Source organism: Dermochelys coriacea, chromosome 3, assembly GCF_009764565.3.
Source record: "Dermochelys coriacea isolate rDerCor1 chromosome 3, rDerCor1.pri.v4, whole genome shotgun sequence".
NCBI classification, from domain to species: Eukaryota; Metazoa; Chordata; order Testudines; family Dermochelyidae; genus Dermochelys; species Dermochelys coriacea.
The window spans coordinates 208577642-208715032 of NC_050070.1; the positions used below are offsets into that span (position 1 = coordinate 208577642).

A 137391-nucleotide genomic window follows, 5' to 3' on the forward strand; every position below is an offset into this window, starting at 1 on the left:
CCTCTGCTGCCTTTTCTGCATTATCCTGGATGATTCTACCATTTCCATCTAGTAGTGGACCAAATTGCAGGCCCGTTAGTTTGACCTCAATTGCATGCAAGGTCTTGCAACAAATTTTGAAAGAGACGGGAGTTAAGGTTATAGTGGTAAATAATAACTGGCATAAAATACAATATGGTTTTACAAAGGGTAGATCATGCCAGACCAACCTGATCTCTTTCTTTGAGAAGACAACTGATTTTTTAGACAAAGGAAATGCAGTAGATCTAATCCACGTTGATTTCAGTAAGGCAATGGATACAGTTCCACATGGGAAATTATTAGTTACATTAGAGAAGATGGGGATTAATATGAGCATTGAACGGATAAGGAACCAGTGAAAGGGAGATTACAACGATCATACTGAAAGATGAACTGTCAGGCTGGAGGGAGGTTACTAGAGGAGTTCCTCAGGGATCTATCTTGGGACCAATCTTATTTAATATCTTCATTAATGATCTTGGCACAAAAAGTGGGAGTGCGCTAATAAAATCTGCAGATGACACAAAGGGGGAAGTATGGCCAATGTGGAGGAGGATGGGAATACCATACAAAAAGATCTTAAAGACCTTGAAAACTGGAGTAATAGAAATGGGATGAAATTTAATAGTGCAGAGTCCAAGGTCATGCACCTAGGGACTAAGAACAAGAATTTTTGTTATAAGCTAGGTGGGACCTATCAACTGGAAGTGACAGCGAAGAAAGACCTGGGTGTATGGGTTGATCACAGGATGACCGAGCTGCCAGTGTGATGCAGCCGCAGAAAAGACTAATGCAGGCCTAGGATGCGTCAGGTGAGATATTCCCAGTAGAGACATGGAAGTGTTAGTGCCACTATACAAGGTGAGACCTCACCTGGAACACTGTGTGCAGTTCTGGTCTCCCAGGTTTAAGAAAGATGAATCCAAACTGGAACAGGTGCAGAGAAGGGCTACTAGGATGATCAGGGAATGGAAAACTAACCTTATGAAAGGAAACTCAAAGAGCTTGGCTTGTTTACTGTAACCAAACGAAGGCTGAGGGGAGATACGATTGCTCTCTATAAATACAGCAGAGGGATAAACACAAGGGAGGGAAAGGAGTTATTTAAGTTAAGGGCAAATGTGGACACAAAAGCAAGGGGCTATAAACTGGCCATCAACAAGTTTAGGCTTGAAATTAGGCGAAGGTTTCTAACTATCAGAGGAGTGAAGTTCTGGAACAGTCTTCCAAGGGGAGCTACGTAAATGGAGGATTCTTTGTAACTTGAATTTAAATCATGATTTGAGGACTTCAGTAACTCAGCCAGAGGTTAGGGGTCTATTACAGGAGTGGGCAGATGAGGGTCAGTGGCCTGCAATATGCAGGAGGTCAGATGAGATGATCAAGATGGTCCCTTCTGGCCTTAAAGTCTATGAATCTAATACCAATACCAGACACAGTAGCTGTGCTCCCTGAGTTCTATCTTGATGGGGGAGCACTGGGCCGGGAAAAGGGCAGCTTCTCAACCCTCCCTCTGCACAACGCAACCACACCCCCTTAACTCTGCCCCTGTGGGAATGGCAATAGGAACATCACAGCACCTAGCCCACCCCAACCAGACCTGCCACCCTCTCTGTGCCCAGCACAGCTCCAGCTCAGCACCCCGTCCACACAGCCCACCAGCCCCTTGCTGTGCTCTATGCAGAGCTTGCTGCTACTGGTCACAGAACACCCAGGGCAACGAGGCTGAGGGAGGGGTAAGGTCCTGCCAGCCCCCAGGGGACCCCTGAGGATAGGGACCAGAGGGGCCAAATCAAGGTGGTGGGGTGGGAAGCATCACCTTAACTCTGCATTTTACAGTGTTTGAGTTTTGAAGAGTAAAATCCCATTTTCTCTCTATTTCTGCACTGCCCAATTAAAATACAGTTCAAACAGGACATGGCAGTGAGGAGGGCTGAACCTTGGAAAGCCCTGGACCAAAGAACCACAGCCAGCGCCAGGGCACTCACTGGGGGCAGGGTCCATTTCTACATGCTGGCCATGCAGCCCAGGGCAGGGAGCCGAGTCCTCCCAGCACCCTGGCAGAAGGGAGAGCTGTTCAGAATAACGTCAGGCACTTGTAACCAGACGGGGCCAGGAGCCAAGCTCACATGTTGCCCATGCAGTACACAGCCACTGGCTCTGCCGGGTGTAGCGACTGCTAGAAAACAGGTCAGGGACCGTCCTTCCCCAGCCCCATCAAGGGAAGGTTCAAATAAGGACTAGTCCTTTGAGAGCAAAGCTGGCAAGAGCTCAAACCCTCTCCCCACACCCAGCACTGCGTCTGAGGCCCCATGCCAGACAAAGACTTGGGTTCAGAGTAGCTTTGGTAGGCTAAGCCCTTCAGACAGCTGGAAAAACAAACCCAGGCTCCTCCATGGATGAGCGCCAGAGGAGTGCCTCTCGCCCAGGGAAAGGGCAGGGCTCAGGAGAGGCAGCATCACCCAGGGGTGGAGCGCACTGGGCTGGGACTCAGGAGACCTGCGTTCTGAGCCCAGCTCTGCACAGGCCTGCTGTGGGACCGTGGCAAAGTCACTTCCCCAGCACGTGCCTCAGTTTCCCCTCCCACCCCTTGTCAAATAGGCTGCAAGCTCTTTCTCTTACTACGTGTATGTACTCTGCCCAGCAGAATGGGGTCCTGAGCTCCCCTCTGAAATATTCCTTACAGACAGGGCTGCCCACCCCTTCCCAGTCTAAGCCCCTCTTTCCAGGTGCTGATCACATTGCTAGGTAACTACTTGGGATGAACTTTCCACACTGGGTCCCTGCCTCCTGCTGAGCTTTTTCTTTTTGGCAAATGAGCCAAAATGGTTCAGGCATTTCCAAGCATGAGGCGAAGGGAAAAAACACCTTGTTTTGCCCATATTAAAAACATATGGTGGCCTTTTTGACCACCTGTAGTGCCCCTCTGCTTTGGAGCAGGGATTGAAAGTTGGCAGGGCGGGGGAGGGGGGAAGAGGCTTTTGCAATCCTCATGAAAAGGCTTCGAACCAGCCCAGTTCACACATGCTCCTTAGGAACTTGCCCGAGTTTAGCAGCTAAACTCCCCAAGGATTCTGTCCCCACTGAGCATGCTCCATCCCCTCAGAGCTCCTGGTGCTGCCCAGACAGCACATGCCCCAGCTCCCAGCACCTGCCCATGCTCTACCCAGGACCGGCTCTAGGCACCAGCAAAGCAAGCACGTGCTTGGGGTGGTACATTTCCAGGGGCGGCATTCCGGCCACCCTTTTTCCCCCCAGAAAAATCCACCACTGTATGAAAAAAAAATAATACATGAAGATCAAAAAAATCTCCAGTAGTGCGATAGGAGCAGGTCGTGGAAAATATCGTGTCACATGGAGACACGGTCACTTAATGTGAACATGCATGAATGTGTAAACGTTAACAGTTATTGATTAATTCAATCAGAAATCACGATTACTTGTGTACTGTGCCACCCTATCGGCACCATTCGCACCACTTTCTGTGTTGGGTTGGTGCCAGTGGTTATAGGGCTAAAACGCGGGGACAAAAACGAAAACGACTTTCCGGTGCTGCCTACCGGCAACAAAGAGAGAAATGGCAAAAAGAATTAGAAAAACTCTCGTACTTCGTAAGTATTTTTAAAAAGTCAACAATCAAGAAGAAAGCTCTAAGCAATGCATTGAAAGTGATTATTCATCAACTAATGAAGACCAATGGAACCAAAGATGATCTTTATCAACTGATAAAGATGAACAACAATCTGACCAAAGATTATCTTCGCTAACTGATAAAGACAAACAATCACAATCCATCCAAAGATTTACTTCTTCAGCTGAAGAGTCCAGAAACGAAGAACTGTTATCCCAATCTAAAACTGAAGAACAATTTTTGGAAGGTGGAGAGACTGATGTAGGATTGGATCCAAAGTACACGGCAGACAGTAATTAGTGATGCAATGCTAATGATTATTGTGAAAAAAGGTCCTTCAAAACTAGGTCCTACATTTGAATATCCATTTAATGAGTTGAATCGTTGATTTATGCCATCCAGTATGAAGAAAAAAAAAATGAAAAATGGGGAACAAATTAATCGATCGTGGTAAGTATATTCACAGACCAAAGATGTAGTTTTTTGGTTTTGGATGTAGCTATAACTTCCATTGAAGAAAGATTTTATCAGTTGCATGGTCATTGTGAAACTTCTGAATTTTTATACAATATTGGAAATATTAAAAATCAGGTTCCCAAAGACAACCTCCTGAAGCACTGCCAAGACCTACATTTAGCGCTCAGTACTGATAACGCAGCTGACATTGATGGAGTAGAATTGTATGAAGAATTAATAGCTTTATCTGAGCTAATAAGTCCTAAAATTTCTCCTCTAAAAGTATTAGAATTTATAGCAAGAAATGATTTTTTCACTCCAAACACTGCTCTAGCGTTACGCGTTCTTTTAACATGACCGGTATCAGTGGCTTCTGGCGAGCGCAGTTTCTCAAAACTGAAATGACTAAACCATTATTTGAGGTCCATCCTGTCTCAGAATCGTTTGTCAGGACTCGCATTCATTTCAATTGAGAGTACCCCTGCAAAAAATTTAGATTTCACTGAATTAAGATGACAAGTATAAAAACCAGAAAAATTCTGGTCCTATAAATTCTTTTAATTTATGCAAAACTGGGCACACTGGAAGACACTAACATTTTTCATTAGTGTGTAGTTGAACCCAAAATTGTTTGTAATTATGATTTTGTTAAAATTAAATGAGTACACTCGTAGGAAATTGCTTTATTTCACTAACTACAAATTCTCTGTTTAAAATTAAAAAAAAATGAAAACAGTCAAATCAAAACAAACCATCCAAAAACCATTGCAAAGTGCAAACCCGTGTAAAAGCCAAAAAAAAGGGGGGGGGGGTCCAACTTTTTTTTTGCTTGGGGCAGCAAAAACCTAGAGCCGACCCTGGCTCTACCCATGGCTATGGGCCACTCACCAGGACTGTCCCTGGAGTGGCTGCTCTGGGCTGGAGGGGGCCAGGATCTGAGAGCAGCGAGCGGGTCTCTCCTGTGCACTCAGTGCCCTCTCCTGCTGGCACCCAGATAGTGGGGAGCAGGAAGGCACCTGATTCCAATGCAGAGGGGACAAAAGCCAGACCGGGGGAGGGAAAGGAGGTAGACTGGGAGGGGAGATGGGGGAGGCTGAGCGAGGAGACTGGGGTGAGGAAAACGGGGTGAGGAATACTGGGAGTCGATACTGAGATCAGACAGGGAGTCGTGGGGGAGACCTGGCTGCACAAGGAGACTGGGACCAGAAACCAGCGGGGAGGTCTGGGGTAAGGAGAGAGATCTGACAAGGAGCTGGGGTGCAGGAGAACTGGGACTGGCTGGGCAAAGAGGCTGGAAGGTGATGGAGGGAGACTGAGATTGGAGGAGGATCCCGGGGCTGGATACTAGAGTTGGGAACCAATGTGGGGGCAGGCAAAGAGCGGGATGGGGGACGGTGATTGGCCGCGTAAGGACATTGGGACTAGGTGTGGAGAGGGGGAGAGACTGCGAGGGTGGGTGTAGTGGGCCACCCACCTCCCACGCCCACCTCATGGCCAAGGATTATGGTCCAAGTAGCCTGCCTCAGTTTCCCCTCTTGGAGTGTTAAAATAAAACTTCATTCGGGATTTTTTCTTGGTCAAAAATACTCCTCCTTGGGGCTTAGGTTTAGTAATACAAGCCACACTGCCAATAGCCCTCAAAATACCAATCAGTATCAGTTCCTAAGTCCGCACATGGTTTCTCTTCCCCCTCCTGGGCCTTCCTAGTCTTGCCCCTGCTTGTCCTGGGACAGCTTGCCTGATCCCAAGGCCTGCCCTGCAAGAGCCATTCCTCACCTGCCCCAGCTCCCCCTTCATCGCAGCCACCTGCTGCCTGTTGTAGGGCAGTCCCTGATTCAATCCACGCTACCTTCGTCTGGAATCCCAGTAGTCTATCCCCAGCCCTCCAGCAGGAGGGGTGAGCCAGCCTCTTACAGGGAGTCATTGGGAAATGGCCAGCAAGCCTGGAGAGGGAGACTAGGACCAGGAGAATGGGGCTGGGCCAGTGAATGAAGGATGGGGAAGAAAGAGCAGGAAGGGGAAGGGGCAGGGGCAGGAGCCAGGCTTTGGGGCAAGGGTGGGGGGGGAACAGGTACAAGAAGCTGTGCACATTACAGACCACTCCCCTCCACAGCCTGGAATGGAACTGAACATCTGGGAGTCTCACCAGTCCTCTGCTGTCAGCAAATAGCCGTGAAAGCTACCAGCAAAAGTGGTCTAATCCCCCACTAGTGCTGGTCCACATGGAGGATAACAACCTACTATTGCTAGCAGTGACTGTTAGCTCAAGTTGCTGAGGTCAGGGGGGTGGACCTGAAGGGTCCAGCCCCGCTGCCGCTCCATGGCAGGTCAGTCCGATTCCCTGTAATGGAATTTCTTTTTTTCCAGAGATGAGCATCCTAGAAAGGCTCATAAGGAAATTAATCATTCTGGCTTCAGCACAGGGGTTGAACAGTGGCTGGGGTGACACACTGCACAATGAGACTCATTAGGCGAGTGCCACCCATCCTGCGCCCTGCCGGAGACAAGGCCCTGGGGAAAAGGTAGCACATGAGCATGTAAAGACTGTCATAATGCAGGTGCCCAGAGGGGCCGTGTTAAGGGTGCGCAGGTAACTTAATACTGGCATTTCCTAACTTGCGAGTGCTTGACTTGGCAACAGAGAGGGAGAGTCTCTGCACATATTATACACAGCCAGCGTACAGCAGAACGCAGGCAGACTGGCCCGGAGAGCCCTCGGCGTGACGCTTGGACAGCTAACAGCTGCAGGGAGAGAAGTCAATCCACACTGACAGGTTGACCATGTGCTTGCCAAGCTCTGCCTAGTGCAGTCTGTGGCCCCCTTCCAGCACCACTGGGAACAGGGAGGCTCCATCCAACGTGATTCTCCCCACTGGCTCTGGATCGTGCTCACGGATCCCAGGGCCAGATGGGCCCACTAGGGTCAGCCAGTGCACAGCCCAGGCCATCGGCCTTCCCTAGCTGAATTCCTGCCTGAACTAGAGCAGAGCTTTAGAAAAAACAGCCCAAGCTGACTTAAAATATTCCCAGTTACTGTGACTCTCCACCAGGGTCTTCCCTGCTGTCAAACGTTGCACCCTAGTTCTAGTCTGAATGGACCTTGCATCAACCCTCCTCAAAGCTCTGGTCCCAATGCAGGTACCAACAGACTGTGACCAAGTCACCCTTAACCCTCTCTGGTTAGCCACCCACTGAGCTCCTCACGTCCTGTCTGGGTCCCCTGTGTGCCGTGGGGCGCTGGCTGGCTTCCCCTGCCTCTAGCCCTTCTGCTGCATTCAGCCAACTCATCCTGCCAGTAAGTCCTGGTTTTGACTCCCCCCAAGCCCCTGCTGCATTTGCTGTACAGCTGGATGTCACGTGGCCAGCTCAGGTGGTGTCCGGGTTGGCTGGGGAGGCTCCTGGGGCAGGGACCCCATGACGAGTTGCAAAGAGCCAAGGATGAGAAGTGGGCAGTGAGCGCCCTCCCACCAAGCCTGCTCAAGGCAAGCAAGAGCCCAGGCTGCCCCCACCCCTTGGAGCACAGGGCAGGGGACACATGGGCCAGACAGCCCCACCCACTGGCTGAAGGCTGTGGGGTCCACCCAGTCCCTCCAGCCCTAGTCCAGGAGGTCTCTGAATCTGGTGGGACCAGCCAGGCCCATTCTTAGCAGCCACCGTGGTGACTCCATGCACTCAGGAGCAAGCCCAGCAGCTGGCTCTGGCGGGGCAGCGGGAGCACAACCTGTACAGGGCACAGCTAACAGTGCCATGAAGCCCAGCGTCGGGTGCAGCATCCACGAGGAAGCAGAACAGCCGCCCTGCCCCCAACCGCTGTTTCAAAGGGGAGACACCCCCTGCAGGCGATTACTGGGGAGCGGGGTGCAGCTGGATGATACTCCTGCTTGATCTGAGCAGGCAGGGTATAGTGCCCCTGGGGAGCTGCCAGCTGCCCCCTTGGGGGTCCCCCTCAGCTGCTCCGGCCCTTCTCTGGGCACAGCATGGCCATCCCCAGCCAATCAGCTGCCACACACAGTGGTTTGAGCTGGATTTATTTCAGGTTCATGCTGCCAGCCTCCCCCAGCAGCACACGAGTGTGAAACCAACCAATCAATGCACAACACAACACACAGTGACCCAGCTGCTGCCCCTCTCTGCTCAGCCCAGGGCGGAGAGCTGGACTAACACCTGGTGGCCACAGGTGCAGCAGCAGCAGCAGGGTGGGCGCTGACCAACAGGAAGGGGCTGCCTGCAGCAGGCACACGGCTGGGCAGATACGAAGGAGAGTCCTACAGGATCCCAGCTTTGCTTGCAGGCACCACCAGTCTCTGTTCCTGGGCATGGATACACACAGCCCTGCTCAGAGCAGGGCAAGGCCCCCCGAGCCAAGGCTCTGACCACTGGCTGCAGGACAGACCCTCCCTGCTGCTGGCGAAGGGGGTCAGCAGGCAGGACACGAGGAATACCCTGTGCCACGGAGGGACTGAAGACAGAGCCCCAGGAGGTGCCACCCCAGCCATCGCCCAAGGGATCTTTCAACCACAGCCACATGCATAGGCAGCGGTGCCAAGCCCAGCACTGCAAACTCAAGTCAGGACTGACACCTCGAGCCCGGACCTGCACCCTGGCACAAACAGGCATAAACACCCAGCCTGGCCAGTCAGCCCCCATATGCCCAGCCACACTCCCCCCTCAGACACCCGCTGCTTTCAGTGCACGATGCCACAGTGCCCCCTGCAGGCGTGGGGTGGATCCTGGCCAGCCATTTGGCACATGCTAGTTTTCCCGGGACTGGGTGCAGAGCAGGTCTTTCGGGCCCAGGGCAGCGGCACTCTTCTACGGTGACCCGTGCGTCAGGCTGTGCATTCATCTCCTTCTGCCAGAACTGCCATCGAAAGCGGGGCCCGGCCCGGTGTCCAGCGCAGGGCTGCGCTGCACTCATTCTGCTCGCCGGATGAACCAGATCTCATTGCGCCGCTGCGGGATGCTGGGGTTCTCATAGGCAGCCACCATGTAGCTTTCCCGCAGCACGGTGTCTGTGGAGCCCAGCAGCTCCCAAAGATGGCGGATCTCCCGGAGGATCGTCTCCTCTGTCGTCACCCCGTAGAACACCCTGGAACAAAGGGAGCGGCCACAGCCACCGGAGACCAGTCACCTGGCAATCTCCCCTAGCCAGCCCCACCCCTAGCACGCCCCAATCCTCCCCCCAGAGCCGCTGACGCTCCTACCCTTCTCCTCCTCTCCCTCAGAGATGTTTCCTCCGCCCACACCATTCAGCTCCTTCCCCCGCTGGGCTCAGACAACTTTCCTCTCCCTCTCCCGCAGCCTGCAGCAATGGCAGGGGTGGGGCTCACCTGGTCAGGACGCGGAGCGGCTGTCTCTCCACGATGCGGATGTCAGGGTCCGTGGGCACAGGGGGGTCAGGCTGGAACTCCCCTGGGAGGTAATAGGTAGTGGTGATGTCCCGCAGCAGCTCGGTGCCCCCCTCGCTCAGGCGGATCTCGTTCACCACAGGCACCGTCATGCCCAGGTAGCGGCCTGCAGGGAGGCAGGCACAGGCCAGCAGTGAGAGGGCGCCCAAGGGGTGGAGCCAGCCCCCCGCCCCTCACCTCCCAGTACACACCTGTGGAGTTCTCCTTGCAGATGTAGCGCATGAGTTTCATGAAGCCCATGGAGATGCTCTGTTCGTACATCGGCTCCCCCTTGGTGACGCAGGCCCACTTCCCCGCTGGGTACAGCCGCTCCTCGCACTGAGACAGGCAGGGAGACAAGTTGGTCAGAGCCAAGAACAGGGCAGGAGGCTGCCTGCTGATGACAACACCCCATCACGTGGTCACTGCCCACCCCCCACTGCCAGTCACCAGGTGGGGGAAGAAAGCTCCTCTGGGCCGTGGGCCCTGGCCACTAGCGCTGTTGGCAGAAAGAAAGGGGGACACATCCCAGCCGGGTGTGGCCAAATGCAAGCGATGGGGTGGCACACCCAGGAGCATGGGCCTTAAAACTGCGGAGTTCCACTGCTGGAGGACATGGGGTTTGTAAGGGGTCAGGCTGTGGGGCAATCCAGAGTCCTCTGGGTTGTAAACTTTACCTGGACACATGGTCTGCATGCAGCACTGGGCGTCCTACCCGTTTCCAGACCCTGTTCTATACAGATCAGAGAAGCGATAGCCGGGGGTGCTGGGGACCCTGTGGTACAGGACACCATAGGCAGTCAGGTGCCTCCAGCAGCTTTTCCTAGATATACACCACAGCCTCAGCTGCCCTGACGGGAGGGGAAGACGCCACCAGGAAATCCCACTGCCGTCCTACCCCAGAGAAGCAAGGACAACACGAGGGGACCGGAAGAGGTGACCACAGGGGCAAAGCTGGAGAGGATTTCTCCATTCCTTGCCCTGCCAAGGGCAAGTGCAGCAGGAAGATGGTTGCCAGAGCCCAGCTGTGGGTGCAGGGAAGGGGCTGGGGCCATGGCGCTCTGCAAAAGAGAGGCTCTGGATTAGGCAGCCTGGAGCCAGGGCTCCCAGGGGTGTTTGAGAAGCTGTAAGCTAGGTGGGGAGAGGCCGGGCAGTCACTTAATACCAAAGACCTAGCGTGTGCTTCCAGGTCAAAGACAACAAGTCTCCATGTTGCCTCCAAAGAGCCAGCCTGGAATAAACACGGTCGAGCCAGTGGCCCACGAACCAGCCTGACGGAGGAGATGCTGGTCACCAGTCCCCAAGGTTCTACGCGACTTGCCTCTGCAGTCACACCTGTGGGACCACGAGCCTCTGGACTCGTCTGCTGGGGCCCTCGCCCCGCCCTGGCTGGGCAGGGATCTGAGGGCATGACAAAGGGGAGCGTCCCAAACCACCCTCCAGTTCCTCCCACCGAGTGTTCTGCACACTGAGCACGGGAGGGTAGATCAGAGCTTCTAAGCCTCATGCCCAGGGGTGTGATCCTCACCCCTCCTCCAGGACCCATGTGCCCAAAGGGTGGCTCCCTGTGCTCCGGCATTTGTCATGGCAAAGCAAAGGAGGCTGCATTCTGCACTGCAATGCCCGGGCCAGACGCCAGGGACAGGCTGATCTGAGCCACGCAGGCAGATCCCCTTCAGCGTGACCAGCACTGGAGTCTTGGGCTCACACAGCTCACAAGTCTCTCCTCTGTCTTATGGTGCCCTGCAGGACGCTGACACAACGGGCACTAGTACAGCCCAGTCAATGCCAACACAGCTGGGTAGCTGGCAGTTCTCACCTGCGCTGGAGCCTGGCTGCAAACCTAGCCCAGGTGACTGGTGCTTTATCCCCAGGGGAGGACACGACAGCTCCAGCCTGCTGCTCTTGCCAGTGGCCACAGTTGCTCCCTGGCAGCCCAGATTCTGGTGAGTGAAAGACTATTCCCCACCCCTCTCAGGGAGCTGGGAAAGCCAGACTGTCACCCCAAGCTGGGTTCACCAAGGCCTGGGCAGCTGCCATGACTGTGCTATAGGATCTGCAGCAGGCATGGTACAACCTTTCGATGCCCTGGCACTGATGCCGGGCTCAGCATCAGAGCAACAGCACAATGGCACTGGCCAAGCCAAGCCTCTGCCTGGTGCGGAGGCAGCCCTGGGCACCCGAGGGTGCCTTGGAAACCCCAGGCCGGGACAGTGGTGTGACAGAAATGCTGCTGTAAGTAATGAGGAGAGGACTCCTGCAGGGACTGCTTTGTATTAACCAATAACCCTCATCTGTACCAACGGCATGGACATGAGAGATGGGGAGTTGCAGAGACCTACGAACACACTGATCTAACCTGGACTGGGTTAGGGGATGTTCACTAGACCCTGATGCTTGAATTCAATGGAAGGCAAGGCAATGGCTTCCCAGCTCACAATGCCAAGGCACACACTGGAAAGCCAATGGGGCAGCTGGCAGCTTCACAGATCCTGGGTCTTGTCTCCAAGGTGCTGCAAACCTTGCCTTGCCAGGCTGGGAAGGCGAGCACCAGAGGAGACTGAAGAGGAGAACCCCTCGTGGAGGGGAGGCTGTGGCGAGCAGGTGCCTGGCAGGGCTGGGAAGAACTAGTGCCGCAGGCCACATGCTTCAGTGTTTCCAATCAGTTTGCTCTGAAGTGTTTCGTTCTACATACCAGTGCTCTGCTTCCGGGGAGCTGCTGCTTGCTAGTTCCCACTGGCCTTGCCCGGAGGGAATGACCTGCAGGACCCAGCGAAGTCAGACCTCCTAAGGTGACCACCATTGATTCAGTGCTGGATGTCAGCGCTGTCTGTGAGAGAGAAACCAACGTTTCCCCGACCAGAGGGAGAGGGCAGCCGGCTGACACCTGGAGGGTGTGTGGGGAAGAGACCGGGTGGTGGGAGAGGTGCAGCTAGCCTGAGCACTGTGACAAGCTGCCCACCCTGTGCTAGAGCCACTGGCACCCGCTTCCTGGCTCAGAAACAGATGCTAGCTGCAGCGGGTCAGGAGCAGAGAGCGCTACAGGAATCAGATGGACCTTCCAGGACCCAGGCAGAGCAGATCCTGGTCAAGGGTAAAACCCAAGATGAACCAAAGAGCTTTGGGGTGGTCAAAGAACAGACCAGGGGAGGGAGGCAGAGGCTGCTGGGGAGCAGAGTGAACCCCTGTGTGCAGAGGGGATGTCGTGGATAAGGGGCAGGCCCACTACACTCGAGGTAAGGAGATCTGCACATAGACACTCATTGGGTGATGGCCCTTTTCCCTGGGTAGGCTCCAGTCCTGCTGTGGGGAACAAACCCTACTGGTCACAGCCCCCCAGGAAGGCTGGTAGGTACCCTGGGCCTGGACTAAGTGTGGGAGAACGGCAGGATTCCACCTGGCACGAGAAGGCAGTGCAGGGTCTGTCAGCTGTGTGGTGCACTCAGCAACCCGCAAGGGCTCGACGGTGTAGCTGGCCTGGAACGGAGACATCAAACGAGGACGAGAGAGAAGTCTGGCTCCAACATCACCTGCTGGATCTCACTCTGCCTGCTGGAACGGAGAGCACTCTAGGCCACGTACTTCAGCCTCAGCACTGGGCGCCAGTGCTGCTCATGATGGGCACTGCGCCACTTTGGTGAGCAACTTCTGCCAGTTGATGGCGCACGACTATTGGCACTGCACTTGGTTGACCCAGACAGAATTCAATGCTACTTACACTGGGCACGGAATCACCTTGGCTCTCGGATCTCCAGACTTAACAGGGCCAGGCCCATGACCCGACTCAGTCAGGCCAGAGGGGTTCTGGGCTCACGGTGCCATGTATGCCAACGGAACCTTGAAAGGGTTAACTCTTTCAAAATGATCCCTCCACCGGGCTCCCATGGGCCGAGCTGCTGGAAGAGGCCTCTTTCCTTGTTCAGAGGTAGAGGCCTGGAGTCAGCCAACTCTAGGTGGCACAGGTGAGCGAGGATCAGCTGCTTCCCCGAAAAGAGCAGGGGGAAGGGAGAATCCAGCTGGCAAGCTTGGGCGAGCGGCTCATAGAAGAACTCTTCCAGCTGGATTTCCACTGGGGAGGAGGCAAAGCAGACAGTGCCAGGGCGGAGGCGCTGCGCCGAGTGTAAGGCTGGGGTGGAAGACTTGTTTACTTGTCAGTGTCACGCCACTAGACTAGACCTCAGGGAAGGGGCATCATTGGATAGAAAAGCCGGGGCAGAGTTTATTCAAGAAGCCCCTTGAAAGGGATAACTGAGGCAGGCCACTGAAGAGTGACCTCAGGCACACGAGGGCGCTCGGGAGGACACTGACAACAGCCCTGGTGACAGACTGACAGAGGCATGAGGGGTCCAGAATGAAGCCAGAGGCCTTAGACAGCCAGAGAAAGTCAGTAGGGCATGGATGTGTCCATAGAATTAAGCTCTTGGTGTTCTGTTTACACTTGCGGCGGTTCCTGTCACACTGAAGGCCAGCAGATGTTCCCACTCGCCTCGAGGGAGCATGCCTGAAGGCTGCATGGCCTGGAAGAGGTTCCCACCCAGGGGCGGTGAAGAGATCAGAAAATGTGTCCAGGAGAGTAACGTTGAGGGGGGGTTAACTGAAGTAGTCAGCAGTGCTGGGGCCTCTGCAGACCCAGATGTACAGGGTCCTCAGTGCCCCTTGGGTCGAACGCAGGGCCACTCTAACTAGGGGTTCTCCAAGGTGCCGGAACCCTGGCACTGACTTGTCGACCCCAGCAAATCTGGGGACCTTGGTGCACATTTGCTAGGCATGGAGCTGCTGTGGCTAGGGGCTCCACACATGCTGCTGGACTTGCACAAACTCTGACCTAGTTAACTGGGCCTAACAAGCTGCCCTGATCAGCAGGGGCTTAGGCAGCCTTCCCACCTCTGTGGGGCTGGGAAAGCTGACGGGCCCCAAACCAGGCCAGCCCAACAGGCAGAACGGGACCCCAGCAGGGACGCGCCAAGGACAGAGCACAATCCCAGCCTGCTGCACCCTCAGCAGTCCAAAGTCCACTGCTCCCCTTCCAGAGCCCTGCCCTGGGGGGAAGGGAGGGCAGGCTGGCTGGCCCGAAGGCCAGGACTCTCCGCGGGAGTCAGGAAGCTAGCAAGCAACCCACACCGAAAAGCCCCCAGAAACTACCCTGACTGCTGGAGACTACACAGCACCCTCCTGAGTGGGGCAGAGGGGCGGAGCCAGAAAGAGAAGCCCAGGCGGGCATGGAGGTTAGCAGGTTGCTGGAAGGGTCTCTGATGACGAGGGGAGCAGAGTGAGCGCCTAATGGGGCTAGAACAGGGCTGGGTGGCTTGCCCAACACTCCCCATACGATGCTAGTGAATGATAAGAGGATGGGGGGAGGAGGAGGGTGGTCCCGCCTTCTTTGGGCAGGAACAACAGGAATGAAGTGACCATGGGCATGTGCCAGGCCGCAGGGGCCGGGGCATGGAAAGGAAGAGAATTCCTGCAGCCATGCTCAGGGGACTCAGGCCAGTGGGACACCAGGCTCCGCAGGACTGGAGATACACTACCTGGAGCTCTGGTGGGTCAGCAGGACACACGGAGGGAGCATGTGAACACCATGCCCCTCCCATAGACCAGAGAGGGGCAGGAAGAGGCAGAAGCTAAAACGTCAGGTGACTCAATGGGTCAAGGCAAGGGAGCGAATGCCAAGGTGCCTTACCTGAGCTGGGCTCCTCCAATCCCGCCCCAGCAGCCGAGGTGACAGGATGATCTTACCCCATTCGCAGCATCTCCCTCCCCCTCTTCCTGTCTGTTCGCACACTGGCTAGGTCTTGGCTTCCGTTAGACCCGGAGCTCTGCGGAGCAGGAACCCTCTCTCACTCTGTGACCGGGCATCATTAGGGTACAAGACGGGCAAGGCTACATGAGAAACTTGCAGCGTGTCTGGTGAAGAGAGCTCTCCCATCGCCATGGTAACTCCACTTCTGCGAGGGGCAGGAGTTGTCCACACCCGCGCTCGGGTGGGGATAGCTGCGTCACTCGGGGGCGAGAACCCCCAGTGCAGAGAGGCAAGCTTGGATTGAAGCAAAGCACTGGTGGGGCATTATGGATCCTGGGGGCCCTGTGCTGGAGACAAGGGGTAGCAGCAGCAGAAGGGCACAGAACCAGGGTAGGGACAGGATCTGGCTGGTGGTTGTTGGCACCCTGGGGTCCCCGGCCTTGCAATGTGTAGGGAAGGGGCTCGGCGCACTGTACAGAGACTCCACCCCCACACACTTCCCCAGGAAACTGGCTGTGGGTGTGAAATCTGCCCATGCCCAGAGGAAGAGTCCTCACCTTCTCATGCTGCAGCAGGGTGACGTAGGGCACCGGCTCACGCACCTGCCTGTGCTGTGTCATCTGCATGATGGGACCCGCCATTTCTGCAAAACCAAACAGACAGGAGAAAACAGGCCTGCATGGAGAGCAGGGCGCGGGATGGGGGAGGGGAGAAATGCACAATTCAGAGCAACAGGGACCCCGAAGCCCGAATATCAAGTCCTGGGAAGTGCGTCAGTGCTGCATCTTGGCTGTGACTGGACACACCCCCAGCCCAGGAAACAAGCTGGCCTGTTCCCTTAGCAGCTGCAGCTTGCTCGCTCCCGGTACCATTCTGGGGTAACCCTGATGCTGGATCCAGGTGCTTCTGAAAAACACACCTGCTCAGACGCGCTTGCTAGGGCTCCCCCTGCCCCGAGAAGGGCGGACATGAAGGAATGACTATTGCCGACAATACAGGACTAGCCTGCTGCATGCTCACCATCACCTCAGGCAGCTGCTCCTGGGGCATGGCCCACCCCCGTCTGTTTAGACTGGCAGCCCTTTGGGGAAGGAATCCTGGCTCCAGGTTTGTCTGCAGAGCACCTAGCACAGTCAGCACAATCTGCCACTGTAATGCAAGACTTGGGCCAACAGGGCCACGCTATAGCTGCTCTGCGTAAGTCAGCTGTAGCCAACCACAGCAGTAGCAGATGCTCCCCGCTCTGGAGGCCACGGCCACGTTCCAAGGCACAGAAGCACGTTTTGGATCAAGAATCCGACAGCTGGCTTTGCGTTTATTCTGATGTCCTATAAAGGCTGCTTACGCCGGCTGTACTAAACAGAGCTCAACCGTCAGGGCCAGAGGTGAGTGGGCACATGCTCAGCCAGCGGAGAGTTACCTGGCGGGAAGGAAGGTTGATAAAGCACATGTGGGCAGGGTGCGTTCCCATTCTATTGGCCCTGCCATCCCCTCTGTATGTGAGCCAGTCATTGGCCCCTCTCAATGGGGCACCAAGCATCTGTTTGCTGAGGGGTTACTGGACAGGCTCCACCACTTATTTCTCCAAGGAGCCAGTGTTTAATAGGAATCAGCTGAACAGTTCTGCTCCGGCCCCTGCTCTCCCCACCACGTGGCAGGCAGAGGACTGAATCATTCCTTTGCGGGGCTCTCGCTGGGGGAAGAGACGCTGCACACTCAGCTCTGACTTACCCTCAGGGCATGTCTACTCTACAAAATTAAGTCGACCTACTTACACGGGCAGACAGCCACCACAGTAATTACAGTGGTCATGCGTGTCTACACTTCGCTCCTGGTGTCAGTGGTGTACGTCCTCACCAGGAGCACTTGCAGCGACTGTACCGTCAATGCGGGATGGCTCCTGAAAGCCAGCAACTGTCAACGTAACCAACGCAGAGTGAGGCCAAGAGTCAGAAGCAAGGTGTAGGGGCAGGACCAGAGATGGCACAAGCATCAGGAATGAAGCTAGAGTAAGGCAGGAACTGGGACTGGGCAAGGGACCAAGGCAGGAACTTGGACCAGGATGGATGCCGATCGCAAGAGACAAGCAAGGAATGGGATCCGCTGCACCAGCAAGAGGGAGTTTACACAGTTGCTCGGACCCCACTCCTTACCTGTCTCCTTCAATCTGCTTCAAGCCCTGTTCTTGCTCTGCTCCCAGGTCCTGCCTTAGTGCTGCTCTGTGCCTGAACCATGCCTCTTCTCTGGGTCCTGCCCCTACGCCTTCACTCCTGACCATCGGCTCCAGCTCTGACCAGATTCCAATGCTGGACTCCTGCTCTGACCATTTCCCAAGACCGCCTACATCCCAGTTCATAACAGTTGCTTGGACAACCCACCCTGGGTCACTTCCTGGCTGAAATAATGGGTGCAAGCCAATTGGGTGACCCAGGCCTTGGGCCTCCCGATAGGACTTTCTGGGGGGCCTGACCTGCCAAGATTAGCGAGGTGCTGCTTCATCTGTCTCCCTTAGTGGTGACAAGGGAGTATCCGAGACTTAGGGCCCCCAGAGCCCCAGGTTCTAGACCTGCTGAAACCAGGGACCTGACTCAGCTCCTTGCACGCACGCTCAGTCTCTCGGGCCATAGAAACTCTGTCACCATTGTTAAGCCCTATAAAGGAACTGCTAGTTTCATATTTTCTGGGCCACTGGGCTTGGAGCACTGTCCTTGGAGGGTCACCTCCTCCCAGGGGAGCAGCCAGGAATGGGCCACACAGACACTGCTGGTGAAGAATGCTCCACCTCCGTCAAGGCTTCCCTTTGAGGCACTAAATGTGTTGGAATTTCTAATTGTGGGGGTGGGGAAGGAACTCAGCCTTGCTCTCACCTTGAGGAAGGGTCACTTGGTGGGTGCTGGCCACTGTTTCCCAATGAGAGAACAGCCTGTTCTGTTCTTCCCCATCCATTGGCTCCTCATCTTCATCAAGGGACTCATCGTCCAAACCATTGAGGTCCTCCAGGGTAATGCGAGCCATGCCAACACCACAATTCCTGCTGGAGGGGGAGAAAAGAAAAAAAAAAAAAAAAAAAAAAAAAGCAGTGTTTAGTGCAAACCTGAGAGCAAGGGGGCACAGCTGGTGCCTACCGCATGGAGAGGGGCAGAAGTGTGTGCTCTAGATGTGAGGGAACTGCAGGTTTGGAGGGGTACACGCCAATACAAACAATTCTGGGGTGAAGAGAGGGGGCAGGGCCTGGTAGAGGTTCTCCTCCCTACGCCCTCCATTCAGTCTCCAAAGAAAAGTCATCTGAGAAGCTGAGGACCGGATAGGAGAGTCAGCAGAGACTGGTGTGGCTCAGGTGGGAGAGTAGAAATGGTGCAGGCTGTGCCAGTGACTTCCTGGCTGGGTAGGGACATCAAGAGGATGGTGAACTAAGGTCACCATATTGACACAGCCCTTGGGATTATTAAGAGTCCCGGAGCCGTGATCAGGACCCAGAAGTCCCGAGTTTATATCTGCTGAGATACTCGTACAGTAAACACTTGTTAGCAGCAATTTATTGGTGCGCTTTTGCCATGTTGCTCCTAAGCAGCTGGTGCTGTTATGGGGGGGTGTCATCTGACCAAAGGCATCCTGCTTTTTCTGATACGTACAACAGCTGCAGTACACACTAACAATCTATAATTGTAACAATGCAATGTATTTTTATTATTGCTGCTACAGTATTACTGTAGTACACCACCTGTACATTTTAAACATGTGCTCTGTTCTCCATGGTGCCTTAAATATTGTACCAAGAAAGCAATAGAGTTAATGTTATAAAAGTATCAAGTTTTATTTTTGTTTTAAGATCAAACATCAACCATGACAACAAACAGCTTTTTGCTCTTGTAAACATTTTTTGTATTCGCACTTAACTGTAATACTTGGTACATGTTGTAAGTCACTGGATAAGGACATCTGCTAAGCAAATTAATTAAATAATAAATAATAACCTACAAATATTATTCCACATCAGAGTGTTTTCTATTTACACAGCGAGTATCATCTCATACATTAATTAAGCATGGACAAACTCACTCATTTCGGGTGAAGGAACATGGAGAAGAAGCAGAGCAAATTAAACAAACCCAGTTTTGTTTTGAAGATGGGACTCAATGTCCCACAGACCCTGTCACCAAGTCCCGCTACCTGGGAAAAGCGCCAGAGCGCATACAAAGCCTTCAACAGCTCGGAGTCTGTCGGACGTGGAACTTCATTAAAATTGTCCTCACTCTCTTGATTATCCTCTTAATTATAATGTTTCATCAACACAAACTCATTTTTCTAGCCTTGCAGCAGCTGCAGCGCGCAGTAATTCCTCATCGGGTAGCTCTCTGAACATGAGCAAATCCTCATCCCCAGCAGCTACTAAAAGCTACCTTTTTTCCCATGTTGACTGGAAGTGAAACATCATTCAGGGGGTCACCAAAGTCTTCACTATCCTCATCTCGCACACCTTCCACTGGCACAATAAATTTGCCTTTCCTGTAACAATTGGAAATTGTTAGTCAGCTTTACATCTTGCCAGGCTTCAGCAACAAGATGAACACTATCTAGCACATTTACAGTTTTCAGGCCTGTCTGAACATCTGTGCTAGGGTTCGCATCAGGAGCGACTATAATCCAGTTTGCGATTTTTGATTGGTAATGTCCCTTCATGTTCTTAATCGCACCGTGAGCCATAGGTTGCATCAAAAACGTAGTCTTAGGGGGTAAGAATTTGAGCTGAATGTTAGCGAGAACCATTCCTTGGGGTTGTGCAGAGCAGTTATCTAGGAAGAGGCATATTTTACAGCTCTGCAAGCAAAACTGATAATCCCACTTTTTCAGCCAGTTGATGAAAATGTCACCTGTCATCCAGGCATTCGCTGAATTGACATAATTGAAGGGAAGTTTACCGAAATCCTTCAGAAGCATCTGGGCCATTTTGACTTCCCGATCACGAACTGCAGGCATTTGTCACTCCCATCCATGTTGGCACAGACGAGCACAGTTATCCTTTAAAGCTTTCCCTCCTCCTAGCTTTTCGTTTTTTTCCTACGTGTCCTCTGTCACAGAGCCCTTTCAGATAAAGTCCTGTTTAGTCAGCATTGTAGATATCAGCTGGGAAAACATGAGGAAATTTTTCACACTGCCACTGCTGGTTTGTCCACTGACTGTTTTTCGCCATGCTCTTTTTTGTAAGCAACATTGAAGCATTTCTTCCATCTGGTAAACAGACTGTCACTTGTCTTAAAATCATTCAATCCAAGCGAAGCAGCAAGCTGAAAGGGTTTTTCCTTGATTTCGGTTCCAGCTAGTTGTACTCCCTCCGCCATCTTCTCTTTGAAGCATATAAAGGGAAGCTGGTCGACATCAGAGGCTTTTCCTTCATGCCCACGCTTACATCAACTATTTGATTGTCCGCTTTCATATTTAGCCAAAAGCTTATCCTTCTGCTTCCACATTCTGCATATAAGCAACCTGTGCAACTCCCACTTGACTGCAACTTGGTTTTGAGTAGCCCCCAGAGCTTAACAGTCATGGATAATCTGTACTTTTTCTTTCAGTGAGAAATTGCTTGGCATTTTGTCTGTTTTTGCCACAAAAAACTGATGCAAGCAAGCAGAGGATGACACATCACAATGTCATAAATGTTGCTCTATTGCAGCGGCTCTCAAACTTTTGTACTGGTGACCCCTTTCACATAGCAAGCCTCTGAGGGCGACCCCCCCCCTTAGACATTAAAAACACTTTTTTATATGTTTTAAACACCATTATAAACGCTGGAAGCAAAGCGGGGTTTGGGGTGGAGGCTGACAACTCCCACCCTCCCATGCAATAGCCTCCCGACCCCCAGTTTGAGAACCCCTGCTCTAATGCGGCAGCTGGGTTGCTGTTACCGGGTGGACGATTCACAGTAGGGAAAGCGTTGCCAGGCGAAATGCTGCTCGTAAGCGGTGGGTGCTCTTGCAAGGTGTTGCTGCCAACAAGCATCTACTGCATCTCCAGCACAGACGTAGCCCAGCACTTCACAAGCATGAGGGTTACCCCCTGCTCTCCTGTGGGGCAGAGGCTGGTGCCCCATTTAACAGACGGGACGCGGAGACAGAGAGCGACTGGCGGAAGCCCTTGGAGTCAGCCTTGATCTCCTGGCTCCCACTCCCCTCCGCGAGCTGGGATGAGGACTCAGTGCAGCTGATCCCGAAACAAACTGTAAATATTCAGACATTGGGCCTAATAAAATCATGAGCAACAGGTTTTAAAGGCCAACCGCTTTTAAACAAACGGCCCAGGGCAGCCCGCGCATTTACAGCGCCGAATTACTTGTCTGAAGCATCCACCTCCCTAAGAGGGCCCGAGACCCCCCGAAGCGCCGCCAGCTCTGGGAGAGCATCTAGGCGGCCTCCCCCCCAGCGCAGCGACTGGGCAAGCCCAGGACCCTCTGCAGCCCACAGCCCGCAAGGCGACGGCAGGCGAGGCCCCGGCGCGGCCCGCGCCTCCCGGGCTCCTTACCCGGCCCTGCGGGAACGCCGGATTCACGCCTAGGCGGCGTAAGCGGCCCGCCGGCCGCGGCGCACTGCAGCAGGGAGTTCCGCAGGTCGATGCCGCCTGGGCCCGCAGCTCAGCGGCAGGGCCGGAGCGCCCCGTCCCCCAGGACTGGGGCCCACAGGCAGCGCCTGGGGCGGGGACCCAGGAGTCCGGGGCGCTGAGGCCGGGACCCGCTGGGGTGGGGGGGGGGGGCCGTTACCTGGCACTTCCTGCTCCGCGCCCGGCCCGGAACTTCTCCGGCCTGAGGTCACCGGCTCGGAAATCCGGTGACGCTTCCTGCGTCCTGACGTAACCCTGGGGCGCGTGTGACGCGGAGCCGCGGAAGCGAGGCGGATACTTCCGGCACCGCCCACACCCGGCGGCGGCGTCACGGGGGGCCGCGTTCCGGAGGGGCGGAGCATGTGGCAGTGGGCGGGGCCATCAGCGGGCGCGGGGGGAGCTGTATAGCCGAGGGGCGCGGCCTCCGGCAGGGGTGGGACCCGCGTTCCAGAGGGGCGGGGTCTGTGAGAGGGGGCGTGGCCTGTGCAGGGGAGAGACCGAGGGGCGGGGCCCAACGCTAAACTCTCCTCCTGTTGGTCCCGCTACTGTCAGCCCCCTGGTGCTGCTGGGCCAGCCCCTGGGCGGTGCTCCCTGCCGATGCCTGCCCCCCATCCTCCTGTCCCGCCCCCACCCCATTGCCACGCCCCCATCCCATTGCCCCGCCCCATCCTCCTGTCCCGCCCCCACCCCATTGCCACGCCCCCATCCCATTGCCCCGCCCCATCCTCCTGTCCGGCCCCTATCCCATTGCCACGCCCCCATCCCATTGCCCCGCCCCATCCTCCTGTCCCGCTCCCATCCTCCTGTCCCGCCCCCACCCCATTCTCCCGCCCCTCATTCTCCTGTCCCGCCCCCCCATCCTCCTGCCCCATGCCATTCTCCCGCCCCCCCATCCCCCTTTCCCGCCCCATCCCATTCTACTGCCCCCACCCTCCTGTCCCGCCCACCATCCTCCTGCCCCCATGCCATTCTCCTGCCGCTCATCCTCCTGTCCCGCCCCCACCCCATTGCCCCGCCCCCATCCTCCTGTCCCGCCCCATCCTCCTGTCCCGCCCCCACCCCATTGCCACACCCCCATCCTCCTGTCCCGCCCCATCCTCCTGTCCCGCCCCCATCCCATTGCCCCGCCCCATCCCCCTGTCCCGCCCCACCCCATTCTCCCGCCCCATCCTCCTGTCCCGCCCCCACCCCATTGCCACGCCCCCATCCCATTGCCCCGCCCCATCCTCCTGTCCCGCCCCCACCCCATTGCCACGCCCCCATCCCATTGCCCCGCCCCATCCTCCTGTCCCGCCCCCACCCCATTGCCACGCCCCCATCCCATTGCCCCGCCCCATCCCCCTGTCCTGCCCCATCCCATTGCCCCGCTCCCATCCTCCTGTCCCGCCCCACCCCATTCTCCCGCCCCTCATCCTCCTGTCCCGCCCCCCCATCCTCCTGCCCCATGCCATTCTCCCGCCCCCCCAACCCCCTTTCCCGCCACATCCCATTCTCCTGCCCCCACCCTCCTATCCCGCCCCCCATCCTCCTGCCCCCATGCCATTCTCCTGCCGCTCATCCTCCTGTCCCGCCCCCACCACATTGCCACACCCCCATCCTCCTGTCCCGCCCCATCCTCCTGTCCCGCCCCCATCCCATTGCCCCGCCCCATCCCCCTGTCCTGCCCCATCCCATTGCCCCGCTCCCATCCTCCTGTCCCGCCCCACCCCATTCTCCCGCCCCTCATCCTCCTGTCCCGCCCCCCCATCCTCCTGCCCCATGCCATTCTCCCGCCCCCCCCATTCCCCTTTCCCGCCCCATCCCATTCTCCTGCCCCCACCCTCCTATCCCGCTCACCATCCTCCTGCCCCCATGCCATTCTCCCGCCCCCCATTCCCCTGTCCCGCCCCATCCCATTCTCCTGCCCCCACCCTCCTATCCCGCCCCCCATCCTCCTGCCCCCATGCCATTCTCCTGCCACTCATCCTCCTGTCCCGCCCCCACCCCATTGCCCCGCCCCCATCCTCCTGTCCCGCCCCATCCTCCTGTCCCGCCCCCACCCCATTGCCACACCCCCATCCTCCTGTCCCGCCCCATCCTCCTGTCCCGCCCCCATCCCATTGCCCCGCCCCATCCCCCTGTCCTGCCCCATCCCATTGCCCCGCTCCCATCCTCCTGTCCCACCCCACCCCATTCTCCCGCCCCTCATCCTCCTGTCCCGCCCCCCCATCCTCCTGCCCCATGCCATTCTCCCACCCCCCATCCCCCTTTCCCGCCCCATCCCATTCTCCCGCCCCCCATCCTCCTGCCCCCATGCCATTCTCCCGCCCCCCATTCCCCTGTCCCGCCCCATCCCATTCTCCTGCCCCCACCCTCCTATCCCGCCCCCCATCCTCCTGCCCCCATGCCATTCTCCTGCCCCCCATCCTCCTGTCCCGCCCCCACCCCATTGCCACGCCCCCATCCCATTGCCCCGCCCCATCCTCCTGTCCCGCCCCCACCCCATTGCCACGCCCCCATCCCATTGCCCTGCCCCATCCTCCTGTCCCGCCCCCATCCCCCTGTCCTGCCCCATCCCATTGCCCCGCTCCCATCCTCCTGTCCCGCCCCCACCCCATTCTCCCGCCCCTCATCCTCCTGTCCCGCCCCCCCATCCTCCTGCCCCATGCCATTCTCCCGCCCCCCCCATCCCCCTTTCCCGCCCCATCCCATTCTCCTGCCCCCACCCTCCTGTCCCGCCCACCATCCTCCTGCCCCCATGCCATTCTCCCGCCCCCCCATTCCCCTGTCCCGCCCCATCCCATTCTCCTGCCCCCACCCTCCTATCCCGCCCCCCATCCTCCTGCCCCCATGCCATTCTCCTGCCGCTCATCCTCCTGTCCCGCCCCCACCCCATTGCCCCGCCCCCATCCTCCTGTCCCGCCCCATCCTCCTGTCCCGCCCCCACCCCATTGCCACACCCCCATCCTCCTGTCCCGCCCCATTCTCCCGCCCCCCATCCTCCTGCCCCCATGCCATTCTCCCGCCCCCCATTCCCCTTTCCCGCCCCATCCCATTCTCCTGCCCCCACCCTCCTATCCCGCCCCCCATCCTCCTGCCCCCATGCCATTCTCCTGCCCCTCATCCTCCTGTCCCGCCCCCATCCCATTGCCCCGCCCCATCCTCCTGTCCCACCCCCATCCCATTGTCCCGCCCTCCCATCCTCCTGTCCTGCCCCCCATCCCATTATCCTGCCCCCCATCCTCCTGTCCCACCCCCATCCCATTGTCCTGCCCCATCCTCCTGTCCTGCCCCCCATCCCATTATCCTGCCCCCCATCCTCCTGTCCCACCCTCCATCCCATTGTCCCACCCCCCATCCTCCTGTCCCGCCCCATCCCATTGTCCCGCCCCCCATCCTCCTGTCCCACCCTCATCCCATTGTCCTGCCCCCCATCCTCCTGTCCCACCCCCCATCCTCCGGTCCCGCCCCCAACTAGCATGGCTTGGTGTTAGCCTCCCCGGAAGGGGTTGGTAGCAGTCTGGCCTGGCCATGCTTATTAGAGCATGGCAATGGTGCTCATTAGGGTAATGATGTCAGCATGAGAGTGGCTGAGACAGTGTCACCAACCCCAAATGATCAAAACTCATGAGTCAGGCCCAAGAGTGGCTTAAAAGTCATGACATTTTGAAACAAGTAACCAATGTGGGCTCTTTGTATTTGCCTTCTGATCTCTGAGCCTTTAGGTCACATTCAAGCTTTAGGTTTGAGCCGTTCAGTCACGTTGTCAAGCTTTTCCACAGCCACAAGGGCCAGATGCGTCCCTCTTTTGAACAAAGGAAGCTGAGCTGCTCCTCTACGCCCATGATTCCAGGAGTCAGAGCTTTGTAAAAACCACCGTAAGACTTGCAGTAAAATCAGGGGAGTTGGCAACATAGCGAGGTTAGTCAGAACTAGAGAGGACCTTGAGGAGCATCACAGGGAACTAATCCAGCGAGGAGAATGGTATGCAGGATGGCAAATGAAAGTCAGTGTTGAAAAATCCAAAATAATAAACACAAAAGGGAATAATTGGAACTATTCAGACATGTTTTCAGACATGGATTCTAAATTAACTGTATCAATTCCGGAAACAAATCTAGGCATCACCGTGAGCCGCTCAATGGAGACCTCTGCTCCATGTGCAGCTCTGCTGAAATAAGCAAACAATGTTTGGCTGCAGCAGGCGCGGGATGGAGAATAATATGGAGTGTCATGCTGCCATATCAGAAATGACCATGACATTTCACCGGCACAGGGCACGCCATTTCATACCGGATATTAGACAACTAGAGGGGTTGAGAAAAGGGCGAGAATGATCAGGAACCGGGCAAGCTCGCATATGGAGACAGCTTGAAACAACTGGGATTGTTTACTTTAGAGAAGAGACAAGAGGGAACATGATCCAAATCTATAAAGTAATGACTAGACAGAGCGGGGAGATAGGGAGCTTCTATCCACCTTTTCTTTTAACACAAGAACAAGGTGACAACGATGTTGAAAGACAGCAAATTCAAAACTGGTAAGAGGAATTTCACATAATACACAATTAGCCCGTGGAACTCACTGTCACATGATGTTATTAAATCCCATTTAGCAGCACTCATAAAAGGCATGGGCATTCATTGGATAACAATAATATGCAGGGTTATAATAATAAATACCGAAAACCACTGGAGTTTTGCAAGGACTATAAACCCTAATACTTAATGGCAGAAGCCAACCTCTAACTAATAGGGTTAGGAGGAAACTTCCCCTGGGGCAGGGTATTCCACAACTGCCACCGTCAGAGACAGGGTACTTGACTAGATGGACCCCCGCATTGGATCCAGTATTTCATGCTGAGTTTCTTTTGTAACTCTACAGCCTGCACCTGAGGAGTTCAGGATGGAAAGCTGGAGAGACCACCAGGCATTTCACCCCCATGTGTTTAACACAGACAGCAGCTGAGCGCAAGGGATCTGCAGGCAGCCAGAGGCTGGTATGAGACCAAATTTCCCTCTCCCCTTGCCAGCACGGTTGAGTCTGCAGGCAGGCCTAGTCAGGGGTCAGGCTCCAGCACCTGGGGCTCAGCACAGACGAGACACGAGGGTTTGTGGCTAGCAGGCCCGGGCGTTAGAAGTGGAGCGGGTCGACATTTTTCAGAGAAAACTTTTTTCACCAAATAATGCATGTTCGGAGCGACCAAACCATTTCACAAATTCGTGTCCAATTCACCGAATTGATTCATCCAAAAATTCAGAAACAGTAAAAATGTTTGATTTTTTGATTCAAAGCAACTTTTTGTTTCAAATTTTACTCCCCTTCTATTATTTTTTTAAGGTAAAGTCCCACGAAAACCAAGCATTTTGTTTGACCCCAAACTCTTTTTTTTTGGTTCAGCCACTGAGCTCTATAGCTTGGAGCCACTGTCTGTATGTGTCGGTGTGCAGCCAGCCCTCCCTCCTCACTGGCTTGGAGGCTCTCACCACAATCACTTCGGTGATTTTTGATTTCATAAAATAAAGCACTGCAATCAGAGATAAATCCCGAGTAACAATGACCCTGCCAGCTCCCCCAGTGCCCATGCACTGCTCTCTCCATGCTAAGGCGGATGCAGGCAACACAGCCAGAACAGAAACTGGCCTCGAAGAGCTCCTAGGATGGGGGCGTAGGGATCGGGACACGTTGCTGATGGGGTCAGCACCTGCCCTCGAAGCCTGGGCTGAATCACATAGGTGAACTCCCCGGGAAGGTCGCCATGACCCTTCCAGCCTCATTCTCTGGTTCCCAGGGAGCTGAATCGGAAGAACCCCAGTCCTGGGCACTGGGTGGTGCTGAGGTTGAGGAGCATCTGGTAACTAAGGAGAAGGCAGTGCTGAGGTGGGGTGAGCCCTTCACTGCAGAAGGAGCCCGCAGGTCTGCTTTAGAGGAGCACACACACAGCCCCTGCCTGGGGGAAGGGCTGGCACCAGCCCCAGGGAGTGGGGAGTCTCCACCCCTCAGCTCCGATAGCCAAAGCCACAAGTAAGTGCTGCTGGAGCTCATCGCTGAGCAACCAATGCTCTGAGTGCTGCTGCCAAAGCCGCTAGTCCCTGGTAAGTACCAGGCTCAGGCAGGCAGCAGGCAGAGGGAGGCTCGGTGTTGTCTCATGGCCATGCAAGGGCACACCTCTTCCAGGGGCAGTGTCTGAGCCGGGGAGGCTGGAGCTCCGGCTGCGGTGGAGGAGCAGTACAAGGCTCGGAGCCTGGAGCAGCTGGAGTGCCAGGCAGTGCGGGATCCTAGAGGCGGTGCCGGAGCCACAGGGTGCAGTCAAGCAGCAGGAGCATCTGAGATGGAGCCAGGAGTTGGTGCAGAGAGGAGCCCGGAGGTGGGTCAGTTGGAGGTGAGCAGGGAGCTGTGAGAGGACAGATCCACGCTGCTGACACTGAAGCCTCTGCTCTCTGCCAGGAGGCCCGGGGAATCCTGAAAAACAAACCACACTGTCCAGGATCCCACGTCCCCAGCATGCAGGCCCATGCCCGGACAGCTTCCACTCAGTCCCCTGCCCTGCCCAGGGGAACGCGCTGGCTGCCCTGCTCTGAGCTGAGCTCAAGGGGCCATGTCCTCTGAGCTCCCCCAGCCAGACACCCTCAGCAGTAACCAGTCAGCTTAGCTCATGCCCCAACCCTATCTCATGGCATCACGTCTCATCTTCATAGTGACCGTGAACAACAATATCACAGGAGCTGTTGGGGGAAGCTGGAGGCTTTGGCACCTGTGGAGAGGCTCAGAGGGGACGGGGGCAGTGTGGATTTAGCACATTGGGTCGGGAGGGGGGCTTGCTAAAGTTATCATCAGTGAATACATTACTGTTGACACGTGACTGGCATCACTAGGCTCCAGAGTCACGAGTTCATCAACTGAAATGAGTCAGTTCAGCCCTTTCTGAGCTACTCTTTCAGGCTCTCAGCAGACCCAGGCAGGCACATGCAGGGGTCATGCTTCTGCCACGTGTAAGGTTTCTTCCAACAACACGGGCTTGGTTTTTGTTTTTAATGAACACTCAGACTCCGGCAAACAGTTCTGCAGCAAACCTCCCATCCATGGAATAGTACAATCCAGCCGGGCGCCGGATTCACTCACTTAATTGTCCCAAACACTGGCACACATGGCCCAGGGCTCCTTTCAGAGCCTGTCGGTGCTGCTCCCTAGTTGGGCACAGGGCTGGGCTACTGAGCAATGCTGCCCTGCATATTGTGCCCAGGGCCTGGCACCTGCAGGAACCAGGAACCCAGCACTTACCCCCACCGCCGTGTCCCCTGCCTCCCCCAGCACTTACCCCCACCGCCGTGTCCCCTGCCCCTCCCAGCACTTACCCCCACTGCCGTGTCCCCTGTCCCCCCAGCACTTACCCCCACCGCCAAGTCCCCTGCCCCTCCCAGCACTTACCCCCACTACCGTGTCCCCTGTTTTCCCCAGCACTTACCCCCACCACCGTGTCCCCTGCCTCCCCCAGCACTTACCCCCACCGCCGTGTCCCCTGCCCCTCCCAGCACTTACCCCCACTGCCGTGTCCCCTGTCTTCCCCAGCACTTACCCCCACCGCCGTGTCCCCTGCCTCCCCCAGCACTTACCCCCACCGCCGTGTCCCCTGCCCCTCCCAGCACTTACCCCCACCGCCGTGTCCCCTGCACCCCCAGCACTTACCCCCACTGCTGTGTCCCCTGCCCCCCCTAGCACTTACCGCCACTGCCCTGGCCCTGCTCAGTTGGTGAGTCCAAGCTGCTCTGGCACTACCCAGTGCTGATTTATTAGCATCTTACTCCTTGTCTTGCCTTTGCCCGGGGTGTTCCCGATGCTGCACAGCTGGTGGCTATTGGGTTCCCACCTCATCCTGCCTGGATGGGATTTCATTTCCGAAAGGCGGCTTTGCAGCCCTAGCAGGCCCGTGTGCATCGCTGCATAATCAGGCAGCTTTCCCATGCCCTGCGGGCTCTGAGCTGGGGGGTGGGGGGCAGTGCTTGCTGCCGAGCTCTCACCTCATCGCTGGATGTATTCAGGTAATTTAATGATGCTGCTCGTTTCAAGCTACAAAAAGAAAGAGAAAAAGGGTGAGTTCATGAGCTCAGCCCCTGCCCCTGCCCGTGGGGCGCAGCCTCCCTCCCACCCCTGGGCCTGGCATCTCCGCCTGACAGCACAGGGACAGGAGGAAAGGAGCGTGGACATACACTATTTCCCTGGCAGCCCCTGCCTCCCCTGGGGCCAGAGAGCCCCAGCCCCACCTCCAGGTCCATCCCTGCAGCCCCTCCTAGAGCTTGGTGGTTCCCCATCTCCGCACACAGGCCAGACGAGAGCCTCTTGCTCCCCCGGTTTTCTCTGGGCTCCACCTGCTGTCACTCTGAAGTGACTGAATGTGGGTAGCGGCCTCCATGCTGCTGACGCCAGGGCCCCAGGCCAGAGGGCTCTGCAGAAACCCCTCTGCGCAGGGACCCTGCTCCCAAAGAGGCAAAGCCTCAGGAAAGGGCAGCCCCTGGCAGATGAAGACTGCGTTTCCGGCTGCGCCCTCCCCGGGCCTGAGAGGCAGCGATGGGTGTGAGAGCACGTAGGCCCCTTGGGAGACGCGTACTTCGTGTTCCTGGGCTCCAGGGGGGCATTCCCCTGCAGCTTCTTGACTAGTATTTCACTGCTCCTCCTGATCACGTCCCGAAGCTTCACCAGTGAGCTGCTGCGTTGGAGGGCACCAGTGCCTTCCTGCAGAGAGAGAGACAACCCGCGGGGGCAGTGAGATGGCCGACGAGCACAGGGACTGCACTCCATGCCAAGGGAAGGCTGCAGCAGGACCCCAGCGCAAATGCCCTAGGCTCACTAAGATCTAAATACATGGCAAATCACCATACAAACAGAACTGAGCCTCACTGAATCGGCACCCCACAAACTCTGCCCTCAGAGCCAAGCACGGCCAGCACTGAGCAGGGAGAGCCTCGGACAAGACGGGCACTGAGGCCAACCAGTGTCACTCAGCGCAGGGAAATCAACACGATAGACCAATCACCAACTAACCCTGGTGCCCCTCTAGCCGGCCATTGGCAGTAGGGCCTCTCCCGGGGCGGGAAGCTAGTGGGATGCTGGTGGCGTGATTCCCACACTCGCTCACGTGCCCATGGGAGACCCCCTGCCTCTGGAATTCCGGGTGACCGGCCATCCCGGTGCAGTTAGCAGGGGGAGCCCCTCCCTGATTGCTCCACATGGTGTGGAGCAAGCACCCCACAAGAGGACACCGCTCTGTGGAGACTGAACCCCTTCGCGGATCAAACGCAGGGGGAGGCACAGTCCACTGACTTCCCTAGGGAGGGGCTCTGGGACTGACCAGCCTCCTCACCCCGGCTCGCAGCGCGGACCCCCGGTGAGCTCCTGGTGCAGGCACAGGCCGGTCCCGCTGGCAGGAGCCACGCCCTAGGCCTGCTGGCTGGAGCTGATGTATGCTGAAGGGAGCTTTGCAATTAATCCTAGGGGGGCTGGGGTGCCTTCTCCTCTCCCTCCTCTTCTTCCCTTTGATCTCGCCTGCTCCTGGGCTGACTCCTCCCCTGGCATTTCCCCCTCTCCCAGGACTGCTGGAGTGGCAGGAGATTGCTGTGCTGAAAGCCTCTGGCTCTGGCTGGGCTAGCTAATGGATGGCTCCTAACGAACTAGGGGCCTGGTGCTAGGGATGCTGGGTCTGAGTGCTCAGAGGAGGAGCGTGGAGCTCCTGCCCCAAGGAGGCCTTTCCCTCTCAGAGTAATGGGTGTGCTTGACTCCAGTTTTGCCCTGCTACAGATCACTCCTGCTGGCACCTCTGCTTCAAGGGGTGTTTATTTGCTCTCTGTTTAGCACACGTGGCAGCACCAGGTGCTCTGCAGCCTTGCCATGGCTTCTCCTCTTGGAGCCTGCTGACCTGTGCTTCTAGCAGCTCTTGGCTGTTTGTGAAACTCTCATCCATGGACGTCTTGGACTGAGATAGGGCAGAACAGAGAGGGGTCCAGAGGCCCAGCATAGGTGTGGGACCCACCATGGGGCTCAGCTCAGCTACCTTGGGGCCACATTGGGGCCACACTGGCCAGAACCAACTGCTCCTGAGGGAGAGGCAAAAAGCCCCCAGTGGCAATGACAGGATAACCTGCCCAGAGGGCAAATTAACGCCACATCGGCTAAGCTTGGCCTGCACTACACAGCGGTACCCCGTCCGCACCCTGCTGTGAACAGGCAGGAGAGTTGTCCTCACGCTAACCACAGTGCAGAGACCAATGGAGAGCAGCACAAACCGAGTTCAGCATCATGGCAGCCAACACCACTGCTCACGTCTGCTTGGACATGGGACTACACTGTACAGTAGGCCAGGCCAGTGTGACCACCCGACCCCCTTAAACAGGGTCTGGATTGTAAAGGATCCTTATGATTTTGACTCCAGCTTAGTTATCCTAAGCCAGCTAAGTGTCCAATCCTTTTTCAAATCCTGCTAAGCTCTTAGTGTCAACACTGTCTTGTGGCAGTGAGTTCCACACACCAACTGTGTTTTGTGTGAGTAAGTCTTGCCTTTGCTCAGCTGTGAATTTGCCACCTTTCAGTTTTAATGACTGTCCCCTTGTTGTTGTGTTACAGGAGCTGGTGAACAGCCACGCCCACCTGCCCATCCTTCTCTTTGCCCTTCAGTACTTTTTGTCCCTTTGCCACTCCCCTCTAATCCATCTCCTCTCTAGAGCAAACAAACCTTATGTGTATAAGGCAGCACCTAGATGCCCCAGCTGCCACGGTGCTAGGCTCTGTACATGTGGTAAGAAACATTTGGTAAGGCCCTGCTCCAAAGAGCTTGACAGGCATAATAATAATGTATTTCCCCTACACTAGGGCCTGGGAACAGTGAGCTGTTCAAAATGGAAGCACTGGGCTGGATCAGCGCATGGGCCCAGGGTCCCGTGTCTCACACCAGCCAGGAGCAGCCAATTCAGAGGAGAGTCCATGTGGGGTGCTAAAGGACAATTGGGGGATAACCTGTGCAGAGGAATGTATCCCACAGCCCGGGCAGTAAGGGGCAGAGTCAGTTCCTGAAGCACTACGGTTTCTATCCCACTCCAAGCCTGTCTCCTATACCCGAATGGCCCCATCCCTAGGAATGGGAGGTTACTCCTTTGCAGACCAGCTTTTTCCTTTCATCAGGGTGGCAATTGCTGCTTTCCACTTTCACTTCTCCCTGTATCACGAGATCGTCCCAGATCCCAATAAGACTGACTAGAATCTGTCCTATTTCCCCGCTCACTAATCAGGCACACTTTGCAGTCTCCACTTGCAGAAGTTTTTCCAGGCCTCTAATAATTTTTCATGCCCATCTCCAATACCCTGCTATTTCTGCTCTAGGGTTTTCTCACCAGGGTGCCCCACACTGCGCGCAGCACCACAGATGACCACACGCCATGGATTTATATACTGCCAATAGAATGCTTGCAGTATGACTTGCCATTCCATTCCTCTGCATTTCAGAGAATTTCACTCCGCAGCTGACAATGCTGCCCCGGTCTCTTTCCCAGGTGGTTCCAGTTAATTCAGAACCCAGGCACGAGGAGGAGTTGGTCAGATGATTCTCTCCAAGTGCACTGCCTTGGATTTGTCAGTGTTGAATATTGTTACCACTGTGTAGCCCATTCTCCTAGCTTGGCTAGGTCCCTAGGAGGTCCCTCATAGTTCTCTCTCTGGGCTTGACAAAGCTAAACATGATCCAATGGCTCAAAGTTGAAGCTGGACAAATTCAGACCAGAAGTAAGATGTAAATTTTTAACAAGGATTTGTAATTAACCAGTAGAACAATTTACCCAGGGTCATGGTGGATTCTCCATCACAAAATTTTCAAATCAAGATCAGACGTTTTTCTAAAAGCTCTGCTCTAGGAATTATTTTGGGGAAGTTTTATGGCCTGTGCTATACAGGACAGACTAGATCATAACAATGATCCTTTCTGGCCTTGGAATCTATGAACGTTCTGTGCAGAAGCCATGCTGGTTAGTCCCACATAGCTAACATTTACCGAGAAATTAGCTCATTCTACTTTTAATTATAATTTCAACCTAGTCAGCTGAGCCTGAAGTGCAGGCCCTAGTCTGTCCTTTGCAGGATCATTCCTGTAGCCTTTGTGACAAGAGAAAATGTACCTATCTTCCAGCCCTCCCGTGCAGTAGCTAATTTCAGTGGGTGGTGGTAATCCAGCCACTAAGGGCCTGGGTTTAGGGAGACTCCTCTGCACAAGTTACCCCCAGAGGATTTCACTGACTCTCCATTCTTGGCTGCTGGTAGAGACGGTCTCTGGATTAGCTGGGCCCCTACCCTGCATGTTTTGGCTAGCCACTGTATTCTCAAGCTCCTCTACAGCTCTTGGCAGCACCACCTGCTACCAGAGGTTTATTGCTCTTTAACATCAGTATGATCCAGTATCTTTCCTTCTGACCCCTCAATCCCTGATACAGCAGCTCCAGGGTGGGAATTTCCACAACAGCCTCAGCCATGAATACTTGGGCAAATAAATCCTTTTGCTTCTCAGCAGCCTCCTCCTCTTCTGTATTTGCTCCCTTTGACCACAGGTGGTCCAGTGGATCCACCACTTCCCTCACACAATTCCTGCTTGTGATCTGCTTACATACCCCTGGTTTATTTTTAATACTTTTGGACACTTGCTCTTCAGATTCCACCTTAGCCAGCTTGGTTCCTCAAGATTTGTCTGATGTAGAGCATGCGCCTTCCTACTGACATCACTCCTTTCTGAAGGGACTCTTTGGCCTGAGTAACCTCTTAAACCAGCCATTTAGCCAGACGGGTTTACTTCTTGTTCTCCCCTTGCAGTTCTGAGGTACACCTGCCCTCCAAGACTGTCATTGCTTCCTTCAGTAGAATCCAAATCTATGGGGCTTGGGGCTTCTTTATTTTTGTCTCTACTGCCTCTTTGAGCAGCTTCCTTGTCCTTTACATTCCCTTCTTACTTGTAGTGTCAATGTGCCAGGTTTGGGTGACTGTCCTCCCGTGCGTGGTGGCATTTTGGTTGCTATAGCAGAGCTCATCTACTCTCCCTTCTTGAGCCAACTGCAGTGTGCTACTCGGGATTCTCCCCTGGCGTGCTCTGGAGCTACCTGCCCAAGAAGCAAGCACTGAAGTGAACTACTTCTCTGAACACTGTCCTGTGATGCCATCTGATCAGGTGCTATGTGGGAAGTCTCCCATTATTATTGTTGCATTACATGGAGTGGCCTCTTTGATCTCCCTCAGTACTGCACACTCCCAATCCCTTTCCAGGAGACTGATGGTAACAAACTCTATCTTTAAATCTGTATTCTTCAGATGTGGAGTATGTCTGTACACCAGCTGTGCTGTGTGGTCCCTGGCTCTCAGAAATGCCACTCATTAGGGTCCAGTGAACCCTTCAGTTCTGGCACTACTCCTCCACCTCCCTGCAGAGGTGGATCCTACCCAGCTCACACTTGTCCATGGATGTTGGTTGTTCCACCCTGTGCCAACATACCACCAAGCTCCTCTCGCCTAGCTAGGAATTCTAATTTCCCTAGGTTGGTCCTTTGCTTCTCACTGTAGGGGTGGGGTGGGATTACTTTTGACTGTATGCCTATTCTTAACTCCTGGGTCTGCCAGTTTGATAATAATAGCATTTCCCTCTGTGACCTCAACCTGGCCCTGGCCCTGACCCAAAGCCCCCGGCCTAGCCAGCCCTGTGTGTGGAGCTAAAAGCATTTCAAAGAAGACTCTGTCAGAGGCCCTTGGTCCAGGCATTCTTCGTAGTGATTGAAATATAGCTTCCAGGACCTCTCCCTCCCATTATGCTACCTAAGGAAAACACCCAACAGTTCTCCCAGTCTCCACATATGCAGTGATCAAAATCCTCTATGAAAGCTCCCAGCTCCAATGCCAGTCCCTGGAGCAACCTTCTCGGTCCATGAGGATTGATCAGCCTCCATCGTCTCTGCTGGAAGGTGGGTCCTATCTAAGAGGATATACCCTCCATCGCACCTACATCCCCTCCCGCCATGGGACTGATTGCAGGGTCAAGAGGATGGGGAAAGGCCGACACGCTCTGCAACGGCCCTTTTTGTCACCTCTGGAATAGTTTCAGCTCTCGCTGCTCCTCCAGTTCAGCAGCTCTGGCCTCAAGATGCTGCACCTGGGCTCTGAGGTCAATGGGCTGTTTGCATTGGATGCAAATGAACCCCCACATGCCCTTGGCCTGGGCATCCTGGGGTGGGTGTCCTGGCAGATGACAGAGGACCAGGTTATCTTTCCTTAAGTGGAGGGCCAGGATTTCAGTGGTCTATCTCATCCACAGGATATTTGACTACTTCACAAACAGCCAATCTAGCAGCCTGCCCCCCATTGCCATCTTCCCCAATGCTCACTCCAGCAGTTGGCTCTCTGCCCTCCCACAAGGGCAGTGGCAGGGAAAACCACAGTTGGCTACCCACATCCTATTTGCTGTGGTGCCAGGCAGCCCCTCTGGCTGGAGCTGAGAGAAGCAGCCGCTGGTGCATTTGCTAGCTCTGCGTGCTGGGGCAGACCCCTCCCCACCCTGCACAGGAGAGCTCAGTCAGGCTGGTGCCCAGAGAGACAGGAGGGAGCAGAACCAGTGTTCTCCGATCCCCAAAGGCCCTTCACAATAACAGGGGGGGTAGATAAACCCTTGGAGCAAAGCATCTCCCTCCTCAGGAAGTCCCATGAGTCCCTTCCAGAGAGTCCCACAAGGCAGCTGAGTGTGGGGGGCTCACGAACCCTGGAGTGCCCTGTCTCTAGCCTAGCTGAGCCCCTTTGTGAGATGTTACCCAGCATCCTGCAGCGAGGGAGGCTGGACCGCTGGAGCTGAGGAGATGCCAGCTAGGAAGAGGGTGGAGCAAGCCCACCTCAGAGTGGCTGCTCTGATATTCCCCTGGCGAAGCCAGTGGTGGGATGGGAGGGGACATGGGTGAGCTGGAGATACAAACTCTTTGCTGGGGCCCCTGCTCTAGCAGAGACAGAAGCAGCTCACATTCCTCACACTCCACACACTCACAGCCAGAAGGGAGCGTTGTGAGCATCTCACCTGACCTCCAGTAGAACGCAGGTCCCAGAACCTCACCCAGTGACACCTGAACCCAGCCCGGCCTTCTGGCTGGGCTAGAGGGGAGCTTTTAGAAAGACATCCAGCCTCAACTGAAAGACTCCCAGTGGTGAAGGAACCACTGCATCCCTTGGTGAACTGGTCCAGTGGTTAATTACCCTCAATGCTGAAAACGTCCACCTTACTTCCACTCTGAATTTGCCTCAGTTTCCAGCCACTGGATCTTGTTCTGCCTTTGTCTGCCTTTGCTTTCCAAACTCTGACTCATCTGCTGTTCCCGTGAGGGATTCAGTCGCTAGGAATGCAGAGGGCAGAGTATCTGATGACTGGGACTTGCCTATCGTGCAAAGGATGTTGCAAGGCATTTAGACAGAGTTGTAGCTAGTGCTGGGGAGGAGTCCGGTCTTGGCACATAGTGATACAGTGACAGCAGGAAGTGAAGGTACATTTAAATTGCTAGGAATAAAACTTTCAGATCTATGCACAGAGGGAATTTCAGCATCTCCATGCACTGAGGAGACGATGGTTTGAAGAGGGGGGTTATTTCTGTGTGTGGATGGGACAGACAGCCTCTCCAGCAGGGCCGAGGGGGGTGCCACCCTAATCCAAGTGCTGCCAGCACAGAAAACTAATGAGAATGCGGGTGGGGGAATTATTTGAACTAGGAGCTGGAGGAGCACTCAGGTCAGACAAGAGGCTACACCCACGTGCCAGCATAATGCAAAGACATCCTGCCTGCAGCACAGAATGGGACAGACTGCAGACCTGAACCTGGGACAAGGTAAGATCACGGGAGTAAATTCTGGAGGCATCAGACTAAGTCCTATTCAATGGGAGCAAAACGAGGGGAACTAGAATGCCTGGCAGTGGGCAAGGAGCGCGACATTACCGGAATCACTGCAGCACAGCTGGTTACAAACGATACAGGAAGAGCAGCTCACGCCCAGAGGTGGGGGCCAGCACTGTGTCTGCGGGATTGCAGACTCTGATGATGACAGCTGAGTGCGAGGACTAGAGCACACTCTGTATGAACACAGACTGCATGTCACACCAAAGTGGCAGCTTTGCCCATGACAGTGAAACTGACTGAGACGGATCTAGACCCGAGAAGACTGAGGAGCCTCGGAAGGACCTGACCTGGCTCTAGGAATGGGCTGAATGAGTGAGGACAGTCCTGTTGACAAATGCACAGTAATGCACATTGGGAGGGGCGCTTGTCACTCACTGTACTCCATTCTAAATGATCATAGGGAACCAACAATAGGAAATCCCTGGTCTTAGCTTGGCACTTCCAATGCTCTGTATTGAACCACTTACTGTGCCCAGCACCTACTTCAGGTTTCTAGAACAGGTCAAACCTATTGTTGTTAAATCCTTTCTACTGTCACAGAGCAACACCCAGCCCTCTTCCTTCTGCTACAGGGGATAGGTGGTCATGTGGCGATGCAGCCATCGGGGAGTCAGGACTCCCTGCTTATTAGAAGGAATAATTGTAGCTACTCCTATACCTAAAAGAGTTCTAATGTAACTATAGCCTCTCAGGGAACAGGACTGTGTGTCACTATAGGAAGCTCAGTGAAAAACTCTGTCCATGGGCCTCAATGGTCAAACAAGAAAAAATATATTAGGGCTTACAAGGAATGGGATGGAGAATAATGCTGAAAATTACAGTGCCATCATATAAATCCATTGTTCAGCCTCAATTGGATACAGTACGCAGCCCTGCTCCCCACAACTGAGATAGGATAGCGCAGAAGTACAGAGAGTTGATGACATACAGTGAGACTGGTCAGGGGCGTGAAGAGAGGCTGGAGAGCCTGGGACCGCGTAGACTGGAAGCTTTCTGGGACAGGGGCGGTCTCTTCCTACACGTCTACAGTCCCCAGCACAACGGGGCCAGGCTCAGTTAGGGCCACAAGTTGCTACAGTAATACAAATAATATTTACTCCGGAGAGGAGATTGACGAGAGGGGACATGACAAAAGGACACAACGTGCAGAAGGGCAAAGAGAAGGGCAGGCACAGCTATTCATCCCCTCCCGTAACACAACGACAAGGGGACAGTTATGAAACTGAAAGGTGGCAATTCACAACTGAGCAAAGGCAAGAGGTTTTTCACACAACACACACTGGCATGTGGAACTCACTGCCACAAGAGATCAATGATTCTTCCTTGGTGTAAAGGCCAGAAGAGACTAGATTATGTAGCCTGACCTCCTGTACAACACAAGCCAGAGAATTTCATCCAGTTAACCCTGTATTGAGCCCAGTCACTTGTGTTTGACTTCTAGAAAAGTGTCCCCTCTAGATTTCAAGACAGCAGGAGATGGAGAATGCACCAGTGCCCTGGGGAGTTTATTCCAAGGGCTAATCACCCTCCCCGGTAAAAATCTGGGCTTTGCTTCGGATTTGAACTGGTTGGGCCTCAGCTTCCAGCCACTGGTTCTCATTCTGCCTGTTGTGGCTAGATGAAAGAGCCCTTCAGCCCCTGGCATTTCCCCCCCTGAAGGTAATCTGCCGCAATCAAGTCCCTTCTCAGCCTCTTTCAGGAGAAACTGAACAGCTTGAGCTCTGTCAGTCTCTCACTGGGAGGCATTTTCTCCAGCAAAGCAGCCCTCAAATCCGATTTATGGCTCTTCTCTGCCCCCCCCTCCAATTTTTCAGTTGAGGCCAAATGCTTAGCAGTACTTAGTGAAGGACTGGGTATTTATCTGGCTAATGAGCTATTCAGAGATACAGCAGTGGGGAGTTAAAGAAAGGATTGGGCAGGGATACACCGCCTGCCTCAGGGCATGAGCCAGCCTCCAGCCAAAAGGGTCAGGAGGAAACGGCCTTTGGTTAGCCCACTGCTACTCCTGGAGGGTTTCTTCCAGCCTGCTATGGGGCAGCCGGCACTAGCTCTCATTGGAGGTGGGCCCTGGCTCCACCCTGAGCTGGCACTTGCCATGTGAATGGCACTGTTCCCACACAGTCAGTACTGAGGTGCCCTCCCCCACCTCCCTACAACATTCCTGCTTGTAGCTCTGATCAGCCCTGCGTCAGTGCTTGGCCAAACCTGAGCTCAGCCCCTCCAGCCTCTGGGAGCTGCCCCCGGTTGTGTATCTGCTGGGGGAGTTCATTCCCAGCACTGCTGCGCCGTCTCTTGCGACGCGTTGGGGAGTGGCCTGCTCGCAGCAGCAGCAGGCTGTGACTCGGAACCGACACTGAACCTCAGTGACTGCAGACACAGGCAGAGGGAGGCAGCCGAGTGCCACAGCTAGGCCCCAGGACCAGGAGAGCTTGGGTTTGTTCCCTTGTGTGATCATGGACAACTCCTTTAGAGCGACACTTTCCAGAGCGGCCCCTCACTTGGGGTGCCCAGCTTGAGGTAGCCCAGGCCAAATTGCCCAGAGGTGCTCCCATGGATGGGAGTGCTCAGCACCTCTGGAAACCAGAGCCTGCCCTGAGCCACCTACTGGAGGGCCCCCGCTTTGGGAAACATGACCATGGGCTGTCCGAGCCTCCGTCCCCGCATCTGTTCAAGGGACTCGCTCATTCACTCCCCTTTGCATTTGAGTATTGCCGTGCTCAGGTGCATCTCCCCTCTCTCATGCTGTGACACCTGCCCCACACAGACACACAGGCCCCACACACTCCCCTCCTCCTGGAAATGTGTTGGGGGTAGCTGGAGTGGGCCAGGGCTGGGCAGCTGCAGCATACATGGGCCCAAGGAAGGAGTGGGCTTGCTTTACCCACCGTCAGGCCAAGTACCAGCCGAGCCAGGGGGCCTGGCCTGTGTCGCATGGAAAGAAGCACAGGGCAGCAGTTCAGGTCTGGCTGCCTTTAATCGGAGATAAGTTAGTTCACAGCATCGACGGGGAGCCCCAGTTCACGTCAGAGAGACGCGCCATGGCAGAGGTGCTCCCCACGGCCAGTGCCAGAAGCAGGCCGCTGAATAACTCGGTGGCAGGCGGAGTGCACAGCCATGCGGGGGCCCAAGGCATGGTCAGAAGAGACGCAGGAGCAGGGGTTGGCTTACGGCTCTCTGGGGAAGCACTGGGAGCAGCCACCAAGGAGAGGCTTCCTCACAGTGTCCTGGCCCAGGCCTTGCTTCGGGCTGGAGCACGGTCACGTGGGCACTGGCCTGCGGGGGACCAGGGAGTGAGCTGGGCGCCCAGCACCCCTCAGCAGGGGCTCCTCTGCACTCAGGGCAGGAAGGCAGCAGCTGCTGTGCATCTGGCATTAACAGGGCTCTGGCTCCCTGAGGTAGAGACACCCCCCACCCCCACACTGGATGCCAGGGCCTAGAGGGGCTGCCAGCAGCAAGGGTCGGCTTTCTCACAGGCCACACAGAGCCCTGCCCCACAACCCCTACTAGGGCACAGAGCACCAGGGCTAACATTCCCTCTTGCAAGGCAACCCATCCTGGGCCACTGAGCCCCGGGGCAAGCAACCCCCCCCCCCACACACACAGCACAGAGCACCAGGCAAATGCCCCCCTGGCAAGGCAGCCCCCCACACTGCATCCCCTTGTGCAGAGGGTCCAAGGAGACCCCTTCTAGAGTGCTGCAGCCCTGCCAGCTCCCATGGCCCCTGCGAACTAGCTCTCTTCTCTACGCCCCTGCCATTGGACTGGGAGCCAGTCCTGCTGCCAGCTGCTTGGAGCCCTGTCTGAAGGGAGCTGTGGTCTCAGCACACCCCTCAGGCGCTCCCAGACAGACCCCTCTTCAGCATCAGCCCCTCTGTCTGCAGTAGGGGGGTAACCAACCTTTCCAGGGCCACAATCAGGAGGGGAAGGGAGGGGAAGGCAGGGCCCCCCCTTCCTCATAGCCTCCTCCTAAATACAAGGCAGTGACCTGGGAGTCTGAATGCAGCTCCCAGCCCAGGTCTCTCAGGCCTGCTGGGTCAAGGCTGCTCAGCTGCTGTAGGGGTATCAGCTGGGCTGGGAGAAGGAAGTGGGGACTCCCCAGTCCAAGTCCCATCTTGTGCCTCAGAAACATACCCTGCTCTGTCTCCTCCCCCACCACCCCCTTACCTCCCTACAGCCAGCTCCCAGAACTCAGCCCCTCTCTCCCCCCAACCCCCTGCATCCCCTCAGCCCTCCCTACTGCTCCTCCCAAAGCAATTCACCCTGCCGCAGGTGGAGCGCCCCCATCCTGTGTGGGCCTCCTGCTGTCCCACTCTGCTGGGAGCTCCAGCTGCGGCCTCCCTGATCCTTTCCCTTGCCACTATGGCTACACATGGCTCCAGCCTCTGCACCTTCATTCCCTGCTCCCTTCCTCTTCAAGGAGCAGCAGTGCACATGCTGCTTCACCCCACTCCCCGTCCCCTCCCAAGCGGAGCTACTGGGGAAATGCAGGCTGGGTTTGAAGCGTTTTCTCAGCACAGTCACCCCAGGGCCATAATGGAGCCCAGGCTGGACACCCTGCCCTATGGTCTCAGCAGAGAGGCCAGGACTGAACAAGCCCCACACAGCAGTGCTTGTCCCATGTCTGGATCCCGCAGCCCCTGTCTCCCCCAGGCCCTTCAGCTGCTGCTCCCAACCCTGACTGGGAGTCTGGATCAACAGCCCCTGCTTGCAGGGTGGGACCCCTTGCTTTGGGCAGCCCTCTGCTCGCCTCTGCCTTGGCGCCTGTTTCAGTCCTCACTCCCAGCCGGAGCTCAGCGCTACCATCCTGTGAGTCAGAGCAGGGCCTCCGAGCCCACAGGGCAGAGCCACCCTTGCTCGCCCAGGTCTCTGGCTCAGCACGGCCTAGTGGTGCCAGACACAGGACCATTCTAACCTGATACAAGGCCCACACACAGCCCAGCACAGAGCCCCACGTGGCCCAGGCCTGCACACCCCAAACAGTACCCCCTAGCCTCCCTGTGCCCTGGCAGCTAGGGGAGGAGCCTGGCAGGCTCGGGGCGGAAGGGGTGTGCGTGTTACAGAGCAGTCTGTGGGAAGATGGGGGAGTGTGCACGATGGGGAGATGAGCTCCTTTGGGCGTGTGGTGCACACCCAGGAAGCGAGGACACTTTCCATCAGCAGGCCAGGCCCCAGTGACACAAGGACAGAAGCAGAGGTCGGGGGCCAGAGGGATCCCTGCAGCGGCCCTGCCCTGGCCAGAGGGAGCAAGCAGCTCCATGCAGATTCTTCCTGCTCTCTTGCTGGCTGACAGAGTACTGCAGCTGAGCCCCCTGCAGCCAGGTGCTCTTCTGAAGGTGCTGTGGCGCCCCTCGCGCGCTGGGAAGGTAGGCAGGGGACTGGCGCGGAGTCCTTGCTGAGGAAAGCAGGAGCGGTGGAAGGAGGGATGGTGTGGAGGAAAAGTCGGAAGGTACAACACATACATCCAGGTGATTGTAGTGGAAGGGAAAGAGGGAGTCTCAGGAGGCATTTAAGCCTAGTGCACAGAGAGGAGAAAGACATCATTTACAAGGCCATAGTGAGGTGGAGGTAACCCTGGGGGGTTGGTGGGGGCTGTGCCCCAGCCCGGGCAGAGCCAGAACACGGCTGCCCTGCAACTGGGCACTGGCCGTTCCTAGGGGAGCAGGAAGACTCAGCCAGGGGCCTGAAATGTGTGGAGTTAAAGGGGGGAGCGGGCAGAGCTGGGGCAGGCAGGACAGAGGCTCCCTGTGTGCAGACACAGAGGTCTGGGAAGGTTTGAGAGGCCCTGGAGGCTGGCTCCAGACTAGGCCCAGTCAGCTCTCACGCCCTCCCTGGTGTTCAGTCACTGGAGTGAACAGCTGCTAACAAGCAGTGCCTCCATCCTCCTCCTCTCCCTTCCTGGCTGGCTTGCTGGGCTGCAGCCACAGTTTCACTGGCTCTGTAGCTAGGCAGGGCTGGGATTGCTAATGAAATACCAGCCGAGCCCCCTGCCCCCTCTCTTGCGGAGTGTTCAAGCCCCTGCAGGCCTAGTGCTGGTTAGAAAGAGGCCATGTGCAGCACGTCCCTTAGGAGGTCTCGGTGCTACCTTCCTGCCCAAACCACTGCAGGGCGAACCTGCTGCCAGGGGGAGCTGCTCTGGGGAGGGTAGGACAGCAGTTCATGGACAGAGTCTCTGGCACTTGAGGGCCTTCTCTGCCCACTGACTTGACCACTGGAAGCTACACAACCTTTGGCCCCAGGGGGTTAGACAGGCAGGACTGGGGGTTCACACTAGGGGATGGGTAGCTAGGATCAGAGCCACAAGTGGAACTTCTGAACCCTCCAGATCAGAGCAGGGAGCAGCTGTCCATGAGGGACAAGATCCTAAGTTAACTGAATCCACCTACCCCTGGGAAGGGCATGTAGCCAAGGGGCAGAGCTACTGCAGAGCAGAGCAGCAGGGCAGCCAGCTGGGCGGCCAGGCCCACAAGCAGCAGAGCCGTGGGGAATGCACTGTGCCACCAGGCTGGGACTCCCACCTCCCTCCTCAGGGCTCAGCCTCAACTGGGGCAGCTGTGAGCTGCAGCCCTCCCTGGAGCTACATTTAGCCTCATTCCATGGCTTGCCAAGCCAGGCAAGAGAAGTGCTGCTCGGCCTCCCTGGCTCAGGACATGACAGCAGGCACCGCCTTCCCCCAGCTAGGGCAGCAGCTTGGGCTAGGACGTGGCATAGCCTGGGCCTCTAGAAGGGTGTGATCTGGGGCAGCCCCTCAGGGAAAGAGCTCCCAGCCCACCACCAAAGCAGATCAAAAGGGCACCACAGTGCAGACATAGCATGGGAGGAACCACGCAGGGAAAGGCAAGCCAGGAGATCCGTGGTAGGGGATTCTGGACCCAGCGCCTGGCAGCCCCCATCCACCCTCTCTGGGGGATGACGGGCCCCTTCAAAGACCCATCCAGGTGGGGCAGTCCTCCTGCCCCTCCCCTGGCAGGCAGGGAGACAGTTGTCCTGGCCTCCTCCCTCCATAGAGCAGCAGGCTGCTTGCATTCCCTGGGAGAGGGAGCTGCACCGCAGCCTAGAGAGGAGACCACCACCATCCTCTGGAAGGAGAACTCCACCTCTGCTGCCTCTGAAGGATAGACCCTCTTCCCCCTCTCCCAGCCTGTGGGCTCCTCGCCAAGCCTATTCGCAGCCGTGGGGGGCTCCCTGCCAGCTCTGCTCCCAACCCCGGGACTCCCCACATTGCCTGTAGAGGTTACTCCACTTGGGTACAATCCACAATCAAGAGAGCGAGAGGCGTGGTGCTGCCTGGCCGTCATGGCAAGGGAGGTGAGAAGTGGGGATGGAGGAGAGGCTCATGCAGGGTGTGCGCGTGGGGTGGGGTTAGTGAGCTGATGGAGAAGGTGGGGGTGTGTGTTAATGTAGCCAGGGTCACAGCAGTCAGGAGTTGCCTAGCCTAGGCCAGGCCCATCCCCCACCATGCACTGTGTCCCCGTCCTTTAGCTCGGATGTGCCCAGAAACTAGCTACAGTGCCACTGCTCCCCCGAGCCAGAACACACACCCTCTCCCTAGCACCACGTGCCCCACACTCTCCCCACTGCCCTTCATGAGTCCGACCCTGTGCACTGCACCCCTAGCTAGACTCACATGCCCACTCCTCTGGGCCAGGAGGCTGGTGCCCCTTTGAGCAATGGAAACAGAGAGGCTGCCTCCTTTAAGAGCAAGCCTGCCCTGGCCTCCAGAGCCAGATGGAAGCCACCACCAGGGTCACGCGCAGTCTCTTTTGAAGACAAGGCTGGTGGCCGGGGGATGGACACACACTCCTGCCCTCCCTGCCTAGCCTGTGCTCCCACTGAGCCCTCACTCCCGACCCCTCCCTTAGACTGATGCCACTAGGGGGCCGTGTGTCATAAGGGGGCACACGCTGGGAGGGGGTGTACGGCTTTCAGCCTCCTGGGGCAGCAGTGAGGGTAGGGAGTTGCCTGCAGCTATAACCCACTCACTACTCCCCAGTCACACACACAGGCACACAACCCCTCCCACCCCCTAGCAGCATGCTCTCAGGGTGCTGCCTACCCCAGGGCACAGGAGCCGTCTGCCAGGCTCCCTCAGGAATCCCACTCAGGGCTGGCAGTCCATGTGCAATGCAGACATAGCCAGGAGGCTGTTAAAGGGGATGCCAAGTCTGGGTTAGGGGCAAGCCAGGGCTGCTTTGTTCTGGACATTTCCAACGCCAGGCTCAGCAGCCCCTCAGAGCAGGAGTCACCCCTCAGAGCGACTGCCAGGCGCTCCTCTCCCTGGCCCGGCTGGCTAATGGTGAGAGAGGGCAGGGCAGGGTGCAGGGAATGAACGAGGCAGGCAGGGATGCCAGGACAGGCCATCAGCTCCTGAGACTGCAGGGGGCAGCACTCCGGCCAGGGCCCCTGGGCAAGTGCTGCCCCCTGCCTCTCCCGGCTGGCCTAGGCAGTTCTTGATGGTGGACTTGTACTTACCCCGCTCCACTGCACGCCCATACTCACTTCCTCGCTACCGTCTGTGGCGCTCTCATACTTGACACTGCCCCCCAGACTATCGCGGCTCCTCCTCCTCTCCGCGCTGGCTCCCTCCTTCAGAATCTCCACCACCTTGGTCTGGTTAATGGGGTCAATGCCCTGCAGAGGGGTCAGCACAAGAAGATGCACGTCAGGGCTGGCCCCTCGCTGCTACTGAGAGCCAGTGCCACCATCTGCCCCAGGACGTGGCCCGAACCATCCCCCTGCCCCCATCTCCAGGACCAGAATGCTCTCAGGGGGCTGGACCCGAAGGAGGTAGCACAAAGCCAACCACACACAGCAGGAAAGGGACAGCCCAAGAGAGGGCTGTCCCCTCCACCTAGCTCACCACGCTGAATGGGCTGGCTAGAGCATTACACACAGGCCGGACAGAGCCTGGCTGGAGGGCTCTGGCCAGCAGAATGACTGAGCAGCTGACAGGCCCACCGGCCATCGCCTACACCCCTCTGCAACTAGCAGCCTGGTGCCCCTCCTGAGCAGCCCTTTGGGAGCGACCTCGTAGACGGTCCAGCTGCTCCCGCTCAGCAGCTGTTTTGCTGATGTGTTCAGCTCCAAGGGGCACTAGTGCCCTTTGCTGAAGCCATGCTGGTCGGGCTATCGTCTCGCCAGGGGCTTCAGCCTTCTATTTATTAACCCTCCAACCCCCTCCACTGGTATGAGCCATGCTTCCAGCTCTGCAGTTCCCAGGATCTCTGCCGGAGCCCTTCTAAACAGAGCAGTGCACACTCTGCTACCTTCCAGCCCCCAGCAGTCACCCATTCGTGAGCCGCTCAGTCACTCCGCTCATCCAGCCCTCGGCTGCACCGCCAGGCCTGGGACCTTGCATGTCCAACCGTCAGTTTGATCTCTTCATGCCTCAGTCTTGGAAAATTCCCCTCTCTCCAGCAACCTCTGTGGTGCAGATGAATGGCTGCCGAGCTACCGGCCAGTCTAACAGATCTGTGGCAGGAGCATCTCCCGAATTCCAGCTCCTTGCTGTACCACAGACACCCCTGAACAACTCTCCCAAGCCCCAGCCCCAGCCCCAGCCCCAGCGGGAGCCAATGGGACTGCATGGATTTAAATCCACCAGGCCTAGGGAGCCTGGCCGGGGGTAGGCATCACAGGGCCTCACTCCCAAGAGATCCTGTTGCCACTCTGAGGGGATGTGCCAGCGAGCAACCCCTCCCCTGCCCCTCAGCTCCATCCCACTGCCCAGGTTGCCAGGGCATCCCAGGGGTTACCTGCTGCCGAGACTGCACTGCACATGCCTCCAGTGTCTCTGCTGCCTCCAGCTTGCCCTGGCGCCTGTACAAAGCGCCTAGATTCCGCAGGGTGGTGGTCACTGTGGGGCTGGGGGCGAGAGGAAATGTGAGGCTCAGGCACCAGCCATCTATCCGCCCAGCAGCTCCTGGCTGGCACCCCTTCCTCTGCTGTGGCTGGGGCCCCTGCCACGCTGGGAAGGCTCAGCTCTGTGTGACAGTCCCTGGGACCGTTCCAGGGGAGAGCCATTGCTGGGCTGGTCCCCTCTGGCAGACTGGAGTGGGAGAGCAGGGGAATAGAGCCACCAGGCGCCTGGCCGGGCCTTCTGGGATGGGCAACACTGCACAGGAGAGCCCAGCCATCAACCCTCCCTGAAGGCATTGTGAACACACAGACACTACATGCCCCTGAGGAGCACCTGTGGCCCTCACAGCCGCTCTGGCCAACTGGCAGAGGGCCCCCCATACATAGTTCAGCCTGACACTCATTGCCCCAAATCACTGTCATCATACTACGTCTCTAAAGTGTCAGGTAAGATAGCATGTGTCAGCTAGTGGCATGCTGGCGCTGAAAATCAAGTGACTATGGATGGGGTGGGCACAGAGTTAGGGACACCTGCTGGAAATAGGTTCTTCATGTGTGTTTGAAAGGCGGCTCCTATGTCCAGCCTGCCCTGGAGAGAGGAATGTGGATTCCCCTGTCTGACTGGCTTGGTTACGGAGACACATGGGGGCGGAGGGAATATCTTTTACTGGATCAACTTCTGTTGGTGAGAGAGCCAAGATTTACAGCAACACGGCATGCTCTTTGGATCCTTACAGGCAGAGGACAATGAAAGTAAATTTACATACAGGATAAAGTAATCAAGCTATAGAGGCCAACCCATCTGATAGAGCTGATGGAGGAAAAGATCCGAGGTTTGGAGATGCAGGTGGAAAGTCTGGTTGAGTTTAGGAAGGGGTTTGAGCAGATGATGGAGCAAAGATATGAGGTATCTGAAGGGAAAAGCTCAGACTCACAGATGGAACCAGGGCTGGGGAATTTTGAGGAGAGACTGGATGAGGAAAGTGGTCAGTGGAAACATGTGACTCAAAGAACCAGGCAGAGAAAAAGACGGGCTAGTGAAGGAGAAATAGAGCTTAGGAACAGGTTTGCAGAGTTGGAAAATGAAGAAGGGGCTCAGCAGGTACTTGTTGAAGGTGGAAGGGTAAGGAAGAAGAGAAGAGAGGCTAGCCCTATAGAAAAAGGGGAAGAGTCAAGGGAGACTACACCAAATATGAGCCCCAGGAGGATACAGGATGGGTTGAAGAAGATTGTAAGGGAAAATAGGAATGGAAAGAACTTGCAGCCAGAGGGAACAGGGGAGACACTGGAGAATAGCACTGTCACCAGGAAAAGGCAGGTCTATGTGATCGGGGACTCTTTATTGAGAAGAATAGAGAGGCCTGTAACTAGAGCTGATCCTGAGAATAGAAGGGTGTGCTGTCTTCCGGGTGCTAAGATACGGGATGTAGACCTGAGGTTGAAAAGGATCCTAAAGGGAGCGGGAAAGAATCCCCTAATTATCCTTCATGTGGGAACAAATGATACGGCTAGATTCTCGCTGGAAAGTATTAAGGGAGACTATGCTAGGCTGGGGAAGACGCTTAAGGAAATTGAGGCTCAGGTGATCTTTAGCGGGATCCTTCCTGTTCCTAGAGAAGGGCAACAAAGGTCTGACAAGATTATGACTGTCAACAGATGGCTTAGGCAGTGGTGCTATAAGGAGGGCTTTGGGATGTATGACCACTGGGAGGCATTCACGGACAGAGGTCAGTTCTCTCGGGATGGACTTCATCTCAGTAGGGAAGGAAATAGACTTCTAGGATCGAGGCTGGCACAACTGATAAAGAGAGCTTTAAACTAGGAATTGGGGGGAGATGGATGGGAGATGTCCAGAAAATCTCCACGCCAGATTTTAGCATTGAGAGGGAAGAAGATGAAGTAAGAATGTATACAGCCGTGGGTAGGAGAATGTATATAAGGAGTGAGGGCGGTGTGGATACTAGTCTAATAGGTTATACTGGATGTAGAATGACTGTGCCTAATAGGGTACAAAATGTGAGCGAGGCCAAACAGCAAAAATTAAGATGTTTGTACACCAATGCGAGGAGTCTAGGTAACAAAATGGAGGAACTAGAGCTACTGGTGCAGGAAGTAAAAGCAGATATCATAGGGATAACAGAAACATGGTGGAATAGTAGTCATGACTGGACTACAGGTATTGAAGGGTATGTGCTCTTTAGGAAAGACAGAAACAAAGGTAAAGGGGGTGGAGTAGCATTGTATATCAATGATGAGGTAGAATGTAAAGAAATAAGAAGCGATGCAATGGATAAGACAGAGTCTGTCTGGGCAAAAATTACATTGGGGAAGAAAACTAGTAAAGCCTCTTCTACGATAGTGCTTGGGGTGTGCTATAGACCTCCGGAATCTAATTTGGATATGGATAGAGCCCTTTTTAATGTCTTTAATCAAGTAAATACTAATGGAAACTGCGTGATCATGGGAGACTAACTTCCCAGATATAGACTGGAGGACCAGTGCTAGTAATAATAATAGGGCTCAGATTTTCCTAGATGCGATAGCTGATGGATTCCTTCATCAAGTAGTTGCTGAACCGACTAGAGGGGATGCCATTTTAGATTTAATTTTGGTGAGTAGCGAGGACCTCATAGAAGAAATGGTTGTAGGGGACAATCTTGGCTCAAGTGATCATGAGCTAATTCAATTCAAACTAAATGGAAGGATTAACAAAAATAAATCTGCAACTAGAGTTTTTGATTTCAAAAGGGCTGACTTTCAAAAATTAAGGAAATTAGTTAGGGAAGTGGATTGGACTGAAGAACTTATGGATCTAAAGGTAGAGGAGGCCTGGGATTACTTTAAATCAAAACTGCAGAAGCTATCGGAAGCCTGTATCCCAAGAAAGGGGAAAAAATTCATAGGAAGGAGTTGTAGACCAAGCTGGATGAGCAAGCATCTTAGAGAGGTGATTAAGAAGAAGCAGAAAGCATACAGGGAGTGGAAGATGGGAGGGATGAGCAAGGAAAGCTACCTAATTGAGGTCAGAACATGTAGGGATCAAGTGAGACAGGCTAAAAGTCGAGTGGAGTTGGACCTTGCAAAGGGAATTAAAACCAATAGTAAAAGGTTCTATAGCCATATAAATAAGAAGAAAACTAAGAAGGAAGAAGTGGGGCTGCTTAACACTGAGGATGGAGTGGAGGTTAAAGATAATCTAGGCATGGCCCAATATCTAAACAAATACTTTGCCTCAGTCTTTAATAAGGCTAAAGAGGATCTTGGGGATAATGGTAGCATGACAAATGGGAAGGAGGATATAGAGGTAGATATTACCATATCAGAGGTAGAAGCGAAACTGAAACAGCTTAATGGGACTAAATCGGGGGGCCCAGATAATCTTCATCCAAGAATATTAAAGGAATTGGCACCTGAAATTGCAAGCCCATTAGCAAGAATTTTTAATGAATCTGTAAACTCAGGAATAGTACCGAATGATTGGAGAATTGCTAATATAGTTCCTATTTTTAAGAAAGGAAAAAAAAAGTGATCCGGGTAACTACAGGCCAGTTAGTTTGACATCTGTAGTATGCAAGGTCCTGGAAAAAATTTTGAAGGAGAAATTAGTTAAGGACATTGAAGTCAATGGTAAATGGGACAAAATACAACATGGTTTTACAAAAGGTAGATCGTGCCAAACCAACCTAATCTCCTTTTTTGAAAAAGTAACAGATTTTTTAGATAAAGGAAATGCAGTGGATCTAATTTACCTAGATTTCAGTAAGGCATTTGATACCGTGCCACATGGGGAATTATTAGTTAAATTGGAGAAGATGGGGATCAATATGAACATCAAAAGGTGGATAAGGAATTGGTTAAAGGGGAGACTGCAACGGGTCCTACTGAAAGGCGAACTGTCAGGTTGGAGGGAGGTTACCAGTGGAGTTCCTCAGGGATCAGTTTTGGGACCAATCTTATTTAATCTTTTTATTACTGACCTTGGCACAAAAAGTGGGAGTGTGCTAATAAAGTTTGCAGATGATACAAAGCTGGGAGGTATTGCCAATTCGGAGAAGGATCGGGATATTATACAGGAGGATCTGGATTACCTTGTAAACTGGAGTAATAGTAATAGGATGAAATTTAATAGTGAGAAGTGTAAGGTTATGCATTTAGGGATTAATAACAAGAATTTTAGCTATAAGTTGGGGATGCATCAATTAGAAGTAACGGAAGAGGAGAAGGACCTTGGAGTATTGGTTGATCATAGGATGACTATGAGCTGCCAATGTGATATGGCTGTGAAAAAAGCTAATGCGGTTTTGGGATGCATCAGGAGAGGCATTTCCAGTAGGGATAAGGAGGTTTTAGTACCGTTATACAAGGCACTGGTGAGACCTCGCCTAGAATACTGTGTGCAGTTCTGGTCTCCCATGTTTAAAAAGGATGAATTCAAACTGGAGCAGGTACAGAGAAGGGCTACTAGGATGATCCGAGGAATGGAAAACTTGTCTTATGAAAGGAGACTTAAGGAGCTTGGCTTGTTTAGCCTAACTAAAAGAAGGTTGAGGGGAGATCTGATTGCTCTCTATAAATATATCAGAGGGATAAATACAGGAGAGGGAGAGGAATTATTTCAGCTCAGCACCAATGTGGACACAAGAACAAATGGGTATAAACTGGCCACCAGGAAGTTTAGACTTGAAATCAGACGAAGGTTTTTAACCATCAGAGGAGTGAAGTTTTGGAATAGCCTTCCAAGGGAAGCAGTGGGGGCAAAAGATCTATCTGGCTTTAAGATTCTACTCGATAAGTTTATGGAGGAGATGGTATGATGGGATAATGGGATTTTGGTAAGTAATTGATCTTTAAATATTCAGGGTAAATAGGCCAAATCCCCTGAGATGGGATATTAGATGGATGGGATCTGAGTTACTATAGAAAATTCTTTCCTGGGTATCTGGCTGGTGAATCTTGCCCATATGCTCAGGGTTTAGCTGATTGCCATATTTGGGGTCGGGAAGGAATTTTCCTCCAGGGCAGATTGGAGAGGCCCTGGAGGTTTTTCGCCTTCCTCTGTAGTATGGGGCATGGTTGACTTGCGGGAGGCTTCTCTGCTCCTTGAAGTCTTTGAACCATGATTTAAGGACTTCAATAGCTCAGACATGGGTGAGGTTTTTCATAGGAGTGGGTGAGTGAGATTCTGTGGCCTGCGCTGTGCAGGAGGTCGGACTAGATGATCAGAGTGGTCCCTTCTGACCTTAGTATCTATGAATCTATGAATAACCCTCGACATGTGCTGGAGAGGGCGGGCAGCCAGCATGATGCAAGGAAAGCACTGCAAGGGCTATTACTGCAATGGAGGGCTTGGCGGGGCAGCACCTTGGCTCCAGAGGGGCTAGTTGCCAAGGCTGATGCCATGGTCCCCCAGCTTCCCAAGCCCCGCCTTACCTGCTGACTTTGCAGGCTTTATACCAGCTGCCATACTCTGCATAGGGGTCACCGTCTCTCTGTTTGCTCTGCAAGGGAAGGAGAGGAGAAGTTAGCTAGAGTAGCCCCATGGTACCTGCCTCAGGACCCCAGAACAGCCCCACCCCATGCTGGACTGAGCCCTACCCTGATTGCTGTGGCCAGCAGCAGCTCAGCATTTAAACATCCCACTTTCCATCCCTGCCCCCCCAGTTCTATGGGGCCCCCCAGAGGACCTCTACATCCAGCCTGAGCTCCCTAAAGCCAACCTGAGCCATCCCAGTCCCCATCCCTAGAGCCCATCCTCCTGCTGGGGCATGGCACTCTGGCACTTTCCTGCCCCAGCCTGGGGCCGGACCTGCCTCCCAGCCACTGCTCACGGAGATTTTCACAAGCACAGTGGCTGGTTTCCACGCCAGCCCAAGTGGCGTCAGCAATGCTGGGGCTGAAACGGACCTAAGCCCAGGGCAGATGGCTCTGAGCACCACGGATGACAGTGCCACAACCAAGGCCGGGGTAGTAGCAATGCTGTGTGCACCACCCTGGGTACATGTTCCAGGCAGGGGGAGAGGGCAGTGCCCTGTGACCTCATAGTCACCGGGGCACAAAGGCAGGGCTTAGTTTGTGCCAGGCCTGAGCCCCAGGATCTCTAGGCTTGGCAGTTCACAGTCCCAGCACCGCTGGGCTTGCTGCATCAGTTATGAACGTAAACAAATTGCTGGAGCCTCGGCACCTCTTTCATTACAAATTAAGCACTGCACAAAGGAGACAGCCAAGTGCCCAAACATTCAGAACTCAGTCCTTGGGCTGGTTTAAAGGGCCAGATCCTCACCCAGGGGCCGGAGCTAGGCCCCTCAGAGCCTACCAGAGGGGGGAGCTCCCTACCAGAGGGGGGAGCGCCCAGGGAGGGCAGTGGGGCTCACAGCTCTGCACATCAGGCCCCTCCCATTTCAGAGTCTCACTCCAGTCTAGGTGGCTTCTCCAGGCCCCAGTGAGAGCGTTTGGGCCTGAGTGAGCCCAGGGAACCTTCCCACAGGGCAGAGCCGCTCCCTTTGGAGGAATTCTAGCCCCTGGGCCTGTCACTCCAACCCCCAGGGCAGGCAGCCAGAGGGGATGCTCAGATACACCCTCTCTCTCCAGGCTGGCTTTCCTCGCCTGGCAAGGGGATCAGCTTAGGCTAACTCAGCCTTTCCAAGACCACAAGGGGAAGCACGTCAGCCATGTCAGATGTGGGGACAATGACAGGCTACGCCCAGCCCTCCCTCTGCACGGAAGCCCAGGTGTGCCCTGCTTGGCATCTAGCTGCAGTTCCTCCTTCCTGCATGGTCAGTCAGAATAATGGGCTCTGGGGCTGGTGGAGCTAGAGCAGGTGCTGCCAGCCCCCAGCACAACCACCTCGGCCACAGGATGGCAGAGTTATGAGGTCAACAGCTCGACCGCCCCAGACAGAGAGCGGGAGGGTGAGCAGCTGGGGGCTAAACAACCCTAGCAAGTACAGGCCTCACCCCATCCATGGGGCCTGGGGCCAACCCTCCCACATACCATCAACCTGGAGCACACCACTCAGCCCCTGGCAATGACCAAACACTGACTGCTTCAGCTTCCAGCCATGGGTTGTGTTAGACCTTTGTCTGCTAGACTGAAGAGCCCATTGTGAAATATTCCTTCCCAATGTAAGTACTTATAGACTGTCTGCAAATCACTCTCAACCTTCTCTTTGTTAGACTCAAAGAGTTCAGTCTATTTAGCTTATCACTCTAAGGCAGGTTTTCTAATCCTTTAAACATTCTCGTGGCTCTTCTCTGACCCCTCTGCAATTTAGCAACAGCTTTCTTGAACTGTGGGCACCAGAACTGGACAGACTCCAGCAGCACTGACACCAGTGCCAAACAGAAAGGTAAAATAACCTCTCTACTCCTACTCAAGATTCCCTGCATGCGTCCCAGGATCGCATTAGTCCTTTTGGCCACAGTGATGCAGTGGGAGCTGATGTTCAGCCAATCATCCACCATGACCCTCACATCTTTTTCAGTTACTGCTTGCCAGGGTAGAGTCCTTCATCACGTAAGCATGGTCTACATTCCTTGTTCCTAGATGTATACATTTACACTTGCCTGTACTGAAACACAGATTTTTTGCTTGGAGGCTTCAAGACCCCAGCAACTGAGTTTCTCTTGCTGACTGCCTGCTATTTCCAGTAAGGTCTATGTGCCGCCTCTTGAGGCATGTGATACAATAAAACACCGGGGGCTGGCCTGCGCCAGCTGATTCAGGCTCCCACGGCTCAGGCTGAGGGACCATGAAATTGCAGTGTAGATGTTCGGGGGTGGGCTGCAGTCTGGGCTCTGGTAGCATCCCAATTACAGCACGCTCACACAGCGGGAGACAAGGGCTGGGGCACAGACTCTGTGTACCTCCTCGCCCTGCCTTTAAACACCAGCTGATTCTCCAGCCAGGATATCTGCTGCAGCACCCAGGCTGGCATCACCACAGAGCTCCCTCCCAGCCCCCATATCATGGGGAGAGTGAGGCTATTCCTACCAGGGGGCATTTCCCAAACCGTGAGCCCAGGACCATTCCAGCTGCCACTGCCATGCCCAATACCCTCCCTCCCCAGGGGGCACAGCTCCTGCCTTGGCCCTGCCCAATCCCACGTGCCTCTGCATCTACCTGGATGCTAGTAAATCCATCCCACCCAGGCATTCAGCCCCATCGTGATGTTCGGTGAAATGGTAAGTACAGAGAAAGAAAGTGAAGCTCTGCCAAAATGGGTATGACGCTTTTTAATAAGAGAAAACAGACAGGCAACCAGGCATGGCAGGGGGAGGGTCTCCAGGCCTGGGAGGGAATGGGAGCAACACCCCTCAAGAGAGCACAGCTCAAAGGAACAGAGACCACCTGTGGGTTAGGCTAGCACACACGTCTCCCACTGGCCACAACACAGCTCTTGCCTTACACCCAGCCCACTGCTGATAGCTTGTGGGGGGAGCCACAGTAGGCCCTGGGGAATGGCTGGCACCAGCATCTCTGCCCTGCAGAATGCCCAACACACAAAGCCACCTCCATTAGAGTTCACCTGGAGGAGGTGGAGCAGGAGACAGAGCCCCCCACAGTCTCTATGCTTAGCAGTAGCCTGGAAATCATCTCAGCCCTGTACAAGGGAAGAGAAGGCCCAGTCCTGGCCCGTGATAAGAGAGTACACCACTCAAACCCAGCTCCCAGAAAAGCTGGTGCTGGAGCCACTCCTTCCCAGCTGGAGCTCAGAGCTGCTCTGGGCTAGGAGCAGGAAGGGGCAGTACAGGCATAAGAAGCCACCTTGCCCCACACAGGCCAAGGCAATTTCAGGACCCTGATGGAACCTCCTTGTGGCAGAGTCTTGTCCTGGGGTGGCAGCAGGAGAGCCATAGGGCCAGCTCGAAGCTAAAAGTGTAGGTGCCAGGCCAGAAGTTCAGCTCTGGGACCGCGTGCGTATGGAGCTGCACAAGGCCAGGGAGGCAGGGCCCAGAGGTGGGTAAGCAGATGTGAACCCTCAGGGCTCAGGCAGGGATGCTGATGACTAAAGGCCTGAGTGGTCTACTAGCCTGAGCTGCTGTCTCACCTCCAAATCCCCCTGGTAAGGGAGCTGCTCCCATCTGTCAAAGCAACACTAAGGCCCACAGAGAGCAGGGGGACATGGGAGCTGCCTTTCTGAAAGAAGGGCCTTCCCCAGAACCCCTGGCACACGCAAACAGGAAGGGTGCTGCAGGCTCACCAGACCCCTTTATATCCTGGCAGCTCCTCATCTCTGAACCTGTGTGCCAGGGCTCTCGGTGTACCTGGCCACGGAGCTCTAGGTGCACAGTGAAAGCAACAGGACACGGAGCCGCTCCGATCAGCAATGCCACACACCAAGGCTAGCAGTGCAGGTAGGCCTCCACATAGCAACATACTCTGAAAGCAGCCGAGCAGCAAGCTCCACTGACAAGAGGTGGCCACACGTCATCTGTCAATCTCTAGAGATCTGCCCCTTAAACACGAGCAGCAGCATCTCTTCTCTGGGTAAGCCTCCAGCCAGCCAGCCCTCAGACAGCCCTGGGAGAGCACTGACCCTGCACCATCTGGGCAGGTGGCACTGCAACCTCCAGAACCTCACCTGCACATGGAGGAAGGGGGACACAACAGTACCCTGGGGAGCTCTGCACAGCAGTGGCCTCAGCCTAGGAGACAAGGTAGCCAGGTGAAGAAGGAGCAAGTCCAGTCATGGCCCACAATGGAGTCAACAGAACTGTATGGGCAATGGCATCACAGGCAACTAACAGACCTAATGGGCTCAGCACTGTCACCTGACCTTCATCCATGGCTGGATCATCTCAAGGCCCTGCACAGTGCTAGGTCAGATGGGCAGGGATGGAAAAGTTGCAGCAGGCCTGGCCTCCAGGCAATGCCAAGGCTGCCTCACCACCACCTTTTCCATCACCTAGCTCTCAAGGCTGCTTCCAGGCAGGATGACATTCAGCACAGCCACCAGTGTCAAGGGTTGGCACCAGCCCTCCTTTCGGGAGACATTAACAAGCTCCAAATCCTACGTTTGATTTAACCACCCACAAAAGGCCTCAGCGACAGAACCCAGCTGGAGCCAAAAAGGCTCTCCCTCCTCCACAGCTAACTCCTCACTGCTCAGAACTGGCACCCCACTGGCACCCCCCACTGGAGGAGACCCCGCAAATGCTATCGGGTGATAGAAATTTTGCCTTGACAACTGCCATGTCACTCCCTCCTCTTTCCCAGAGGCCTTGTCTAACCCAGGCTATCTGCACGGCCAGCTGACCTGTAACTGAGCATCGATGCAGTGACTTACAATAAATGCTGGTATCAACCCAGCAGGCTCTTGGCAGCATGGCCCATGGGCCACCACCCTGCTTAGGTGGAGCACTGGGTGCAGGCAGCACAGAGCACCTAAGGGGCGAGCTAGTTTACAGCAGCAATGGAACTGCCACCATGATTCTTTACAGCTTGTGTGCTAGTCTCTGCAGTCCTGCCGCACTGCAGCACCCCCTGCCCAGCATGGTGCTCTGCTTCTCAAGGGGCCCTCAGCATCCTACATGGACTACACTGGGAGGTGAAGAGATTGCAGCTTGGGGCGCACAAAGGCCAAGAGAGAGACCTCTAGACTAGATTGCGCTGTGCAGGATAGAAGCTGGGACAGCTCCCAGACACAGGGTGGGATCTCAGAGGGGCCGAGCACCTGCAGCATTCAGAGTTAGTTACTCAAGCCCTCAAATTCCAGCCTGGCCATCTAGACAACTACTCTGCCGATCCTGACCGCCGGCTCCCAGGACAGGGTCTGCGCACGCAGACGAGAGACCTGAGAGAGGCCTCCCTGCTGCATTTGCACAGGGAGGGGGGTGAGAGAGGTGTGCTGGGGGCTCCTGCATCTTGCCTGCTGCATAAGAAGGGACACCTGCTCCGTATGTCTGTTTAGCTCAGTCCATCTCAGGAGTGCACCTCCCTCTCTCTCACAACTGCTGGGGTCAATTCCCATTCGCCAGGGAGCTCTGCCTGCTGCCCCGAGGAAGGCAGCCTGGCTCCCAAGGCCCTGTGCTCTCTGGGGCTCTAGATGCTGGCATGGTTTGCGTTGCCCTCGCTCAGAGCTGGACTGGAAGGAGCAGGGTGCCGGGGAGAACTCTAGGTCCCATTCTGGCTCCAGTAGCACACAGCAGAAGGTTCTCTGGGGAGATGATGGAGGCAGCAGACTGCAGCCTTTTCCCAGTCCTGTCTGCCTCTCCTCTCAGGTTCCCTTTCTCCTGATCAGCCTTATGGGCTACGCCAGGAGTGAGCTGGGCTTTCGTGGCCCTTTGGGGCTGGAAGCTAAGTCTCTGGCACAGAAACACGCTGTCATTCCGCCATCTTCCTCTGTCCAGAGTGTCCTAGGGAGAGCACTACAAGCAAACAGAAAACATGCAGGCGCAGCTAGACACATAGCGGCCTCCCCCCCTGCCAGAGCACAGCTCTCCTTTCCACGCAGGCACAAGAGAGCAATTGCAGCACCCCCACCTCTGCCACACCCCTACCCCACTGCAGCACCCTGCCTCCTTCCCTATGCCTACGCCCTGCCCCAGCTGCCCCTCCCCTGCTGGCTGTGACCAGCTGCAGCACCCGCTGCTCCAGAGGGGTTACAGAAAGCAGAGACTCCCCTACTGCCCCTAGGGAAGAGAAGAGACTCCAGCTCCCAGGACAGGACCTTCCCCACCCCCGGCATACATGCTGAGCCACTGGGCTGTCTCCACTGTCAGAGGTTGTGCTGATCTGACCTCTTGCCCTCACCTTGCTCATCTCCTCTCTCTCCTCCGCGTGCATCCAGATCGGCTTGTGCTCATCTGTGGGGCAAAACACAACAAAGTGCTGTTCATAACCTCGCTCCGGAGCTCCGCCCTGGCACACACTGCAGCTCCACTCCCCCCCTAGAAACCAGCCAGGATCCTGGGGGCACTGGCTTCAGAACGCACCTCTCCAGCTCTCTCCACAGGACCCTGCCTGTGAGGCTCTCCCCAACCCCAGAAGGCGCTGCATCCCTGCTGGTGGGCTGCTAATCCCTTGCTGGTTCCATAGTCACTGACCTGCTCTCCACACATAAATGACCTTTCCCTTAGCCCCGGGGAAAGCCTCCAGCCACTCTGGGGCTCCTCTTATCCTATATGGTTGAGGGAGAGGGGCAGGGCGGTGCCATGCGCAGGGATGGCAGCACAAGGACAGCTGTTAGCCACAATGTACAGCGTCACTGAGCTCTGTAAGGTCTTTGGTTAGATCCCGTGGTGCCAGCCCTGCAGGAGGAATGGGGACCCTCTCCCTTCCCAGTCAGGTGGCTCAGAGCATTGAACTGCATGAAGACAAGCCCAGGCAGGGTGCAGAGCCCAGCAGGCTTTGCAGGGACTCGCCCTGCCAGCAGAGGGGACATTGCATAGAGCCAGTCCCACAGCTGGAATGGGGAACAACTCCTCAGAGAGCTATGGCCAGGCTCCCCACTTCCCCCCCCCCCACTTCCAGCTGTACATACCATCCACAGAGCCAAACTCCTTCACATGGGCACGGGTGAGGATCTCCTTGTACAGCACCTCAGCATCCTTGTATTTGCCTTGTTTCAGGTAGCAGGAGGCCTGCAGCCAATAGAGAGAGTTTTTCAAGCCCTATTGGGCCACGTGAGACCATGAATACCCCCTAGTGAGCTCTCCCAGGTCCCCCAGTCAGCTCCCCTAGCTCCTCCCTCACTGACCTAGATGCCACCCTATGCCCCCCAGACGCCACCCTATGCCCCCCAGACAGCCCCCCCTCCCTGCAGACGCACCAAGTTGTTCTTGGTCTTGGCCACGTTGGGGTCGTCATGGCCCAGGCGGCTCTCGTAGATCTCCAGTGCCCGGCGGTAGTAGTACTCCACCTCCTCGTACTTGCCCTGGTTCTGGCACAGTAGTGCCAGGTTGTTCAACTGCTTGGCCACGTCTGGATGGTCTTTGCCTAGAACCTGGAGAAGCCAGAGCAGGGAGGCCTCAGACAGCAGCCCCTTCAAGATCACTGCAGGCCCCATGGGTACACCATGGCTGCTCCTCCTTGGACTCCTGGGAACGCCCTACTCTACTGAGGGACACTCTAGCATGCCAGCACTCCCAGAAGCTAAAAGGCAGGGAACAAGTAGACTCCAGCTGGTCCCTCAGTGGGCATGGCCTATAGCCACATGGTGGCCAAATGCCAGGGAGATTCAGAGAAAAGGTTCATTGGCAGTGAATGGAGATGGAGACCCTGGCACTACAAAACAAAGCTGGAGGCTGGAGGAGAGCAGGTGGTGGAGGTCAGCACACTGGGGGCAGGGGGTAACTACAGGGATCTGCTGGATGTTTTTCAGGGCATTGGGGACTCAGACTTTAAGGCCAGAAGAGACCATCATGTCTGATCTCCTGCACATTGCAGGCCACAGAACCTCACCTGCTCACTGCTATAATAGATCCATAACCTCTGGCTGAGTTACTGAAGTCCTCAAATCATGAACTTATCTCCCTACCCTCCCACCCCGGGCAGACTGCTAGGAGGAGTCGGGGGAGGGCGATGCTGGTACCTTCTCCCAGATCTCGGGGATGGGAAGTAGCCCATCAGGAGGGGTGAGGGTGTATACGTGCACTCAGGGAGGGCTCAGGCTGGTACCTTCTCGCGGATCTCCAGGGCTCGCTTGCACAGCGGCTCTGCCTCCTTGTACTTTCCTCTCTTGCCATAAAGAACAGCCAGATTGTTGAGGGTCGCTGCCACCTACAGGAACAAGCCCCACCCCACTGAAGTGAGAAGGAACCAGAAGAAATATGCTGGGGGAGAGGAGGAGGTGGGGAGCAAGGCTATCCTGGTCCCTTTGCACTCACCATTACAGCCGCTGGGGCGAGGCACAGCAGCAGCTTGGCAGCACGCAGCAACTCTGCCCAGCTAACTGGGCCAGGGAGAAGCAGCCTGTACCCAGCTGCAGGTGCCAGGCACGTTAGGGAAGCAGCACAGAGTTAACCAGGATGCCCAGGGTAAAACCCAAACTCCTCCCAAAAGTGCTGGAATCAGGACTGGGACTGCATGTGCCCTCACCTGATCCCTCAGCATGGTGTAGTGGGGCAGAATGCCAAGGGGTGCTCCATGGCCAGTGCCTGAGCCCCATTCCCTGCCACCCGGGGCTTTTCGTGGCAACCTGCTGCACAATCAGTGAGCGGCCCAGCCAGGTGTATCACGGAGAATGGGGGGGAACGTGACATGCTTCTTGCCCACCTGGCCCCCACTCCCCAGCCAGCAGAGGACATGTGCCCCCAGGGCCAGGGCAGCAGATACTCACTGCAGGGTGATCTTTCCCCAGCGTCTTCTCACGAATGGAGAGTGCATCGTTCAGCAGATGGGCTGCCTCTTTGTATTTATTCTGATCCCTGCAGCACACAGTCAGTGAGTCAAAGTGCAGGTCTAAAGTGCTGGGACTCTGAGCACGTGGCGCCTGGGACAACAGTCCCCCCAGCAATCCTGCAGCCTTTTCCAGTTCCCAATTAGCCTCAACAACCACAGCTGTACCCCCATTCCAGCCTGCCCTCTCCCATCCCTCCCCATGCCCTACAGCTTTCCCCAAATCCCAGCCCTTCCACGGCTTTCTGCAAAGCCCACCCCAGGCTAACGGGGCCTGGGCTTCATGGCCATCACCTGACGCCAAGCACTTTCCAAATGGAGACTGCCAGATGCAGGAGCCCCACATCTGCAGACTCCTGCACTGGCAGATGGGGAAGAAGTGGCAGGGCCCTGCTCCCCACCCCAACGCTCACCTGTACACCAGTGCCAGGATGTTGAGCATGGTGGCCACATCGGGGTGGTCGTGGCCTGACGTCTTCTCCAGGTCCTCCAGTGCCTGCTTGCAGAGTGGCACAGCCACCTCGTAGCGCCCCTGCGAGGCGTACTGGATCACCAGGTTGTGGAGGGTGCGCAGGCGTGCTGGGATCTCGTAGCCACCCTGCTGGGCAGCTGCTGCCGCACTGCTGTGCTGGTGGGGCACTGCCAACACACACACGAGTAACCAGGCTGGTGGTGGACACAGAGCACAGGCAGCACACCACTTGGGCTCACAGCACCAGCCAGGCTGGGCTACCCACTCACCTCACACCAGCCAGGGCTCTTATTACAGGCCCCAGCAGACAGACCACAGAGAAGGTGGGAGGATGGGGATGGGGGGGACTGCAACCACTTACTTCCTGGGCTGTGATCCTCTTCTTCATTCGGGAACAGATCATCCAGAGAGTCCTTTGTGGAGTCCCCTTCCTTCTCCTCCTGGCAGGGGGAGGGGAAGAACCATCAGTGTAAAGTGCCAGCACCCCAGTAAGACAGCTCCCCACCTCACCCTGTGCAGGGTCCAGTCCCCACTGAGGTCAGGCAGGTGCTCCCCGCACCCCATGGGCTCAGTGAGCCCACCCCCCAACCTCGAGTCTCACTTCCGGTCCTGGCAGCAGGGTCCCACATCACAGCTGGCTCATTAGCAGACAGACCCTGGTTCAGGCAGGTGAAAGCGCACTCCCCTTTTGGGGCTAGAGGAGTCCTGAGGGGCAGGACTGTGACACACGGCCGGATGTCCAGAGCGCAAGCCATGGACACTGGGCACTCCTGGAGGGCCTGTCCATCCCTTGGCTCAGCCCTGTGGGATGGCTCTGGGAGTTAGAGCCCCCTGCAGCAATGACTTTTACCGATGGCGAGACGTCCTCGTCATATTTCTTCAGCTGGTTCATGAACTCCAGGTGCTTCTTCTCCTCCTCCAGCTGGGCCACCGTCTGCTCACTGCGCTGCAGCTTCTGCTGGGTGTTGGCCAGCTCATCTCGCAGCCACTGGTTCTCCTGGCACAGTCTCCGCACCTGGGCACGCAGCTTCTGCTTCTCTGACTCCACTGCATTCAAGTGGCTGGACAGAGCCATCATCACCTGGGCCAAGAGAGCCAACGGCAACATCAGTAGTCCAGCAGGAGAACCAGCACAGCCTTCCCCCAGGGCAGCCCCACTACGCTGCTCCCTGGCCCCATCTGCCTCTCCAGACAGAGATTAGTCATTGCCAAGCTCCGATCTGGCAGAGGATTCTGCAGCCCCTGGGGATGGCATGGATTCTGCCCTCCTATGCCAGACCCCTGGGTCACCTCTACCATGCGCTTGCTACCATGCCTCCCCGTCACTCACCTGAGCCTCCCCAAGACCCAGCTCAATCATCTCCACCGACTTGCGGAGCAGATTGGATTTCTCATGCACCAGGTTGGCCTCCTCATCCTTCTTCAGACACTTGATGGTCTCCAGCAGGCTGTGCAGGATGGAGTTGTGCTCGTTCTTGAGGGCCTCCAGCCCCTGCATCACCAGCTTGGTGTTGCAGATGATCTCCTCCTGGCTTAGCTTGTCCAGCTTCTCCTCCCTTGGGTACACCATTGTGGACATAGTCCTTCACCTACACGCCTGCCTAGCAATGAGCAGAGCCGTGGTGAGTGTCAGAGCCTGGCCCACGGGAGCTACAACGGCGCAAGATCCTAAGAGAGAAGCTGCATAGAGCCCCACCCCCACAGACAAGTCAGAGGGGATGCCAGGGACCAGGCATCAGACGCTTTTGATTACCCCTCTCTGCAAATCCTCTCCTCTCTTCATCCCGTCTCCTTCAGGGAAGGGAGAGCTTTGGGGGCTTATCCCCTTCTAAGAGGAGGGGGACATGGAGTGCTATCTGTCACCTGCAGGAACCGTGTGTGTGGGCAGGAGGCAGAGAGCCAGCATCAGAACTGACGCTCTCCTCTACGCCCCCACACCTTTGGCAGCTAAGAAAGCTGATTTAGCTGCCCTTTCAGAGCGGAGTTAAGTAGCTGGCAGCTGGGATTGTAGTGAACACACCTCCAGTCCAGAGGTCACTGAGAGGGAGCCAGTGGGAACCAATGCAAAGAGGCATGAGGCACCTTGGCTGAGTAAGAAGAAAGGACAAAGGGAAGATAGAAAGAATCCAACCCAAAGTCTGTTGCTTCCTCAGCAGTAAGAAAGCACCTGCCTCAGGACCTCGGCCAACCTAAAGGGCTCACCACCCCCAGAACAAAGACATGCATTGGGCTGAGTCAGGGGAAAGGAGTACAGCATGACTGACAGGATTTAGCACAAGCAAGGGGGGAAGACACTGACAAGTTACTGAAGGCTGTTACACACAGGGAAATTTACTGCATTCCAACAGCAATATAACAGAACCACAACAGCTATGCCGATGGAACTCCCCAGGGAGACTCTTCTCTGGAATGACAGTAGCCTTTTTTCTGGGTAATTTGCTTTGCTGCCAGCCAAGGGACTGTTCCCAGCACAACATTAGGAGTCAGGGCTCCTGTGTACAAGCCGCTCCATGTCCCTGCCCATGCCTCATTCTCTCTCTATGTCCAGTGGGAGAATAAGAGCCCACCAACCTTTGTAGGGGAACTGTGAGAGTTACTGTTTTTATAGTGTGTCATTGTTACTTCTGGAGCCCTGCACAGGAGCCATCTGTGCTGTTCCTGGGGCAACGGGGACAGCATGCATTCTGCAGCCCTGAGCGTGAATGGACTATGTTGAGGGAAAGCACCGTCACATTTGACAACTGCAGTCCAAAGAGAGCAACACACACTGTGCAAACAGAACTCCTGTGCCCTGGCTGTCCCTCCCTGGCAGACCCGTAGGGTCTGGTCTCTGCCCCCCCCCCACTACTGCTTTAGGTGATATCTGGTTCCCCCTCTCCAAGGTGCATGGTGGAGACATACCTCCCAAAGATCTGCCCCTTCACACTCCAGCCTGACTATCCCCACTGCCTCCCCCATACCAGACAAGTGCCCTGGCTCCAGGCTCTGAACCCACTGCCCCAGGCACATCCAATTCTTACCTCGCTCAGTGTCCCTCCCTAGGGCTGGATTAGGTGCGTGGACCTAGTGCCAGTGCTGGGGCATGCAGCAGCAACTGGTGGAGTCTGCCCACCAGCATTGCCCTCTGCAGGCATCAAGAGATACCAAGCAGACAGCGCAATCTGGGCTCATATGACCCACTGGAAGGAAGGTGGCAGGTGGCCAGGGTATTACGCCAGCCAGAAGAGGGAGGGGAGAAGGGAGGGTGCTGGCAGCAGATTTGCCTTTGTTCTGCTGATAGGACCCACCTTTGTGTGTTATGGGCACTTTGCTCAGCAACAGTCTCCTGCCTGTGTTTACAGCATAACTAGAAATCCCACTCTAGGTGCGGCATGAGGGACGTCAGAACAAATGGAGTCTCTACAGAACTCCAGCTCCAGCAGGCACACTCCCCTCTCAGCTCTCAGGGAGGCAGCTGCTCAAGATAGCACCGACTGCCCACAAGCTCCAGTTCCTTGTTGTGGGGAAGGGCGCCCCAGAGGAGAGGTGATCTGGGCAGCTGCAGGAACACAGCCCCAGGGACACTAGTTGCACACTGAACTTGGAGAGGATCGCCCACCCACAGTGAGACAGTAAGTGGAAGGGGAGAGAAGAGACTGGCAATCAGTGACCAAGGGAGATAGAGGGAGGCTGCCTATAATACAATCTGCCTGCCCCCCGGGGCGTCCTGGTTGGGAGCTGGGGCCAGAAGAGGGGCTGGGCCGTGGCCAAGAGTTGGGGGTCCAGGAATGGGGCTATGGCCTGAGGCTGGGGGCAAGGTCAGACAGGGTGGTGCTCCCTCTCTGCCTCCCGGGGTGGGGGGCTGGACCAGGCCCCACCACACTCCCCAGAACATTCTCCGCGAATTCCTTCCCGAACATGCCCCACAGTTTGGGGCTCACTAGTCTATACTGAAGCGCTTTAGCTGTAGCATGTTAAATGTACACCAGCCCTCAGACTCTGCAACTTGGGAGGCAGCTCAGGAGAGCCACTGAGATTTCCAGCTCAGGGGAAAGACTGTCAATGAAACACGGGCTGCCTGAAGGAATAAAGCAGAGATGTGCCTGCTGCTGCAGGAGCCCAGAGGAAGAAGTGTCCATCCCCCCCAGCCCCGCCAATCTGAAGAAGGCACCCCGAGAAAGGGGCACTCCAAGCACAAGAATGGCAGGACAGTGCCACCTGAAGATGGCTTGGCCATTCTCTCCCAGGCCCTGTCTCCACTAAAGCCATGTTAGCCACAGCCTTGTGTCTAAGTCACTCAGGTGGAGTTATAGTTTCTGGCACAAAACACAGGACTTCAGCCCAGGCTCAGACACTGGGAAAGCAGGAAATGTGAATCACAGACCCCCAATGTGGGAGTGAGAAGAACACCCCTGCCCCCCAAAGGCTTCTCAGGTTGGTGGTGTAATCCTGGCCCTTGGAGGTATTTAAGAACAGGTTGGACAGATGTCAGGGATGGTCTAGGTTTACTTGGTCAGGCCATAGTGCTCTCAGAGAGCTGAACTTGATGACCTCTCAAGGTCCCTTCTGTTGTTGGTAGCTACCAGTGTGGTGCTTCGATGATGATAACAGTCGGCTGCATGCATGTTCCCTCTGTGTGCTGCCCCAGCTCTGCGCAGATAGCTAACACAGCAGACCCCGAGATAACCCCCTAAAACCACAGTCTCTAGTAAGGTAGGAAGGAACCCAAGCCAGGTTTATTGTCAAATGAAACACAGTAATAGTTCCTTATAGACTATACAGGGTATACTACAAATCTGTGCTCCCTGGCAATGGACACAGCTCAGTCAGTGGCAGGACACTCCACTGCCCCCTAGGCTGGTCAAAGATATGGGCTCCCGGACCTACTTTTATACCATTGCAGGACTGATTACTCATCATAGTTCAAACAAATCTATCCATCACATTGTCCTTTTGACCCTGTCTTTAAGATGCACCTGCCTGTTCCTTGTTATGTCTACAGAGTGTCTTGCCGCTGCCTTGGCACAAGTTTCTCTCATTAGCCCTTATGCATGTGTGTGCACGTGCCTCTAATAACCTTTTCTTGCCAACTTCTGTGAGTGGGACCTGCCTCTGGCTCACAGCCCAGCTTTGCTTATCACTGCCTGGAGGTACCCTGGTTCAGGCTTTACTTTAGTTCAGGCTTCAAGCCTCAGACTGGGCCTCTGATACAAGAATTTATGTTTCAGGGCCTCCGCTTACTACAACTTTCAATCCTATATTTTATTCCTGGGGGAATTCTGCGCCACTGTAAATGCACAGAATTTATGTCCCCTGCAGATTTCTTTGTTCCCCCACAGAAAAATGACTTTCTGATGGGGAAGCCACAAGAGCGGTCATGATACCCTCCCCAGCAATATGTTTTGGGTGCCCAGGCAGCCACCAGAGAGGTAAATCACTGTAGGGCAAGGGGCGGGACTGGAGAAGACCCGGCTAGTGGCTCCTACCCTGAGCCAAACTCAGCTGCTAGTCCCGGCTGGGAAGGATGGGACTTCCTCTTCCCCAGCACAGCCCCCTGGTAAGAATCAGACCCACCCCCAGATTTCTCCCACAGCTGTAGAAAGCTCTGCAAACTCCCTCCCCTCCTTCCTGAACCCATCACTCCTCAGCTGCAGGAGGAGGGATCCTTGTACAGGGAGCTGCTCCCTCATCCACCCAACCCCAGTGCATCCAGATCCCTTCATGCCCAGACCCTCCCACCAAGCCTCATTCCCCCGATGAGCCCCACTCTCCCAGCATCTGGACCCCGCATTGAGCCCCCCACACCCTATGTTGAGCTCTGTCCCCCACATACACACTCAGACCCCTCCCCCCTTCATCTGGATCACCCTGCAGAGTCCCATTACCGTTGCACCTAGAACCCCTGCAACAAGCCCCTGTGTATCCAGATTCCCCCAATACTCGGATTCCCCACTGAACGAACTGCACCCAGATCGCCCCACACACAACCTGCACAACCCACACCCGGATTCCCTCCAGATTAAGCCCCTCCACACTTGGATCCTGCCTTGCTGAGCCTGCCTGCCCACACCTGGAATGGAGGGGCAAAGTCCTAGGGTGTTTCTGGGCCAGGCCTGGTCCCCGCGCTGTGTCAGGGTTGGATACAGCCACACCACTGAGTCTGTATCCCAAGGGGGAGCTGCACAGTGATCTCCCACTTCTGTGCAGCCAGTGGCCTGTGGTCCCCAACGCCATGTTGAAGCCTCCACATTTATTTGACAAATAAAATGGGCAGAATTTTAAAATATTGTGCACAGAATTTTTATTTTTTTGGAGCAGAATTTTTAATTTTTTCCACGCAGAATGCCCTGCCCTCAGAAGTAACATTTCTATGGTTTTAAGTGCTAAGTGGGAGCCTCAGCTGGTGAGTCAAATGGAGTTCACAACCCAAGGGAGTAAAACAGACCATCTGCGTGTTCCTTAAAGAGCCCCCTTTGGGGGAGCAAAGAACAGCCACCCCTACTACTAGACTGGCTGCTGGACTGCAGGCTCTGCTAAAGGGGGCAGCTTCTGAGAGGTGTCTCTGGATCCAAGCTTCCCCTGCTCCCTGCATGAGCAGATCAGCCTGTCCTTGCTAGATAAACTGAGGCAAAGGGAACCAAAAATATGAGTCCCCTTTTGGGCTATATAGCACTGAGCATTTCCTAGTTTCCTACCATGAGGAGCCTTGAGCCAGAGCCGACGCCAGTCTGGAGTCGTTCAATGCCAGCTCTGAGCGCAGCAACCTCCCAGTAACGTCCAGCCCAGTAATGTTTTCTGCTACATAGCATGTGAGCGAGCTCGGCTGGCTGGGGCCCTGCCACCAGCCGGGTTTACTCTCTCTGGCTGGGATAGCGAGTCTTTGCCAACAATATTGGACATTGCTCCGAGTCTCAGGGAGTTTGGCCCAGGGATCGTTCCTGCCCAAGGTGCTCCAGAAACAGCCCCACTGCAAAGGCCTGTGTATACGCAGGCTATTGGAGCCACCATCTCAACAGAGAAAAGCGCCTGGTCACTGCTGACCATTAGTATGTGTTACCCCAGGCACCACCCTGGACCTAGACCCCAGACACCCCACTCCCCTGGGGTGCAGTGATAAGCAAATGGGGAGTGATGCAAGGGATGGCGGCTCAGGGAGGGCAGTGCTGTGACCCGGGGAGATGGCCACTCCAGGCACCATTTGATTGATCCTATGCTCAATTAAGAACGAAACCTGTCACACAAAGCACACTCAAGCCCGCAATGTGAGTGCACACCCAGACATACAGTTGCAACAGGAGTTATTGGGAAGGGGAAATCTCTTCCCAGCTTTCAAAGGCTTTTCACACCCTAAATAAGCCTCTCCATAGACTCCTTATAAATAAGGGCAGAGCACTCTAATCTCCAGGCTCCCCACACTACTTTATCCACAGTCCTCTGCTCTGCAAGACTCCTGCCTCCGACTCCCAGCACACTTCCAACCCTCCCAACTAACCCAGTCCCCCCAACTCAGTTCTAGGGGTTCCCTGCATGCCCTCCCACACAGACCTGGGAAAGCTATGCCCCCACGCCGCTCCAAACCCCTCACTTCTCCTTATCCAGCTCCAATGATTACAATTATCCCAGTTTACAGAGACGCAATATAGGCAGAGAGACATTATGGATAAAGTTAGTGATCACCTCCCAATATTTTGGCTTAAGTGGCTTGCCCAACATAGCATGGGAAGTCTGTGACACAGCAAGAGAGATCCCAGCTTCCCTGGGTCCCAGTTTAGTGGCCTAACTACAGGATCATTGCTCCTCCGCTACCCAGGAAGTCTACCACATGCAAACTAATTGCTAAGCTAGTCCAGCTGGGTAGAAGTGGTGTGGCAGAGCACCCCTATTGCAATGACAGCACAGCCAAGCACATAGATTTGGCCTACTCTTTCTGAGAGGCAGCAGCATGTGATGGTTCTGCAATACAGCTGCTAGTCCTGGCTCAGCCAGAAGTGGCCTTGTGGAGTCTCTGCTGTCCCCACAGGCTAAATGATACTTGGAGTAAGTAAGTGTATGTTGTGTGTTCCACTGTAGGGGCTGGCCCACATAAGAACGTACTACTGCTACGAGGTAAAGGCATTACTCCTTTAGCTCAGGTGGTGGAGCCTCCCATCCCCATGGGGCTGGAGGTCCTGGGGGAGGTCACATCCCTCACAAGAAACAATCCCCTCTCTTCTGTGTTGCTGTTTAGCATGGGTAGTGTAGCCTAATCTATGAATTGTATATTAATTATATTGATTACTTAAGAAGTCCCAGTTATCACTCTGAGGTTTGACAGGTTTTTGACCCAAGATCAGGCCCAATATTATTAAAGTTACTGTTTATTTGGGAACCCTGATGTGCCCTCAACTTTCACACTTTATTACAAATACAGAAGCGTTCCTAGTTCATTACTACATTTAGCAAAATCACAAACACTAACACAGCAAGGTAGCTAGCAATAATACAGAATGTACATCTGAATACCCATACACTCACACCATCCCTGGCAGGGCACAAAATGTTCTGAAATGTTAGCCATTATCTTCCTCATCACCATCACCAGTGGCCATCATTCTGGCACCTCCCAAGGGCTACATCTGTTACTCCTCCTGCTCATTGGCTGGGATACAACTTGTGTAATATGTTACACTGACATCACTATGTCTAATGTATATTCAGTAGAGGTTTCTCCCCTCTTTCTTATTTATATTAAATTATCCTACTAATGTTGGGGTGCCATTCCGCTATAGTTTAGTGTATTAATTTTCTCAACTTATCATATGCATCATTGCTTGTGGTCAGACATCTGAAGATGTTCCCATTCTATTGAAAAGCTGGTGTCAACTCATGTTCCTGTGGTTGGCTGATGTCATTATGGACAAACTTTCCCCTTAAACACTCTATTACCAGTTCCCCAAAACTTAGGGGTGACCGTTAGGCCATTTATCTGTGCCAAAGTTCATAGACCTCAAGCCTTATGCTAACGGCAGAAGCCAACATCTTACGGGATATAGGCCTGTAGGTTCCCTGCATTACTGCTGAATAAAATAAATGCTAAAACTAGCTCTATGGGCTACAACGAGGAGCTGGAGCTGAAGCTCTGCCAGGATGGCTAGCAGCATGCCACCTCCCTGAAGTTTTAAAAGGCAAATCAAACTTTTTTGTGTTTCTAGTCTTAACCTGATGCTTGGCACCCTGTGCTCGGTCGGTGAGGGGTGGTCAGAGATACATGCCATGGGTCTCCTGCACCTCCTTTTCTCCTAGGTGTGGGCAAAAAGCATCGCAAGAAGTCTGTGACTTAGAGCAGCCTAAAGTTTTCAGTCTCAGGCACCTTTTGTTCAAACGACTTCAGATTTTCTCCCTGCTCCCACCCCAGCCCTTAAGCTGAACAGTCAATTTCCAGGCCTAGACGCTGTTTAAAACAAACTTGGCGACTTCCACATCCACAAAGGGAACCCTCCCATAAACAGCACTTCTCTCTTCTGCAGCCCTTTTCATCACAGGATCTTAATGCATTTCAGACCCCATTTTAGAGAGGGAAAACAAGACACAGAAGGGTAAGAGACTTGTCCAAGGCACACCTGGGAATAGAGCTAAGGAATCCTGACCCAGAGCACCCTTGGGCATTCTAGCCCTGAGCTGAACATACAGAGCTCTGCAACACTTCCAGCTTTTCCAGTCCTGAGCCCCAGAGCTCTGTATATGCACCTCAATCCTGGCTTGCAATAACTCCTGATATTCCTCAACTGAGCTGCACAGCAGCCCCTGCTATTCCAGACCTGGCCTCCTTCCATACAGCTCTGTTATTCCATTACACATAGACAGACTTCTGCTGCTGTGCTGTTTATTTAGAAGTGTCTGTCAATGCCAAACGTTGATGCTTGTCTAGCTGAGCAACTCCAGTTGCACATACAAAGGGAACACCAGTGGCATGCTGGGGCGGAGCTGCAGGGGAGGAGAGCTCTCAGCAGCACCACACTTAGCTATTTTACGGTGAAGCCCAATGCTGAACACTGGGGGCACAGCCTAGCCAAAGACCTGCTCAGCACCTTGCTGTGTCCAACAGGAAGAGGAGGCTTTTGCTTAACAAGGGGATTCAAACTCCCCATTCGTCTATTCAAGCAGGGAGAAGAAAGGGAATCCTCCAGCCTGAATCATAGTCCCAAGGACTGGGAGCAGTATTCTGGCTGCCTCCTCCTAGTCCCTGTGTAGAGTCCCAGCTGCATTAAGTAGCAGGGAGAGAGGCAGGATCAAGGAACGGGAGGTCATCACAGTCAAGCAGTGCCCTCTCTTAATGACACAGGAGCAGCCTGTCTCGGAAGAAGCCCCACACACATCAGTAGACACTTATTTATTATCCCTTGAAAATGATGACCCCCATGGGTTTCCCTGGAGTTACAAAAGAGCCCCCACTTACAGCTTTCCCAATGCTGGCAGATCCACGCGGTACACAGCCTTCCAGACAGGAAGGGAGCTCTATGGCAACGGGTGCTAATGTCAAGCTCGCTGTAAGCAGCTTCTGTGTATGCAAGCTCAAGAGAAAACCTTCCCTGCACCCCCAGTGCTGATAAGGGCATTGTGCATGCTCTTTGTCTGGGCAGGCAAAGCTTTTCCAAGCTTCCTCTGGAGGGCAAAGCAGCTTCTAAGAGGAGGGCAGACATCTGAGCTCACCCTTCAAGATGAGGGAGCCCCAGTTGAGCAGCTTTGGACCAGAGGCACCCCAGTGGCTGAGGGAGGGACAGGGAAGAGTGCATTTAAGGTATGAGATTCCAGAACAATCCTAGGGTTGGCTATACTAGAATTTAGCTAACACTTGCTAACGAGGAAGCCTAGTGCAGACAAAAGCACAGTGCCTGTAGTATGTGCTGAGCGGGTCGAGTTAAAGACTAGACTTCCCTTCCGCTAGGAAGAGAGACATGGGCCTGCTTCCTGGGGACAGGGCAGAGGGTGCTTTAGTGGAGGCTTTCATACAAAAGAGTCTGTTGAAATCTGCAACCGCTCAGCCCCTGAGGAACTCCTGGGGGTGGTGCTGATTGATGCCAACTCCACAAGAAGAAAGAGGGGCCTGCCATCTGAACAGAGATTAGCAGGAAGTCCAGGGTCTCCAATAATCTTCTCTGAATTACTCCTGGCACCACTCACAAGATCAGCTGGGCTGGGGCATTATAGGGTCTCCCTGAGGTGGTAGTACAGAGAGGAAGTGTTCAAGTCCTTCAAGCAGGGCATCTCTTAGGGACAGGCAGACCCGAGAGTGGGGGATCCCTCTAGAATACTTATACCACATTCCTCACCACGATAAGAGCAGTCACCCCTTTGCCAGAAGGGAGCCAGACTGGTGGCCTTTAGGAATCCCTCTCCCCATTCCCATCAGTTACATTACACACTGAAAAGCAAAACGCCTGGGAGGATCCAGGAGGGAAGAACTGATGAGAAAAATCTCACCTTATCCAGTAGCAAGGGGCTATGATTCAGGCATTCAGCTTGACATTTTCCATTGTGAGGTGGAGCAAACGCACTGCCACTGAGCTTGGAACAGACACTGCTAGCAGAGAGATACCCTAGGCCGGGGAAGGGCAAAAAGTGGGGGAGGGATAGCTCAGTGGTTTGAGCATTGGCCTGCTAAACCCAGGGTTGTGAGTTCAATCCTTCAGGGGGCCATTTAGGGATCTGGGGCAAAAATTGGGGATTGGTCCTGCTTTGAGCAGGGGATTGGAATAGATGACCTCCTGAGGTCCCTTCCAACCCTGATAGTCTTCCTCTTTCATAGACTCTCTCAATAAGCTGTCCAACATATGCTCTGGATTTCTCCATCAGGAGCTAGGAAATCACTAATCCATCCCATTTTCTCTTCTCCCCATTCAGTACAGGTTCCCATACCACACTCATCACCATCTCGCTGAGTTGCTTCCAATAGTGCATTAAGCAATGTGACTACATGTCATGTGCTGTTTGTTCTCTCATCCTCTCTCCAGAGGGAGAAGAGTGTGCAGTGGAGGGATATTGGGGGGCGGGGGGGGGAGAAAGAGGGTTGTTAGCAACAGATATATTCATGCGTGTGTTTATATTAGAAGAGACAGGTCAAAGAAACATGCCTTGTACTTGGAGCAGAAAGCAGTGAGGTTTGTGCAGGTCCTTAATTTTTGGGGGAGTTTATTGCAGTCTGCAAGGTGGGAGTGGATCCTGGAGCCCAGGATCCAGTCCGAGCCCAAACATCTATACCACAATGAAATAGCCCCTTAGCCCGACCCTAAGTCAGCTGGCACAGGCCAGCTGCAGGTGTCTAATTGCAGTATAGACATACCCTTAGGATCCAAAATGAGAAAGCTGGAAGATGTGCTTATCACTTTCCTGCCCCTGAGGTATGTCAGGCTGTGTAAGAGTTTCTCAGGGGAAAGAGCTAGAAAACCTATTGCTTAGACATTTGAAACCAGAATAGCCACTGCACTAGAAAGCACCAAGTCAGGGTGGATAGTTAATATCCATAGATTCTAAGGCCAGAAGGGACCATTGTGACTATCTAGTGACTAGTCTGACCTCCTGCACAATACAGGTCATAGGACTTCCCTGAATTCTTTTGTGTTTGAATTAAAGCACAGATTTAGAAAAAACATCCAATCTTGATTTTAAAATTACCAGTGATGGAGAATCCATTACAATCTTGGGTAAGTTGTTCAAATAGTTAATTAGCCTGACTTACAATTTTGCATCATATTTCCAGTCTGAGTTTGTCTAGCTTTAACTTCCAGCTATTGGATCTTGTTAGACCTTTGTCTACTAGACTGAAGAGCCTATTATCAATTTTTTGTTCTTCATGCAGGTACTTCTAAACTGAAGAAGTCACCCCTTTACTTTCTCTTCGTTAAGCTAAAGAGATTCAGCTCCTTGGGTCTACCATTATAAGGCACGTCTTTCAATCCTTTAATCATTCTTGTGGCTCTTTTCTTACTACAATGTTGACCAGAAACAAATCAGTTCAATGAATTATCTACAAACAACACCTCCTTAGTTTTAACAAAAATGTTATGATACAAATTTTTTCCAAGTGTATGTGTCCAGCACAACTAAGGTAGTTTTACTTAACGAATGTAAATGTTTAAAAAGTGTTTTTGTCCATTTAATTCAAATTTTCATCTAATAGAGCATGAAACAATTCACAAAAACAAGAGATTAATCTAGTAAATAAGAAATGTATCATACACCATAGTAAAATGTAAAAATTAAAGAATCTGATAAATGTAAAGTAAGCATATAATTGCTTACACCAGATTTATACACATTTACTTATCCTCCAGCTTAGCAAAAAGAAATTTAGTGTAAAGACTATATTTAGTTCATATTTTAATAGTTACCAACCAATGAGAATCAACATCTCTTTAGGAAGATAATGAAAAAGTACAAATGCAAAATAAGGTTAAAAAGACTGATGAATTAACTCAAGATTTCCTGCTTGCAAATGTAAATCATTATTAAAATGGGTGCAAATACAGTGGTAATACATCGCTTTCTCCCACTTGATGGGTCCTAATAGTTGGTTCCATCCTGAACTTCCAGGACATCAGATGCTGTAGGACTAGAAAAAGCAATGGGATACAGGGACCCTTGAGTGCTCAGATGTTATGGTGATGGGAGACATAACAATATGTAGAGAGAGAGAGAGAGAGAGAGAGAGATGGTGGCCACCATTAATATATTTACCAATACCTTTGTAAATCATTCACTTTACTGCCTTCCCAGATATTCTGGTACCCAGTATATAGGGGGTGTTAACAGTGTTGCCTATGCAAGTAGCAAAATATTGTAATGGTGACTGCCCTTGATAAAGTAGCAGGAGGGAGGGGCTGGGACTGCATTTATACATAAAAGAGGCCATGGATTCTAGTGAACAAGTAACTTGACGAGATGATTAGGTGATGGGAGGAAAGGAAAGACAATTTAGTTGTATACCCATTGACAGAAAAACAACAGATTCTCAGCTGAGAATAAGTGACAAGGGGCCCAGGATGTTCATCCTAGGGAGAGACTTGGGCCCTTTTTAAGATGTAAACTGAGGCTTTAAGGGTTTACTTTAATAATAAATAATTCAGGTCTCATTTACCTGAGGGCCACCTGGTTAATAGTAGGGTTATGACATCACCAACACTAGGGAAGCAGAGTCTAACTGGTCTAAAGCAAGGATTTTCTTTTCCCAGCCATTTCAAATTATTTTTGTTAGTACCGATCAAAACACAAAACACTTGGGATAAAAGGTCTCTTTGTACAAAATTTCCCACACCTCTAATTAACTGGTGAGAGAGCTTCCTGACTACAGCTGAGCCCCTGCCCCCAGGGACACTCCAGAAAAACAAGACCTGACACTTTGGACATTTTTAAAGTAAAGGCAGAGGATAAAGAAAAGCTTTTTAGAAAGCAGACAGACTTCCAGGCTCTGAAATTGTCACAGAGAAGCAAAAGAACATGGCACATTCTCTCGTGCTTTGTCCTGCAGCAGGGACACAGGGATCTTTCCCAACAGACAAAGAAAAGCCCCTCATATCCCACCCAGTCCATTGCTGGGGGCTAGTACAGGGGTGTTCCTACTGTACATTTACCAGGATTGTCTAGTCTAGTTTGGAATCTCCCAAGAGGAGGCTTCCAGTCTAGCTCACCGCAAAAGCATGGCCAAGCACAATCCTTTGTTACAGGAAGGTACAGAGCCAGCCCTCCCTCCTTCCCCAGGATGTGACTCATCCCACCTCCATGCACCAGTCTGCACCAGAAAGGAGCGTACCTGGATTCCTGCAGAAGCCTGTCAGGTATTAGCATTCCTACTCCCAGGGATGCTGTGGATACCAGAGGACTGCAGGATGCAGTTACACACACAGAGATAGCATCTGCAGCTGCTCTGACCTCCCTTCACACGGAGACAGAGACATTAGGCAGCTCAGCGACCAAGCTCCCCCTACTGCAGCGGATTGGGGAGGAGATGCAGCCTGTCTACAGAGAAACCATCAAGACTCTCCTGGGAGCACAAGAAGGCTTAACAATGCTGGAGAAAACCATCAGCATGGCGTGCCAAACCCACACAGGCTTCTGCCTCTGGGGGGCAGTGGAAATCCCAGCAAGCATAGCACAGTGCCAGGCTGTCACCACACATCAAGAGGGTCTTGCCCTACAGTTACGACCAAAGCTTCCTGCCTTGCTGTTCTCTGGAGTGGGATTCTAGAGATAGTACCTGGCCCAGAGTGCTGATGCCACCACCTTCTCCCTCTACCCCTAGCAGGTGACCAAGGATTTGCTAGGTTTCAGTGAGACGTTCAGTCATCAACAGTCATTGGAATCAAACTCTTCCACGTTCTCTGTGAGCCCTGCCCCAGCCTCTCAGGACAAACATATGGAGCTTAAGGAACTCTCAAATTAGCAATAGCACCCTCTGGTACTGCAGGATTACTAGCTATTTGTTTCAGAGTAGCAGCCGTGTTAGTCTGTATTCGCAAAAAGAAAAGGAGTACTTGTGGCACCTTAGAGACTAACAAATTTATTAGAGCATAAGCTTTCGTGAGCTACAGCTCACTTCATCGGATGGGTGAGCTGTAGCTCACGAAAGCTTATGCTCTAATAAATTTGTTAGCTATTTGTATAACAGTAGCACCTAGGGCCCTACAGCACTAGGCACTGTATATGCCCAGAACAAGAGAGACAGACCCTGCCCAGAATTCACAATCTGACTAGACAAGGTGGCCACACAGTTATTGACAGGCTGACATCCACCAGACTGCCAGGAAGTACACAGCTTGGCACTTAGGAGTTAGTTTTTGTTCCCAGCCATCTTGCTCAAAGGTGCCCGCCCTTCAGCCTGGTCCATCTTCACAAAAACAACCCCATTCATGGGGCAAAATGAGGAGCAACATGCTGTCACTGTAACACTCCCTAAAATGGCTCCCTAGTCTGTGCTCTCTCTGCCACCCCATTGCTACAGCTACATGGCCTACAGTTTCAGGGTTCTGGCTCTGTCCTATATAGTGTCCCTGGGGAAGAGCCCAGCCCAATGCTCTCTTCATCCTGCTTCTTCAGGGTATCAATAAGGGATATCATCATTCAACCTCTCCTGCTGAATGTTTATACAATTCTTGTGTCTTGTCTCAAAATTGTGTTTTCATCATGGTATAACTAACACCACATTTGCCATCTCACTGCAGAATCCTAGTAATGAGAAGCCATTATAGTTTTACCACGATGTAGTGCAGTGAGGGCAAACCAGGGCAGGGGTGCATTGCCAACCTTGCCTTGCTACATCACAGTAAACACTCCAGCATCTCAGCTCCACGGCAACACAGCAAACGTTCACTAGTTAGCTCACTGTAAAACCCACCTTTTCTGGCAGCAAAGACATGACCTAGCTAGACAGTCAATCCCTGGCCTGAGGATCTGACCGTGTACAATGCACTGAACAACAACAACTGCTTCTACCCCCCAAAAACACTGCCTCTCGGGACAGGCTCCCCACCACCGGCACTTTACCTTCTGTAAAGGGAAAATGCACACAGTGGGTAAGGAATCCGCCTGGCTCTCTGGGGCTAGGAGCTTTATGCATGCATCAGATGGGGCTGGTTTCCACGCAGTCTGGAGACGAAACACCTAGTAAATTCTAAAATACAAGGCAAGTCTTATTATTGTGTCTCTGCCAAGCAAAAGGAACCTTTCCTTGATTTGGAGTAAATATTAACTCTGCCCTGCGCTTCTAAGGAAGCTCAAATCCAGTCTTCCCTGTACCTTATCCAGAGAGTTGCAGCTGCTCCAGCAGTTAACAAGAGTCCAGAGTCCCTCTGAACAAACATGCCTGTTGCTTAGAATTAAGGTTGTTTCACTGTGTGGACAGCAAGCAGCATTACTCTTAAAACCTAGGCCTTTACTAATACAGATGTTAACAGGGAAGATGATACTCACCTACAACCCAGTTCATACAATCTCCAAAATAGAGGTTTATATGTAAAGTCGCACTATTTCCCAAGCAAGCTTAATACCACATGCCTGCCCCTCTTCAATCTTCAGACCAGGAACTCTGACACCTGCCTACATTCCAGCATAGACTGCAAGCCATCACCCACCCCAACCTCGCATGGCCACAGAGCATCCTCCAATTCACCTGCACATTACTAGCCAGATGTCAACACCTTGCCTCCACATGCAGAGCAAATGCCTCCACATGCAGAGCAAATGCCTCCACCATGCCCATCTCATACCCACTACATTCAAAAGACCATAATTTCACAACTCATTCTCCAGACATTGCCCAGAAACAACATCTACCCAGTCCCACTACACCTTTCCTATGCACCCTCTCACTGCAAGTGGAAGCTCTTACCTTCCAGAGGGAGGCCACCTTCCACCAACCCTCTGTCTACGCATAGCATACAGATGAATACCCTGCTCATCAAAGCAGGCAGGTACCTTTGCACAGAGGAGAGAAGGGAGTCAGCATGGTCATAAAATGGGTATTTTCATTTGCAGTCACTTATGTCGAGAGAACTTCTGAGGTTGTGTTTATGACCAGGGTTAACATTATCAGAAAACACAGAGGGGGGGCATGAGGACCTAGACAGAGATGGAGCATCCCTGATAGATGGCTGGCTACTTGGCACCAGAGCCAAGGGCTGGGAATTTTTAAAGCCTGCAGTATGATCTTACACAGATTTGTAGAGATTTTTACCCCCTCATCCCCTCCATGGGAAAAAGGGGAACTCCACAAAGTTCTTACAAAATGAAAGTACCCCAGTACATGATGCATAGGATTAATTACTCAAACACAAACAGGAACACAAGGCCAAGTGCTGCACCATACCACACTTCTGCGGACTTTGTAGCGTCCAGGATCAGCATGTACAGTGGTATTAGCTAACAATAGTTAGCTGGCAATCTATTAACTTGAATTACATGCAACAAACCCAAAGAAGGCAGCTCTCTAGTCAGCTAAGTTCAGCTTACTTGGACAGCTAAATTTCATCTCTGCTGCTCTCTCCCCAATCCCCCCCCCCATCTCAGAAATGCTTCCTCAACTATGGACCCATCCCAGAATAGCCCTGACTTCTGTGCAGCTCCTCAGCAGGCCATCCACAGCTTTGCAGCCTCTAGTTTCCTCAGTGCTGGCTGTGTTCCCCCATCCCTCCGCTGTGCAGCAGGAGCACAGCTAGTAGACAAAAAGAAAAGGAGTACTTGTGGCACCTTAGAGACTAACAAATTTATTAGAGCATAAGCTTTCGTGAGCTACAGCTCACTTCATCGGATGCATCCAATGAAGTGAGCTGTAGCTCACGAAAGCTTATGCTCTAGTAAATTTGTTAGTCTCTAAGGTGCCACAAGTACTCCTTTTCTTTTTGTGAATACAGACTAACATGGCTGCTACTCTGAAGCTAGTAGACAGGCACCTCTGGAAGGGCAGAGCAGGGGTTTTACTGAAGGGGAGCAGTAGCTTAAGTGGAGGAACATGGCTGGGAAAGATCATGGCACACAAAGGGGGCAAAAGTCGCAGTCCCTGAAAGCTATCCAAAGCTGGCTTCCAGCTAAGGCATTGCCATACAGAAGCCTCGGGGTGGGGTTGATTTCAGGGACTCTCAGCCAACGAATAAGAGATTTGTCTGACTGTTGTCAGAGTTGAGTATGTTGATTGTTCCATTATGTTGTGTCCACCCAGCCTCCCAATCAACCAAGTCTGCACTGATTCAGTTGACCTGGATTCTTTCTTGTAAGCATCTGGGGTAAGGTAACACAGATTGCTGCCTTCCCAACAATCAAAGAGACACTTGTATGCAGACTCCAAGTGCTCTTCAATCAAACAAGGATGTCCAATTTGTGGAAATTTTTACTAATTATTAGTTTAGACAAGTAGACTACATACAGTGAGAGAGAGCGCGTGGATCACCACACTTCAACAGCAGCAGAATGCTCTGCCCCAGCTTGAATTCAGCACTTTGCCTCTTACCCAGACCTGGACTCTCATCATGGGTTTCATACGCAGCTCTGCCTTCACCGATTATTAAGGCCCCTGCTAAGCCACACACAAGGCAGGGCAGGTGAAGTGCCGGGTTACTCTCCTGCCTTTGCCAGACCCCCCCCCCCTTGCCGTCCTAGCACAGCGCTGGCCAAGTGCCCCCTGCAGTTAGGCTGTGCAGAAAGACCCTGCACTTTAAATTAACTTTAATTAAAATTTGTTAGTCTCTAAGGTGCCACCGGTACTCCTTTTCTTCCTGCACTTTAGGGCAGCGTGCCCTGGACCTGTCATCACAAAGCATTGACTGACACGGTTTTGCCATATATCAAGGGCCAGCAGACACCTGGTTACTCAAGTCAGACCCTTTCCCAAGTTGGGAATATTTCTCCCTGCAACACTAGTTCTGCCTCAGGTCAAACTTTGAGATGCTGGCTATGGAAAAGACGGGTTAGGTCCCATCTAGTCCATCGCCAGGGGCAGGACTAGTCTCTGCTCTCGAGAGCTTGGTCCAGTCTCGTTTTAAGCACTCCAAGCAGGGGCGTTCTCCCCTCCCTTGCGGCTTCCGTCGCTGGAGCGCCCGACTGCCAGCAAGCCTCCCCTCGCAGGCCCTAGGCTTCCCTTCACGGCACCGCAGAGCTCCCAGCCACAGCCCCGCCGTCCCGGGAGCGAGCGACGCGTCCATGGCAGGCGGCAGGGCCAGCGGGCGGGCTGGGAAGGGCGAAGGGCCCAGCGCCCAGCGCCCCTCGCGCGGCCCGGCCATTCCCACGCTTCGTCCCGCTCGCTCAGGCCTCAGGCCCCTTAACAGGGTCTTTATCTGTTCGGCCCAGGCGGTGCCCCCGGGCTGCCCACCAGGACGCCGCGGTCTCTCCCCGGAGCGGCTGAGAAACCTGCCCAAGCGCGGGAGCGTCCTCCCTGCCCCGGCCGCGTCCCCCGCTCCCCGCGGGCCAGGACCCCGCCCCCGGCTGTCGGCGGCGCCGGTTCCGGGGCGCTCAGGCCTGTCACCGCCCCAGACCCGCGAGTGCCTCACTCACCCCTCACTCGGCGGGGCCCCCTGGCTCCGGCCGCCCCCGCCGGCCCCGGTCCCTTTAAATCCAAAGTCGCTCGCCTCAGCCCGGCGGCCGCCTCCCCGCAACGGCCACGTCACGTGGCCTAGCAACCGCCCCCGCCTTGCCCGGCCGCTCTGACCGGCCCCCGCAGCCGCGTGAGGGCGGGGCTCGTCCGTCGGGCGCGCGCCCCGCCGCAGCCTTGGCCGCGTGAGCGGGCGCGGGCGCGGCGCGCGCGCGGGTCCCTTGCCGCGGTGGTGGTGGGGCTCGTGCCCGCTGGGCTGCCAGCTGCCTGCCACCTAGGGGTCCTGTAAGGCCTGGCCTCGCGGCCCCCGGGCCGGGGCGCTGCAGCAGCGTGTACAGTGGGGGCGCTAGGAGCCCCTGCAACCAAACTGTCTCCCCAGCCTATGATGGAAACCACTGCAAGCCAGGGGGTGCGGCAGCCCCCCGGGGCCAGCACTCCTGCTGCCGGGCTGACAGTTAAGGAGGTGCATCAAGCCGCATAACATAGTTTTTGGGAAATAGGTCTCGTCAAACACACTCGAGGGGGGTCTTTTGAAGAGACGACCAGCTCGGAGGACGGTACCACTGGTGTGGACCGAGCTTACGGAAGTCCCAACGCGTCCTCTGGTCGAGCCCCACCTGGCACGGGTTTAAAATAAAGCACTCTCTGTGATGAATATAGGTTATATTTAATAGACTGAAAGCTGGCTGACAGATCACAAAAAGGAATTGTGAAGGAATCGTTTTTCCTGTAGCTCACGAAAGCTTATGCTCAAATAAATTTGTTAGTCTCTAAGGTGCCACAAGTCCTCCTGTTCTTTTTACAGATCTGTTCTTAGCCTAATACTGTTTAGTATTTTTATCAAAGATCTGAAGGTAAATATAAAAGCAGTGCTGATGAAATGTGCAGATGACAGAAATTCTATCAGAACGGTATATAATTATAAGGACAGGGCACTCGTACAGAGACATCAGGATCACTTGGTAACTTGGGCCCATTCAAACAACATGTGTTTTAATACAAAACAAATACAAGGCCTAGGAAAAAAATAAAGTAGGTCATACTTACAACATGGGGACTTTATCTTTAATGCAGTTGTGACCGGTTGGATCACAGAACCCCCCCGGGGGTTGCCTACTGATGTGCCAAGACTACTTCTGCTCCTGCTTTCCTGCCCTGTCAGCTTAGGACTTCAGTGCCCGGCCTGGTTTGAGCCAGACCTGCTAGCCTGCTGCAAACCCAGACCCAGGTCTGAACCACAACCTCTAACAGCTGTTGGCTTAATTGAAAGCAACTTAGGAAGTGTTCCTGTCTTTGACACTCAGATACTCAACTCCCAATGGGGTCCAAACCCTAAATAAATCTGTTTTACCCTGTATAAAGTTTATAAAGGATAAACTCATAAATTGTCCGCCCTCTATAACACTGACAGAGAGATATGCACAACTGTTTGCCCCCCCCCCTCGGGTATTAATACATACTCTGGGTTAATTAATAAGTAAAAAGTGATTTTATTAAATACAGAAAGTAAGATTTAAGTGGTTCCAAGTAATAACAGACAGAACAAAGTGAATTACCAAGCAAAATAAAATAAAACATGCAAGTCTATGTCTAGTACAGTAATAAAACTGAATACAGATAAAATCTCAACCCTAGAGATGTTTCAATAAGTTTCTTTCACAGACTGGATGCCTTCCTGGTCTGGGCACAATCCTTTCCCCTGGTACAGCTCTTGTTCCAGCTCAGGTGGTAGCTAGGAGATTTCTCATGATGACCTCCCCCTTGTTCTGTTCCACCCACTTATATATCTTTTGCATAAAGCAGGAATCCTTTGTCCCTCTGGGTTCCCACCCCTCCTTCTCAATGGAAAAACACCAGGTTAAAGATGGATTCCAGTTCAGGTGACAAGACCCCAAGCCTTCATTCCTCCCAGTCTGACTCACAGGAAGGCCTGCCTGCAAACAGAGCCATCCACAGTCAATTGTCCTGCTTGATGGGAGCCATCAAGATTCCAAACCACCATTAATGGCCCACTCTTTGCATAATTACAATAGGCCCTCAGAGTTATATTTCATATTTCTAAAAAAAGAAAAGGAGTACTTGTGGCACCTTAAAGCTTTCATGAGCTACAGCTCAAATAAATTTGTTAGTCTCTAAGGTGCCACAAGTACTCCTTTTCTTTTTGCGAATACAGACTAACATGGCTGCTATTCTGAAACCTTTCATATTTCTAGTTTCAGATACAAGAGAGTGATACATTTATACAAATAGGATGACCACGCTCAGTAGATTAGTTTTGTAATAATACCTTACAAGAGACCTTTTGCATGAAGCATATTTTAGTTACATTACATTCACACTCATCAGCATACTTTCATAAAATCATATAGAGTGCAACGTCACAGCAGTGACCCTGAAAAGGACTTCAGGATTATGACAAATAACCAACTCAGCATAAACTCCCTGTGTGATGTTGTGGCTAAGAAAGCCAATACAACCCTTGGATGTATAAGTAGGAGAACATCAAGTAGAAACGTGATGACATCACCTCTGTTTACAGCACAGATGGGCACATTACCAGATACTGTGTCCTGTTCTGCCATCCACACTTCAGTAAGAATTTTTTGAGAAACTGGAAAAGTTCTGAAAAGAGCTAAAAGGATGATTCGAGGTCTGGAAAACTTGCCTTATAGTGAGACACTAAAGAAGTTCAATCTACTTAGTTATTCAAAAGAAGGTTATTCCCAGTCTACAAGTACCTACATGGGTAAGAGATATCTTATAATTCAGACTAGAAATAAGGTGTACATTTTAGACCACAAAAATGACTAACCCATGGAGGATTCTCTGTCACTTGGAATCTAGAAATAAAACCTGGATCTCTTTCTAAAAGGCTCAGCTAGAAGTGATAGGCTTGATATTGGAATCACAGAGTCTCCTGCCTGTGTTACACAGGAGGTCACAAAACATGATCATAATGGTCCCTTCTGGCCTTAAAATTTATGAAATTTGGCCCTCAACAACCACACCTGGTGCTAAGGCAACCTGCCCAATTTCCCTTGCCAACCATACTCTGCACTAAGAAAACCTGTCCCTACTCAACTGTGCCAGACATACCTAGCCAAATTCTACTCACCAAGCACACTCTGTGTTACGGAAATGTAGCCCAGCTCCCCTTGCCAAACACAGGCCTAATTCCACCTACATTCCCCTCAGGAATGACACCTGATTCAAGCCCCAGCCCAGTTATACCCAGTGCATCTCTGGTCTCCGCAATAGCAAAATGACACGCAACCCAACCCAACAATACCCGGCAATAACGAGACCCAGACTAAGCAAGACTTCCCGCTCCCACAGCAGGAAAAATACGAGTTAGGGGAATTACAGAGGTGTGACTCCATAGTCAAGGCTGACTTCCAATTTGCACTTAAAGAAGAGTCAACCCCTTATTCTGTATGAAAAGCATAGCATTTCCTCCTCAAACCTACAGCAGTTACTCTTGGGGCACAGAATTAGTTTTCTAAAAATGTACAGGTAAAAGTTAATTTAAGAAATTACGTATCTTTTCTTTATCTTAACAATGGACTAACACAGACACTTCAAACTTTCTATACATAGAATATCAGGGTTGGAAGGGACTTCAGGAGGTCATCTAGTCCAACCCCCTGCTTAAAGCAGGACCAATCCCCAATTTTTTTGCCTCAGATCCCTAAATGGCCCCCTCAAGGATTGCACTTAAAACCCTGGGTTTAGCAGGCCAGTGCTCAAACCACTAATTTATCCCTCCCCCCCCCAAGTCAAAATCGATTGAAATCTTTTACACAGGCTATATTTGAAGAAACGTGACTGTGTACCTGAGCTATATTATTGAGTGCTATGTCTAGTTGTTACGATTATTTAAGTAGTAGAAAACAGAACTGAATTGTGGCATCATGACCAGTATGTCTATAATAGCCTACACACAGGTTCAGGGCATTAGCTCTGGTGACTCTGAAGTGAGGTAAGAGATAAACCAATCCATCACTACCCTTTGCTGTACAGCGGATTTGCATGCAACAGTTCTGCTTGTTGGAAGAACTCAATGAGCATAAGAAAGACCATAGGCTCCTGGGCTAGATTGGCCAATCTTCCCACTGGCCCGTGCCCAATGCCATACGTGCTGGAACTAGGAGTGCTGAGGGTGCTGCAGCACCCCCGGCTTGCAGTGGTTTCCATCATACACAGGTTTACAGCTTGGTTCAATGGCTCTCAGCACCCCCACTACACAAATTGTTCCAGCCCCCTTGCCAGATGCTTCCGAGGGAATGAACAGCACAGACCAGGACAATCACTGGGTGATCCATCCACGCCCAGCTTCTGGCAGCCACAGGCTTAGGGGTAACGTCTGCGACCACCTCGGCTAATAGCCCTCCACTGACTTATCAAATTCTTTTTTTTTAACCCAATTATACTTTTGGCCTTTGCAACATCCCAATAGGGCAACGAGTTCCAGCGGCTGACTGGGTGTGGTGTGAAGAGACACTGCCTGTGCGCGACCCCCGCGGCTTGCGGCTGGAGGGGCGCGAACCGGCGGCAGCAGCAGCAGCCCGGGCCCAGCTGGGTTTTGTGGATGGGGGCGGGGCCCGGCTCCATCCGGGCCCGCGCCCGTCACGGCCAGAGAGGCGGGATCCTCTCCCGGCCCCGCCCCCTCGGGCCGCGCGCGCGCATGCTCGGCCGGGGCCGGGGCCGGGGCGCCGTGCAGTGAGTGGTTGGAGCCCCCCGCAGTTCTGCGTTGGGGGGCGCGTGAGGCGAGGCCCCCCCACGGGCTCTGGGGTGGGGGAGGGAGCGTGAGGCAAGGCCCGCCCCCGAGGGGGCTGTGGGCGCGCGCGGGGGGGGGGGCCCCCTCCCGGGGGGTTGTGCGGGCGCGCGCGGGGGGGCCCTCTCCCGGGGGGCTGTGTGTTCCTGCTCATTGCTGATCGCTGTCTCTGCTCTCTCCCCAGCCAGCCGGCAGTGCTGCCCCAATGGCTGTGTCAAGCCTGACCCGGGCCTTAGGGGCCCTGCTGCTGTCTTCTGCCCCCAGCCTCCCGCAGGTACCGGCCCGCGGCCCTTCCGCCTTAGGGGGGGCGGGAGAGAGTGGGTGGGGGTGTGGCGCATGACAGGTCCTGATGCAGCCTGGCCGGAGTGTGTGTGGGGGGGGCGCTTGTTCCTCTGGGCAGGGCAGCGGCTTGCCCCACATGTGACTCACAGGTGAGCACTCCAGAGCAGCTTCTTGCAGCTGCCTGTGCCTCTCCAAGGGCTCCGATGCAGGGGTCACCTGCAGATCCTCCCAGCTCCTTGTCCTTCCGCCTTGCTGCTCTCTCCTTGGAGAGTGGTGTCTGTGCAGCCACAGCTTCCTCCTTGAGATGGGCCTTGCCCTCCTGAGGAGGCCCAGTCTGGCCAGATTGCTGAGAGGGACTGGAGATGAGCCCTGTTCCCTGTGCTGTTCGGTGTCTGAAGCAGAGTCTCCAACCTGGTCACCAGGCGGCTGGGCTGAGTGTGTCCCAGAGCCAGTTGAAGCCCAGCTCTTTCCTTCCAGCTCTAGTATTGATTACGTATTATTGCAGTAGGGCCCCGAGACACAATTCGGGATTGGAGCCCAAGATGGAGCTTATCATCTAGTTTGAAACAGATGCATGAGTGAGTGTAAAAAAATGGGGAGCCCAGGGGAGCAGTGGGCAGATCTCCCAGTACCTGAGTTGCCAGTTTGCACAGTATGACCATTCTGTGTTAGGAATGAAGGAGGTGGGGGTGACCGAGACTGGGGGAGGTTGGGGGTGGAGGGAAGGGAAACGGCCGCCTGCCTTCCAGAACCAGTCTGTTTCTTCAGCATCGGGCCCTGTGCTGAGTGAGAGGAGTATTTTCTAGTGTATTATCAGGGAGGCACCGCATGCAGCTCTGCCAACTGACTCAACTGTCGATTGCATTATACAGTATCAGCATCCTCCCCAGTGGCTTCCCGGGGCCAGAGTCCTGCTGACTCTTGGTACTGGCTGTGCCTGCTCCAAGTGGGATTTTCTCATCACTCCTTTCCTCTGGTGGAGCTGGAATCCCAATTGATGCCAGTTGCCAATGCCTTTAAACCGGGGGGTGAGGGGGCAGCAGATGTGGCCACTGCAAGTGTTGTCTGATTTGCCCCCTCTTGTCTTGAGTGGCTGAGCTGCTCCAAAGCTAGGCTGAAGGCAGGAGCTGTTTGGGGCTGTAGGTTTCTCTGTTGCAGTTATGTATCTAGCATGGAGGAGCAGCCTCAAGTCCGTAGGTGAGGTTGCAGCAGGGTTTCTCGTTAGAGCAATTTGTTAAAAAGTGCTTTAAAAGCTGGATGCCTAGGCACATTGCCTTGAAAATTGCTGTGGCACATGAGTGGCAGAGTTAGTGTGGTGTGTATGTGGGGTCATTTGGTCAAGGGGTTCCCAAAATACAACTTCTGCCCACACCTGCATATGCACACAGCTGAGAACAGAGAGGCTCAGTGCATGCCAGAGGCAGTGGGAGCTGACACCTTAACCCACACTTTCTTCAAAATCCAAGGAAATTCCCATATAAAGAGGAACTTTGTTAGGGTGGAGGGAAAGTCAGAGGAGCTCAGCACTACCCTGTGTTCCTGAGCCCCTCACAATGGGAGTTAATTCCCAGAATTCAAACACTGATAAACATGCCCCCTCGCATCCCCCTTGCTGCAAGAACACACCCATTGGAAAACAGGTGCTGCAGAACTAAGGTAACACTTCCCACCTTAATTCTGCCCCTCAGGTCCGTATTGTCAAATATCCCTTGGCGGAGGCTGGCAGGACCTTACTCCTCCCTCGGCCTTGTTGCCCTGGGTGTTCTGTGCCAAGCAGCAGCAAACCTTGCAAGGGGCTGGTGGGCTGTGTGGACGGGGTGCTGAGCTGGAGCTGTGCTGGGCACAGAGTGGGTGGTAGGTTTCCTTAGAGGGGGGCGAGGTGCTGTGATGTGCCCAGTTCTTATTGCCATCCCCACAGGAGCAGAGTAAAGGGGGCATGGGCACATTCCCTGGTCTGCCAACGTTCCCTAGTCTGCCAACATTTACATTTTGGGTTTGAGGCTCCTCTGTCTCTGGATGGGCAGGGAGAGCACAGGGCAGCGCTCAGCATCTACCACCTTCACCCCACTGTAACAGTGTGCGTGAGACTCTCCCTATGGGGTGGTATTTCAGTTGTAAGTCCCCGTCACTTCCAACCTGGGACTGGAGGGCTCTGTTCTCGGAGTTTCATGTTGTTTGTTTTGGATTTCCCAGATTGCCCAACATCCCAGGCTGGTCTGCCTTGGGGGGAAGCTCCTCCCTGCGTCCCATGGATTCAGCACCTCATCTACCCTTTCTACCAACAACCCCATGTGGAAATGCAGGAGCAAATACACCACCAGACCCATTGGCATGAAAAAGACAGGTGGCCGTGATCACACAGGTATGTTTAGAGTGCAGATTCCCTGCAACCCACCAGACTGGGGCAGCTGGGTGAGAACGGGCTTCAGGGTTGCACTTAAGGGACCCCATTCACCCGGGGGGGGATGATAGAGGAAGCAGAGAAGTTAATGGCCCAAAGTCCATGCCATGGGGCTAGGAGGGGTCTGCTCTCCAGGACTCTGTCTTGTTTGTGGAGCCCACTCTTCCTGCATGCAGCCCAGGTGCACTGTTAGCATCTAGGCTATGCTGGGACAGTGAGCTGCAGGAAGCTATGCTGGGGGGTTAGAATGACCCAGTGTGGCCAGATGCTTCCTTCCATAAACAGAGTAAGTGTGTGAATGGATGCAGGAGACGGCACAAGGGCGGGAATCAGTATCTCCTGAAGGAATTGAGGGGTGGTTGCTTCCTGGGGAGTTGGGTCAGGTCCCAGGAGCAGATGGAGCCGGCTCAAGGATGGCTGTCTGACTCTGGCTGTCTGTGCAGGTCGTATCACTGTGCATGGGATTGGCGGGGGGCACAAGCAGCGCTACCGCATGATTGACTTCCAGCGGCTGCGCTACGGACCTGGGGCTGAGTCAGGCCCTTACGAGGAGAAGGTGATCCAGGTCCGGTATGACCCCTGCAGGTGAGCGGCAGTGTGGTTCAGGTTTTTGCTTTGGGACATTTCGGGGGTGTCGGGCACATGTGGGTGTGAGGGGGACAGTGCATAGGCTTGGCTGCCCTATGTGGGGTGGGAGGCACTGTGGGGCCCATTGTAAACGGTAAAGCTTTCTCACACTGTGGGAGCCAGGTGTGAGGCTGTTAGTCACCCCACTGCCCTCACTGAGCTCCTCTTTGTCTGTGTCAGGTCGGCTGATATCGCCCTGGTGGCTGGTGGCAAGCAGAAACGCTGGATCATTGCGACAGAAAACATGCAGCCTGGTGACCTCCTCAAAACCTCGGGGCACATAGGCAGGATGGCAGGTGAGCCTGGGCGACCTGCTCTGGGTGAATCCTGGGGCATAGGGCCTGGCTCCCCTTGGCAGGGGCTGCACTGCTGTCTCTTGCAAGCTTCAGAACAGCATCTGCCATGGGGCATAGCTGCTTAAGCTCACTGTTAGTGCAGCACATTTTCCATAGAGACCCTCCCTCAGGGTCATACCACATCACTCTGTCTACAGTGGGGCTTGTAGCTGCTTCGGTTATGGTGTCAGCTGGAAGGGGCCAGCCCCCCATGTGTAGCCAGCTCTCTGGGACACCAGCCAGGACCCTCTGATGCAGGGTTACGGCAGGGTTGGGAGAACAATCTTAGAGGGGAAATGTTGAATGACAGTTGGAGGAACTTCAGATGTTCTCATCCTGGTGTGAGAGCCTGTCCTGAGGGTGAGGCAAAATCCCAGACCTAAGACATTGCCCTGGAGCCTGTGCTGGCCCCCCTGTGGAGTGACGGGTTAGGCCAGGTGGGAAGTTACTGTGCGGCCTTTTGCTGGGATTGGGAGCTGGAGAAGCCCCATTTAGGCCTCCCTGGAGTTGCTCTGATCAGCTGACTTGGTGCTAGCATACTGACTGGGCTTTGTCTTTCAGTTTCTGCCAATGAAGGGGATGCATACCCTTTGGGAGCTCTGCCTGTGGGGACCCTGATCAATAACTTGGAAAGCCACCCTGGGAAAGGAGCACAGTACATCCGAGCAGCAGGTGAGATGGACCCTCGCCAGGATCACAACCAGCATTAGAGCAGATCTGGTCTTGTCCCTCTGTTCAAGGAAAGCAGCCTGGATGGGGTTGAGTAGAGGCCAGATGACTGGATTGGTTTGGTTTGCCTCCAGGCAGGCTGTATCCTAGGTTCTCCCTCACTCCACCTTGTTGGGGACTGAGCAGCTTCCGCTGGCTTTGGTGCCGGTCTGAGGTGATTGGCTTGGGGTGCCCAGCCCCGGGGAGGTGGGGACCTGCAGGTGCTGGTCTGAGGTGACCGGCTTGGGGTGCCCAGCCCCGGGGAGGTGGGGACCTGCAGGTGCTGGTCTGAGGTGACCGGCTTGGGGTGCCCAGCCCCGGGGAGGTGGGGACCTGCAGGTGCTGGTCTGAGGTGACCAGCTGGGGGAGCCCAGCCCCGGGGATGTGGGAACCTGCAGGTGCTGGTTGGAGGTGGCTGGTGGGGGGGTGCCCAATCCCAGGGAGGCGGGGACCTGTGGGTGTTGTGGTACCAGAGAACCAATGCTGATTCCAGGCTGGTATCCTGGGCCTTTGCCCTCCTTCACCATCTTGGTTCAAAGTCCCTGCTCTGGCAGCTCTGCCCCAGGATGGGGAGAATATTTCCTATTTCTTTGCGGGTTATACAGCTCTCCCCTAGCCTCAGCTGTGAAGGCTGACATCCCAAAACATCAACTCCTGCTTGGGGAAGGAGTTAATATCTTGTCCCAGTGGGTGAGCCGTGCTCCTAGGAGGGCACTCCCAGGGCGTGGAGCCCTTCCCAAAGCTGTCTGCTTGCCCCAGTCCCAGGCCAGGGGGCAGGGGTTCCTTACCTGATGGGTCTGGAACACTCCCTTCTTGTGGTGTATGAAAATCCCGAGTGCCTTTGTCCCCTCCCCCTGCCTCCTTCAGTGACAAGAGAAGAGGTGTGGGCTCTGTGCATCTGGGATAGAGCCACTTCTCTCTGAGGCACTGCAGAGGGCTTCAGCTGGTTTGCTGGCAGGGGACCATTTGCTAAGGGAGGAGGTTGCTGGCAAGAGATCGGTTGTGAAGGGAAGCCAGAAACTAGCCTGCCCTCTCCATGTGTGCTGCAGGGACCTGTGGGGTGTTACTGAGGAAGGTGAATGGAACGGCCATCGTGCAGCTGCCCTCTAAGAGACACATGCAGGTAGAGGGGGGAGAGTGGGGATGAGGGTGGCGGGCGGATGCCTCTCTGCCCTGGGCTCTGAGCAATGGCTGCTGGCTGAGTCTGCAACATCAGCAGCCAGACGATGAAATGTGAGGGTTGGTCTGTGCTGGCTGTATGGGCTCTGCAGCAGCCTAGACCTGTGGAGCAGAGACCTGGCCCTGGATATGTATTCCCAGTGTGGACAGGCCACTGAGCTGAGGCAGGGAGGGCAGCCAGTGCCCAAGCTCTCAGCTCTGCCCTAGGTTAAGGGAATCCCCTTCCCAGCTGGCCCCTAGCCACTGGTCTTTGTCTCAGTCGTATTCTCTAGCCTGGTCCATCCCATGGGTAGGGTCCAGCAGTGGAAGGCACCTGCTGTGTTACAGTGGTGGTAGACCAGTGCCTGCCAGGCCTCCCACACATTGGAGGGGTTCCATGAGAGGACACTGAGCTGTTGGGGCTGTGGCTGTGTGTGCAGGCCGAGCAGCTTCCTGGCAGCAGGGGCCAAGAACTCTCCCTTGGCACCCCTATCCTGGGTGCTGTCTGCCCTGGGTGGGCTCCTGCTCACAGCCTCTCTCTTCCTCTGGCAGGTGCTGGAGACCTGCATAGCCACCGTGGGGCGAGTTTCCAACATTGACCACAACAAGCGGATCATTGGGAAAGCTGGCCGGAACCGCTGGCTGGGGAAGCGCCCGCGCAGTGGCTTATGGCACCGCAAGGGCGGCTGGGCGGGACGCAAGATCAAACCACTCCCACCCATGAAGAGCTACGTCAACCTGCCCACAGCAGCAGCTCGGGCTTGACACCGGGCTCTGGTGCCTGCCTCTCAATGGCTCTCAATAAAATCAGCCCCTCAATTCTCACGTGTCCTACAGCATCTGCTCTGTGCAAAGCTGCAGGAGTGCCCTGATGGAATTGGTGTCCTGGGGGGCAGGCTCCGCCTACTGCTTGTGTGAACCTAGCTTTGGCACCACGGGCATATTCAGACCCCCTAGAGTGTGGGTATGGGGCTGTTGTGGGAGATTGGGGCTGCTGACTCCCAGCCAACGGGCTCATCTGAGCCTTGGGCCATAGAGGTGGGGAGGGGATAACGAATGACTGGAGTGTTAAATGGATTTGCCCTGTGTTCTCTCCCCTTCAGCATCTACAGGAAACCTGGTCCATGTATCTTCCCCTTTTCCCAGAGCCTTCTCCACTGCAAGGGAACTCAACCTAACCTCATGGGCCTAGCATGGTAAAGATCCTGTTCTCTGTGAAGGTGTTGGGGGCTGCTCACGGGTCAGAGCCTACCAGTTGGTCCCCCTCCCTGCTGAAGTTACTGGACCCTTTCCAAAAACCTTGCTTCCTGGTGCTGGAGATGCTGCAGTAATCTGCATCCCTCTCTATCTTATGGCTGCTCTGGAGGGGCTGGACTTGGGGAGATAACCATTCTCCTGTCCTGTTGCCTGCAGTGACGATGGGGGTGCCTACCAGTTACCTACTAGATATTCCACAGTGAGGTTGGAACAGTCCCAACATTCTCCTTCCGGTTATGGCTGGATGGTACATACTGCTGGGCTGCCCTTCTCCTGAAGAGGAGATAGCCACTCTCCTTTCCTATGGGGAAGCTGCCTTAAAGGACTTGGATTAGAAAGCCATGTGGTGCTGCTTTTGTACAGAGGCCTGGCATGAGTCCATGCTCCTACAGCTGGGCCTTTCTCACAATAAATTTCAATTGTAGCAGAGATTTGTCCCTGGTGAACTTCTCATTGTCCCTGGGAGAGAATGAATTTCAGGTGCTGGACTAAGGTCAGACCTGCTGGGATAAGCACAGTGAATTGCACTCCTAAATCCTTGGCCTGGAGGGACAAGGACATGGACATGGGTCTGCACCCGGAGAGAGAGGTGATGGCTAAGAAGCCTGAGACCTGCGTGGGTGCCTTTAAGGAGGCCAGGAAGGGGATCAGAGGAGCAGTTAACCCCAGAACTGTGATATCCAGAATCAAAAGGGAAAAATCCATGCATAAAACCTGGCCACCTGAAATGCAGAGATCCCAAAATAAAGTAAAACTTTTTGGACTGGGGGAGTCGGGCCTTCCCACCTTGAATCTACAACAGGATTCCCTCCTGGGGGCTGAGTCCAGCAGTCGTGTTTTGTAAGAGGGAGGGCTGTGTTACTGCTTTACAGAGCTCAGCAAGTTGCCTCTAAAGGAATAAGCCTAGAATGACCTTCTAGAGTCAGGACAGCCAAGTCACAGCACCATGAGATACCCTCTGAGTAACTAGAGCTGGGTGTTTCTTTTGGCAAATAGTAAATTTGGGGGGGCACCAAAACTATTCACGAATTCAAGTTGGCTGAATTTTTTTTTGAAACGCTGAAGTGTTATGGTTTGAAAATGTCAAACCATACTTTACCAAAATTGTTTAAATGAAACGTCATTTTGAACCTTGAGTTTGACCCGGACAAAGGTTTTTTTGTTTTGTTTTTGGGTTTTTTGTGGTTTTTGGTTTTTGCAAGAAAAAACAAAACAATTCAGTTTCTATTCAAAATGACCCGAATGTTGTTTTTATTTATTTTTTAGCATGGCCACTGAACCAAAAAATCAATGTGCTCAGCTCCGTTAGTAACGGCACTACCTGGGGGCAGGGTCAAATGAAATAAAGTGTTGGCTTCAAGCAGAACACCAAGGAACTCTTCACAGCAGGCCTGTGGAGAAAGGCTTTAGCAGGATGGGTATGGGGGAAAAATAATGGCAGAATACCAGGCCCAAGAAGGTAGAACTCTGATGCCACCTTGAGAAGAAATCTTGGATGAACCTACGACCAGTTTGCTCTGGTTGCTTGGGGCCATACCAGGGCAATGCAAAACAGCCGGAATGAAAGAGCAAACTGGCCCTTAATTTGCTACTAGGCAGCTCCAAAACTTCGAGGTGCAGTGGTGTCTGTGAACCAAGGAATCTGCCAGTAAAAACTTTCGACATGCATAGTTCCCCTCCCATCATGGATTCATTTCTACCATGGCATGCAAATGAGCCTGAGTGGAAGGGTAATGATTGGTTGAGGTACTGCTGAGGTCACAATGGTCCCAACCGGAGACAATGAATTAGTTCAGTTTATAAACTGTAAAAATGAGATTTCAAGACCGGCAAATTCTTTTAAGATGGTGTTTCAGGCTGATAGTATCTGTTATTGAAGGATGAAAACGTTACAAGGATGATAGGTCTCAGAGTAGCAGCCGTATTAGTCTGTATCCGCAAAAAGAACAGGAGGACTTGTGGCACCTTAGAGACTAACACATTTATTAGAGCATAAGCTTTTGTGAGCTACAGCTCACTTCATTGGATGCATACAGTGGAAAATACAGTGGGGAGATTTTATATACACAGAGAACATGAAACAAGGGGTGTTTGGTAACACCTATATGGTGACACACCTTGTTTCATGTTCTTTGTGTGTCTATAAAATCTCCCCACTGTATTTTCTACTGTATGCATCCGATGAAGTGAGCTGTAGCTTACGAAAGCTTATGCTCTAATAAATGTGTTAGTCTCTAAGGTACCATAAGTCCTCCTTTTCTTATTACAAGGATGATGTATTCCCCCAACGCAAGTGTTACAAACACAGAAAAACACTCAGGGAAAAGAACATAAGACCGGCCATACTGGGTCAGACCAATGGTCCATCTAGCCCAGTATCCTGTCTTCCGACAACGCTGAGCTGTGGAAATGGACAGGGAGACGGGACTCAGGGCCTCCCTGCTAGTGTATGTAAAATGTGGGCCCTGATTGTGGGAACTAGGCTTTGCTACACCTGCCGGGTTCTGAAGATCCAGGCAAGACCATCCCTATCACCAGAACTTTGATGGGCAGCTGTTCTCAGAGAGACCCTGTTCCCTGGGCACAGAGCCCTGCACAGGCTTCCCAGGTTGGTGCACCCGCAGTGATGACACCTTTTTATAAGGTGACCAGACAGCAAATGTGAAAAATCGGGACGGGAGGTAATAGGAGCCTATATAAGAAAAAGACCCCAAACTGGGGACAGCTGGTCACCCTACACCTTAGGCAGGAGGTGTTTGGAGACCCCTTCCTGGAGGCAGCGTGTCACTGGAAGGCGGCCAGGACACAGAGTTGCTCTCACAGGGCCCAGGAGTCAGGACCTTGAGTCCTTCAGCCCAGCAGGGCCTCTGGACCGGGGGGCGGGGCTGTGGCGCGAGGCTCCGCCCCCACCTTGGGGCTCTGCGGCCCGCTCGAGTCTTCCCCGTCGCGGGCGCGAGTGCCGGGGTTTGTCGCCAGCGGGGAGCCGTAGTGGGCGGGCTGCGCAGGCGTCGAGGACCCGGAAGCGGCGCGGGAGCGGCTGAAGGGAGCAGGTAACGGCCTGGCCCGGCCCTCGGGCACCCTGGGAACCGCCTGGCCCCGCCCCCAGCTGTCCCCGGGCGGGCCGGGCTGGGAGCCCGGCTGCGGCGGGGAGGGGCCGAAGGGAGGCCGCGGCCCCCGTGGGAACTGCGAGGGGGTCTCCCGGGCCCGGGGGTCTGGCCTCGGCCCCGCCGCACCCAGCGAGCGCGCTACGGGCCGGCGGGGCAGCCCGGCTGCTAAGAGCCCGGCGGCGAGACTCGCCCCGCGGGGCCCGGGGCCGGGCGGCTACAGAGCGTGCGGCGGAGCGGCCTCGAGCTTGCCGCTGGCGGGGCGGGGGCTGGGTGACGGGAGGAGGCGTGGGGGGGCCCAGTCTCCAAGCCCAAGACCCCAGTTCTCGACACCCGGGCCTGGCTCCCTCCGGCCACCCATGCGTGACTGCCGCTAGACCCGTGGCTTGCTGTGGCTTTAGCCGGCGGGCTTGAGCTACTTCCGATGTCCCAGTGGCCCCATTTAAGAATTCGCTGGGACGTGTTTAGCGCGATAGGGTATGTCCACACAGCAGTCTCGAGCCAGCCTTCCACCCTGGGTCGAGTCTCAGGCTAGCAGGGCGAGTGCTCTAAAAACAGGTGTGTAGACAGCGCTTTGAAGTTGCAGTGTGGGCTGGAGCTTGGGCTTCGAAGCCTGGGGAGTGGGGTGGCGGCTCCAGATGGAGAGCTTGGGCTTCAGAACCTGAGCTCCAGCCCAAGCTGCAACTTCAAGGCACTGTCTACACTCCTGTTTGTAGAGCGCTAGGGTGAGCCCTGTTAGCCAGAGTCTGTGAACCAGGCTGGGATGCTTGCTCCAAAATGCTGTGTAGACGTACCCATAGTGTTTAAGGCCCGAAGGGACCACCAGATCATCTAGTCTGGCCTCCTGTAAGTCACAGGCCACCAACAGCACCCACACATTAAACCCAACAACTGAAATTAGTCTCCTGAGGGCTGTAACACTTTGGTCTAAACTATTGAGTGCTACAGGCAGAGAACAGGAAGGCCCGAGGTGCACCAATGGCACGGATTTGGTTAGGTGAGACATGCCCAGATGATACGAGCAGGTGATTTGCTCCTCATGCTGCAGAGGAAGGTGAAAAATCCCCAGTGTCCCTGCTAATCTGAGCTGGAGGAAATTCCTAAATTGGTAAAGATGCAAAAACTAACAGTAAGAATGTTTTAAGTACATCAGAACCAGGAAAACGCCCAAACAGGCAGTGGAGTCACTAGGGCTATGTCTGCATGGGGATAAAAAGCCCACGTCTGGCTCAGGTCAGTTGACTTGAGTTCGGGCTTTGTGGCTGTAAATTGCTGAGTAGGTGGTTGGGCTTGGGCAGGAACCTGAGCTTTGGGACCCTGCAAGAGAGGAGGGTTCTAGAGCTCGGCTCCAACCTGAGCCCAAAAATCTACATAGCAATTTTTAGCCCTGTAGCTTGAGCCCCACAAGCCCAAGTCAGCTGACATGGGCCACCCATGACTGTGCTGTGGGGCTTTTATCCTCGTGTAGACGTAACCTAAACGACAAAGGTGCTAAAGGAGCACTCGAGGAAAACGAGGGTGTCGTAGAGAAGGTAAATGAATTCACTGCAGAGGAGGTGGGGGGAAATACCCACATCAGAGCTATTAGTTTTGAGTGGCAAATGTGAACTACTGTGCCACACTGTTGTGTCAGAAGAAGTAGTTTTAGAACGAATTGATAAACTGTAATAAGTCACCAGGACCAGATGGTATTCACCTGAGAGTTCTGAAGGAACTCAAATGTGAAATTGTAAAACTAGTAGCTGTAGTACATAACCTGTCACTGAAACAAGCATTTTACCACATGACTGGAAGGTCGCTAATGTAATAACAATTTTCAAAAAGGGCTCCAGAGGCGATCCTGGCAGTTACAGGCTGGTGAGCCTAAGTTCAGTACCAGGCAGATTGGTTGAAACTATAGTAAAGTATAGAATTATGAGGCCCATAGACGAATAAGACTTGCCGGGGGAGAGTCAACACAGCTTTTGTAAAGGAAAGTCATGCCTTCCAATCTGTAATGAATTCTTTGAGGGTGTCAACAAACATGTGGATAAGGGTGATCTGGTTGATGTAGTGTTCTTGGATATTCAGAAAGCCTTTGAGAAGGTGACACAGATCCATCCACAGGATTGGTGCTGTGGCCCCAGCTTTGGAACCATCTCTAGGAGGAACCCCTTCAGTGTATCAGATCCCTAGGGGACTTGCTCTTCTTCCAGGGTAAGCCAGGCAGCTTACTGAGCTCCATTCAGCAAGACAAGTTGAGACAGATTCCTGATGGAGACTTGTCCACTCTGCAGGGATTCATGGATCTTGTCCAGCATTTGCAGTGAGACTCATGCAGCATTGTCCAAACAGTGGGTTTTATAGGTTAACTGGAACACAGCATAGGAGATCCTTAGAGTAGTCTAGAGAAGTGAAGGTTCAAGCATAGGCCATTCTGGTTAGCCCAGAGACTGGCCAAGCTGTAGTGAACAGCTTAGTGCAAGCTCTGCCTGTTCCTCTGTCTGCTCTCCTTCATCAGCTTCCAGGTGAGAGCTCTGACTCCTTCCAAGAGCCAACTTGTATTCCCCACCTCATACCTCTCCTGTCCTTTTATGTTGAGCTGGGGGATTGTTCAGCTTCCCTAAGGAGAGGCGGGGAAGTCCACATCCCTCCGGGTCGTTATTTGCTAGGTGTCAATGTCCTGAAGATTGGATTTGCCATTGTCTTCTCAGATGCTCCACTGATATGGGGATTAAGACCCAGACAGCTAGTGGACACCCACATCTCTGTCTCCTAGCTTGCCCCTGAGACAAACAGTTCTTTCCTTCCACTGGGTAACAATGCAACATATAGAGGAAGCTGAGGCAAACACAGGCGTCATAAAAATATTACATAAAATTCCCACGTCGTCACACACAGTCCCTCACCAAAGTCTCTTCAGCAAAGTAAGGGTCATGGGATAAGAGGGAATGTTCTCTCATGGATCAGTAGCTGGCTAAAAGATAGGAAACAAAGAGCAGGAATAAGTGGTCACTTTTCATAATGGAGAAAAGTAAACAGCAGGGTTCCCTAAGGATCTATACTGGGACCTGTGGTGTTCAATTAATGATCTGGAAAATGGAGTGAACAGTGAAGTGGAAAAGTTTGCAGATGATACAACATTACTTAAGATAGTTAAGTCCAGAGCTGACTGTGAAGACTTAGGTCGGATCTTGTCTACGTTATAGAATTAAGTCAACGTAAGTTATGTCGATGGTCATATGCCGGTTTAATTACATCGGTTGTGCACGTCCACGCAATGCTCCTTGTGTTGGCAGAGTGCGTCCACAGTTGGCGCTCTTGTGTTGACAGAGAGAGTGTCACATCGTGGGTAGCTATCCCAATGTGCAATTCACCACCCTCTGCCACTAGGAGATCTGGGAATGGATCGCAGTGCATGATGACAGCATGCTCACCATTCCATGATGCAGTTCTTTCTGTCCCATCATTCCATGGGGTTCCGACTTCGTTTTGCGCCATTTTTGAACAGCCCCGGTAAACTGTGCGCTCACCATCTCTTCCTGAAAGCTGAACTGCTGACCAGTCTGGTGATGAGCATTGTGAACACAGTGTGGCTGGTACTGCAGTATTTCATGAGTTGGGAAACAGAAAGTGAATGTTTCCTGCCCTGCTGTGTGCAATGTAAAGAAGTAATTTAAGATCGCTACTGGCATTCATGGAGCAGCTGCACATGGTGGACCATTGATACTGGGCTCGGGAACCAAGCAGGGGGTGGTGAGGTTGCATCATGAGTCATGTATGGGATGAGCAGTGGCTGCAAAACTTTTGGATGCACCAAGCCACCTTCCTGGAACTGTGTGTGGAGCTCATCCTTGTGGTACAAGGAAAGTAGAATGAGAGCTGCCCTCACAGTGGAAGAGCGAGTGGTGATTGCAAATCCAAACTGCTACCAGTCAGTTACAAATCAGTTTGGAGTTGGAAAGTCCACTGTGGGGTTTGTGATGATGCAAGTGTGCAGGCCATTAATCACCACCTGCTATGAAGGATTGTGACTCTGGGTAATGTGCAGGAAATAATGTATTGCTTTGCAGCAATGGCATTCCCTAACTGTGGTGGGGTGATAGATGGCACGGATATCACAGTTTGGCCCCAGATCATCTTGTGATGGAGTACATCAACTGAAAGGGCTATTTCTCCATAGTTTTGCAGGTGCTGGTGGATCACTGGGGCCATTTCACTGACATCAGTGTGGGTTGATCAGGGATAGTTCATGATGCACGCACGTTTAGGAACAGTGGACTGTATAGAAAACTGCATGCTGGGACTTTCTTTTCAGACCAGAAGATTCCAGTGGGGGATGTGGAAATGCCCATAGTGATCCGGGGAGACTCCACCTACCCCTTTGCTCCCGTGGCTCATGAAGCCATACATCAGCAGGTGCCGAATAACCGATAAATGTGCCTTTGACAGATTAAAAGGTTGCTGGCGCTGCCTTTTTGGCAGGTTAGACCTCAATGAGGAAAATATTCCCACAGTCATAGCAGCCTGCTGTGTGCTGCATAACATTTGCAAAGTGAAGGGGGGAAAGTTTCCCCAAGGGTGGAGTGCTGAGGTGGATCAGCTGGCTGCTGGTTTTGAGCAGCCAGGTACCAGGGCAATTAGACGGGCTCAGCGGGGGGCTATTTGAATTAGGGAGACTTTGAAGGAGCATTTTGACAGTGAGCCCGAGTAATGTATCTTTATGTGATGCATTGATGCAATGTTTACTTTGCACCTTGAATGACCCCTGTAATTCTTGCTTCCTGAGCTTTAATTACTGTGAGTAAATGTTCCTGCCTATAGCTACTGTGTTTGAATTTTAGTAGCAACTACCGTATGCATGACACAAATAAAGACTCTTTTTGTTTCAAAGACTACACTTTAATTAAAGGATAAAACACTTTTTTTTTTCTTGCAAACAGGGGACATGACAATGAGGAATGTTCTCTTGATTCAGGCTTTCACAACTGTGTGTAACTCAATCTTTCATCATAAAACCAGTCTCTAGGGGTGGATTGCCAGGGTTATTGTGATGGAATGGGAACATGCGAGGAATGTGTTGGGGGAGTTTGGGCAGGGCATGGAACAGCGTTCTGTATTGCCTGCAGGGGGAGTCGTGCACGGATGTGCTCGGACTGCAGCGCTATGAGGGACTTGAGCATCTTTGTCTGACCCTCCGGTAGCTTTATCATCCACTGCTGTCCATCTATCATCCGCTCCTGCCCCGTCTCCTTTCCAGCCTGAGATTTTCATTAACTGTCTCCCTCCACGCTCTAGTTTCACTACGTGTTGTGTCAGTTTACTGCATCACATCTCTAAACATATCCGCCTTACTCTTCCTGGTTCACCTCCTTATCTGACAGAGGCGCTCCGCTGGTGTGTAGGAGTTGGTCCTCGAGGGCACATCAGCAGAAGCCAAAGAAACACTGGACAGAGATAATATTGTGAGTGCACTCACAGCTATGAATCACAAAGGTCACATACACCTCTTTCTTACTGTCTCTTGGCTAGCACACAGCTCTGTGAGAGTTCCAAATATGGTGAGTTTTGGAAGGGAGAACAGGCAAGAAGGTACAGGGTGGTTTGCAAAGAGGGTCACTACACGCGCCTAGGGAGAGTATTCTGAATATTGACAGCCTTTTCCACAGGCTGGGGTAATTGAACCTGATATCTCACTCTTGAGGGTAACCAAGGATGCAAGGTTGCATCTCCTGGATGCATGTGGCTTCAGACCGTCTCCGTATGCTGGTCGCCTGTGTGCTGCTTTGGTCCCTGCAGAATAATTGCTGGGTGACGTGGCAGTTTCCTACAGTGGGGAAAGAAACAAGGCAGCTCTACCAAGCAATCTGGCAGAGGATTACAGACTACTATACAAAAGTTTCCTAGAGATCTCTATGGAGGATTCCTGGGACATCCCAGTGTATATTAACAAACTTTTCTACTGGGTCCCCACTATGTACCTGCATAGGCTCTGTTGTTAATTTCTTTCCCTTATCCCTCTTCTACCGTATAACAAAGTAAATGTTTCCTATCATTGTGCAGTATCAAAGCAAAATGCGTGCTTACCAGAGCTTGCCTGTCCTTCATGCCCGCCAGAGCAGGAGTGCTGGGACTGGCTAGATCCCTCTGGAGTCAAAAATAGGCCCTGCTTTGCCACGCCACCAGATGACCCTGTCCCATGTCCCACGTCCTCCTGCAACTCCACTTCCTCATCCACCCCTTCATCCTCAGGGCTGACTCCACTGGCTGTTGCCTCCAGTCCCCCCGAAGCATCCCCAGGGCTTGTGGCAGTGGTGTTGCGACCATGAATGGTGTGCAGCTCCTTGGAGAAGCAGCATGTCTTTGGCGCTACACCAGAGTGATGATTGGCCTCCCTTGCCTTCTGGTACACCTGCCTCAGCAACTTGATCTTAGCACAGCATTGCTGCATGTCCCTTCCATGTCCCTTCTCCTGCATGCCACAAGCAATCTGCCTGTAACTATCAAAGTTCCTACAGCTGGAGCGAGGCTGTGACTGCACGGCCTCAGACCCCGCAGATCCAACCGTTCCGGGGTAGCCCATGCAGCAGTGCGTCTGCTGCAAAAAGCCGGCATGGTCAGCTGGGAAGGTGCTGAGTGAACAGGAAGAGGAATTTCAAAAATTCCTGGCCCTTTAAATGGGGGAGGAGGTCATGCCTGTGTACCTTCAAGGCCGTGGAGTTCAAAGTGCTGACCAGAGCGGTCATGCTGGGCAGTGTGACACCTCCTAGAGGTCAATTAGAACGACATAAGCAAGTGCCGTGACTACACTGACACTGCGTCGCTCCAACTGCGTCACAAAAGGCTCTGTGTCGTTTGTTGAGGTGGTTTTATTTTGTCAGCGTAGCAGGGGATTTACTTTGGTGGGAGGAGCATTTCAATATGAACGCCTCCACTGTTTTGGTGACAAAATTGTGTCATGTAGACAAGGCCTCACGGGGGGATCTCACAAAACTGGGTGACTGGGCAACGAAATGGCAGATGAAATTCAACATTGACAAGTGCAAAGTAATGCATGTTGGAAAAAATAATCCCGACTATACCTATAAAATGATGCGTTCTAAATTAGCTGTTACCACTCATCAGGAACTATTAGAGAGGGATAGAAAATAGAATAGTGACACTATATAAATCCATGGTGTGCCTCCACCTTGAATACTGTGTCCAGTTCTGGCTGCCCCCTCTCAAAAAGGATATGGTGGAACTGGAAAAGGTTCAGAGAAGGGGAACAAAGATGATCAAGGATATGGAAAGGCTTCTGTACAAGGGGAGACTAAAAAGATGAGGGCTGGTCTGTTTAGAAAAGAGACAAGGAGGGATGTGAGGTCTATAAATCACAAATGGAGTGGAGACAGTGGATTGAGATGCATGATTTATCCTTTCCCACAGTACAAAAACCAGGGGTCACATGATGAAATTAATAGGCACCAGCTGTAATACAAACAAGAGGAAATACTGAAGCTCTAGTACTGACCACTGTCAGCGACAGGATACTGGGCTAGATGGACCATTGGTCTGATCCATATGGCCATTCTTATGTTCCTTCCTGACTCTCATAGGTAAGGTCATGGTTATTTTTAGTAAAAGTCACAGGCAGGTCACGGGCAAAAAAACAAAAATTAACGGAAGGCTGTGACCTGTCCGTGACTTTTACTAAGAATAACTCTGACAAAATGGGGAGGGAGGGGGGTCTAGCACCCACTGCTGCTGCAGTCCCAGGATCCTCCCCCACCACCTGCAATGGCTCAGAGCTCCAGCATCTGGGGCTGGGAGCTCTGGGGTTCACCTGCGGCAGCTAGCTGCTGGAGCCCGCTGCCCATGGTGGCTGGGAACTCTGTGGTCCGCCCGCTGCCCCAGGGTCGAAGCGGAAAATGTCATGGAGGTCTCTGGAAATCAGAGCCCTGGCCCACCCCAGCCAATGTCCTATTGTTAGCTGTGAACCGAGCCTGCCTCTAGCCTGTATAACCCAATGAATATTTGGCCTCAACCCTGTGGACGTGCCCTGCTTAGCTTTCCTGCTGTGAGCAGCCAGTGGTAGTACTCACGTGCACAAGTGTTTGTAGGGTTGGAGCAGCTGCAGAGCAAGGCTCTTGCACCAGTGGGAGAGGCAGAGGACATCGGTGTAAGATGAGGGAGGGAGGAGGGGACTACAGTGAGCTGGGGTCTGTGAGTCCAGCTGGGAGGAGGGGCTGGAGGGAATTACACACAGGAAGATGGTTCTGAACCAAAGCCGGGAGGCAGAGGGGGCTGTGAATGATGAGTGTGAGGTGGTCGTGCTTTCCTGCATGGGAGGGTGAGGTTTCAGCAGAGGTGGCCATGGTACACTTGGGCAATAACTCAGAGGTGGTGACATGCCTAAGGTGACACAGCGGGTCGGTGGCAGGGCTGGGGGCGGAACCCGGTCTCCTGAGTCTCAGGCCAGTTCCCTGTCCCTTTGATTGTGCTGCTTCCTGTGGGATGGGCTAGCTGGTCTTTTCCATCCGCCACGATGGCTTTGCCAGGGATCTGGCTCCCCCAGTGACCCAGGGCTGGGCCCCAGGTTTGTAGGAGATTTAGGTTTGCATGTGGAGCTCTCGCTCATCTCCTGGTGGGGATGTTGCCTACAGAGCTCTGATCTGGGTGCAGAATGCCAGGAGGCCTGACATGCAGAGATCTCCATCTCTAGCTCCCTCTCCTACCAGCTGGGTCCCAGAGGCTCTTCCCTGGAGAGCTCTCGACCGGGATTCCTAGGTGGATCATAACCTGCTCCTGCCTCTCTTTCTGCGCAGACGTTCCCCGTCATGGTGGGCGAGAGGAGGAACGGAAACCTGCTCGTGCACCTGGGGCCCAAGCTGCAGGCCCACCCCGAGGAGCTGATCCGGCAGCGCCGGGGCCATGATGGCCACACCGAGTACCTGATTCGCTGGAGCATCCTCAGCTTGGAGGAGGGCCCAGGGAGCAACACCAATGCCTCTTCGGAGAGCAAAGCGGAGAACATCCTGATGTGGATGTCGGCTGAGGAAGTTTATGCCAACTGCCCGATGCTCCTGGGCAAGAGGAAGCCCGAGGGGCAGCGGGTGAAGGAGGAGAAGGAACCCAGCACGTTCCCTCCGGACGTCACGCTGGACGAGGCCTCGCTGCTGGAGATGAAGGCTGACGTCAGGAACCTGGTGCAGCGGGCTGGCCGGCAGATGGCTGGGCCCACGGGCCCGGAGTCCTCCATCCTCAACACCATCCACGTGCTGAGCGCCTACGCCAGCATTGGCTCGCTGACGGGCGTCTTCAAGGAGACCGGGGCCCTGGACCTGCTGATGAAGATGCTGTGTAATGAGGAGAAGCAAATCCGCCGCAGCGCTGGCAAGATGCTGAGGGCCCTGGCTTCCCACGATGCAGGTGAGATCTCCTGGCCAGGAGCCCCAGAGAAGGGCTTGGCCGGGCCCAGCTGCTGAGCATGGTGTACTGGGGGGGATCCTAGAGCTTATGTTGGGCCCTTTCCAAATAGCTAAGGGACTCGGAACTGGGGTCAGGTTCCTTTGAATACGGGACTGAGCCACCTGTCCTCCAACCAGGTACCTGGGCAGTCCTGGCCTGAGTGCGGGTGCTGTGCATGCTGTTCCACTGTTGCTGCATGGATGACTATGCCCAGATGCCCCTTCCTAGGGAGTCTGCAGTCTGATGGTACCAGCCGGTACAGTACAGAGCTGTGCTCGCTGCCTGGAGCGGCTCACAACCGAGAGTGCCAGCCTCAGGGCGCTGTCAGAAAGCAGGGAAGACACCCCAGGCCAGCGATATGTTCTGTAATTAGAAACAAACGTGAACTCCTCAGCTACTCTAACAGTCTTACTGTGGAGTCACAGAGAGGCCCCTTGGGCACTCCAGCAAACTAGACTGAGTGATCGTCACTTTACACTGAAAATCACAATATTCGGGTCACTCCCAGTCCCGAAGGACCAGTCACTTACCCAGGTCAGTTGTACCTCAGATTTCAAACCCAAGACAGTGCCTGTAGCCAATCCTGTAATAAACTGACTAAAGATTTATTAACTAAGAAGAGAAATGAGGGTTATTTTCAAGGTTAAAACAGGAAACATGCGCACAAATAGTTACAGTCTTAGATTTAAGAAGGTACTATCAGGTTCTGTAATAAGTAGCTCTGTGTGTCCTTTACGGCTGACCCAGGCCAAGTGTCATGGGGATCTCTTGCTCATGTTTAAGAATCTTTGCCCCTCCGAGTCCAGGCAGCAAGAAGATCTCAGTTTCTCCTTGTCAGGGATTTTTATCCCTCTTCCTTGCCCCAGAATCCAAACTCATGGGATGAGTTCATGCGCAGGTCTCCCCTTCCTGGAGGGAGCGAGCCATTCAGTTAACAAGGTCTCTGTCCTTGGATGGTACATACTGCCTCAATTGCCATCAGTGAGCTACCTCTGGTGCAGGACGAGCACTTTCCCTGAATTAATGCTGCCTTTCCTGTTCCTGTACACAAGTACAGAGGTTTGCAATGCGAACACTCAATGCAACCTTGTACTACGGGCTACAGAGATTGTAAGTGAAATCAATACCTGCAGCGTCCTACAGGATTCATAAAGTCTAGGCATCAAACACACAATTACAGCTTTAATATTTATTTTAACAAGGCTAACCCTCAGGTGAGCCAGACCAGTTTCCAGCTCTGTATTTGTCAGTATTCAGTGAGGCTGGGGCCTTGGCATGAACTGGCATCTGGCCTGCCAGCATCTCGCTCACCTGGACAGCCCAGCTCAGGCCAATCTCTGTAGCTGGAATGGAACTGGGTCGTCTCCAGGTGCACTGGGAAAGGGATGGCTGCTGGTGTTTGGCCCTGCCCATGTGTACAGTGGTGCCTCCTTGTCTTTGTACATGAGCCCCCTGTTCTGAGAGGGCCATACTGCAGTCTCTGGCTATTGTCTCCTGCTTGCCTCTCCTGGGCAGTATGAGCAGCACTGGGTTTTGAGACAGTGGAATATGGGTCGAGCCAGAGACCCTGCAGGTTGGTGCATCTGAGAAACATCTCTGGGATCCCAGCCCTTGGTTTCCTCTCCAGGAGCTTCCGCCAGGGGGCTGGGAGAAATGGAGAGAGGATGGAGCGCGGGTGCTGCGAAGATTGAGATGCTCCTGAGGGGGAGGTGGGAGGGAAAGCATTCAGCTGGCGTGTGTCACGGCTGCAGGGAGTCGGGCCTACGTTCTCCTGTCCCTGAGCCAGCAGGATGGCATTGAGCAGCACATGGACTTCGACAGTCGCTACACCCTCCTGGAGCTGTTTGCGGAGACCACGTCCTCCGAAGAGCACTGCATGTCCTTCGAGGGGATCCATCTGCCCCAGGTACCCGCAGGGCTGGCTCGCTCGGGGGGAGGGGCACAGGAGCAGGGGGCTTCACTGGGCCGGGGGCTTGGAGGCCTGTCTGGTATGGAGATGGATGGTGTGGTGACAGGATAGAGCTCAGAAGCCTATTGGGGGTGGGAGGGATGTCTCAGGATGTCTCAGGGTGGGCAGGATGAGGGGAGGTTGCGGGGAGGGTTGGTTCAGAGGCCTCTTAGGGATGGGGGAGGGGAGGGTTGGCTCAGGGTGGGCAGGCTGGCGGAGGCCTGTTGGGGGTGAGTGGTGATGCCCCAGGATGGGTGGGCAGGCAGGGGGGTGTGGCTCAGGGTAGGCAGGTGGGGGGGGTGGCTCAGGAAGGGGGGGAGGGTTGGAAGGCTGCCAAGGGGTGGCGATGCCCCAAGAGGGGCTCCAGGCAGGGGGAGGGTGTGGGTGGCTCAGGGCAGGCTGGGGGTCTGGCTGGGGAGCTCTTGTACCGTGGCTCTGACACCGTGTCTGTTGCAGATCCCCGGGAAGCTGCTGTTCTCGCTGGTGAAGCGCTATCTGTGCGTCACCTCTCTCGTGGACAAGCTCAACAGCAGCACGGAGCTGGGCGGGGAGCGGCAGGACCGCGCTGTGCCCTGCGCCCATGTCGGGGAGAGGAGCCGCATGCAGCGGGAGTTCGAGTTCAGCATGGCCATGGCCAATCTCATCTCCGAGCTGGTGCGGGTGATGGGCTGGGATCGCAGCCAGAGGATGGAGCTGCTGTCCCTGCAGGAAGGGCAGCCGCGGGTCGTCCGCTCCATCTTCCAGCCCAAGGCTCCTGCTTGCGCCGCTGTCCAGGTGGCCTCCTGCCTACCCCAGAAAGAGGCCAGTGCCTTCAAGACACGCTCTGCCTTCCCGAGCCGCAGCAGCTATGTGGAGTACGTGCAGGGGAACTTGGTGCGGGGCATGCGGGTGCGCATGCTGGAGGACTACGAGCAGGTCAGCGCTGGGGATGAGGGCGAGTTCCGCCAGAGCAACGATGGCACGCCGCCTGTCCAGGTACTCCTGCTGGCAGCGGGGCGGGGCTGGGCCAGGGCTGGTGGGCACCTGTCCCGGTGTTGGGGGGAGCCTCTCTTGGCCTGAAGCTCTGGTGCCTGGCTGCGTCCCGTCCCTATGTGGGTTTGGAGAGCGCCACCGGTTCTGGAGGAGGTCTTGGGCTTTCCTGCTGGCTTGAGGGGTTCTGTGGGCCCAGCTGCTGCTCCTGGGTTGGTAACTGGGTAACTGGGTAACTGGCTAGCTGCCCTCAGTAACTGGCTTTGTTGGGCTCCCCCCCAGGTTTACTGGCAGGCGCTGGGCCGCACCTATTGGGTGCACTGGCACATGGTGGAGATTGTCAGTTCGTCTGGCCGGGTGGAGCGGGAGGCCCAGGAAAGGGTGTCCAGCCTGACGAAGAACCTGAAACTGACCCCTGGTGAGTGCATGCCACTGTGTGGTGTGGGGGGCCTGCTGGGCTGTGCCCCCTGCTCTGCACACACTGGGCTGGGGCTAGCAGGGCCTCGCCTTACCTGAACCTCAAGCTATTCCTGGGAAGTGGAGAGCTCGGGCCATCTGGCCCTGCCACAGGCCTGGTGGGTGACCTTGGACAAGTGCGTGTTGTTTGTGCCTCTGTCCCTATGTCTAGAGAGAGGGGAACTCCCTTGCCCCACAGGGTGCAGTGATGATACCCCAAAACCCTGGGGAGGCGCCTGGTGCTGGGACCGTGTGGGCACCTCTCTGGAGACATGCATTTGTGCTGGTAGCCCAAGAGGGTCCTCTTTGGGGAGCAGGTCACATGAGGAAGGGAATTAAGGTTCTGTACCCATCCCCCATTTCAGTGGGGTCCCCTCCCAGCAAGTCTTTGATATGGCTGGGAGGGGGCTGCGCACGCACGCACGCACACACGCTGCCTGAGGACAGACCTGTCTCGCAGTCCGGGAGCAGGGGTAATTCCGTGGGTAGATGAATGATAGGAAGATCAGGGAGGTGGTGTTTGATTTGTAAAAATGCACAGAATCATCATTTCAATTATGTCATCCTCTGCGAGGTGGCCGGGGGAGGGGCTCGCTGCCCCCTGGCTTCCAGCTCCAGGTCCTCCTGTTGGTGGAAATTCTGATAACATGGTGTCATCGGAAATGGGTCGAGTTGGGGATCTCTCGAAAGCCCTTCCCCACCAACACAGTGGGCTCAAACATGACCAACCTAGAACAATGATGTAGCTGTATAGTTGAGAACATTTAAAAATAGCCGGTTTTTAGTTATGCTTTAACACGGCTATGTCGACGTGCCGTCCTCACAAAGTTAAAGTGTGGCCTAGAGCTGGCAGCATTGTCATCAGTGAGTGCTCAGACCCCAGGTCGGATTCCCTTTGTTACTGTTCCAAATTACTGTGAGTGGAAGGAGTGTTTGAAGGGAAGTTGACATCATCGGCAAAAGAGCAGCTCTGTGGTATTATTAACAGCTCTCCTTGTTATGCTGCAAGTTGTAATGAGGGACTGGTTAAGACGTCAGCATCCAACCAGCAATCACTGGAATCCATCTGCGAATGGTATACGCGTAGTTACATGCCACACCTCACATAACGGAGCTGATTACAATCCCAGATCAACTTATTTCAAAATCCTGGGTTTTCATTTGGTCTTGATTATTATTAGGCGTTAGTGGGGAGACAAAGAGTACCGAATAGTAGCTGCATTTTTGAGGAGCTAGTTAACCAGTACGCTCGGTGGCACCTTATGCAGGAACCCTGACCCGGGCGTAGTACCAGCTGCAGCTGTGATGAAGGAGCACAGAATGCTGGCCTTTGGAGAGAGATGGCTACTGGGTGGGCAGCTCGAGTTGGGGTGAGGGCTCGCAATCTGCCCAAAGGGGGCAGATGGAAAAAGCTGTAGGAGAAGGCGGACGGAAGGAGAAGAAGCTAGATGCTGAGCTAGTGGATGAACCAGAGCTGGGGTAGGTGGTATGGGGAGGTGATAGAATAAAAGAAGAACAGGAGAATAAAGGTAAGGGACTGGTAAGTGAGAAGGAAGGACTGGGAAGTGTGACACTACTGGAAGGTTGGCTGGAAAGACCAGCTTATCCTCCAGGCAGGCGTTTGATTCAGCTGGCGAAGACTCGCCTCACTCTGAAGGGACTCGGAACGGCTGAGACTGTTATTGATGAGGTCATAAATACGGAGTGTACCATTTAAAGTACAGCATGACAACACTTGCTGAGCGACATCGGTGGGTGTTTTCCAAGAAGCAAATAAATGGAGAAGAATTGCCACCGACGCAGGGTGCATTTATACCAGCTAGCAAGAGGGCCAGTTATCAAGCAATGGAAGGGGTCTGGAACAGCAAAGTGCGTCCAAAACTACCCTCCCTTATCAGGAATGGCTGGGTGTTGGTGGATGGACTGATCACACCCCTTCTGTGTGAAACAACATGTGCTCCCGACTCCGTCCCTTAGATAATCAAATGCTCACGTTCACAGACTGCATGTTTGCCACGTTGCAGATGTTTGGCCAACAGCCTGCCTTGGCCGGAGATGTGAGTGCGGTGTAGACGAGGATCAGTGACCTGTCTAGCAGAGACCGGGGATGACTCTGAGGAAAAAATGTTTTAGTCCTATATGTCAAGGCTAATTTCTCTAGGATTAGCTGAGTTCCATGTCTTTTTTTAATGTAAGCCGTGCATCCCTGTGTTAAAGTCTAATTAACAAAAGGGGATTTTGAAACGTTTTCTCGACTGTACATCTACATAATTGCTCTAGGTTTGCCATGGTTGGTACCATTGTGTCTGTGGGGGAAAGGGCTTTCGAATGGTCCCCAATGAAACCCATTTCTGATGAGGTTGTATTGTCAAAATTCCCACCAAATGGAGGACGTGGAGCTGGGAGCTGGTGGGACACAGAGACCCCCCCTCCGACTCCCTCACTGCAGAGGGTGACACTGTTGAAATGATGATTCTGCTGATTTCTGTGACTGAAGAGTTCCCTACCTCATGCTCCCAGCCTGTTGGGTCCACACACCCTTGGCTGCCTGGCTAGCCCAGGCCAGCTGTCCCCTCCTGGCTCAGGTGGCTCTGCAGCAGGGTAACTGTGCTGCTGAGGCACTCAGGGTTTGTCTCTCTGCCTTGCTGTGCCCCCCTGCAGTGACCCAGACGTTTTACTGCAAGCCCCTTGGGGGGCTGTACTCCCTGCCCTACCTGATGGACCGGCTGAGCGAGGACTCCGAGGCCCTGAGCCGGGCTGAGTGGTGGGAGCTGCTCTTCTTCATGAAGAAGCTAGAACCGCACGAGCAGCAGGAGATCACCCAGCTCATCCGGCAGCACCAGGAGGTAAAGGGAGACAGGACTGGGGGAGATCAGACAGCAGCTAGCCCCAGCTTTCCTTCCGCCACTGCAGGGTATCCGCCTCACAGAGCGTGTCTTACAAGAGCAACGTGCAGTTTATCCCTGGGGAGGACAGGCTGGAGAGGAAAGCACTATTGGCACAGGAGTTATCTGTCTCAGGGCAGCCTGCCAGCAGCCGCTCAGTGCTGCTGGGTACCCCACCGTCCTCCTCTTGGGCCCTGAACTCATGGCAGCAGTCCGGATTTACTCCCCAAACTCTCCTTCTACTCTGGTAAAGAAAGTCTCTGCTGGCGTCTATCTTTCTGTGCCTTTAAGCAGGCAGTGAACACACGGACTTGCCCTGAGGTTAGTGGTGTTGTCTGTGAGGAGTAGCCCTTCTGCAATCCAGCCACTGGGCTGCTCAGCCATTCCCAGACCCTTGCTTTGAGCGTGCGCTTCCTGTTACTGCTCCGAGCTGGGTTCTGGAGGTGATGGACTCAGCTGCTGCATGGTGCTGTCGGTTAACATCTGCCTCCCTGGCTTGGAGCTCTGAGAACTTCTAACCAGGTCACTCTCTGGCTTGTCCCAGGTCCTGGATGGCTAGTGTACCCTGTCCAGCTCCCTTGCTCTGGGACAGGAATGGTGTAGGAGTGTGACCAGAAGAGAGGGAAACTGAGAGGAGCTGGTCATTGGGGGCTGACATATTGGGAATGGATGGAGCTGTGGGTGGAGGCAGGGAGGGAGTGGAACAGGGAACTGGGGAGCCTTGGGAAGAGCGGAGCAGACTGGGAGGAGAGATTGAACCGGGGGAATAAAGGGGAATGGTGGGGGGGCAGGTGAGGAAAGGACCAAGGAGTGCGGATGGAACAGAGTGAGGGAACGAAAGAGGAGACCCGCTTGACCCAGGTCCAGGTAGAGAAACTGTGTCCTGCAGACTCTGGATGGGAAGGTCACAGGCATGGGGAGGTGCTGTCAGCAACCACTGGGATGTAGACTGTAGGATGAGAATTGGGTTTGTCTGGTTCTGGCTGGCCTGGGGACATCTCGTATCGGGTCGGTTCTGGCTGGCCGGGGGATATCCTGGTTGGACTTGCCCGATATGGGTTCGGTTCTGGCTGGCCTGGGGACATCCCAGTGTCAGTTTGGTTCTGGCTGGCCTGGGGACCTCCCGGTTTCGGCTCGGTTCTGGCTGGCCTGGGGATATCGCGGTTGGACTAGCCCAGTGTCGGTTCAGTTTTGACTGGCCTGGGGATATCCCGGTCGGACTAGCCCGGTGTGGGGTCGGTTCTGACTGGCTGGGGAATATCCTGGTTGGACTAGCCCAGTTTCAGGTCGGTTCTGGCTGGCCTGGGGGCATCCCGGTGTCGGGTCGGTTCTGGCTGGCCTGGGGATATTCCGGTTGGACTTGCCAAGTGTTGGCTCAGTTCCGGCTGGCCTGGGGACCTCCCGGTGTCGGCTCGGTTCCTGCTGGCCTGGGCACATCGGGCTGCTGAGGATTAACCCAGGCCCTGCATTTCTAGCTGTCGGAGCTGGATGAAGAAGCCCTGATCCAGCTGTCGATACCGGTGGAGCTGGCCCAGCAAGTGCTGCGGGTGCTGAGCAAGCAGTGCCAGGGCTGCACCCTGAGTGACCTGCACAGCTCCCATGTCTACAGCAAGTACTTCCTCCGCCCAGGGGGGGCGCAGCCGGTCGGCCTGGGGCTGGACGCAGCCCCCTCGGAGTGCGCCGAATCCCTGGTGTCCAAGAAACCAAAGAAAGACCCTCCTGCTGCCAGAGTGCCTGCCCCGGCCCCCCCGGAGAAATCCGACTGCCAGCTGTTCAGCGAGCTGCTGCGAGCAGAGGGGCTGCCCTGCCTGGAGATGGCGGAGGAGAAAGCCAAGGGTATGTGCCGGCCGGGGAGGGAGCCGTGTGCGGCAGTGGCTGGGTGCTGGGCTCTAGCTAAAGCGGGTCCCTGCTGGCTAAGGGGGGTCTGGGCAGGGGAGACCAGCGATTGGCTCGGGGAGGGGTCGGGAAGAGGGGCGATCCGTGGGGGGTGGGGAAGTGCCGTGGGGAGGGGCTGGCTGGAGGGCTCGTGGGGCAGCCTCGGGTTGACGGGTGTTATGGTCCCGGCCAGTGTTGTGCAGCGCGAAGGGGTCGGGGAAGAAGAGCTCGTTGGAGCGGATTGCAGAGGTGGTGGAACTGATCCAGAGGTCCAGCTCCGAGGTGGGGCTGCAGCTAGCTGGGCTCAGGTTCATTATCAAGACTCTGGAGGAGGAGGCTGGGCGAGAGCGGCAGGTCATCAAACCTGAGGGACTCACCATCAGGTCAGTTCTCTGGTGGGTCCTCTGGGCGCGCCCAGACCTGGAGATGGCAGGCCGGTGCCTCCCTGGAGAGATGGGGCAGGAAAACCAGCTGCTCCTGTCTGCAGGGGCCGGCTGCTGGCCAGTGTCTGTCTCTGGCGCGGGCATTACCCCGGGTTAGTTTCTATTAGAGTAGAGCCAGGGAATGCCAGTCGTGAGAAGATGTGCTCACGATCCTGGCTCTGGACGCTTACAGTCTAGCTACAGCAACGTACAAAGGATTTGGGCAGGAGGGATTTGATCCTGTGCATCGCGCAGGCCAGAGATCGTCACCCGGTGACTCCTGCACAGGTCTGAAGCCGCCTGGGAAAGGCACCATGGAGCCCTGTCAGTGGTGGGTGAGCTGCAGGGTGGGCTTTGGGCAGATGGCCCCTCCCAGCGTAGCGACCGCAAGCGGTGGAAGACTTGCCCCATCCCTGGGACGCTGTTCCCATGGCCGGTCACCCTCCCTGGTAAACATGTCTCTGATTTCCCATTTGAGCTTCGCCGTGGCTCTCCTTCCCCCTCTACCTGCTGGATCCAAGAGCCCCCGTGTCAGCAGCGTTCTCCCTGGGCAGGTGCCTACAGACTGCGAGTAGGTCTCCTCACCCTTCATCTGAGGAGCTGACAGGATCCAGCTTCTTTAGTCGCTCGTTGTGAGGCAGGTTTTCCAGCCCTGGGTGCTTGAGGCTCGTATCTGACCCCTGTCGGTTTCCCAGTACCATGTGCGGACACCTGGCGACCCAGGGGTGACTTGTTCATGATGCGCAAGGACTTTCTGGGGGGAAAACATGAGCGCTAACGGGCCTCTTAATCTAGCAGAGATGGGCAGAACCAGAACCGGTGGCTGGAGCTGAAGCCAGACACGTGCCTGTGAGACGTAAGGCCCAGATGTTTACCAGGGAGGATGATGAGCTGGAGCAAACTTGCAGGGCAGGGGTAGATTGTGCACCTCTGGATAGCTGGAAATGAAACCTGGCTGCCCTGCTGGGACTCGTGTGACAGCTTGGGGCGTGGGGGGCCGGGATGCGGTGGGAGACCCATGGGGGCCAGGGGATCTGGTTTCTGGGCCAGAGCTGACCCGGAGCCACGCAGCAGGTCAGTCCCTGGTTGCCAGGTCCGGCTCCTGAGCCGCCCGCCATTGCTCCCCGCAGGGAGAAGCTGGTGAAGATGCTGGTGGAACTGCTCACCAACCAGGTGAAGGAGAAGCTGCTGGCGGTGCTGGCGCTGCGCCTGCTCTATGTGCTGATGGCCAAGTACGACTGGCGCGTGCTCTTCGCCACGGAGGGCGGGGTGCGTGCCGTGCTGGCCTGCATGCAGGAGTACGCCCCCTCGGCGCTGGTCCAGCAGGCCGGCCTGGCGGTGAGTGCGGCTCCCGGGGGGGTGGGGCATGCCGGGATCCTGGGTGGGAGACGGCGGGGACGGGGTGGCCAGTGCCGGCACTGCTAGCCCGCCGCCCTAACCGGCTGCCCTGGCCTCCCAGGCGCTGAAGGTGCTGGTGGGCGCCGGGACCTGCGAGCTGCTGGGTGCCAGCGAGAAGCCCTGTCCCCTGAACTACGCCGATGCCCAGGTGATGTGGGAGATCTTCGCCAGCATCGGCTCCGCCTCCAGCAAGGACTCGGACAGCCTGCTCTGCGCCCTCCCTGCCGCCATCCGCACCATGCAGGACACCGCTGGGTATGGGGGCTGAGCGGGGTCATTGCTGTGGGGGCAGTGTTGGGGGGAGCTCCCTGGAGGCTCTGGGGGTGCCTGGCGGGAGGGCCCCCTGGCTGGCAGGAGGTGCCGTTGGGGAGGAGCAGCGGCTGGTGCCCGCGGGCGCTCACCCTGGCGCTCTGCCCCGCAGGGCCTCATCGGCGGTGCAGAACGGCCTGTTGGTGGCCAGCATGCTGATCGACAGCCACCGGGGCTTGGCCGAGCAGCTGGTGAGCTGTGACATCCACTCGGCCCTGCAGAGCTGCTGCCAGGGGGGCCAGGACTCTGCCGCCCCCAGCCACGCCAACGAGACGCTGGCCCAGATCGCGCTCAGCCGCCTGGCGGAGCACAAGCTCCCCATGAACCTGGAGACGACAGGTATGGACCCCCCTGCCCCCGCCACAGCCCCGTCTGAGGATGTGGGGATGGCAGGTACAGAGGTCCCTGCCCCCCAGCCAGCCCCACAGCCCCTGTGTGAGATCTGGGGGATGCAGGTTTGGAGCCCACCCCACTCCCGCAGCCCCTGCCCTCCCAACCCCACCCACAAGCCTGGGATAGCTTGTACACAGCACTGCCCCACATACACAGCTCCCACCCCCCCCACCTGTCTGAGAGCCTGGGGACAGCTTGTATGCAGCTCTGCCCCACATACACAGCTCCCCCGCCCCACAGCACCCCGCCTGACTGAGAGCCTGGGGACAGACAGCTCGTACGCAGCACTGCCCCATATACACACCTCCCCCCCGCCCTGCCTGTCTGAGAGCCTGGGGACGGCTCGTACGTAGCCCCCTGCCCCCCACCCACAGCCCCGTCTGAGAGCCTGGGGACGGGTAGAGGGCACCTGGCGCCCCAGCGAGCGTGCAGCCGGCGGCACGCAGTGCCCTGCCCCAGCCCCGGCCCCACGGCTCTCTCCCTATGGCAGAGGCGGGCTCAGCTCTAGATCTGAAGGACGTGGACGTGCAGACGCTGCTGGGCCGCCTGCAGGAGGGCAGCCTCTCCAAGGAGCTGGTGCTGGCCCTGGAGCACTGCCTCTGCGACGAGGCCAGCCCCGAGAGCGAGGGGGCCGAGGCCCTGCGGGACCGCCAGCACTTCCTGCTGCTGCTGCGCAGCCTGGAGCAGCTGGGGGCCGAGAAGGCCGTGCAGCTGGGGATCCTCCGGTGAGGGCAGGGCGCGGCCGGGACCTTGGTGACACGGGGGGGGCACTGGGGGAGGGGGGCAGCCCGGGATCCTCGGGGGACATGGGGCGAGGGGGATCTTGGCCGGGGATCCCTGCGTTGTACGGCGAGAGCGTGGCTGGGATGTCCCAGATGGGAAGGGGAGCCAGCACGGGGGCGTGTCGGGTTGGGGCTGTCCTGGGGGTGGATTGAGGCAGGGTTAGTTGGCACTGTCCTGGGGGGTGTTGGTTGGGGCTGGAAGTGGCTGTTTTTGGGGGGGTCAGGGTTGGTTAGGGCTGTCCTGGGGGTGAGGGGGCTGTTTTGGGGGGTCAGGGTTGGTTGGGGCTGTCCTGGGGGTGGGAGGGCTGTTTTGGGGGCTCAGGGTTGGTTGAGGCTGTCCTGGGGGACGGGGGCAGGCATGGCAGTGAAGGTGGCTGTGCGGCCAGAGGGCCGGGCACACCGGGGGGCTCAGGGCACTGGCAGCCGCTGGCCTCTCCCCTCAGGCCCCACCTTCTCCCGTCTCTTGTGCAGGATTTTGAACAAGCTCCTGGACAGTTACCAGGAGGAGGCGCCGCCCTGGCACGAGTGCATTGAGCCCTGTCTGTCCTCCATGAGCGCCCCCAGCAACGAGCGGGAGGTGAGGGGCCACGGGGGGGGTCCCCGCTTACCTGTCGGGGGTGGGGAATCGGGGAGCAGGAGGTGGGGGTGGGGAGGGGCTCCTAGCTCAGCCAGTTATGGGCTTGTGGCAGGAATTGCTGGTGAAGTCTCTGCCTGGTGGCTTGGCTCATAACAGCCCTGATCAGCCTCAGGCCTGTCCCGGGGAAGCTGGGCCTGTGGCTCCCTGGCATCACCCCTTTACCCAGCACCCCCCGGCCAGGGCTGGGGCCTCTCTCTGTTCTGTCTGTGCCGTGCCTGGAGACTCCAGCCCGGGCAGGGCAGGAGCTGAGAGCTGCCCTGCCCCAGGGAGCTGCGCGCTCCATGCCCCAGGTGGACGGGGGGCGGAGGGGACTCGGCCCAGCCCCCTGATGGGTCAGTGGCAGAGGCGGGGCTAGAAGCAGGTCTCCTGGCCCCCAGGCCGGTACCCTAACCCCCAGGCCGCACTGCTCCCTCTACAGGTCGTGCAGGAGTTTGTTCGCTTCCTCCATCGCCTGGCCAGCGCCACCAAGGATTGCGCCGTGGTGATGTGCCGTCTGGGCACCAAGGAGGCCCTGTCCAAAGCCCTGGACAAGCACAACTCCAACCTGCTGCTGGGGCCGGAGCTGCGGGACCTGGTGACCGACTGCGAGAAATACGCCAGCCTCTATCAGAAGCTGACGACCAGCATCCTGGCCGGCTGCATCCAGGTGAGCCGGGGCACGTGCTCGGTGTAGGGTGTGTGTCCTGATCCCATCCAGGTGAGCAGGGGTTCTGCCGTGGGGGGGACCTCCCCCCACCGCCTGGGGCGGTCTGCCTGGCGGGTGGGTGGAACCTCTGCAGCATGCCGGGGCGCTGATCCGGGTCGAGACCACTTGGGGGTCCCAGGCGCTGGCGGGGGGCTGGCTGTCCCTGAAGGGAAGGGAGGGGAGGGGAGGGGAGGGAGGAGGGCAGGTTGTTTGTCTGTGGGGAGGGTTGGTGGTCTTTGCAGGGGGTGGCCTGGCGGGAGGAAGGACATGACTTTCCTCAGGGTGCAGCCTGGACTGCTGCATCCCCTTAGCTCTCCCACCTGGGATACCTTTTACACGGCTTTGCTGGAGCAGCGACCCGCCCAGGCTCTGCTCGCTCCCAGCCCCCAGCACGCAGCGTCACTCCCAGCTGAGTACGTGATGCTGTGCCCAGCCTCCATGCGTTACATAGAGGGTAACACCCACAGAGCCCCAGCCCCAGCCTTGCTCCCCTCTTGCACTGCGCCCAACCCTCCCGGACAGCGCAAGCTCCTCGCGGGTCAGTCCAGCCCTGGGAGTGATTATGGGCCAGCCTTTGTGGTCTCGGGTAGAGGTTTCCCAAACAGGTCAGTCAAACACACTGATTTAGACAGAGCCACGAAACAAGTTTATTAACCAGAGAAGGGTGGATTTTAAGTGATCACAGGTGGGAAGGCATAACAGCCGGAATTGGTCACAAAAGGAATAAAAGGATAAACACGCAAGCGAATTCCTAAACTTTACCAGGACTAATAGGTGTAAAAGCAAAAGAAGGAATTTTTCTCACCAGCAGCTGTGATACATTTCACAGGCTGTGTCTTTTCCCAGCCTGGGACCACTCTCCCCTTTGTTCAGTTCCTTGTGCGTCGTCGTTGTCATGAGCGGAGACGGACGGAAGAGAGGGGTGACTAGGGACATTTTCCCCTCTTCTTATCCTCCCGCCCTTTGTGCTGGAAAATCCTTGCTGGGTCCTGGGCTCGGGCAGTGCTGTTGTGTACGTGAGCTCCAAACTGCCCTCATGATGAATTGTAACTTTCTTGTTTCCTTTCCCTTCCCTTCCCTCCCCCACCCCCACCCCCTGCTGGTGAATGTCTGAGGTAGTATGTAATGGCTCTTTGGTACTTTGCTGGCGTGCTAGGGTGTCTTTGTCTCTGAAAAATGAGTTTGTGGGCATTACCCAAAACAGTACCATATTTCGGTAACAATCAGGCAGTAAAATCTCATAGCTTTACACACAGTGTTGTTACACACATCTTAACAGAACAATGATGTTCAGCAGTTTATGGATTTTCAAATGATACCTCACAAGGCTTTGTACAAAATATAACGTAACCATATAAAAGTGGTGAACATGGGGTACAGGATTTTGTGGGGTATGGAGTGTCACAAAGGTTGGTGGTATCTGGAAGGGGTGACCAGGGAGTGGTCTGAAGGCAGGGGGAGGAGTTGGTGGTCTCTGGAAGGGGGTGGGCAGGGAGGAGATGGCCGTGGGGGGAGTGGCCATGGGGCAGAGGCTCTCTCTGGACTCAGTTCACTCAGCTTCCCCCACCCCACCTGTGGGGCTGCATTGCTTGGGGCTGGTTGCTGCTCAGAGTTCAGCGATCGGGCAGTGGCGAAGGGGTGCCAGGTGGCTCCCCCCATTGACACCTTGCGCCCCCCTCTCTTCCAGATGGTGCTGGGTCAGATTGAGGAACACAGACGGAGTCACCAGCCCATCAACATCCCCTTCTTCGACCTCTTCCTGCGCAACCTCTGCCAGGGTCAGTGCTGGGGCGGTCGCCCGGGGCCCCTCTGCCCCAGCTGTGCCCCCACCCAGGTGGCCCCCCAGCCCCCTTCAGCGCTGTCCCCTCTCCCTGCAGGCTCCAGCGTGGAAGTGAAGGAGGACAAGTGCTGGGAGAAGCTGGAGGTTTCCTCTAACCCCCACCGAGCCAACAAGCTGACGGACAGGAACCCCAAGACCTACTGGGAGTCCAACGGCAGCACCGGCTCGCATTACATCAATATCTACATGCACCGCGGCGTGGTGGTCAGGTGGGGCGGGGGCTGTGGGTACTGGCCCCCCAGGGCGGGGGTGTGGCTCTGTGTGCCAGGTGGAAAAGAGCGTTTCCCAGTGGTGGGGGAGGGATCAGGTAGCAATGGGAGGGGGTTGGGCCCGGGTAACGATTTGGCGAGGAGTGGTAAGGTGCCCAGGGTGGCACAGGGGTGTTCCCAGGGATGGGGGTGGGATCAGGTGGGTAGGGGGGTGGCTGGCTGCCCAGGGTGGCACAGGGGTGTTCCCGGGGATGGGGGTGGGATCAGGTGGGTAGGGGGGTGGCTGGCTGCCCAGGGTGGCAAAGGGGTGTTCACAGGGAAGGGGGCGGGATCAGGATCAGGTGGGCAGGGCAGGTAACAATTTGGCGAGGGGTGGCCGGGTGCCCGAGGTGGCACAGGGGGACTGCACATGCCGGTTCCCTGGCTCAGGCTGGGGTGGGTTTCCTTTCCAGTAGCCAGCCTGCAGGGACTTGTCTGTGTCCCCGGGCGCCATGCTCCCTGCTGGAATCTCTGTAGGCACTGTGGGCCCAGAGCCATGAAGCGCCAAGTGCAGCCCCCCAGGAGCTGGGGCCGGGGGACTCAGGGGCTCCCATTAGGACCGGCGGCCATGTAAGACTCTGAGCCCTCTGGCAGACATGCCCCTCGGGATGGGCACCCTAGGCTCAGGCTGGAGCACAAGCCCAGAAATGGGCCGATGCCAACGCTGTGGCTCTCCCTGGCTGCAGGCAGATGAGCCTGGTGGTGGCCAGCGAGGATTCCAGCTACATGCCAGCCCGGATCGTGGTCATGGGAGGAGAGAACCCGGCCAGCATCAGCACCGAGCTCAATACGGTGAGTGTGGCCCAGGCCGCCCCGGACAGGAGAGGGGGAGCTGCAGGGAGTGGGGGTTCTGTGGCTCGGGGGCTCCCTAGCAGGGCGGGTGCAGGCTGAGAGCTTCGCACCTGCCAGCGCCCACCTCTGCTGTTCAGTGGGCTGGGGCAGCCCGTCCCAGGCTGGCGGGGGCACGACTGCCTTGGAATTGGGGGGGCAGCCAGCACCCGAGGCGCAGGGAGCTGCCAGCCCCAGGCCTGTAGGCCCTATCCTGGCAGGCACATCACCAGCACTCTCCTAGGAGGACAGGAGCAGGGCAGGGCCCCAAGCTCAGGGTCCGTCTCCAGCGCTGGCCAGGATCAGCTGCTCCAGGGGGAGGGTCAAGACACCCCAGTGACCAAGTCCCGGCTTCCCCTCCTGTCCTGCTCCGCGTCCGCCCTGTGCAGGCCTGGCACAGCCTGCCATGTCCTAGCTGCTCTCGTTTCTGCTGCTAGGCCCTCCCGCCCTCTGCGTCCCCAGACCCGAGTGAGCTGCCCTGGGAAACCTCCACCCAGAACCCAGCGGTGCTATCTGGGCCGGGCCGTCTGCCTAGCTTAGGGTGTGCCAGGGTCTCCGCTGCACGGTGGCTGTGGAGCAGAAGAGGGACCGAGAGGAGCCGGGGAGCCGCCTTCCGGCCCCTGAGGCAGCACCGAGTCCCAGGAGGTCACTGGTCGGGGCAGGGGGGTGGACGGGGCAGAGAGGCAGCCCTGTGTGTTCCTAGTGGGAACAGCATGTACAGGCGGGGCACCAGGCCTGTGCTAACGGTGACAGTGCTGGTGCCAGCTCTCGGCACGGCTGGGCTGTTCCTTAAAGCCGTGGCTCCTGCGGGCCGGTGATTCCATGAGAATCCTGCCTGTCACTTCCGGAGTGAGACTCCCCCCTCCCCCCCGCTGCAGAGAAAACCTGGAAATTGGGACCCCCAGCCCCCCCCAGCTCCAAACCCAGTGGTGTTGAGCCTGATCTGGGCGCTGGGGCTGGCAGTGCTGGAACCTGCTCGGCTGGCTGCATGTGGACGGAGCAGGGTCAGTCGCAGCCCCCTGGGCGCTGGGAGTGGGGCGTGACGCTGGCTCTGTAGCACCACTCAGGCTGGGAGCCCAAGAAACCCAAGTGGGAGATCTGCGTCTCACTCGGACGCCTTTGGCACTAGGTACCGGGTGCCTGCAGGGCTCGCTGGGCCACTGGTCGGTGGCTGTCGGCCAGTTCCCGTGCCCGGTGACACCCCTGGATCCCCCGTTGGCTGTGGTCTCTGCGGCTGCTCCCGGCAGGTTGATGGCAGCTCCTGAGCATGGTGGAGCTCCCAGGGGCTGGTCTCCCAGTGGCCCTCCCGGGAGGGGGCAGCAGGAAGTGGTGGAGAGGGCTGGCGCGTCTCACTGCTCCAGCAGAGCCATGGTTTCTCTGATGTCCCCAGGTGTGGCTGGGTGGGGCCCTGGGGCTGACTGACGGAGCGGCAGAGGCTTTGCTGGCCAGTCCAACCCCCGCTGGGAAGCCGCCACTTACGTCCCAGCTGCTGGTCGTCTCCTCACCCCGTCCCTTTGGGGCCCATGTTCCTGCACCCCGCTAACCCCACGGCTTTGCCTCACGTAGCTCTGGGGGCTGGGCCTGTACAAGACTCCTGTGGGTGGGGTGGGGTGGGATCTCCACAGCCTCGCCATTTCCGTATCTGAGGGATGCAGCTCTCCCTGCCTCCTCAGGTGAATGTCATGCCCTCGGCCAGCAGAGTGATCCTCCTGGAGAACCTGACCCGCTTCTGGCCCATCATCCAAATCAAGATCAAGCGCTGCCAGCAGGTGGGTGCACTGGCGGGCCCCCTGTGATGAGTTCGGTCACAGAGACCCCCTTGGGACTGTCACCTGATGTGCTGAAATTACCTCTGAGCCCCTTTTCCCTGCCAGCTTGGGACTCCAGAACCCTGCCTTGTTGAGCCAGACACACTAGCCTGCTGCAACACAGACCCAGGGTCTGGGCCACTCCCCCAAATCTTCAGGCTTTAACTGAAAACCACTCAGCAGGTACTCCTGTCTCCAGCACTCAGATGTCCAGCTCCCAATGGGCTCCAAACCCCAAATGAATCCGTTTTACTCTGTATAAAGCTTATACAGGGTAAACTCATAAATTGTCCGCTCTCTGTATCACTGATAGAGAGATATGTACGGCTGTTTGCTCCCCCAGATATTAATCACTTACTCTGGGTTTATCAATAAACAAAAGTGATTTTATTAAGTATAAAAAGTAAGATTTAAGGGATTTCAAGTAATAACAGACAGAACAAAGTAAGTCATCAAGCAAAATGAAGGAAAAACACGCAAGTCTAAGCCTAATGCATTAAGAAACTGATTACAGGTAATATCTCACCCTCAGAGATATTCCGATAAGCTTCTTTCACAGACTCGACTCCTTCCTGGTCTGGGCCCAATCCTTTCCCCTGGTACAGTCCCTGTTCGTTCCAGCAAACATCTCAGGTGGCAAGCAGGGGTTTTCTCATGACTGGCCACCTCCGCTTTGTCCTGCTCCACCCCCATTTATAGCTTTGGCACAAGGCGGGAATCTTTTGTCTCTCTGGGTCCCCACCCTTCCTTCTAAATGGAAAGATACCAGATTTGAGATGGATTCCAGTATCATGTGACATGGTCATATGTCACTGTAAGACCCCCTAGTCTCCATTCCCCATGGGCTGGCCCACAGGTACACAGGAAGGTTTGCAGGTCAATAAACCATTTACAACCAATTGTCCTAGTCAATGGCAGCCATCGCGATTCTAAAACACCGTTAATGGCCCTCACTTTGCATAATTACAATAGGTTTCAGAGTAGCAGCCCTGTTAGTCTGTATTCGCAAAAAGAAAAGGAGTACTTGTGGCACCTTAGAGACTAACAAATTTATTAGAGCATAAGCTTTCGTGAGCTACAGCTCACTTAGCTCACGAAAGCTTATGCTCTAATAAATTTGTTAGTCTCTAAGGTGCCACAAGTACTCCTTTTCTTTTTGCATAATTACAATAGGACCTGAGAGTTATACTTCATATTTCTAGCTTCAGATACAAGAACGATACATGCATACAAGTAGGAGGAACATGGTCCGTAGGTTATAACCTTTGTTATGATACCTCACAAGAGACCTTTTGCATAAAGCATATTCCAGTTACATCATAGTCACACTCGTAAGCATATTTCCATAAAGCACATGGTGTGCAACATCACACCCGCGGCCCTGTGTGCAGCGGAGCTGGTCCCTGGCCTCCCTCATCCCCCGCAGGGGCTCTATGGGCAGTGAGAGGCCTGGCCCAGGGCCCACGTCTAACCAGGGAGGTTTGTGCCCTGTGCAGGGTGGTATTGACACGCGTGTGCGTGGCATCGAGATCCTGGGGCCCAAGCCCACCTTCTGGCCCATCTTCAAGGAGCAGCTGTGCCGGCGCACGTACCTGTTCTACACTACCCAGGCGCACACGTGGTGCCAGGAGATCGCGGACGAGCGTATGCAGCTGCTGCAGCTCTTCAACAGGTGAGGCCTGTACCTGGGGGTCCCCCCAGCACTGACCAGAGCCCCGGGCAGTGCCTTGCCCCATGTGTCTGTACCCGGGGTCCCCCACAACGCTGACCAGAGCCCCGGGCAGTGCCTTGCCCCATGTGTCTGTACCCGGGGTCTGCCACAAGCAGTGCCCTGCCCTGTGTGTGTGACTGTACCTGGGGTCTCCCTGCCTTCTTCCTCCAGCGCTGGCCATGGCCCTTGGCAGTGCCCTGCCCTGTGTGTCTGTACCCAGGATCTGCCTCCCCCTGCGCTGGCAAGGCCCCAGGGCCCCGCCAGTGACTGGTGCGGGTGTCTCTGCTGTTGCAGGCTGAACTGCACCCTGCGGCACGAGCAGGTGTTTGCCGATCGTTTCCTTCCCGATGACGAGGCGGCCCAGGCTCTGGGCAGGACCTGCTGGGAGGCCCTAATCAATCCCTTGGTGCAGAGCATCACCAGCCCAGGTATCGTTTCCCCCTGCCCGGTTCCCCCAGCCTGCCTGGCCCAACTGGCTCAGCTCCCCCCTCTGGCCTTGCAGATCCCAGCGGCGTCAGCCCCCTGGCCTGGCTCCTGAGCGAGTACCTGGAGAATGTGGAGACGGCCCGACGCGCCAAGAACCGCGCCACCATCTTCAATTCCCGCGTGCGGCGCCTGAGCCACCTGCTGGTGCACGTGGACCCCGGCAGCCCGGAGCCCGAGGAGCTGAGAGTCCCGGTCAAAGCCAGTAAGGGCCCCTCCCCCTGCGGGGCTTTTGGGGCCGGGCAGGGAGTGGGGCGGGTCCCAGGGTGAGGCTGGGGGAGGAGGCCCTGGAGTGCTGCCCGAGGCTGAGTGGGGACCCTACGGGTGAGGACTCTCTGGGCTGCCTTTGGCACGTCCTGCTGCCAGGGCCGGGCACTGGCGCTGCAGCTCGGCATGACCCTGTGTGTGCCTGGCGCCCGCAGGCGGGGTGACGTGGGCGAGTGCTCTGCGGGGCTGGCGGGCAGCCCCTGGGCCTGGCGCAGCAGAGGCTGGTCCTCAAGGCCCTGGGCGGCTGGCTCAGCGGAGCCGGCCGGGTGTAGGAGACAGACGTGGGGACCTAGCCCAGCCCTCAGATCCGTGGGTCTGGTGCCCACAGGCAGAGCCGGCAGATGCCAGCTGCCCCTCTGCAAAGGCCAGCCCTGTTGTAGGGGGCAGGATCGTGGCCGGGTGTGGCTACTCCACTGCCCTGGGGTGTGCGCACCAGGTTGCCCAGGACTGGCTGGCTCCTACGCGCCCCAAGCTCCAGGCTTGGCCCTTGCACCCCCCCGTGCACACACACACACACTGTGACCATGTGGCGCTGAGCCAGGCCCACGCAGGCAGGGGGCTCCCAGCCACGCCTGCCAACTGTCCAGCCCATGCCCCACAGGCAGCTTTGTGGTTGGGGAGGCTGCTAGTGCTGGCGCTGCCCCCACCCTGACCCCCCGGGCGTTGCCCTCACGTTGGCCCTGCCTTGGCAGATGGGAAGAACGGGAAGAACAAGGAGACGAGCTCCGGGGCCGCCAAGGTGTCAGGGAAGAAGCCCAGCAGCCTGACGGGGATTACGCAGTGCTGGAGGGGCGTGGTGCAGCAGCAGGTGTGCGGGGGGTCATCCTGCAGCAGCAGGGATGGGGGTGCGCTGGGGGAGGGGAGCATTGTGCATCTGCTGCCCGTCCCGCACCCCACCCTGCGTGGGGGGAGCAGGGCCCCGTCCACCTCTGTCTCTGCGGCTCCTGCCCCAGGCCCATGAAGCCTGTGGGATACTAGATGCGGAGGGCCCTCCCCATGCCTGACCCATCCTGTCCCCCTTTGACCCTCCCCACCCTCGGGGCTGCCCCCATGCCCGTCCTACCCTGTACCCCCTGGGCTGGTCAGCCCATCCCCCCGGGCCACTCCCCGTGTCTGTCATATCCTGTCCCCTCCCCCCCACACCCATCCCGCCCCCCACAGACACCCCAGCCTGTCCCCTCCCTGCACCCAGCCCAGCCTGTATCCCCTTGGGTCCCTCCCCGTGCCCAGCCCAGCCTGTACCCCCTTGGGTCCCTCCCCATGCCAGCCTGTACTCCCCCCAAGGCTCCCCCAGGGCCCTCCCCGCCGGCCTGTAACCATGTGCTGCCTGCCCCGCACAGGTGAAGCGGTTCCTGGAGTCGTCGTGGCAGGGGCCGGACTTCGTGGAGCGGTACTGCCATCTCTACCTGGGCCTGCACCACGCCATGGAGGAGCTGTTCGGGCAGCAGACGGCCTTCATGCTGGCCCTGCGGCAGGGCTTCTCCGGGGGCCTGCTGCAGCTCTCCTTCCTGACGGCCATGCATGTGAGTGGGGGGGCTGGCCTGGCCCTAGGGGACGAGCCTGGGGCCCAGCAGAGCTGCCAGGCTGGTTGGCCTGGTGCCAGCCCGCCGGGCTGAAGGCTGCAGGGGGCTGAGCCCCGGCCTCTGGGCTGCAGCTCCCCAGCGTTGGCTCTGCCCAGCCCACGCTCCTGGCTGCCCTCCGGAGTGTGAGGGGGCCCAGGTGCGTGGGGGTCTCTGCTGGTTACCCCCGCTGTGTTAAGGGTGTCTACTCCGCTCCTGCTCCAACAGCCCTGGGCCCTGAGAGGGAGTGGGTCCCTCACGCCCCCTTGCCCACCGCCGAGACACGCAGCTCCCATGGTCCCACCTCCCCCATTCTGCCTCCCTGTCTCCATGGGCGGGGTGACCCCTGGGAATGACCCCAGCTCCTAGGGAGTGGCCCCTTCCCCTCTCCAGAGCATGACCCCCTCTGCCAGACTGTTCCCTCTCCTGGAGCCCCCCCACGTTTCTGTTGCTCTGTGTATCTAATCCCCTTCCAACCCTTCTCCATGTGAGTGTCCCCCGAGCCTCCATGGGGACTCCCTGCTGTGGGGAGCCACCCCGAGAAGGCCCCCTGGCAGCTGGCGCTCTCCCCTGCAGGTGAGCGAGCAGTTTGCTCGCTACATCGACCAGCGGATCCAGGAGAGCCAGACGGACACGGCCAACGTGGAGTCGCTGCACCGGCTACAGCAGAGCCTGGAGCCCATCCTCTTCCTCTCCGGCCTGGAGCTCGCCAACACCTTCGAGCACTTCTACCGGTGAGCAGCCCCAGCTGGGGGAGTGGGGCGCTGGGCCCCACGCCCGGCCTGGGCTCTGTCTTGGGCCTGCCACGTCTGCGAGGGCTGGTGCCTGGCTTGTCATGGGGGCTCTGGCTCGGCTCGGGCCGTGGGCTCCCCGAAGTTCCACCGGACTCCGATCAGCAGCCCCTGAGCCCTGCTCCAGGCCATAGCAAAGGCAGGGAGGGCCCTTGGGGGGGGCGGTTCTGGGACAGGAATTGAGGGTGGCTCCAGGTCTCGGGGCCGGGGTGGTTTGTGGGGAGGGAGTCGGGGGCTGTGGGCCCCGCCCTGACGCCGGCAGCCGTTGCAGGTATTACCTGGGCGACCGGCTCCTGGCCCAGGGGAACGTGTGGCTGGAACGGGCCGTCATCGAGCAGATCGGGCTCTGCTTCCCCAATCGCTTCCCCCAGCAGATGCTGAAGAGTCTGAGCGAGTCGGAGGAGCTGCAGCAGCAATTCCACCTCTTCCAGCTGCAGCAGCTCGACAAGCGCCTGCTGGAGCTGGACGCGGGCCAGGAGGATGCGGTGAGCCTGCAGGCGGGGCGGGGTCTGCCCGGGGCCCCCTCCCTTCCCATGGGGGCGGGGGGAAGCAGTGAAACGCCCTGGTGGGGCAGGGTCTGCCCAGTGCCCTCTCTGATCCCAAGGGCCAGAGGGATGTGGTGGGGTCTGCGCGGTGCCCCCTCCGTTCCCAGGGGGTGCTGCAGACGAGCCCCTGCTCCCGTCCCCAGGCGATGGCGGAGGAGCCGGCTGCGCTGGAGGAGGAGTTGGAGGTGAAGGTGCTGGCCCTGTCCCCGCGCTGCTGGACCGTCTCCCCGCTCTGCTACCTGGAGGATCCCCGCAGGTGTTTCCCGCGGCCCCTTGGGGGCTACTTGGCGCGGTTTGCCGACTTCTACACCAACAGTGAGTCTGGGTGCTGGGGTGGGGCCGACTGGGCCGAGCTGGGGCAGGGGCTGGGGGGGCTGTCACCGTGCCCCATGGCGGAGAGCAGTGTGTGACAGGAGAGGGAGCACCGAGGTGGGGGGGACTGTTCAGGTCACTCTGCAGGGGATGGGGGGGCAGGTCACTGCACTGGGCTGGAGGCGGTGCAGGGGGGTCAGACTCAGCAGTGAAACCCCTGGCCGTGGCCGTGACTCCCGGGGCAGCTGCTGGTGCTGGGCCAGGCTGGCGAGCAGTGGGGTGAGCTCCAGCCCCGCCTGGGGGTGTGTGGCTGGGGGGGCGCAGCCCCAGCTGGCTGGGGACCCCGGGAGCCCGGCACTCTGGTGGCTCTGCTGGGACTGGCCGCGTCTCTTGCAGGTCAGAGCCGGTTTGGCCTGGGGTGCACGAAGCCGCGGCGGCTGCAGTGGACGTGGCTGGGCCACGCGGAGCTCCAGTTCGCGGGCAGCACCACCCTGCACGTCTCCACCCTGCAGATGTACATTCTGCTGGGCTTCAACAGCGCCCAGGTGGGACCCCCTCTCGCCCCCCGGCATCCTGGAGCTGCCCCCAGCTCCCCCCCCGGGGGTGGGAACCCCCAACCTGGCCACAGACCCCTCCTGTCCTCACAACACAGGGAGAACTTCCCCCCCAGCTCATCCATATGGGGCAGAGACCCCCTGTCCTCCTCCCCCGTCCCTCCCCCCACCGGGCAGTGATCCCCGAGCCCCTGGACTCTTTTCCCCACAGCCCGTTCCCTGCCCCACTGTGACCCCGGAGCTGCTGCATCCCCCGTGTGGCTTGTGTCAGAGGAATCGGTGCTTTCTCTCTCCGCTCAGTCCCCCACCCCAGCCCGGCGCCCTTCCCCGACAAACCCCCTATCGCCACAGCCTCCGATGCCCCCCTCATTGCCACGGCCCCTCCCCCACAGCCCCTGGCACCTCTCCCCCATCACCATGGCCCCCAGCGACCTCGCCCCAGTTCCCTCACTCTGGCCCCTCCCTCAAGGCCCCCAGCGACCTTGCCCCATTGCCCCAGCCCCTGGTCCGTGGCCCCAAGACACCTGGCCCACTTGCCCTGTCCCGGCTCCCAGAGCTGTCGCCCCATCACCATGGCCCTGTCTCTGCGTATTCACTTCCTGTCTCCTTTGTTCCACAGGAAGTTGCTGTGGAGACCCTGGCCCAGGCCACGGGGCTGTCTCCTGTCCTGCTGAGCCACGCGCTGAAACCTCTGATGGGAGAGGCCGGGATCCTGACCCAGAGCCTGCCTCAGGGGGGTGCGTATGGGGAGACAGGGGAGGGGCAGTTGAGCCCTGTCCCTGGGTGGTTCCTGAACAAGGGGACCACAGCTGGGGATGGAGCCCCTGCGCTGGGCCTGGTTGGCCGGGCAGGGCTGGTCCCAGAGCAGATCCAGGGAGCAGGGGTTTGTCTGTGAGCCGGAAGGGGGTTTGCATCTGGAGTGGCCAGTCCCCAAGCAGGGCTGGCGGGGGGGAGGGGAGAACTGGGCTGGTGTGTGTGGGGGTGGGGGGTGGTCGTACATGGGAGGGGGCGATGTGGGGGGGGTTGGGGTGGTCCCCAAGCAGGGCTGGGGAGGTACGAGGAAGGGGAGGAGATGGAAGGGGCTGGGGGGCGACATGGAAGGGGCTGGGGCTGGTCCCCAAGCAGGTCCAGGGAGGTATGAGGAAGGGGGTAGATGGAAAGGGCTGGGGGTGGCTGGAGGAGCTGCTCCCTGAGCGCGGCTGTGTCGGTCCCAGGCGTCCTGCGGCTGAACGAGGCGGCCCTGGCGCGGGCGGCTGGCCAGCGCCTGTGGCTGCTCCCGCGGCAGACGTACCTGAACGTGGAGGATGACGAGGGAAGCACCCTGGAGAGGAAGAGGAACATCATCTGCTGCCTCATCATCCAGATCCTGAAAGGGGAGAAGGAGCTGCACATCGATAACCTGGTGTTCAGGGTACGGGTCCTAGCAGGAGAGCGGCCGCGCGGCTCCGTGCCCGGGCAGCGTCGGGGTAACTCTGCCCTCTCCCCCCCAGGTGATGGACGCCTGTCAGAAATGGGAGTCTGGCCCCGCCCTGAAGTTCCTCAGTTTTTGCTGCAGCAGCACGGACGTGCTGTCCTGCATTCTGCACCTGCTGAGCCAGGGCTACCTGCGGCGCCAGGAGGAAAACCCCCAGCTGCTGGCGTACGTCTCCGCGGAGCCCACGCCCTCCCCGCCCCCACAGCGCCCGCCCCAAGTCACCTTCCAGACCGTGGAGATCAAGACGATGCCCAACGCAGCCTGCGCCGAGAGGAGACAGACCTTCTCCACCTTCAGGTAGAAGCGGAGCGGGGCTGTGTGCGCAGGGCAGGCGGGCACAGACACTGCACCGGGGGCGTGCCGGAGCCATCAGCCTAGCGCTGGGGGCCTAGGCGCCCCCGGAGCTTGAGCCAGGAGAGCAGCCCGGCCTGGGCCCAGCCACGGCCCTTGGAGCACGAGACATGATTCCCAAGAGCTTGGGGGTTTTAATTTAAATAAAACAGCTGTGCTGATCTGTGCCCACAGTCCTGGGCCTACCAGGGAACAGCAGAGCTTGCACCTCACCCCCAGCGGCCAGGACTCCCTCCCTTGCCCTGGTGCCAGCACCCTGCACTAGGGTTCAGGCAGCTGGCTGAGGATCCTAAAGCTGAGCTGGGGCAGAACTGAGCAGGCTCCATCCGCAGCTCCTGATTCCCCCTGGTGCCCAGGGGGCTCAGCGTTGAAGGCAGGTCCCTGGAGCTGGGCTTGGTATTCCTGGCCCCTATGAGCCCCCCGCACTGGCTGGCACGCCGTCTCCCGGGGGTTGTGCACTGGGCATCACCTGGCATCTGTAGCAGCCACAGCCATGCATGGTTTGTAGGCCCCCAAGCACCAGTGTGCCCCCCATGGGGGGTTCTCACCCACCAGAACGCAGCTGGGTGGGAGGCAGCAGCATTGGCCCTGGCTGAGGGGCTCTGCACCGCCTTCCCCCCCCAGGGCCCAGCTGCACACACCTTGCACCCCAGTCAGAGTGGTACCAGCATTAATTTATTAAAATTAATCCAGAAAAGCAACCATACAGTAAGTTTAAAAAAAATAGAATCTTGTAAAAAAACAGGGTAACGCTCCCTTGGCTCCGAGGGGCTGGGCTTGGAGCCTTCCAAGTGGAGGGCAGGAGTGTGACATCAGCCCCAGTGCCAGGGCTGCCATGCTACTGTGAACCCCATGCCAGCAGTAAATGGGAAGACACAGCCGTGCCCAGGGTTCCCCCATCTGCAGCCCAGCCTCCTCCTGAGCCCCATTGCTCCGGAGCAGCAGGTGGGCCTGCCCCTAGCATTTCTGGGAAGGGGGTGCCAAGGACAGGTGTGGGGGGCTGATGTAGCAAGGAGCTGCAGCTCAGACTGACGGGTGGAGGCTCAGTGAATGGCTGGGTGCTGGCTCCTGGCCCTGAGGGCACAGCTGGGCCAGCCCAGCTTTCTGCTCCCCCCTGGGCCAGTGCCTGGGACCTCACCATGGAGCACATGGCAGCATGGGCACTACCAAGCACACCTGCCTTGAGTTCCTGCAGTGCGCTGCCCCCCAGGGCCCAGAGAACCCCGGGTGGTTCTGCTGCAGGCACAGCTCCCCCCTTCACTCTTCCTAGCGCTGGGGCCCCACAGCTGATGGTAGAGGAGGCCCCCACCTGCCACATTTGTGGCTTCCTCCATGCAGCTCTAGGTGAGCCTCAGCTGGCCCACTGTGTTCCCTAGCAGGGGGGAAGAGCTGGGCCCAGGCTCAGCCCTGCAGCCCCATGGCCTCTGGGGTGCTGCAGGGCCCTGAGCCCAGGCTCACCAAGCCGTTGAGCAAGGGGTGACAGCCCCTCACTCCCTGGAGCTGCCAGTGGGGCCCTGGTGCTTCCGAAAGGGGGCGACTGTGTTAGGCTCTTGTCGTAGGGTGCAAGTGGCTGAGCTGGCCTCCGGGCGGGAGCCAGAGCAGCCTGTTCTGCCCCCACAGGCACAGCACCCATAAGACTCCCTCCAGTAGCTCCCTGTCCCTGGCCGGTGGGAGGCTGGCTTGGGCACTGCAGCTCTGGAAGCCCCTGTTGCACCAGTTCTAGCTGCATGTTAAAAGCCCCGAGGGGGAAGGAAACAGAGTGGGAACGGTCAGGGCACAGCACCTGGAGCTGGGCAGCAGGAACCTCCCCCAGTGCTCAGCAGAAGCGACAGGCCATGGACATCGCCTCCTCCTGCCACACTCAGCAGAGTCCTGGCTCCCAGGCTGCCCGGCTGGCTCATACGCTCTTCGAGTAGCCAAAGATGCCCACGGGGAGATGCTTGACATGTGTTGGCCACTGTGCTGCTAGCTGGAAGAACTTCACATCGTTCCACTCCACGCCATCGATGGACACTGAGAGGAGAGAGCAGAGCGCAGAACATAAGAGCGGCCACATGGGGTCAGAGCAATGGTCCATCTAGGCCAGTGCCAGGTGCCCCAGAGGGAATGAACAGAACAGGGAATCCTCAAGTGATCCAATCCCAGCATCTGGCAAACAGAGGCTAGGGCCACCCTTCCTGCCCATCCTGGCTAATAGCCATTGTTGGACCCATGAACTTATCTAATTCTTTTTTGAGCCCTGTTATAGTCTTGGCCTTCACAACATCCTCTGGCAAGGAGTTCCACAGGTTGATTGTGCATTATATGAAAAAAAAAAACCCTTTGTTTTAAACCTGCTGCCTATTAATTTCATTTGGTGACCCCTAGTTCTTGTGTTATGAGAAGTAAATAACACTTCCTCATTTACTTTCTCCACCCCAGTCCTGATTTTATAGACCTCTATCATATCCGGCCCTTAGTCATCTCTTTTCCAAGCTGAAAAGTCCTAGTCTTATTAATCTCTTCTCCCACGGCAGCCGTTCCATCCCCCTAAACATTTTTGTTGCCCTTTTCTGAACCTGTTCCAAGGCCAACAGCATGCAGTATCCAAGAGGTGGGCGTACCATGGATTTATACAGAGGCAAGAGGATATTTTCTGTCGTATGATCTAGCCCTTTCCTAATGGTGCCCAGAGTTCTGTTAACTGTGCTCAGAGCGTGGCCACAGCTCAGCAACGGCCAGGCAGGGCTCAGAGTGCACAGCTTGGCCAGGGGGAGAGAGACTCAGGCAGAGCTCAGCCAGCCCTGCGGCCCAGCGCACGCTGCAGCCTGCTCGTGCACGAGCGGTGGGGCAGAGCTGTTGGCCTGGCGGGCTCTCTGGAGGGGTGTGGCATGGTGCCAGGTGCCGGAGAAGCTGGGCACTAGGGATTTAGGGTGCTGGGCTGCCCTCACCTCGGAGCATGGTGTTCTGGTGCTTAGCCGTACAGATCAGGCGTGTAATCCCTTCAATGACTTGGCTTTTGGGCTCCAGGTCCTTCTCCTTGGGTTTCTTACTCAGGAACATCACTGGGAGAAGAAAGCAAAGACTCTTCGACCCAGCCCTGCCAGGGAAGCAAGGCAGGGACTCTCTGCCCCCTCCAGGGTTGGTACAGGAGTGCGGGCCCTACCCGGGGGCCGCGTGGACCTTTGCCAGCTATTACCTTTCTTGTTCTTCTCCTTGGTGACCACGGTCATGGCCATGGTGCTGGGGGGGACCAGCTCCCCAGGGCTGGGCATGCGGCTGACCTGCAAGGATCGAAAGTTGCTCTTCAGCGTGTTCTTCAAGCCCATCTCCCGCTTCTCTCCCTCCTTCTTCTTCTCCGGCCCCTGGGTTGTCCAGTAGTCGACCTGCAGGCCCATCACCTCCATGCCGGGGCTCAGGGACCTGGGCGACAATCACAGCCACATAGCACCAGGCCATGCTCCGCTCCTCAGCGCTGGGCCTAGCCACACCATTCCCACCCCCTCCTCGCCTCGCCTCGCACTAGCCATTAGCCCCCTTCTGGATCCAGCCCCAGTCGTGTCACCCGCCGCCCCACAGCCAGCTCCAGCCCATCCTCCCCCCGGGCATCACCCATGTGGCCCAAGGGGCACGGGCACATTGCCCGCAATCTCCGCTTTCATTGAACAGCCGAAGAGTTTCGGGCCCGGGGGTCTGGCTGTATGTGGCACAGCCCCCGCCTCTCACTGCCTGGCGGCGTGTACTGCACACAGCGCAGCATGGGCCCCCTCCCTTCTGGGCCAGGGCGTGGGGGGACGCCTAGGAGGCTGAACCCGCCAGCCCCGGGCTCTCACTGCCTCCTGCTGGGACAGAGGAGTGTGGCTGGCTCGGCTGCAGTGAGCAGCAGGGAAACGGTCAACAAGGCTGCTGTGCCCGGTCCTCAGGGACATTAACTCTGCAAGGCCTCCCTCCAGTCCCCCTGGCGGAGCCTCACCCAGCCCCCAAGAGGCTGCTGCTGACGGATGGGGAGGGCGGCGGGGTGCCCATGACCTCCTTGCTGTGGGGGGTCCCTGCGCCGGCTGGAGGTGTGGAGCTCAGCAGGGAACTGGTGCAGACCGTGGCATCGTCAGAGTCCACTAGCATGAGGGAAAGGAAGGGCCAAATTAGAGAAGCAAGGGGGGCTGAGCTGGGGCAGAAGGCCATGACACCCCATTGCCTGTGGCTCTGTGCTGGGGCAGGATGGGCACTCACAGCCTAGGGCTCATCACTGGTGCTTCTCCCTTCGGGCAGTCCTGGTGCCCTGGCCCTGAGGGGTGCAGATAGCTTCCCAGCTCCCTTGGCCAGCTGAGGCTGTAGCAGGGCTCGGGGAGGGAGGGGGGCCTCCTTGGGGTTCCCCACCAGAGGGGTCCCTGCTGTCCCTGGTGGATCCGGGCTGGGTGCCCCCTGTTCATTGGGGAAGAGGCAGAGCCAGGAGCAGTGAAATGTAGCCTGGCACTGAGGGGCACAGCCAGCCAGGCAGCTGCCCAGCCCATGGCTCTGGGATGCAGGGCGGGCTCACCTGAGGCGCTGAAGGACTGTACCACGAGCCCCACCTTCACCACCTGCAGACAGACAGAGACTTCAGACACCTCCCTTGGTCCTGCAGCCAGCCCCCCTCCCTACCGGCCCCCCCCACCAGTGTCCATGCGCCTGGCAGGGCTGGCGTGCGGTGCCTGCCAGGCTCAGGGCCTGTGCCCCCCCTTACCATCAGACACTCACCCCGACAAATGGCACAAACTTCTGGCAGGAGTCATCGTCTGGGCTAAGCGAGGGAAAAGCGGAAAGGTCAGACGGCAAATCCGCTGCAGGGAGCACGCTGCTGCCTTCGGGGCGCCAGTCCACCGGGCAGGACCCTGCCTTGCCACCTACGGGCCGAGCAAGGCTTTCTGCAGGGCCATGCAGGAGCCCCTAGTCATTCACCGCATAGGGCAGTACCCAGCCCCCGAATTGTTCGCCACACAGGGCAGTGCCCAGCCCCCAAGTCATTTGCCCCACAGAGCAGTGCCCAGCCCTCCCAGCTGGCAGGGGGAGCCCCAAATTGTTCACCCCACCAGGAGCAGAGCACTGTGGGGCTGGAGCGTCCCTGGGCGCTGCCCTGTCCCCTACATGCACAGCACCCGCCCGACGCTGCAGCCCAGGGTGAGGCTAGTGGGGAGGAGCGGGGATAGCGACAAACAGGGAGCAGTGCAGGGGGGCTGCAGGGGCTCCCCCCACACAGCTACTGCAGGGAAGTGAGTTCACATGCAAAGCCTGGGCCGGGCCCTGCTCCAAGGCCGCAGGGCAGAGGGGTGCCGAGGGGTGGGCAGGGGGCACTGGTTCTATGGGACGGGGGGACACGTAATGAGGCAGC

At 55.7% G+C, this 137391-nt stretch overlaps 5 protein-coding genes across 39 annotated transcripts in view; 2 read left to right on the forward strand and 3 right to left on the reverse strand.

The window, feature by feature from the left end:
• Window positions 1–8119: 8119 nt before the first annotated feature.
• Window positions 8120–22135, reverse strand: LOC119853024 (heme-binding protein 1-like). Of its 8 annotated transcripts, none has more exons than XM_038395260.2 (7): window positions 21987–22060; window positions 19636–19741; window positions 18103–18269; window positions 15793–15878; window positions 9708–9834; window positions 9439–9622; window positions 8120–9197 (listed from the first exon to the last, which is right to left on the reverse strand). In XM_038395260.2, exons 2-7 carry the CDS (start codon window positions 19668–19670, stop codon window positions 9023–9025), a joined length of 774 nt encoding a protein of 257 aa, XP_038251188.1. In that variant the 5' UTR covers window positions 19671–19741; window positions 21987–22060; the 3' UTR covers window positions 8120–9022. The 8 variants fall into 8 exon arrangements, with proteins under 8 accessions (XP_038251188.1, XP_043368291.1, XP_038251192.1 ...); XM_043512356.1 differs by lacking the exon at window positions 21987–22060 and adding an exon at window positions 21288–21552 and having other exon boundaries at window positions 19636–19744; XM_038395264.2 differs by lacking the exon at window positions 19636–19741 and having other exon boundaries at window positions 21987–22135.
• Window positions 22136–26176: 4041 nt separating this feature from the next.
• Window positions 26177–82629, reverse strand: KLC4 (kinesin light chain 4). 19 transcript variants are annotated; one of them, XM_043512341.1, is made up of 18 exons: window positions 82403–82509; window positions 79749–79834; window positions 79162–79207; window positions 63741–64011; window positions 63261–63491; window positions 62772–62850; window positions 62352–62577; window positions 61880–61967; window positions 61219–61320; window positions 60371–60544; window positions 60083–60182; window positions 59353–59405; window positions 53032–53099; window positions 47499–47607; window positions 46216–46374; window positions 30411–30535; window positions 29824–29872; window positions 26177–28267 (listed from the first exon to the last, which is right to left on the reverse strand). In XM_043512341.1, exons 4-18 carry the CDS (start codon window positions 63987–63989, stop codon window positions 28178–28180), a joined length of 1902 nt encoding a protein of 633 aa, XP_043368276.1. In that variant the 5' UTR covers window positions 63990–64011; window positions 79162–79207; window positions 79749–79834; window positions 82403–82509; the 3' UTR covers window positions 26177–28177. The 19 variants fall into 19 exon arrangements, with proteins under 19 accessions (XP_043368276.1, XP_043368280.1, XP_043368279.1 ...); XM_043512345.1 differs by lacking the exon at window positions 79162–79207 and having other exon boundaries at window positions 46243–46374; window positions 82403–82510; XM_043512344.1 differs by lacking the exon at window positions 79162–79207 and having other exon boundaries at window positions 82403–82510.
• A 4385-nt stretch (window positions 82630–87014) lies between these two features.
• MRPL2 (mitochondrial ribosomal protein L2) lies at window positions 87015–93549 on the forward strand. Of its 3 annotated transcripts, none has more exons than XM_038397824.2 (8): window positions 87015–87158; window positions 87398–87487; window positions 89689–89857; window positions 90340–90481; window positions 90704–90819; window positions 91420–91530; window positions 92616–92689; window positions 93277–93549. In XM_038397824.2, exons 2-8 carry the CDS (start codon window positions 87419–87421, stop codon window positions 93487–93489), a joined length of 894 nt encoding a protein of 297 aa, XP_038253752.1. In that variant the 5' UTR covers window positions 87015–87158; window positions 87398–87418; the 3' UTR covers window positions 93490–93549. The 3 variants fall into 3 exon arrangements, with proteins under 3 accessions (XP_038253752.1, XP_038253754.1, XP_038253753.1); XM_038397826.1 differs by having other exon boundaries at window positions 87098–87249; XM_038397825.2 differs by lacking the exon at window positions 87015–87158 and adding an exon at window positions 87187–87205.
• A 3339-nt stretch (window positions 93550–96888) lies between these two features.
• LOC119852808 (cullin-9-like) lies at window positions 96889–134455 on the forward strand. Of its 6 annotated transcripts, XM_043512360.1 has the most exons (31): window positions 96891–97031; window positions 105872–106475; window positions 108266–108420; window positions 108919–109437; window positions 109714–109849; window positions 112549–112733; window positions 113407–113412; window positions 114248–114608; window positions 114841–115030; window positions 116200–116407; window positions 116529–116722; window positions 116889–117115; window positions 117660–117894; window positions 118423–118528; window positions 119007–119234; window positions 120961–121051; window positions 121151–121322; window positions 122048–122153; window positions 123863–123958; window positions 125494–125669; window positions 126003–126136; window positions 126211–126396; window positions 127151–127266; window positions 127799–127981; window positions 128594–128751; window positions 129080–129293; window positions 129497–129668; window positions 130062–130210; window positions 130839–130956; window positions 131434–131630; window positions 131710–134455. In XM_043512360.1, exons 2-31 carry the CDS (start codon window positions 105884–105886, stop codon window positions 131992–131994), a joined length of 5895 nt encoding a protein of 1964 aa, XP_043368295.1. In that variant the 5' UTR covers window positions 96891–97031; window positions 105872–105883; the 3' UTR covers window positions 131995–134455. The 6 variants fall into 6 exon arrangements, 5 of the variants coding, with proteins under 5 accessions (XP_038250516.1, XP_043368298.1, XP_043368295.1 ...); XM_038394588.2 differs by lacking the exon at window positions 113407–113412 and having other exon boundaries at window positions 96889–97031; XR_006280507.1 differs by lacking the exon at window positions 130062–130210 and having other exon boundaries at window positions 131710–131852.
• The window catches only part of LOC119852809 (phosphofurin acidic cluster sorting protein 2-like), a 113489-nt gene continuing 108795 nt past the window's right edge, over window positions 132698–137391 (reverse strand). For 2 of the 3 annotated variants that reach the window (XM_043512364.1, XM_038394590.2), the window contains 6 exons: window positions 136761–136803; window positions 136561–136603; window positions 135997–136138; window positions 135223–135446; window positions 134975–135088; window positions 132698–134057 (listed from right to left, as the gene is read on the reverse strand). In XM_043512364.1, coding sequence (XP_043368299.1) covers window positions 133942–134057; window positions 134975–135088; window positions 135223–135446; window positions 135997–136138; window positions 136561–136603; window positions 136761–136803 — 682 coding nt within the window. In that variant the 3' untranslated portion in view covers window positions 132698–133941. Of the gene's footprint in view, window positions 134058–134974; window positions 135089–135222; window positions 135447–135996; window positions 136139–136560; window positions 136604–136760; window positions 136804–137391 lie in introns of those variants that run through there. The other variant, XM_043512365.1, reaches the window with a different exon arrangement.

What these genes read in the sequence shown, in the direction of transcription:
- LOC119853024 (XM_043512355.1), bottom strand. Translation starts at nt 21,323, where the DNA reads ATGGGGCACCAGCCTCTGCCCCACAGGAGAGCAGGGGGTAACCCTCAT. An exon ending in CTGCAAGGAGAACTCCACAG is followed by an intron (nt 9,623 to 9,707) that starts GTGTGTACTGGG and finishes GCCTCCCTGCAG; the next exon opens with GCCGCTACCTGGGCATGACG. An exon ending in CCGCTCCGCGTCCTGACCAG is followed by an intron (nt 9,198 to 9,438) that starts GTGAGCCCCACC and finishes CCTTTGTTCCAG; the next exon opens with GGTGTTCTACGGGGTGACGA.
- KLC4 (XM_038394783.2), bottom strand. Translation starts at nt 63,989, where the DNA reads ATGTCCACAATGGTGTACCCAAGGGAGGAGAAGCTGGACAAGCTAAGC. An exon ending in CCCTGGAGATCCGCGAGAAG is followed by an intron (nt 60,545 to 61,218) that starts GTACCAGCCTGA and finishes TGGCTTCTCCAG; the next exon opens with GTTCTAGGCAAAGACCATCC. An exon ending in TGAATACATCCAGCGATGAG is followed by an intron (nt 28,268 to 29,823) that starts GTGAGAGCTCGG and finishes TTTGTTTTTCAG; the next exon opens with GATTCCCCGGGCCTCCTGGC.
- MRPL2 (XM_038397824.2), top strand. Translation starts at nt 87,419, where the DNA reads ATGGCTGTGTCAAGCCTGACCCGGGCCTTAGGGGCCCTGCTGCTGTCT. An exon ending in AGGTGGCCGTGATCACACAG is followed by an intron (nt 89,858 to 90,339) that starts GTATGTTTAGAG and finishes CTGTCTGTGCAG; the next exon opens with GTCGTATCACTGTGCATGGG. An exon ending in GCACATAGGCAGGATGGCAG is followed by an intron (nt 90,820 to 91,419) that starts GTGAGCCTGGGC and finishes TTTGTCTTTCAG; the next exon opens with TTTCTGCCAATGAAGGGGAT.
- LOC119852808 (XM_043512360.1), top strand. Translation starts at nt 105,884, where the DNA reads ATGGTGGGCGAGAGGAGGAACGGAAACCTGCTCGTGCACCTGGGGCCC. An exon ending in CCTGGCTTCCCACGATGCAG is followed by an intron (nt 106,476 to 108,265) that starts GTGAGATCTCCT and finishes TCACGGCTGCAG; the next exon opens with GGAGTCGGGCCTACGTTCTC. An exon ending in TCGATAACCTGGTGTTCAGG is followed by an intron (nt 131,631 to 131,709) that starts GTACGGGTCCTA and finishes TCTCCCCCCCAG; the next exon opens with GTGATGGACGCCTGTCAGAA.